We start from the raw sequence: 118,090 nt of genomic DNA, 5'->3' as shown, positions 1-118,090 counted from the left end.
GTGCCACGGGACACCCCACCACACACCAAGGCGGAAAGGGTTAACCCTGCCTCGCCCGGGCGGTGACAGCCGCCTCCCTCCCTTTCCGGGCGCTGCAGCTGCGCCCCGTAACTCACCTCGACCCCACCCGCCTCTTCATTGCGCCGCCACCAGGCCCCACCCCTCACCGGCCGGGCGGGGCCGGGGCCGGGGCTCGCGCGCGGGCAGCCCCGGTGCGTTCTGGGATCGCCTCTGCGCCTCCTCCCTCCCCTCCCCTCCCCGTTCGGCGGGAGCGGCCGGCGGAGGCAGCTGGAACTACGCTTCCCGGCGTGCCCCGCGCAGCGCGGGAACCCGGAAGTGAGCGGCGGAGGCGGGGAGCGCGGGGCCCCGCGGTGGAACTTGCCCGGGTGTTTCCTGGCGACGGGGGAAGTGAGGAGCCGCCGCGGAGAGTGGGAGCCGCGTTTCTCCCCCTCCCGGGCGCCCGATCTACCATGAGACCCGCCATCTTCCCGCTCCTGCCTGACCCTGGCTGCCTCCTCCTCCTCCTCCTGGTGAGCGACCGGCTCCCCACAGCCCTTCCCTTCCCCGCCGCTCCCCCGCCCGGCCCGCCGCGGTCCCGCCGGGGGGAGCATCGGCCTGGGCTGGGCGGCGTGGGGTGGCCGGCGGGCCTCGGGGCTCTTCCCTCCGGACGCCAGCGTCCTCCCGCTCGCCCCGCTTGTGCGCGCCGGGAACGCGCCTCGGGCCGAGTGGCCGCCCCCGGCCCCGCCGCGGTGCCGCCCCTCGCCTCGCCGGGGACCGGGGCCGCTCCGCCGGCACCTGCTCGGCGGGGGAGGGGAGGGAGGCGAGCGGCGGCTGCGGGAGCGGCCCCGGTTGGCGGAGCCCGGTGTTGTGGCTGAGGCTGATAGGCTGCGGACCCGGAACGGGCCGGCGGCGGGGCGGGGCCGGGCCCTCCGGGCCGAGGCTCGGGAGCCGCCGCGGGCCCGGGGCATTGGCCTGGCGGGCGGTGGGGCCTCGGCTCGGCTCGGCTCCTCCGCGGAGAAGGCCGGCGTCGCGCCTCCCCTCTTCAGGAACCAAAGAGGGAAAGCGGGGGGAAGGAGCGGGCCCGGGGGGGGCGCGGAGCCCCTCGGGCGGTAGCGGGAGCCGTGGCTGCCGGGCGGGAACTGCCTTAACGGTGCCTCTCCGGAGTCCGCTTGTCGCCCGTCTTTCAGTGCTGCCGCTCTTAAGCCGAGGGGAGCGGGTTCCCCGTGCCCGAGCGAGGACGGGGCTGCTTGTGCGCCCTTTCCGTCAGCACGCCTGCAGCGAAGTAACCCCGTCCGAGCTCAGTGGCCGAAGCTGGGAAAAGTTCCCGAGCTGTCTTGCTCTGTTGTCACGTTTATCTTTAGTTGTCAGGCTACAGCATCATTTTTTTAGGCTGGCATTACATGCATGACTTAAGCCAGCTTGTGGCTTTGCACACACAGAAATGCAATCACTGATGCGTGTGTTTTGTGGAGATAAGTTGTCTGTGTTATATTTTATCTGTTTTTTTTAAACAGGCTGATGTAGTGATTCTTTTGCAGAATTATATTGGGCCACGTTCTGGGCCTTTCATAGCTTAAAGTGACTTGCAGAGCTAAAGGGGACTTGTGTGAATAAGTTTAATAGGATTTGGTCTTAAGATACTAATGTGTTTAATCAATCTATTTTAAACATTTGGGAGAGTAAAATTGGCCAGAAAATGAATGAATAATTGGAGGTAAAGGTAGACAGAGCTTGGAGGATCCAAAGGGAAGTATGTAGTAATGTAGCTACTAATGAATGAATTAGTTAATAGAACTGTGAGGACAAATACTTATTGAACAGAAAAAGCACTTGTTATCCCTTTGCAATGTGCACTTCTACCAGGATAAGCTCTGGTTAAATTATTATAAACTTGCTGTAGTTTCGTGGTTAGTAAATATACCTGATTGGTAGGGTTTGAAAAAACACATTTGCAATGTTTATATATAGATGACTATTTATAGTGTGTTAGCTCATTATGTGAGAGACTAAATTGAAGAACCTAGTATTTTCCAGTCACATATGTGCGTTAAAACAACAAGAATGTTGCTTATGCGCTAGGTTGGTTTTTACCATTGTTTTAAGTACAGACTCCAAGGAGCAAAAACAAGGAGTGTGTACTGTTTTAAAATGTTGTTTAAATGAGCAAGTACAAGTTTGAAAAAGCAGACATGAGTTAATGAAAGCATTTTTCTTTCTTCATGGTACAGTTGATCAATGCAAATTTAATATGCATCAGTTAGATCTATGTGTGCCAACTACAAAATAGGAAATGGCTAAGATCTGAAATTTCCCCATGTTTTAGTTGCTGTTTTGTTGTGTATGGGTCACTTAAACCGATTTCTAATGTGATTAAAAAGAACTGTATACATAAAACCTCAAAAAAAAAAAACAGGTCAGAGTTGTTTTAAAAATGTATATAATTATGTATAATGTTATCTGTGTAATTCTTCAGCATCATATCAGACATTGTCCTGTGTTGTAAGGTGCCTAGTTACATACTTGGATCAAGCCAATGAATCATTCCTTTTAGTAGATTTGTTTAGAGTTCTGGAAGAGTTGTCCTGAGCAGACTGGGAGTGGATCCTTTTTCTTTAAAGTAGCTGAAAAACTCTTTTACAAAGTATGGTGTTTGTTTTCTTGTGGCATTCAGAGAATCTAGTAAGGTGTACCAGATCAGCTTTAAAGTTCTGGTAACTTTGTTTTTCTGTTACCAACAGCCATGAATACTTAAGACCAGCAACGTAACCGTGATCTTGGTTGGTAAGGTTTGGGAGAGCCTTCTGCTCTGCATCCAAAGGATGTGCCATCTAGCAGAGCCTCTTTGAGCACAGCAGTTGGCATATTTTGTGGATAAGTGAGCTTATTAGTGTTACATCAGTGGTTCCTAGAACAGAATACAATTATATGTAGCTGTGAAAACAGCTTACTAAGCTAGTCTTGCTTAGTAATAGCAATGAAGTTAAATGAAATTATTTCTATTTCCAGACTTTTGGATAAGGATATTTCTTTTCTAGATGGGGAATTAAAATGCTGCAAAAGGAAGAAAAGCTACAATGTCAATATCAAAAGAAGTTCTTTTGTCTAACAAAGTTTGACAGTCAGAGATCACTAAAATTTTTGAGGGCTTTGGGTCTCACTCTAATATTCTTCTCCCTGGTCTCACTGAAGGTTGGGTTGCTAGGATGGAGACTGCAGCACAACATGTTACAGGGATACCTACCAGTCCCAGCACAACCCTTTTCCCTTCCAGCTTTTCAGCCTCATGTGCTAGCATTGTACTGGGCTGCTGGGAGACGAAACGGGGCAGGAGAGAGGATGGGGGAAGTATAGGCTGGCATGACCTCTGCCTCTGCGACACTGGAGCTGAGTGGAGAGGTGAGCAGCGCACAGCACAGGCTGTAGAGGATCGTGTACAGCTGATTGCAAGACTGGAATAAGAGATGCATAGTAATGTCATGTGGCCCCTCGTACTTGTAAATTAACATGTTTCTGCCATGTTGGTATATTGCTTAATGCTGGGTAGGACAGATCTTTAAGATGAATCCAAGACAGCAGAATAAATGCTGACAGGTCAGTGGCTCATCACATTCTCCTCTAAGGCAAGGTGTGGTTCTTTGGCTTTGCTCTAACCAATCGTTCTGTGTTTTTGCCTCTACTTGCAGATGTGTATACTTTGATTATCAAGAGAATTCTAGAACAAGACACTCTGTTGCACATACTTCTGCATATGTTTGAAAGACATTTGTCATGTTGTTCAGTACTTCACTGGGAGGCTCATGCGCAGTGTCCCTGAGCAGTAGATGTGACTAGAGGAAACCACCAACTGATAGTGAGGGAAATGAAAGGGGAAGTTCTTTGTGGTTTTTTTGTTCTTTCTCCCCCCCCCCCCTCTTCCCTCAAACAACTAAAAAGATTTCCCAATTCTTGCACTTCGATCTGCGGCAGTTTATTAGGTTTCAAAACACCGCTACTATACCTTTTCTTTGTAGCTTGTTTGGAAAGGTGTCGTAGACAAACTGGGAACACCTACATCTTAATATATTTGACAACATCTTTGGAAGAGCATATTTGTCCTCTCATATTCTGAGAATGTGAAATGTTGGAGTGTTTTCTGAGTCTTACCTAGTTTTCTAATAAGTAGTAGCTTCTCTTCACTTGGGGTTATTATGGAAGCCTGCTGTATGTTCCATTTATGATTCAGCAGCCCCACTGTATATGTATGCTCTTCCCTATAAGTTGATGAGTTTATCATTGCCAGATAATATTTAGTGTTACAGTTGGTCTTACATAATAATGTTTTATATTTTTAGTGAAGCTTTCAAAATACTACTTATATAGCAATGCAATTGCAGCTGTTAGGAGCAGTAACTTAGAAGAGGCACTAGTCAATGAACTTTTGAATTTCCTATTAAACTTTTAATTGGGAAAAAAAGCTATAGGGTAATATTTCTGTTTCTTGTTTTATTGCCACTGCCTTTCATGTCTCGTTAATATGACACCAAGTACCCAAACAGTGAAAGTAAAATGAAATAAAATTATGTCTTTTAACTTAATATTAAATGCTGTAGTAAGTTGCCCAAAGAGAAGTTGAACTCTCTGTACGTTTTATGTATAGAGCATATTTCTGTGCATTTGCCTCTCTCTGCATATGTATTAACAAACAAATTTTATAGTCGGGAATCCTGCTCAAAATGTGATATTCTGAATTTGAGCATTAGTCAAAGGTTGTAGTTACAGGCAAATTTTAGGCCGCGGGCCTTATACAATGAAAGGGGTTCCCTCCAAGAGTAGCATGGGAGTTCCGAATTGTCCATTATCTGTCATGACCTCTAAAGAGTGAAATAGTAGTTAACTGAGGACCTTTCCCTAGGTTGCGGGATGGAGGAGTAGGGGAAGCTTAGACTCTTGCTATGAAGAATTGCATTCTTTTTGCTATGCCATGTGATGGCCAAGTTTCCTGTTTGGAGTGCTCAGGAGGGAAGAGAGGAGAAACTGAACTGATTCTTCAAACAGAAGACTCAGACGATGCTGGAAAATGTATACATGAATTATTGACAGTAAGATGTCAGAGATCCTGTTGCTGGCAGCTGAAGAACTCTGTGGTGACACACTCCTTGATTTTCTTTTGATATCCTTACTGTTCTACTCCATAATCTGCTTTGGGTTTTTTTGGTAGGACAGCTTTCTTACGCAAGAGACTGGTCCTCATACTGCTTTCTTGGGAAAGCAGAATTACCACTGGTTGTTCTTATACATGCTCAGCAGTTATCCTCTGTGTTTTAATCAAACCTATTTCTTTTGAAAGATTTGAGGATTATATGCTGCTATTCAGGAGGACCAATTGTTCACCATGCAGGCTTTTTTGTAAGCCTCACTTGTATAGTTTCCAGATATTTTTTTTGCTTGAAGGGAGAGAGTTGTCTCGCGTGAAAAGCAAATACACAAATACACTGTAAATTTTATACCAGAGCTTCTTCAAAAGCTCTTCAAGAGAGTCTAGAGATATATTCAAGTAATAGGTGCTTCAATAATGGAGTGGTTTTGGATGCATTAGTAATATATCTTTTTTTTTTTCTTTTCTCTCTCCTCCCCCCCCCCCCCCCCCCCCCTTCCCCCCCTTGTTTGAGAGTGAGTTCTCTAGTGATTTAGAGGAGGAACATAGGAACATTTGGGAATGTAAGCAAAAGCAATATAGGGTGTAGATGTCAGAGCCTAAGGAATGTTTTCTTCCAAAACTCTAAACTGGAGAGAGCTCCCCTGAGAAGTAGAGGAGGGCAGGTGCATTGTAGAGAATTGGGAAAGGAAGTGAGATCAAATTTCCATCTGAGAGTTCTGCTTTTGCACTTCTTTCCTCCCCGATATGTCGTCGTTCATCAGAAGCATGCTAACCATTGGTAGAAACAGACGTAATTTTCTTTTTCAAAACTGTTAGTAATGTCAACTGCTCATATAATCTGATTTTAAAAAATGTTCATAACTGAGATTTTAGAAGTTTGATTTTTTTTTTTTTTTTTAATTTACTGGCTCCCAGTTATTTCATTTTACATTGTTAAGGGTTATTCTGTAAAGCTATTGCTATACTCAACACTAACTCAATATTTTTTTCACTGCTGGTTGAGGATGCTGTATTTCTCCAAACCAGCTGTAGGACCCTGTCCATATTAAGTTATGTTCAGGTGATTACAAAAAGTGCCTTACAAAAAGTGACAAGATATATTGCAAGAGAGTTCCATAATCTTTCCTTTCTTCATGTATGCTGCTACTGAGAAACTGACTACCCTGATAATACACCCTTTAAAGCTAAGAGTCATTCATGCCATTAAAACATGTGCAAAGTTCCAGTACTGTGCCCTCTAGATAAGCGCCTGTTACTTGCAGCCTCTTCTAGGAATGAACCAAACCTGGAAGCTCCTTCACATGCATGCCCGATATACCTTTAATCTGGTAGTGATCCACCAGATCGGCTCTTTGTGCAGCTGATAGAACATAAATGTTATCTTGTTGGCTGCAGTGGCACTAAGCAAAATGCAAAGTGCAGTGGTCTGTATCTTAAACCATATACCGACTGAAATAGTGAAAGCAGTGAGGACAGAACATCATATATGGTTATCTAAATGCAGGTGCTCTGTGCATACCTTCAGCAAATAACTGGTTCCCAAGTAATTATATATGCAGCACGATATTTCTGGTAAACATGGTATATCTCCTGTTCATCTGGTTTTATTGTAGTAAATGTTTGGGGTTTCTTCCCTCCCCTTGTTTCTTGATCTACGTTAGTTTGGCTTAGCAAGAAAGCTTTGATGAAGAAGAGTATTGAGAGTCTCACTGTATTTACAGTAGTTAGAGTTTTGGTTTTCGATTGCCACTGGAAGTTTGATCATTTAAATTGAAAGGGACCTCTGAAGGTCATCTGGTCTTACTCCTTGCTTAATGCGAGACTAACTTAGATGGGGTTGCTCAGGGTTTTTCCCAGTTGAGATTTGAATATCTCCAAGGATGGAGGTTCTAAAGCTTCTCTGGGCACCTGTTTTAGTGTTTGATCAAAACGTTGTTGAAAGCGTTATCTGAAAAATCTATTTGGAACTGCAGCTTGTGTCCATTGCCTCTTGTCCTATCACAGGGCATCTTTGAGAAGAGTCTGGTTCTGCCTTCTCTATAACCTACAACTAGGTCGATGGTAACAGCAGTAATAGCTTCCTCTTCTTAAGGCTGAATAAATGCAATTGTCTCAGCCTCTCCTTGTTTACCCCGTTGTCCAGCCACTATTCATCTTGGTAGCCATCTGCTGGACTTCACTCCCATATGTTAATGTCTGTCTTGTACAGGCAATCCCAAAGCTGGACAGAACCCTTCAGATGTGGTCCCACAAGTGTCAAATGAAAGGGAAGAATCATGTCCCTTGGTCTGCAAGCAGACCAGTATGCAGTTGTCTTTGCTGCAAGGGGTATGCTGCTGAGACCTGTTCAACTTGTCCCCCAAATCCTTTTCTGCAAAGCTGTTTTCTATCTGGTTGGCTCCCAGCCTGTACAGGGTTATTCCACCCTTAGATGCAGGACTTTGCCTTTGTTGAACTTCATGAGGTTTCTGTCAGGCCATTTCTCCAGCCACTTGAGGTCTCTCGGAATAGCAGCTCTCCCCTCTAGCATAGAAGCCACTTCCCCCAGTTCAGTATCCTCAGGAAGTTTGCTGCGGGGGCACTCTGTTCCATCGTTCTGGTCATTAGTAAAGACAAACCTTCTTACACCCAATACTGATCTGGAGAAACTCCATTAGAGACTGGTTGGACATGGTATCTTTGGTTATAGCCCTTTGAGCCCAGCAGTCCAGCCGCTCTGTCACTCACTTCATAGTTCACTTATTCAGTTCATATATCACCAACTTAGGTCTAAGGATACTTTGAGACACTGTCTCAGAAGCTTGCTTAAGTCAAGGCAAACAATGTCCAGTATTCTTCCCTCATTTACAGAGCTAATCATCTCACTACAGAAAACAGTCAGATTGATTTACTCTTTCTAAATCCATGCTGGATGGATGTGGCTTCTGGAAAGAAAATTTGCCTCCATAGTCCTCCTGGGGACCCAGGAAAATGCATTTGTTCTGGTTCTGTGGCTCTGTTTATGTCCAACTTGCTTAAGAGCTTTCTAACTTGGTGTTCCACTCGTGGTTAATGCTTCTCTTCCCTGGTACTCTACTGCTGGGCTCAGACCTCATCAGCACAAAATGAGACAAAGACGACATTGGGTATCTAAGCCTTTTTCCATGTCCTTTGTCACTACATCCCCTGCTAGTTGGGGCCTACAATAGCAGGCCTACAATTTCCTTAGTCTTTCTTTTGTTGTCAGCATACCTGTAGAAACTCTCCCTGTTACCCTTAACATCCCTCTCTAGTTTCAACTCCAGCTGAGCTTGGGCTTTTCTAATTTCATTCTGCCTGCTCAAGCAATGTTTCTATACTCCTACCAACTATTTATTGTCTTACCTCTACCTTCTGTGTACTCTTTTTTCTTTTTTCTTTTTTTTTTTGTTAAAAACTCATCCAGAAATTCTGTGTTAACCCATGTAGGTCTTCTGCCATACCTACTTTCTGTACAGTGGAGTAGATTGTTTTTGTGCTTTGAAGAGGTTGTCCTTGAAGATCAACAGGCTTTCATGGGCCCTTTTGGCTTTCAGAGCCATGTTCTATGAGTGGACTGAATTGTTATTAAGACCTGAGGGTCTTCAGGTTTTGTCACTTTTTTTTAGGGTTCTGCAAGGTATGTTTTTCTATTAAAAAATAAGTATTGTAGTAGATTATAGATGGGAATTATTGTGAGACCCAGTCATTGGTGAGCTATATATGGAAGTTTCATCAGCAGTGGCAATGAAATGAAACACTGGAGATCCCAATGGCTTGTTTCCTGGAAGAAGTAGGTTACCACATGTGCTGGAGTCTCCCAGCTGCTTCACTTTGGGACCAAAAATAAGGATATGCTAACCCACAGGGAGATTTCAGGTATATGGTTTGCTGCATTCAGTTTCGAAGGAAGGTACTTCTCTATGGCATCGATTTTGTTAATCACTGAAACTTTGTATCCTAAATGATGTTCATGAAACAGGAACCTGTGCAGAAGGTAGAGCCCTAGAAATAGAGTATAGTAAATGACCTGGTTCCTTGGCATACTTTTTGCAGCTAGCATGTCTTCTGTCTTGCCTGGCATCAGTGATTCTTGCCTGGTTTCCATGTGTGTTTCATTGAGGTGCATCCAAAAAAAAAAAAAGTCTGTAAGGATGTCAGGTTTTTGTTTTTATTTTTATAGATTTGTGAAGAGAAGTGGGGAGAAGAAGCGCAATCTAATCTCTGTTGTAAGATAACTGGCAGTAAAGCTTACATTTCGTCTCCAAGTGGATTCGTGTGGCAATTGGGCATAAACACAGAGAGAACTTGTTCATTAGGAACTCTGCAAGGAAGTATTTTGAAAGGCAAGGAATAGGTGCCTGTTCCAATGGTCTCGAAAAAGAAAACAACAGCTGTGATAGTGTTTTGCTGTTTCCCATAGCTGTCGTGATTATGAAGTGATGATATAGTTAACTTTCTCAAAAGCTTCACAAAGGGAAAGCTTTTCAATGATGTATCTACATTTGTAATCCCAAGAAGAGCTTTTTGTTCCTTCAGTCACTGTCTATCACTTCTGTCTCTATAGTATATTGAAATCCCCTTTCTCAAATCTTGCTGGAAACACTTAGCCCCTAAATTCTTTGCCAGTCCTAAAAATTATGGATTTTCATAAATGTGTGTATGAAAAACCTTCCTCCCCCCCCTCCCCCCCTTTCCTTCTTCTCCCTGTTGAGTCAATTCACTTGGGATTTTGGACAGAATGACTGAAAGACAAATTGGTTGCTTCACAAAGGTAATTAAGACAGTATGTGATGCAGGGGGTGAACAGTTAGGGGTTCTTTCCTACTAATGATCCGTTAATTAGTGAAGGGAGCTCAGTGAGTGTATGGGCCTCTCAGGAATTACCTTTGAATGACATTTAAAACTGCTTTGGTTAAGAAGGTATCATTGCAGGGGGGAGAAGCCTTTTTCTTTTTTTTTTAAATATATTTTCTGTCAACACAGGCCAGCAGAATTTGCTAAACCAGTGCAAATATGTACGTATAATTAGTGTTGCATAGCTATTAAACGTTATTTTAAAATAAGCCAATACACAGCTGTGATACCTTGCTGAGGATTTTGGTAACAATTTTGGTTGCAGCAGTCCTCTATGTTGAGAACAGTAAGCTTGCTACATGGAGCTGGTTAACTGCAGAGCCAGCATGTCTGATACTTGCTACCAGTTCAAGCACTGCACCATGTGAATCTGTTAATATTATTTTTAGGACCAGTCTGGAGTACTTGCTTGAATATTTTTGTGGGAGTCAGCCTGAAGCTGGCAGGGTTAATATTCCTTGGGGGAGGTAAACCAGCAGTGGGGTATCTCTGTATCATGTTCTTTTGTGCGTTTCAAAATATCTCTGGCATGTGCCCTGTCCTCTGCATTGTTTACTCTTCTGCTGTCCAGAGTTATCCAGGATAAATTGACTGCATATGTGCAGGCCCTTAGCAGCTGTTTAGTGTAGAAAGAAGATAGCTGTTATGCAGTCTGAAATTAGCCACTCATTCTTCAGGCTACATGCAGCTGTGGTCCCAAAGGTGAATTTTTCCTCTTCAGATTCAGGCAGCGTTGCTTTAATCAATGTTCTTCTGTAGAGGATAGCCAATGGATTAATTGTAAAATGTATCTTTCTTCCCCCCCCCCCCTCATTTAAGTTGGGAGATTTTTCCAATGCCAACGTGTCAATTAGAATGCAGCTGTGGAGTAGTATTTCTGTTACTGCTTATTTGGAAAGATCTTGTCCCTTACCCTCTCATATGTCATTTTAAGGCAGCAAATAATAAATACTAACCTAAAAATTGAGGCAAAGCAGTTGTTAGAGACAAGCTAATGGATTGCCAGTGGGTTTTAATATACTTTGATTGGTAGTTTGCATGTGTAGAATGGAAGTTTGTGGAATGTGCATCACAAATTTGCCTGGAATGAAGAGAAGAAAATAATCAAAGTAACATAAATTTAGATGATGTTTTAAATGGATGTATTCTAAAGTTCAGAGTTCTGAATTTAAGAGAATGGGAAGCTGAGGCAACAAAACTCCGTTGTATTTTAGAAAGTTTATAACTTCAAAATTCTAAGATGTTCTTCCTCATTTTGATTCTTCAGAAAAAGAGGGAGGAGCAGCAGCAACACAGGACTGAATCTCAAATGGTTTTAATGTGTGGACAAATGCTTCGTATGCTATGGACGGCTGTGTGACAAAGTACTGTAGTTATCTTTTGAGAGTTGCACAAAACTTTAACCTCCTGCTGAAATATTAGGTAATCTGAGGAAAAGCGGCATCTCAGTCATGCTGAAGGAAGAAAAACTGTAGCACAAGGAGGATCTTAGTGATATTGGAAGTATTATTGCTAAAAGCTCTAGATCTGACGTTAATAAATGGGGGTGGTTGCATGCGTTTTCATGTGTGGGTTAGTTCTGGCTGAGATTGCAGGGCGTAGCATGACCGTGTAATGCTAAAACTGGAAGAGGGTAAGAATTTAACTTGAACTGCTGGTTGTCATCTGTACATTTGCTGCTCTATGTTGGGAGCGTTGCTCCGTTGTTTAGTTCTAATCGTCATTGCCTTCAGCATCAAATAAGGATGAGCTAAATCAAGTTGGCTGTGCTTCTGTGCTTTCAAACCAGTTTTGTTATTTGGAAGTACAAATAGGCAGCAGCACTAATATGAATGGTACAGTTGAAACAGTGTTATTGGAGACTGGTTTGTCTGCTTGTCTTCCCTTATGTTGTCTTTAGAGTGGCAGTTAAACCAGTATGTTTAGCTTCCCTTTGGGTGGACCGGGTGAGGAGAATGACCCTAGCTTTATTTTTGACTTAAGTATTTTGTTTGTCTAATTGTTGCTTTTACTGCCTTTTTTTTTTTTTTTTTTAATCCAATGCCTCAGCTGCATAGTTTAAAGCAGTATGGATCTTGCACCTGTGGAGTTGCAGGATTGTGATATTTCATCTATAAATGCTGGTAAGAATATGTGAAATGCAGATTTCTCCAACGCTGCACTTTTGTTATGCTACCTGACTGCCATTTTAGCTAAATTGATTCTTAGGTATTTCTATCATGGAGGGCTAGTTTATATGTGTTTATGATAGCCCTTATATTTGCATTTGAGCAGATGGTTTTGGTAATTCACACCTACTTTTAAAACAGTTCCAGCCTGAAAGGTAAAACTGAACAGGCTTGTCTTTGCTTAAAGTTCACGCCTTTCTTGATACCACGGATAGAGAGATAACTTGATATTTTGGAGCAGAAGAGCAAAAATGTATTCAGTATTGCAAACAGATTATATGGTTAATATAAAGATAAACAGCTAAAAGTCAGTAGGTGTTGAAGCTGAGCATTTCACTTGAAATGAGTTGATTTTTGTGTTGAACAATAATCTCAATATGTATTAAAATCTACCAAAATAGAAATTGTGTGTTATTTTTAAAGCAGTAGAATGTGTGTGGAAAATTCAGTTATACACTCATACATTCAATCCTTCAGATTATTCCAAGGTAGCAAACGTTCTCGTGACGTAGGAAATACTGTTTCTCGTGAAAACGCTGCATCTGCTTTCGATTTCTTCCTCTAAGATTATGCTTTAAAGGAGAGATTCTGAATTCTGTGGCCACTCCTTCCACAGAATACCATAAAAGTTTTGGTTTCATTTTAATATTCATTTTCATCGCTAGTCCAAGAATGGACAAAATGTACATATATATATATCTCTCTATGTTATTAAAAAAAAAAAATCTCATTTCTTGTTCTGCAGTGGCCCTGTGTGTAAAGACTAGAATAAAGGGCACAGGAAAGACTGTGGGAGATCATAATGAGTAACAGGATAGTATGTTGCTTTCTGTAATGTTCCATGTGGCTCTCAAAACACGATTCCTAATAAGCCTTCTGTTTAGACTTGACTATTTATATGAAATTGCTCACAATTTCTTCACTATTGCTATGCATCAAAATAATTTCCAAAATATTTTAAGTGCAAAAATGGCTTTGATTTATCTTAAAACGCAGAGAGGAAAGTGTTGAGAAGTAATTTGCATTTCAAGGTTACATATGTGATCTGTGACATGAGGAATGGAGTTACAAGTACACAATCTCCAAGGTTTAAACTCTCTACAATGAACATTTTTGGTAGTGGGTTTTATGTGTAGTAGCAATGGCCAAAATAGAGAACGGGCCTTTTTCCTTGACTTTAGTGAAAAGGGCCAGCAAACTATTCTGCTCTGCTAGCCTTATCAAAGTCTTGACAAGACAAGACCAAGCTACCCTTTATTTTGTATTGCTGGATCACAGCTTTAACAAGTTCAGAAACTTCAGGGTGCTGGCTTTCATATACAGCAACAGCAGCTTAACCTGCGCTAATCATTTTGGAGATTGCATTTGTATTTTACATGCTTTATTTCTTCTTGAAAGTGAATCCTTGTGTTGTTGCCAGATAATCAGAGCAGTTGGTAGACATGTGAAAGAAAGAGTTATTGGAACATGAGGTTGTGGTTTTTTCCTAAAAAGGTGCACAAATTATACCTTTTTTTCAGGGGAATTCTAGCTGCTTGTCTAAGAGAAGCTGCTTGGTAAATAAAATACCTAAAGATTCAGAGTTTTCAGTAGTTTCCTGGGGAGCTGAATTCATGGCTTTAAAGCTGTGAAACAGGCTTTAAGGTTGGTTCATATTTCTGAGGATGTGGAGCACTCTAAACATTATTCATGAAGTAATACAGTTGTTCGGACACCTGTTTACATCTTTTGTAGGTATATGGACTGTATTACCTCTAAGTGGATATTTAAGACAAGGAAACCAATGCGTTTTGGCCCTGATTGGAGATTGCCCTTTTCCTTCCAGGCCAAGAGAAATAACTGAAAATTAGAAATAGTTCAACTGGAAATAAATTACAGGTCTTATCTCTGACTTTTTTTTTTAGACACACCTCATGTCAATTTTGAGCCCTGGCTTAAACATTTCTGTAAAAGACAATGATCCATAGGTTTGTGCCCAGAGACTTAAGCTTTAAAATTGTGTTTGGGTGGATGATTCTGCTACTAATAGCTTTTTGGAAAAAATGCAATGCATTGAACTGCACGTTGTGATAATGAGGTTTAATGTTCATCTCTGCAATGGACTTTTTGAATGAACATCTTGTGTCTTCTAATAATAGTTCACACGCTGTTGAGAGGTTAACTTACCCATTTTTTTGGGAACCTTCAGTGCTGTGGTAACAGACCATTGAGATATTTCTGCGACTATGAATCATTCCCAGTCATACATGACAATCCTACAACTCCTTTGCTTGTGTCTTAAGTTCAGTTGTAGTAACCGTTAGCTGTGAGGTTTTTTCCTGATTTGGCATGTCAAATCAATATAATTTGGAATTTCAAAGGTACCGTTATAAATTGTGAGTGGGTTTTTTTGTTTCCAACATTTTCATTGGGAAAATTTCTTCAGTATTAATAATACATGTACTTACACCACATATTCCTGTCAGACACTTAAAAGGGGAGTAGATGACAAGATATGTGGGGGGAAAAAAACCCCATGCTACCTCTTTTTAATATGGTGGTCTCTCTGCCTAGCTCTGTGCAGTTATAGCACTGTTTGGCTAAATCATAAAATTGAACTGTCTATCAAGGCTAAAGAAATAAGTTTACTTTTTTGATATATATATTATCCGTATTTCAGTTTAGTTAGATTTTATCTCTGTTCTCATGGAAGTTAGTAACTGCAATGCTTAAATCTATTTTCAGTAGCTTCCTTTGAGTGTTTTAAATTTCCCTCATATTTCAGGTATGGCTCTTGAGAGAAAAGTAATAGGAAAAGGTTTTTTTGGTACCAATTTAAAAATTGCTCTGAAAACTTAAATATAGCTCAGAAGTGATCATTTATTAGTTCAAAACACTAACTTAGTTTTGTTTCATAGTCTTATAATGAAAGTAGCTTATATTACTAATAAAAACCCTGCTTAATCAACAGGGATGGCAGCAGTTAGTCTAAATTATGAAAATGTTCAGGCACAGTCTAGAATCAAGCGTGACAATTAGGAGTTGAACTGCTCTCACTGAGAGGGTGAATACTGTCCTTTTTTTTATTTTTCCCCACCATTCTCTATTTACTGTTATCTCTCTCTGCTCTGAACTTTGTGGTTCATTATAGGACTTCTGGGAATGCCGCCAGCAAGATGCTCCTGATTGATGGTTCTGAAGCCAAACTTCAGGGGCTCTTACAATGTCTGTCAGCTTTGGCGTTGCTGTCTCCTGGGATTGCTTTCAATTTGTATCATCCTACAGCAGGCTGTAAACCTGTCTGCTTCCTGTTGTCCAGGAGTTTAATGCAGACCTCAGAGCAGCAGCAGATTAGCGGCATGCATAAAGAAAAAGGTACTCGGGGACTGAAAGTCAGCCGCAGAGTCCTGTGGGGCTAAGACTTCAGGTAGTAACTTCGACATGTCAGTCTGGATTAGATGTGGGCTAGAGCTGGTTGCCAAACATAAAATGATTTTGTGGTAGAGGAGAAAGATGGTTTAGTCATGTGCCTTTAGGATTTCCCAGCAGAAGGAAAAGGTAAATGGAAAGTTTAGCAAGTGAAAATGAAGGCTGTTCTTGTTGACTGGCTTGCAGGTGTAGTACTAATTAGAAATCATAATGCTCCAAGAATAGATTTTCTGTACTCTTCAGATAGTTAGCTCTGGAAATGAGGACCTCTATTTCATTATGCGAATTAAAAAATAAAGATGTGAAGAACTAAAATGCAACAGACCTGTGTTTTTTTTCCTTTTCTTGTAGTTTTAAGATTGTGCACGGTTAAACTGTTAAACTCCTCTGCAAGAAAGTGGTGTGTAAAGTATGATAAACTTAGAAAAGAAATACCACTAAACCTATAGGCCTGTCTCTTCTGTCCAGTTAGCAATTAAAGAACCAACAGCACTAACTGGTAAGAGTAAAATGTTGATAAAAGGTTGACATAAATCTCCTGAATAACCAGTGGGCTTCATTAATTGGGTGTGTGGAGTGGCAGTTGAACAGCAACACTGTCAGCAGGAGATGAGTTGAAACTGGGTGCGCTTTTATTTCCTCTTTGGAAAAGGGATATGAAGCCTGGCAGAGGTCTGCCGTTGGGGGTGAATGGAACGGGTTTTGTCCAGGCATTTTGTTTTGTGTAAGGCTGCTTGTATAGCCTTGCGCCGTGTGTCAGAGGAGGATAATGTTGTCTTTCGGGCAGTGCTTTGAGGTCTTTCATTAGAAAAAAATCAGAATAAATGTCAGCTAATTTGTAGTTACTCCTCAGAAGCGACTAGTACTGGCTCCTGGCAGAGGTGGCCAAGTCATTTGCTAACTTCAAGTGAGGACCAAAACTGGATCAGAAATACTAGGATTTCTGTACTAATTAAACTTTCCAGTAAAAACATGAACAGTCTTATCTTCAGAAACTTCCGGGAACCTGAGCTGATATATTCCTGCTTTATTTGACTGTTTCTGAGGACCAGAAGTGTAAAAATAGATGTGCCGTCTCCTCCTCTTCCCTCTCCCTATATGAACTAACTGTAACTTTGTGAATGCGTTGTTCAATTCCTGACTTTTTCCCCTCAGCCATGCATTCTGTAAGTGTATAAAGCTTTCTGCATTCATTTTAGTCTATAGTTTGTTTTGTCATTTTTCTATAGTGTTAAGCAATTGTGAGTAGATTAGAAACACGCTTATCTAACCTGTGCAGTTTCACACTCAAGTATTTATTATTTTAATATTCTGCTAATTTTTATTTTTTGAAGTCTTTCTTTCATAACTACTTAGTTTTACCTTCAGATTTTAGTAGTTTAAACATTTAAAAAATACAAATATAAAAATATAGCTAATTTTATCCAATATAAAGGCAGTGACGAGTTGTTTTCAGGTGTACTTACATATCCAATTTTCGTTTTGAATTACTTTTGCAAGATGCTTTCTTCAGTGAGTTTGTAGCTATCTTGTGAGGTCAGTTGGAAATTTACACGCACACACCACCCCCCCACCCCCTCCTGTTTACAAATATGAACAGTCATCCACACGTCCTTCTGATGTAGACCAGTGGAATGCAAAGTTTGCATCTAAAAGTAAAAAATTCTGAAGACTTTTTATTTTAGCCAGTATGTTTTTCAGAACATATGTTCAATACCTGTTTTATAAAATGTGTAGCTGACATTCAGAAATGATTTCCTCAAAAATGTCTTGTTTTCTGCCTGTGGGTATCAAGCACAGGCCTCATCAAAGGTCAGAAAATATTCTCAAAACAGTGTAGCTTCTTAGTAATTTAAATAAGAATTTGTATTCCTTCATGTTAAATATTAATACTAGTAATATCATAAACCCTCTTGCATCTCATGGGACAGCAAGATTACTGGGTCAAAAGGATGTGTCTTCTTCCTTACAGGCATTATGCCTTTATGAAAGCTTCAGCTGAAGTGAGTCTTGCATATTTATTAACATTTCTTCAAGGAATGCTTTTTTCCCCTGCGTCTATCTACTTATTATGAAGGTTTTGGCACCCACAATTATTTAGTCAGTATAAAATGTTTAAGAACGTGATTATGAATATATTTTGACAAAATAGAAATTTTCATATTTCTAGTGGGAAAAGTATTTCAGTTATCTCAGGTTTTGTGCAACTTTTGGGGAAAGATGTTCTTAGTCTCAGGATTCTTCCATTAGTCTTTAATATAAAGGGGCAGTAGGATATACAGCTTAACTTCATTTTCACCTTCAATATATGAAGACGTTTGGGGTCTTTGTTTCAGTACATGCAGCTTGCACCACATTTTTCCACAATAAGAGTTAAGAAGGCAGTCAAAAATTTTATTCATACTATAAAGAAATATTAGTTTTAGTTTGCTTTTTCTGCACATAGCACAGTCTAGGAGAGGATTTTATTGGTTAGTACGCCCTGTGCTTTGATTTTGCAGTTAAATATTTGCATTGTACGTTAAGGTGTATTGTGGCAATCTGCAAATGCAACTACAGTTCCTGAGCTATTTAAGTGTATCTGCTGAATAACATAGCCTATTTCCCGATTGCAAATAATATGCTTATCTATGTTATGTTTAATTTATGTGTAATTTATCCTATTAGATAAGATTTGTATTGCTGCTGTAAAATTGTATTAGAAAAAGCCATGTGGGTTTAAGAAATTGTTATCTTACCCGTTTGGTATGTTTAGACAATACAAACTGCTGAGCTCCTGTGCAAATAGTTTCACCAAGACCTACTGCGGAAATTCCTTCTGAGTATGAATGCTGATGCAGAGCTGTGTGCAGCAGCTAAAAAGTTCCTGCTTTCTAGAGGCTTGTGTGGATTTTCTGTGTAAACAAATGTTGTCCAAGATTATAAGCAGGATAAGTAACTCTGTGGTCTTCAAGGGTATGATCAGAGGTTCTTGATACTTTGCAGGGCAGCTGAAGCCTTGGAACTTAGGTGAGTTTGCAAATTCACCTGTGGTAGGACTGGATGATGGCCAATGAAATTAATGTTGAGTTGTACTGTCCTTTATTGCCTAGAGCAATATTCCAACTGTTATTGTTAACCATAGCTACCACTTCAATTGTGCACAAGTTACGTCTAACCTAACACCTGCAACAAAACAGCATGTGTGTACAAACAAAAACTATGCCAGCTCATTCACATGCTTTACTGACCCATTACTACAAATATAACTACTACTACCAGCACCTCCCCATAGCAACACCATAGAAGTTGTCATCCCATGCACCACCCAAGGGGTGATGGGGAGGTATCTGCACTGATGGTTGCCATCAGCTGTCACTCATGTGGGGGTAATCTGACTGATGTGGACCAGGGTCCATATATGTAGCTTCTCTCTGCAAAGACTGAAGGCAGGGTCCTCTGTTCTTGCTGCTCAGCAGTCAGCAACACCAGCATCTTCAAAGGAACTTCCCCAATACTGGCCTGTCACAACTAGTGCATTGCATAGCTTGCTTAATCAGATGCTTTTTGGCAGACCATGTTATTATGCTGTTAGTGTCGACTATGGACCTTACAGCTCAACTGTTAGTTTTGTTTCTCTACAGTCATCTTAAAGCCACAGTTCAGACATTTGTGTCAGGCAGTTTAAGTGCCACAGGAAGGCTGTGCAAACTCCGCCACAGATCTTAGACTTGTATGTAAGATTAGTATCTTATCCAATTGCCGAGTGAGAAGCACTGGTACATATTTTGTTTTACAACAGCTGGTGTGTTTTCAGCCTGTAGTGTAAGATGGAGTGTATATGCTACCCAGCAACCTCTATATGGGAAATATGAAAGGATCAGTATCTTCACTGAGAAGTGTTTAGTGATCCATAAATCAGAAGGAATTGAAAATGATTGCTGCAAATCTCACCTGCTTGCCATTCACAGTGATAGTTTGAGAGCTATTGACAATGTCTCACTGCAGAAGTCTCCCACAATTTTTGAAGCTGATCTTAATGAAAGCAGGCATCCAGTTTGGCTATTTTTTTTTTTTTGAGGCCAGTATTTGATATACACTTACAACAATGTTAGAAAACTTGATGTTTGACATTGAATTAGTCTTTTGATAAATTGTAAACAGTGTCAAAGGCAGGTGTGTGCTGGAGGCTTGCTGCTTGTAGTCATGGTTCTAATACAGGTCCAGGATAAGTCTCAGGCTCTTCCATAAATACAGAGATCCTTGTATCACTGGATCCTTGTATCCAGCTGCTCTACGTGGCGTTATCTGGATGCTCTTTATGCTTCCAGCTAAGTTTTTACTTGATGTCTTTTGTCAGCTCTGCCTCTCTAGCCATAAGCAGATTTTCTTTGCAGCTACAAGGAGTAAACTAAGTCTCCAGGAACATCGATAGTGTGTATGTTGTATGCCACCGCATCTCAGTGCGAGGACTAATTCTTCGGGTATCATTGTGAATCTCGGGTCTCTGCCTGGCTCCTTGACCTGTGTGTTCCTGTCAGTTCTCTACGGAAAATGTTCCTTTTCCTTTCCTGCCATCTCTGTCAGCTGAGGAACCATAGATTCATTGAAAAGATGAGGCTGGAAGGCATCTCAGTAGAGCATCTGGTCCAAGCCCTGGCCCTGCTTAGAGGAGTGCTGACTTTCTGACCAGGTTGCTCAGGATGGAAACATTGATGTTCCAGACCAGAATCTGTATTGTCCCACTCAAAAACTTGCACGCTTATCTCTCTCAGAGCAGTGAGTTACAACTTATTTTTGCTTTCTCTCACCTGGGACAGAGTAGCAACTCTACCCACTTTTTTCCCCACCACATTTTGAGATAAAAGAACTGGGCCTGTTGCAATGAGTATGAGAGTGTTCTTCCATAAAACTGCGTATTGCTGTGATAGTTGCATTAAGAGTAATACATGTGTTGCTTTGTAATTGAATCATCTGGCTGACGTGGTGTCTCAGTGTTTATAGTTTGATATGCTGAATGCATGCTGGGACTGAAGCAGTGTCAAGAAAAAAAAATACAGAGGGAGATAAAAAACTGTAACTAGTTGACTTAGATATACTGAAACTGTTTTCTAAAACAGCAATAAAAATGGAGGCAATTGCAAGCTTTACCTAATGAGAAACTTTTTAGCCAGACAAGCCCAGTAAGTGACAGAAGGAATTACTTGTCTCTGGGTGAAACCTCCATGCCTACGCGCTTCTGGGCTGTGTGAGATTGTTAGGTGGCTAAAATGGGGTTTAATTTCTTTCTTCAGAGTGAATTTATGAATATAAGTTATTCTTAAAGGTACAACATTTACCTGTAACATTTCTGCCAACATAATAGAGAATCATATGAAGAGATAGCCAATTTTGCTTTAAATGTGAAAGTATGTTATATATCTGTAAATAGTGTTTATTTGTATATTTGTAGTACTGCTGTCATCCGAAATGCATTGACTCAATTACAATTCTCTTACTGTTCTTCTCCAGCTTTTGAACTGCAACATTTAAAATCACAGATATGTTACTACTTTATTCATAGAATTATAGAATGGTTTGGGTTGGAAGGGACCTTAAAGACCATCTAGTCCAACCCCCCTGCCATGGGCAGGGACACCTTCCACTAGACCAGGTTGCTCAAAGCCCCATCCAACCTGGCCTTGAACACTTCCAGGGAGGGGGCATCCACAGCTTCTCTGCGCAACCTGTTCCAGTGTCTCACCAGCCTCACAGTAAAGAATTTCTTCCTTACATCTGATCTAAATCTACCCTCTTTCAGTTTAAAGCCATTACCCCTTGTCCTATCACTACATGTCCTTGTAAAAAGTCCCCCTCCACCTTTCTTGTAGGCCCCCTTTAGGTACTGGAAGGCTGCTATAAGGTCTCCCTGGAGCCTTCTCTTCTCCAGGCTGAACAACCCCAACTCTCTCAGCCTGTATTCGTAGGAGAGGTGCTCCAGCCCTCTGATCATCTTCGTGGCCCTCCTCTGGACTTGCTCCAACAGGTCCATGTCTTCCTTATGTTGAGGGCCCCAGAGTTGAACGCAGTACTCCAGGTGGGGTCTCACGAGAGCAGAGTAGAGGGGGAGAATCACCTCCCTCAACCTGCTAGCCACACTTCTTTTGATGCAGCCCAGGATATGGTTGGCTTTCTGGGCTGCGAGCGCACATTGCTGGCTCACACTCAGTTTTTTATCGACCAACGCCCCCAAGTCCTTCTCCGCAGGGCTGCTCTCAATCCACTCATTGCCCAGCCTGTATTTGTGCTTGGGATTGCCCTGACCCATGTGCAGGACCTTGCACTTGGCCTTGTTGAACTTCATGAGGTTTGCATGGGCCTGTCAAGGTCCCTCTGGATGGCATCCCTTCCCTCCAGCGTGTCCACACAGCTTGGTGGTGTTGGCAAGCTTGCTGAGGGTGCACTCAATCCCACTGTCCATGTTGCTGACAAAGATGTTAAACAGTGCCAGTCCCAATACTGACTTTACATACCTTACTGGTTTGCTTTCTCTTTTTAGGTGTCTTGGCTTTTTAATCCAACAAGAAGTGAAATAACAAGTCTAGATAGTGGAAATATAGATGACATTTTAAGTGAGTACTTTGAATATTATTTTTTCTTTGTATGTCTACAGTCACTTATCTGTGTGAATCTTGCAATGCTATTAAATGAATATGCATACCCTAGCTTTGAATATAGGAATTGCAATCAGCATAGAAGTATTAAATGCCTATGATCAAAATTAGCTGTCCGAACTAATGTATCGCCTAACAAATTACTTCATTGTAATCTCAATGAGGATTTGAAGTGTCTAAGAAAAATACCTGGTATCTTGTTTGCAGATGAGAATGCTTGATTACATAACCAAAACCTGTCAAGAGAGCATTTTAAAAGTTCCCCAAAAAATAGCAGCAACTGAAACCCATGGTAATGGGCCTTAAGTATCTTGCTTGTTCAGCTGTGCTTTTCCTCAGGTTAAGCATTGTCCTGATTCTGGTGGCTCACAGAAAGGAGACCCATTAATTAAACAGATATGTATTCCTTGTCTGAAACCTTTTCAACTGAAAAGTATGCAATTTGTCTGTATCTGGTGGTCTTCACAGGAAAAAAGTTACTACATTGTTTCAAATATATTGAGAAAAAAAATCTTTATACTCTTCAAGTCTGTACTAGAATCTGCCTACTATTGCAGGATTGCTTTGTGTAGTAAACGTCTGATTAGGTGATGTGAGATCTGTTTGTAAATACCTTTTACACAGTGGAAAATATAAAATCCTTTTGTAAAATGTTATTCATAAAAGGGAATATATGCCAAGTGTAAGTACTTTTAAAATTTATCCAATTACTTTCAATAAATACTTTATGCCTTAGAGGTAACCCTAAATTTCTCTGTGCTTGTTAATTTCCTGCTCACCACTTGCATTCCTTGCTGTAGTGTTTTCCAGCCTTCTCAAGAGTCGTCTCTTCCAGCATGTTGTCTTTCCCAGGCTTCCAACTTCTTAATCTTTGCTTGTAACTGCTTTGTAACTTTGTCAATAGTGCAAATTTGTCTAGCAACATTTCTGCTTTATAAAGCTGTTGCTGATACTCTATAGTTCCAGTATTTATTTCAAGTTTTTTTTCAATGGCTAGGCCACTACTACTGTTAAAAATCAATTTACAGCATGGTTGTTATATTGTGTAAAGATCACAATTTATTTTTGGGCAGGAGATTTATCCTTCTAGTTTTGATATATTTTCTTTTTTTTTGGCATGTGAAAAATAATGTATAGGAGCATGATTTCACTATCTCATCATATATATCCCTGTAGTATTGCATTTTTTTCGAGTGTCCCTTAGCATTTTTCTTTTTTGGGGACTGAAGATTTCTCTGCTACCTTTTGCCTTAGTATCCAGCTTCTTAGCAAATAAGGCAGGTAAGGACTGACCAGAGCAAGTTGCACAGGCAGGCTGCATGTTGGTCATTCTTCTAATCCAAATAGTTGACATTTTGGCTTTTAACTGTTTTTTAACACTTATGAATAATCTAGATAATGCTTAAAAGATATACTAGAGTACAACTTCTGGCTTTGAGTGCCTTAATTTTAAATCCAGAATTACTTTTTGTCTCGTGTCACTTAATTACTACTTTTGTGTCTTAATACCTTAAGTATTGACATTTTTAATGTCTAATATATCAATAAAGTCAATAAAATACTTGACTAGAGGCCTTTTTCATCACTTTCCCATTTGATATAGATTATATTTCAGATAAGATTTATCCTAGCAGTTTTCTAGCAATCAGACTAAGCTGTATGCTGAATAATCTAGAAATACTTGCTTTTATAGTTTTTGTGCGTATTTTTATAATCTCAGATAAAAGCACTAAGAAGTTTGCCTCACAATGTGACATTGGGTTTTTTCTTTTTCCTTCCTCTTAGACAATGCAGATGTTGCTTTAGTTAATTTTTATGCTGATTGGTAAGTTATACAAGTTTTTTTTCTATGTTTAAACTTCTGTCTTTTGAAAACTGTCATGTTTGGCTATAGTTTTCTGATTGAATATACAGTGGTATGTTGTTTTCAAACTAGTTCTTTCCTTTTTTTTTCATGTCTTGATTACTTCCCCTTCTGCTGTTCTGCCATCTTTTGTTTCATTCAGGGCTCCTATCAGAGGAAAAAGGCTTCTATAGTAGTATGGAATAACATGCTATGTAATTGATTCCCCCCCCCGCCCTCTTAACAAGGCAGATTTCATTAGCTTTTTGCTCCTTTACGTAGGATAGTCCAAAGTACTCCATTTTTCCATTTTCTTCTGTGTTGGTCCCGTGTGTGTGCTAGAAAGAAAAAGGCTTGAAATTATACTAAAAATCAATTTCTTCTCTAATCTGGAAGACCTTCCAAGTGGAGAACTAGAAAAATTATAATTGAGGGATGAAATGTGAGCAACTGGAAACGGAAAGAATTTGAAGCCAGATTGGTTAGACATTGTGAAAGACATACTTAGAGGGAACTGTTTACTTGATATTATAATTAAAAAAAAAAAAACCCAACTTGCATACAAAATCATCATTAGAATTAATTTAAGCACCATACCCCCCTTTTTTTTATTGTGTAAGAAGTAATTGTAAATGTTCTGTTCTGCTCCACCATTAATATTTTTAAAAGAATCTTTAGTGAGGAAGAAACCAGAAAAGTATTCAGAGAAAATAAAATTTAACATGCAAATTAATATAGAAAATGAGGTTAGAAAAATAAATCATTTTCTGTCTTCCTTGATTAAAGTAATCTTGGATGTAAATAGCTTTATAATGTAAAGCAATATATAAACTGAAGTACTACACTTGAAATATTCCTCTCCCTGCTGTTTTGCTTTGTAAGCATAAAACATTGGCCTTCAGAATCAAAAGTCATGTAGCTGATCAGACTTCTGATTCCTTCCACCTCTTTCACATCCCACTGTATGTGTAAGTCTGTAGGTTTGTGTGGCCTAGAAACAGCAAGCGCACAGAGCTTTACATGAAAAATCTATACTTTGCCTTTACTGATAATTCATTCAACTAGTGGCAGGCTAATTTTAATTGTTTTTTAAAAGTTATTTTGAAAAATTTATACCCAGTCTTTTCATATAGAATGAAGTTCTCGATAAAGATGTTTTTAGTGCCTTCATTTAAACTTTGCATAGACATTATACCAATCTAGATCAGTTTAATAACCTTTGTATATACCTCAGTCATTTTATAGACAGTTTTTATGTTCAATTAGTTTGCATCTGTTCATTTGCTACCACAGACTAAATTGATACTAGGCACATTTAAACCACTAGAATTTTTCTTTAGAGAGATTGCATTTGTTTACCAAGTAAGCTATTTGTTTGAAATGTCTTTCTTTATAATGATAGTACAACTAAGTAACTAGTTAAGTAAGAAACTAGGTCTAATCTCTTACCTGTTCTGTGTAGAATTATGCTATAAAGGCTGTCTTCTAAAATAAGTAAATAAATGAAACTTTTAAGATGGTTATTTTCAGTTTGTGATCTGCAGATACCTGGTGGATCATGGACTACTGCAAAAGGTTTTACTAAAGATAACCAAGGAAAGCAAACGTATGGAGAGTAAATTTAATACACTGAAATTTGGGGTCTCTGTTGCCATTGAAAAATCACTTTTGGATTTTGCAGAAGACAAACTGCAGGAGGCTAAAAATTCATGTTCTGATACTGTGATAAAGGGAACATACCAATATTTTAAAACTTGTTATAGCAAGGTAACAAGCGTCCTGTTTTAGGACCTTATTAGCACAGCTCTTTCTGCAAATCCCCACTGCTTTCAAATCCTTTGTAGAATAGATTTGCTTTGAATTTAAAAACTTGCGTATGCTTGCAAGTTGATTTGTGTTATAGTAGGTCATAATTTTAAAACATTACAGCCTTAATTATGATCATTACATGTAGGCATTTGGTAATAACTCCTCAACATAGCATACTGCCAGCCTATGATGTAACGTGACCTTTGAATAAGAACAGATCAGTTTCGCTGATGTAGATACTCTGCTGTAAGGGTGGAGAAGAATGAGGGACAAGGAAGCCATATGTAAGGCATACATGCTACATAAATGTGTAGCATCCAGTTGTGCTGCCCAGCATCAGGTTTCTTTCAGAAAATGGCCTTAAGCCCTGTTTGTATTTTGAGAGCAAAACCTGCCTCTTGACTTGAATGTTTGCTGTTGTAGACATAACAGCATCCCCAGGCTATCACTGTTAAGTTTAAGCAGGGCTTCAGTGCAGGCTGTTTTGTTGCAAGTCTGCTCTGTGAGGTCTTGTTCTGACAACTTCTACAGTGTCATTATACGTCTTCAATTTAAAATTCTGCCATGTGTTTAGAAGAACAGAATATAAAATAATTTTATTGACGTATTAATCATGGGCTTGTGCACTAGTGTTACTCTAAACTCCCAAAGCATCTTTACAATCCTGCAGCCTTTTCCATGGGCAGAAAGAGAGGATTTGCTTCCAAATCTGACATGACTGGAAGAAGGGACACATGGGATTATCTTTGTTCATAGTGCTGTAATAGCAATCTGTTCAAATTCTACCAAACTTGAGCAACAATATAATAAGCAATACTTATAACTTCTATTGTTGACCCTTATAAAGTTATCTCTGTGATGTTTCTTGAAGGTGATCGTGAATATTTGAATCTCAACAATCCAAGTAACTTCTTTTACTATATTTTTAAAATTACTTCCCCAGGGATAATTCAGGTAGAAAAAATGAAGAACAGACTTTCTGAATAGAATATATTTCCTAAAGGCTTATAATTGATTAATGGTGTTTCTTAAGCAGATAAAGCAGGGGGGCACATCTTGAACTATATATTCTTTTAGAATGATGTTATTTTTTTCCACCTGAATTATTCAGGTTACTTTTGAACCTGTTTTTATCCAGTCAGTTACTGGGATGATTACAGGTAGATGTGCTTTTCCAATAGCTTTTCTTTCTTTTTTTTCTCTTCCCTTCAAAGATTGAAATATTCCCTGAGTCATCAATTAAAACATTTCAAATTAATATTTTGAAGTTATGATTTTGTGTTCTATCCACAGGTGCCGCTTCAGCCAAATGCTGCATCCTATTTTTGAGGAAGCTTCTAATGTAATTAAGGAAGAATATCCGGATAAGAATCAAGTGGTGTTTGCTAGAGTAGACTGTGATCAGCATTGTAAGTAAATCCTGATTTAGGTTTTTCTGTGCTATCCTGCCAGTAAGTTACTTGTTGTATTGAAGAATACACTAGACAGCAATCTAAAGTGTAGCTGTACCTGCCCCATCATTTAGCCCAGAGTTGCTTGTATACATCAGTGAACCTCTTATTCCAAATTTGTCAGGGTAATCCCCAGCATTGCTTTCTCATTGCATCCATAATATTGCATGCATTTTTATATCAGTTCAGCCTATCTCATTTAATGGGGAAAAAAGGGCTGGGATTATGAATTGAATTGGCTTGTTGAGGTGTCAGAGAAGCACTAGTGCAACAAATGGTGGAGGTCTTCACAAACAAGAAGAGGAGGGGGTAACCTTCCATTGTCAGCATCAAGAATATGTTCTGCTCAGGTCTTCCTTCCAACTAGGAGTCATGGTGGACTGTAAGTTGCCTTTCGCACAGCCAGGAGGTAATCAGAGCTTTTCTGCTTTGCTGTTTATATGCATGCCAACAAATGGTTGCCTATTTGGGTTTTCCCTGCGCCCAGAAATACATGAAAATGATATGCCAAAAGTTACTCATTTTATGGTGGTATTAATTCCTAAAGTTGCTTTTTAATCCCATAATAAATAAAATATAAGGAACATCTGCTGCACATTGAAAGACAAATGGATAGCACTGAGATTTTTATTATGGTGCTTTTTACAGTATGGGATCAGCGGTATTGTTTTATGCTTCTGGAAGAACAGCATTTGCAGGCATAATTTCTTTACAGTGGTTTGTGATTCCCAAAGAGTATTAACAGCAGAAATTCAGTTCTAATCAATACTGATTATAGTATTTGGGCTTTACAAAACTGTTAATTTGTAAGAAGAATCACAGTTGGAAATGTGAGGAATCACTGTACAGACTTACTAGTTTGTATCTGCCGCGTATCCCTGAGACTTACCGTTGACCTAATAGTTGTGTTTTAGTGCTCTGTTACAAAAAAATCTGAAGAGAGAACCTTATAGGACAGCGAAAAAAGTCAATTGCGTATCTATGAAAAGTAACTGATTTCATTTACATTTTTCTTTCCCATTTTGACAATCTTAACTTTTTTGATGTTAGAGAGGGTTTTTCCCTGTAATGAGAATTCTTGGCTTGAAGTGTCTTGGTTCTTACTTGTAGATTTAAAAGTCAGTAAGTCCACTTGAGCATCTTCCACTGGCACCATTTTGTGCTCTATTTTGTATGCATGCATGTAGTTGCCCAACAATAAGAGCACCTGTCTTGCAATCTTGAAAGAGACCTCAAGCATAAAAAAAAAAACCTTTAAGGGAGCAAACAGTATCAACTCAGTATCTGAAATGTAAAATAAGCTGATTCTTTAAACTGTCAGGAGTGGCCAAGGAGATTGTTTTGTCCCTTTCTAAAGATCAGTAAGACCAATTCATGACCACAGGAAACTTAAATGCCTCTGGGATTAAATCTTTGAATTACTGGGATATAGGATGCCCTTTATAGCCTCAGCTGGAAGAGAGGTACGACAGTATTCACCTAGGGTATGTGAGCAGCTTTGAAGCATTCAGCTGCCTTCCTATGTTGGAGTGGTACGGATGTGTTGGGGAACTGATACAAAAGTTTGAACATAGGTGTTCTTGAAGAGCATTTACATTAGACACATGGGTATAGAATCTCCTCTGAGCTGATCTAGTGCCTTGAACACAGTGTAGAACAGTGCACTTCTGTAACTGCCTGGAGCATTTCCAGAGCAGCAGCAGAATGGAGAGGCGTGGCTGTACTTAATGTGCTTCACAAGATATGCTTTAGTCTCCTTGACTTATAAGTCCAATAGTATTTTTTCTTTCTCATTATAATGTTGCTCTGTTAAGTGAATGTTTTCCTACCTCCTTCCTGAACAGCCTTTTATAGAATCACATTTTTGGGGGTTGGTGGGTTTTTTTTCGTTTTGTGGTTTTGGTTTTTTTTTTTTGGTTGGTTGGTTTTCGTAGGTTTGGGTTTTGTTTGGGGTTTTTTGGTTTTTGGGGTGGGGTTTTTTTTGTGGGTTTGTTTTTTTTTTTTGGACCTGGAATACCTTCCCAGATCTCAAATACTGAACTACATTTTCAGCTTCTTTCGTTTTCACACTTGGTGTTCTCTTCTGCTTCCAATCATCTGCCTATATGGTGTGTCCTTGGGAGATCTTAACAAAAAGCATAGCATTAAGTATTCAAATTTGCCATCCCTAAAAGTCAATTTTCAAGTAAGGCAATGAAACCATTTGGAGGAATATATTGAAGGCAAAACCTGATATGTAGTCTTTGCTGAAGTTTTCTTATTGATTTTTTTGTATTTCTTTGTTCTGAGATCTACTGCAGGATCTACACAAATAAACTGCCTCTGATCTTTGTAATTGTAGAAAATAAATACAGTTGTAGCAAGCATTCTGATTGTTTTTGTATCAGCTTATTAGGCCAGTCACTCTACATACTTGAAATTACTTTTGCATATACTTTTGTATATATTCTGTCACTTTCATCACAGAGAGTTTCTCAAATTAACTTGAATCAATTGGGGGTGGGGGGGAATTAAGGACATTCATACTATCAGTTCACTTGATTTTTATGGTTGTCCTTAATTAATAAGTCTTATCTCAGTGTTTAACAGTCTGTTGGCTCATCTTTTCATTGATTCAAGATACTGACAATGAAACTTTATAGAAAGTTCTCACAAAAGACTGTAGTAAAATCAGCCTGTGTTGTTGAGTTTTATTGTTAAGGTTTACATTAACAACTGAAGTCCTTATTTTGTTTGCTGCAGCTTTAGTTGCTTGCATAACTCTCAGAGTCTTTGGGCTGCTGGATGCCCAGTGTTTAGCCATGAGATGTTCTTGTCTTAGCAGTTATGTGCCTAAGAAAACTTCCCTGCTGTGTGTGGGCCCCCCCCTCCCCCCCCCCAAGTATTTTAAATACTTCAGAAGCTTGTTGCTTAATCTTCTCCTCATGTGCTCATTGAATTGAGCTCATCAGAGCATGTTATGGAGAGCTATGGCCTGGATGGAGGAGGAGATGCTACAGCAGAGATTGTCTTCCTTCCCCTGGGAGTAGGTGTAGTGGGCTAAATAGTATGAGGCAGCCAAGAGTTTTGGTCTTTCTTTTTATTACTGAATACCATGAGTTCTCTGCATTTACTCTGTGTCCTTAATTTAAGAAGTAGATGAGCATGACTTCTGCTGCAGAAGCTGTAAAATGTGAGAATTAAAAATAAAATCCTGTAATGACAGACCAAGTCTTTTTCCCCAATTTGTATTGCCTTTTTGAATTAAAATAGCAAAGCTGTATATGTCATTCTTGGTTTCTAGTGTTTATTTGCTGGGTTGTAAGCAATGGTACATTTCATGGCACACAGTTATTGGGTATGTCCTAAAGTTTTAAGTATTTTAACTTTGATTTTAATGTATGTAATAGCAGCTTTTTAGTAAGAGGGTGAATGTTAATATGTTATCCAGCTTGGGCCTGCTGTAGTAGTTTATTAAATGTTGGAGTCAAGATTGTTATTGTCTATTTTTCCCCTGTTTTACCTTTATATTTTTGTATGTGTTTACATATTTTTGCAACAGTAGAAGGTTTATGCCAATATTTTGGGGTTTGTTATGCCTGCAAATTTCATACCACTAGTAGTTCACTATTAGGATGATGTTCTAGAGATGGTGAATTATTTGCATTACAAATGATCTGTTTCTTTTTGAAGCCAAGACTCTGTAGGGAATCCAAATAGCTGATTTCAGGCCACTCAAAAACAGCTTTCAGAATGGTCAGCCAGGCATAGATACTTTCCATTTAATGCACTATTATTGAAGCACACTGCAGGGCCCAACAGCTCACACCAGCTTCTGAGGGTAAAGCAAATTAAAGAGAATTATTGATGCACTGCCAAATGTTTGATGCTTAATGACAAAACCATCATTCTGTCTGCTCTTATAGCCAATATAAAGATGTTTTTCTGGAAAGTGATAGGCCCCAATGTGATTAAATACAAAATCTAAATATTAACACTATATTAAGCTTCTGTATGTGTTATATTTTACACCAGTTTATAATATTGTGGAAAATAATTATAACTAAAATAATAATTGCCTGCATGGAGCCAGCAAGACAAGGTTTGATTTAAAAAAAAAAAAATTGGTTGGGTTTTTTTTTTTGGTAAAAATTTGTGTAAGTTAAGTCATCAGGCTGTTTTTAAGCTGGTGTGGAACATACACTAAAGGTAAATCTGATGAAGCTGGTACTCTTTCAATTTGCAAGACCTCATCCTGTTATAACTTAGAAATATCTAAGTTCCACTTCATTGTTTGCTGTTAAAATCTTTGGTGGTTTTGGTGTGTTCGATGTAGTAATTCACTTATCTTAAAAATTATGCTCCTCTATTCTAAGTGTAATACCTAGTAGAAGTGACCTTCCATATAAAATTATAGAAGATGTTTCTGCCTACACATTATTAGGAAGGTTTTGTTTTGGTGGTGGTGGTTTTTTTTTTTTTTTTGCTTGCTTGTGGATTGTTTTGTGTGTTTTTATCCTTTGCGTTAAGCAGCAATGTTGGAAACTCACTTGGTACCATGGATTTCCTATGTTTCTGTTTTCTGTGAGTGAATATTGCAATACAGAAGGACTCATGTTTCTGGAGGAGAGGTTGTATTTTGAACAGTTTCTATGAATTCAGTATTAGGAGTTGTGGTACAGAATTCTTATAAATTAAAGTATATATTGGAGTTTTAATTCTACTGCACCATTATTGCCTTTGGTTTCTGAGTTAAAAAATAAAAAATAATAGCTGGTTTGAATAAATCTTTCTGCTTCCAAACAGAAAACAACTTCTCACTGGTGGGGCGTTGAGAGGTGCTTTGCTGGACAGACTGTATAAGGAACTATTGTTCTTTCTTTCAAAACATCCATGAGTGGCACTCTCATTCCCTACTGTGAGTTGCTGATCTCTCTGGGTCTGGCCATTGCCGTAATGTGTGCTAATGTTAGTCTTCAGAGAGTTACTTAGATTGTATTGCTACTGTGCCTTTGGTAAGCAAAATAACTCAGTCTGATAACAAATTTGGAGGTTCATAAATGAACTATAAATGAAACTGTAAACAAGCATGAGGATTTCATTGCATTCCTGCCACTTTGCCTGAAAAAAGTATCGGTCTGAAAGAGTTATCCTTGGATAAAATAAAAAGTGGAAGTGATTCGGAGGGGTTGTTGATGGCTCTCCTCAGGAGAGCCATATTGTTAGCCTGTCAGAAAAGGTTATGGGATACCTACTGATGAGGCCCCGCTAAGAGCAGGCATGGCTGTTGTGAATGCTCCTTTGCAGCAGAAGGTGGTCTGGATTTGCTGCTACCCAGCTTCTTAGTAGCAGAGTTTGATGTAAACATTGATTGCTTTTCTTGTACCTGTTTTGGTCTATCATACAAGTCACCAGTATCACAATCATCGGGGTAGGATGCCTAGTTTAGATGGTCTCCCAAGTTCCTTTCTAGTTCTGCTTCCTATGAATATTCCCAGGTCTTATGATTGTGTGCAAGCATCATGAGAGGAGTAATTTAACTGGGGAGAATTAATGCTGTATTATGAAATACATAACAATAAGTTGAATGTAGTGCTGTGTGTAGGAAAGTAGGAGGCAAAAAGGCCTTTTTAAGTGAACTTGAGAGAAAAAAGCTTGCAGAATAATAAGTAAAAAGGTACCTATCAAAGACAGATTTCATTTCTCATCTGTAGTGTGCCCTGGCAGGTAGCCTGAGGGACTTCAAAAGATGTGATTGATCTCAAGTGAGCAAGCAGAATACTCATTTGGTAGTCCCAGCTTCAAATTTACAGCTGAAGGAATTTGTTACCTTTGAGATGGAAGGTATTGCACAAGGGTGAGGGAGAGTTAAGACGATTTGACACAAAAAAAGATTAGTGTTAGATCCAGTAAATTCAAGCTATATATATATGTATGTAGCTATGCAACTCCTATAACCATGATGTAAATACAAAATTAGGAAATGCAGTAGCTTGGGTTTGTGCTAGCTCTTCCTCAGACAACATGAAGACTCTTCTTGGAAAAAGGGACACTACGAGTATTTTCAGAAACTATTTTTATGGGGTTTGACTTTTGGAAATTTGATTTTTCTTCCAGATAATTTTTCAGGCTGTTGTAGTCCTCTGTTCAGCATGTGAATTGCTTCAGGTGGTGCCTTATGAGGTGGGCATTTAGGATAATTATCAGTATTGTTCAAATCCTAGTGGACACGTTTTTTGAGAGCCAGTCCTGTAGACTTAAAATCTAAATATTAGTTTGGTGGTGGTATGAATTATGATCCTGGAAGACTAAGACAGTGGACTGAGTTAATGGTGGGGTGATACACTGACCCTTGTAAATATTGCTGGTCCTTCAGTGGGAAGGACCTTCTTAACTACATTGTGGGTGGGAGCCTACCAATGTAGTGTGTCCTGGTGCAGTTTTTCAACATATTCTTCATTGTACATTTAATTTTAATTTAGTGACAATGGACTTGAGATTCTCGGTGACGTGATCTGATATACTAGCTGAACTCTTTGGACAGTGTGTTGTGGTGCTGGTGACATGATCTGATACACTAGCTGAACTCTTTGGACAGTGTGTTGTGGTGTTAACCTAGAACAATGGAGTCTGAAGCATTCTGGGAATCAAGTCACAGGCTGCGTGTTTGCTTGAAGCTGTAGCTTGGGTAATGTGTGTACACACCATGTGAAAAGCCTGACACACCCGCAAAAAATGGGTTTTGGCATTCCTTTGAGTAGAGGAACACACGATGCTCAGACAACAGAGAAATGGTTGACAGTGCAAGAGATGTGATAAAGATATGGATCACAAATGGTGGCTCATAAAGCATGTTTTCTTGGAGGATCTTGCTCAGAAGACGATGTGGGAGACTGTCTGAGAAAACATGGGTGTAAATGTCAGGCTTCATGTAAAAGTTTCTTTCAAAACAATAAAAGCTGCTGTCTCATCCCTATTGTAAGAAGCAGCTTTGCTTTCTCTTCAGTAGTTCAGGAGAAGTACCAATACAGTGCATCTGTGAAGAGAACTGAGTGACTGTGAAGACATTCCTGTTTGTAGTAGCCTAGACACTAGGCTTGTGATTTAATGATTAATTGGGCAAAATACAAACTCAAGGTTTGTTCCTTTGAGGTACCTTAGTACCTGAAGAAAATGTGAAGTTGTAGCTGGGAGACTTTTTTTTTTTTTTTTTTTCCTTTAGGTAGGTTACCCTTATCTGCTTCAAATACCTCTCTTCATCAGAAAATGAGCAGTGAGACTGTCTGGAAATATTTTTAAATTTAATTTAGGATTTACTATAACTAATGCGATCTATGAATGAGTTCAAACAATATTCCATGTATTTGCATTGTGTATTTCCAATTTTAAAAGGAATATAATTTTGTAGTTGCTCTGCTTATGCTAACTCTACCTGTATCAAATGCCAGGACTTAATGAAGCACTTAAGGTTTACTCTATTTGACTTTTGAATGAATTCAAACAATTTTTCATGTACTTGCATTTTATATTTTGCAAAAAGATGGTTTTCAAATACTTACTTGTGTAGGACTGTCATCTCTCTGTGTTAGTTCAAATACCAGTATTCATGGAATCTCAATGTAATTTGTAAAGAGCATGCAAGTTCTGACTTATGAAATAATGTTTGAATTCACTTTTGACAGTGGGCATTTTATTACCATTAATTTTTTTTACACAACTTCAGCACTTGATGAAGATCCACATCCCTAGGGACTGCAATCTCCATCTCGGAAAACCTTCAAGACCGCCTGAATGCCCATTCTGCAACCCGTGCATCCTCCTATAACTGTGGAAATAACCTGAAGGAAAAGTCCATGTTGCGAGACAAAAAAGTGTAGTTTTGGTGTTCTCTTGCTGTGGAGTTCTGTAACAGTAACAGTCTTTAATCTCAACGTGTTTCTGCGAAACCTTGATATGTAGTGATGCTTGTCTATTATCAGACCCTGGTCAAGTTTTGATAGACTGACGTACCGTCAGGCCAAAGGTCCTTCTATCAACAGGAGAGAAGGGGAGCAAATGCCTGGTTTGCTGACATTGTTTGTCTTCTGCCAAGCAAACGTAAAGTGAGTCCTTCCCTGCTATACTTGCCACCTTCTTGCAGGCAGCTCTTAGGTACTTTAGCTACAAAGTGATGGAATTTAAAGGAAGAAAACCGTATTGATCTAATACTTGTTAATGTTGAATATATTGGCATCTTCCCTTGAGAAATTTGTATTAATTTGAAATAAAAGTACTCTAAATTGAGGACATAAAATGTCTTACCCTTAATTTTAACTGTAATTAGTGCATTAAGAAACTCCTCTGGGATATTTAGGAAACAGGTCAAGTCCTTTCTTAGTCAAAATTGATAGGCTGAATTCTGTGATATTTCATAGTGATGCAAAGCTTGTTAGGAACTGGCTTAGCTGGTGAAGGTTTTAAGCTTACTGGTTTGAGGGATGTTAAAGAACATTTTTGTGGAGTAGACCTGGTTCTTATTCCTTTGCTGTGCACGTTTTGTTTTTGGTTCTCAGACTCGTTTAAGTTGTGCAGCTGGTACAAAGATTGTTTTCAGTAACTAAAGCTGCAAGAGATTAGTAGTGTTTTAGCAGCAATTAAAACTACTGATCGTTTCACTGAGAGTTCTCCAGGCAGCAGGGAATTCAGGTTTTTTGTTATCTCTTAGAAGTCCGAAAGAGGTGGAGAACTTTGTGCTAGAGGACAGTTATGGGCGCAGTTCCATAGGGGAATGACTTATTTCCAGTTGCACAGGGTTTTAATTTTGGTTTGCAACTGAGAGGTGCATGTTAGCTGCCCAGTATCAGCAGTTTGCTCATGACAACTGCCTCTAAATAATAGTTTTCCCAGGACTTCAGTCTCCATTCTCTTTAAAAAAAGAGTAAGTGTGAGATAGAAAGCAAATCTGCTTTGTGGTAAATATGTAATTGAGAAGAAAGGACGTTCTTGTTAGAAAGGATTAGTTTTCACGTCGTTCAGTACTGTCCCACATATGCTGATGGACCTTGATTTGATTGCCCCCCTGCTGTGGGCCAGTCCAGGTCACCTGAAGTGTACCCTTTGACTTCTAAGGAGTCAGTGAAAAGTAACAGGACACGCATTCAGCCCACACTTTCAATGCCTTCCTCTGTCTGTTGACTGGATGAAACCTCTCTGTCTCCAAAGGATAAATCGGTCTGTCAAAGTTCACCGTCTCTCTCTTTCCTTGAGAGGGAAAGGGAGAAGGGGAAGCGGGGTGGGTGTGGTTGACTGGAATGAGTCACCTCAAAGGACTGAGCAGCTCTGGAAAGTGGGCAGACTGCTCATATTTTGGGATTTAGTTGGATTTAGGTACAAACATGATTGAGCTTTAGGTAAACTGCATCCCACCCTGTAATAGAGGACACCCAGTTTTCACAGGGGCTGTGAGATTTGTTTCTAGATCTGTTTCCAGGGGAGGAGTGAGCAGGAAGGCATAATTAAACAAAGCAAAAGGAAAGTGCTTGTGGAAGTCTACTTGGCATTATGTGCTTTGTCTCTATTGTTTGTTTTTAGTCTCATTTTCCTAAGAATCCAAAGTGTGTCTAGTTACCTTGTTTTTCCAGTCCTTCCTCATAAAAACTCCTTGAAGCTTTTTGCTGAACTTCAACCACATCTGAAAGAGGGAAGAGCATGCAAAGCTATTAAGTACTTACAAACTTTGATTAAAGCAGTTGCTGGATATTGGAGATGCACAAAACCATTTTCTGCACTGTAGCAAAGGTTGCTGTAAAAACTCAAGGCTGATGGATCCTGCTCAGTGTGCCGTGAAGCACTTGCTGGTTATGTGTATGTTTCCCTGTCGATGCGTCGCTGGGAACTAGCTGCAACACCTATTGCAACTTGCTGTGTCCCAGTGATTAAGCAAAGTGGAAGAGGGACAAAGGGACGCTTGAAGTACTCTGGTGGGGCATAGTGAAGAACTGGTTTATTGCCTTAGTAGTGGTTCAAGATAAAGGGCATAGGACACACATTCATGGGAAACTGGGCTTTATTGCTTCTGCTCGGCTTTCTTCTTTGCTGCTCTTCTAACTTTACTGTAAAATCTCTTTTGATTTTTTTATTCTTCTTTTACATTTGTAAGTTTCGTGAGTAAATAACTTAGAGTTAAATAACTGACCTGTTATATAAAGGTGAAAATAGCTAGTGCTCTTATGCTAGATGAACGCAAATACGTGTTATTTTGTTGTATGAAGCTCTGTGCGGTCCACATCTAGAAGAAAGCTGGGCTGCAGGTATAGATATGAATGAAGAACTGCCTTGAAGGGAATGCTGACACTGGTTGACCAGAGAGGTATTTGCCTTAATTTAGAAACCTGAAATTTTGTGTTTGTTCAAAACCTGAACAGCTCAGAACTGTAACAGCAGTGTTCTGCCTTCATGGGCTTCAAGAAATATTTTGCACAGGGTTCACATTCTCTAAAATTTAAGACATGACAATTATATTTCCAGCACTGTAATTGAGATAAAAATCATAGTGAGTTTAAAGAAAGAGAGGATAATTTATTTTATTAAAATTTTCTCGTGTGGATTAATTAACTGAGATTTGGCAAGTTTTTAAGATTCTCATGTTCTTGTTATGCTTTTAAATTGACTTTCGTAGTTGTTCGTAGAAAGTGTACTAAACGAGTATAGCTGACAAAGTTGAGTCTTTACCACCGGTTTTGGTCATGATTTTTTAATGAAGATCAATCAGTACATGTGAGAAATACTGTAGCTGCTATCCGTTCTCTCCCCTATGGCGGTGTTTGGAGTTTTTTAGTTTGTTCTTGTTTAGAGATGTGGAACTACTGGTTCAGAGATTCCACTTACGTGCGCACATATACATGTATAAGATACCATGTTCAGCGTATTTCTGTATTTGTAGGGTTTTGGGTTTATCTTCTTAATTTCTTTTTAGCGGATATAGCTCAGAGATACAGGATAAGCAAATATCCAACTCTGAAACTCTTCCGGAATGGAATGATGATGAAGAGAGAATACAGGGGCCAGAGATCTGTGACAGCAATAGCAGATTATATCAGGCAGCAGAAGAGTAACCCTGTTCGGGAGGTCCAGGATTTGGAAGAAATTAGTTCTCTTGATGTAAGTCTTTCAATTTTATTCCTTCTAAATATATTCTTCTTTTTTTTTTTTTTTTTAAACATTAAACTGGTGAAACATAATGTATTTGAAGTACATATTTACTTCTTTTTCTCCCTTTCAGAAATGTTGTGCTTTTTTTAAACTGAGTGGAAAACTGGATCATTTCCAGTATTACAAATTATTCCAGTATAATCACTTTCAACCACATTCATTTTGCTACTATAACTCCACTACCAAATTACTTATTTTCCTTTTAATCATTTGAAAAGAATCATATGTTGTATTTGACAAGATATTTCTAATATTCCTCACTGGAAAAATATTCACAAGGATGCTTCTGAATATTGAAAAAGTAGAAAAGAAATAACTTCTGCACAGTTATTGACTGTTGAATGAATGGCACCTCTGTATTTAATATCCTTAGGGAGTAATGGTAGTTTTTGATAATTTGAGGTAAGTTATAATTTAAACTTTTTTTTTTTTTTTTTTTTTTTTTTTTTTTTTTTACAGCGCAGCAGAAGAAATATTGTTGGATACTTTGAGGCAAAGGACTCTGACAATTACAGAACCTTTGAAAGAGTAGCGAATATTTTGCATGATGATTGTGTATTCCTGTCTGCCTTTGGGTAAGTTTTAAAATTTGTTGATTGCATGACTTCATTATTGAAATTACATTAATGAGTTGTATATAATTTAATTGAATGGACTTCTGTAATACTTTCAGTGTGGCATAACTGAAGAGACTAGACCCTAACAGATAAATACACTGAGAGAAGGCTAGGAGGAGAAAACTTCTTCTAGCCTTAATGTTTGCTGTGAAATCCAACTTTCATTTTTTGCCTCCTTTTTCTTTTTTTCACTCTTTGTCAGTATAGTTTAAATGTAATTGGAGGGGATGCTAGACAGTTGTGTCCCAAAAACCTGCTGCTTTGGAGGGAGAGGGGAACAAGTAGGGAAGAGTCTGAAAAACTTTTTGGCAAAAATTTTATCAGCTTTGCAGACTGAGTAACTCCTTTTTCTGCAACCTCTTAAATTTTTTTCTTTAAAATACGACCATTTTTTGTAGGGGTGTTTTTCCTTCTTTTTGGAGGGTATTTTCCCCCTTCCTTTTTTCCTGTAAAGAATAATTCAGTAGTTGCTTGCTCATTTCCTCTTGATATTGGGGGAGAGGACCTTGTTCAAAAATGCCTGATTTCTGTGCCTGTGTCTGTTCCATGCGAGTTCTATGTCACTGCACACGGTAACAGTTTCAAAAGGCAATTGCATTGATGAGCTACATAGTGTAAGTCTAGAAGAACAACCTACAGAAATTCAAATTTCTCCTTGTTAAACATATTTACAGCAATATGTTAAAATATTAAAAGATCTTCACTGGAAGAAGAAATATAAATTGGGAGTGATTCCCTTTTTAAGTAGCATAATAAAATGCAATTATAGATTCTTTCTGCAGTGTTTAATGTGCCAGCACCCACCCAATTTAAAGTGATTGGGCATTAATGTGAATGCAGTGGTTTGCAGTCTGCCCACAGTTGCAAGCTCAGGAATTTGCATGGGTTATACTAGCTTTTATACCACATAGAGTTGCCTTAAGAGTGTTTTGAATTGAATGTAGTGAAGAATAGCGGAGAAACTGAGAGGATGTATCGAGGTAGAAGATGTTTCATATGGTTGAACAAACTTTGTTGTCAGTCACTGATGCCTCTTCCAATATGTTTCCAAAAAAAAAAAAAAAGTTTTGGAGTGGGGGAGAGTATTTGTAATGTGCAGGAGTACACGTGGCTCTCCTTTCCTTCAGTTCCCAATTAGGTATCCTATGACTGTGTAAGCAGCCTTGGCCGTGAGAGAATAATCAATCTTGTAAATCTGTGGTCTGTACGTCTGTCAGTCTTATCCCCAAAGAGTGGCCACTATCTCAAACATTTTCTGATGAGTGCATCCATGCTTGTTCTCAGGGCAGCCAGTCTGAGTTATTTTTAGAATTTTAAATTATTTTTTGCCCCCTCATATGACTTTTCATTCTTTTCAGGAATGCCTTTTAAAAAATCATTAGTAAGATAACAATACTTTTAAGATTCTCTCTCCTGTTGTTTGAGTCTGTTCATTTTTGGTTTGCTATTTGTCAACTTTGTATAATGAGAAATAGTCTCCCAACACACAGTGTTAGCATTTGGTTGTTGGATGCTGTTCTTGAAGTAGTTACTATGGGGTTTTTTCTTTTTTTTTTTTTTTTCTTTAGATATAAGCAATAAGCAAACATAATGGAACAGATCAGAGTTTGATTATTTGTAACCTGCCCATGTAACTACAGATTGCACAGCAGGCTTGTCGTTATTCTCTTCTCCAAACTCCCGTTCCCTTTCTACCCTGGAGCTGTTAGTGTTTTAAAGTGCAGCATTCCAGACAGCAACCTTGGAAACTAAACGTTTTCATCTCCAAGTGGCTGTGGCTCTCAAGCTTCCTAAAAAATTATATGTGAAGAGACTTCCAAGGGAGATACTGGCTATGTAACAGTGTTTTCTATTCATATTATATATATCAAAATGTGTCATGGGGAGCTGGCACCAGTCGAACTCTTCTGACTGAGCATCCTAACAGCCCCTGGGAGGGATTTTTGGTTTTGCTATGGACAGAGTTCAACAGGTATATGGTTTGGGAGGTACATGGTAACATGAGCTGTCATGTTCAAACTTCTAGTAAGCTAAAATAAACTTAAAACAATCAATCTGACAGGGAAAAATTAATTACTAACTTCTGTCAAGGCAGAACTGTTCCCTGCTATGCCAAAATTATTCTGGCTTTAGATAGTTGTAGTAGCTTATTTTTAAATTGTATTAACGGCACTTTGTTGCAGATCATCTTGATGGTTAAAACTATTCTTAAATCCACTGATCCTTACAGTTCCATTAAGATCTGAGGTGACTGCAGAGCAAGATTAATGAGAGAAGACTTGTAAGCAGAAGGAGATAGGAGGGATACTGATGAAGAGATATGAGAGGTAGATTTTAGAAGTAGAACTAGAGAGGGATAAATCTGAAATATTTGTAGACATGGAAGAGAATGGCCTTGTGCCATTGAGCCATAGCATAGGAAGCCAAATGCAGAAAACCAAAACAAACAGCCAAAAAATACTTTTATCTTAAAAGGCTATGATGAACTGTAACTAACTCATGGAAGAGAGTGACTAATCTAGGAACTGTTTTAATTTTATGTTAGCAAGCAAATCTGGGGGTGGTTGTGTGGTTCTAAGAGGTTCACCTTGTACATTACTGCTTCAAGAGACAAAATGCAAACTGAAGTGTTTCCATTTTGGTAGTTGTTTTAAAAAGGTGTATCTTCAGGCATTTGGGATTTTCACATCATGTCCCCACTTTGAGTTGTCTGAAACAAATCAGTCACAACTGCAGCTACTGAAGTGGAAGAACACAGAAGAGGACCTTTTGGGTTCCGCCGCAGGCTTACCCTAGAGCATATATTGCATTATAGATTATTATCAGCCTACCAAGCAGTGATTGGACAGGTGGCTTGTATGTCTTCACTTTCTTCTTATTCAGTGAAGGATTGTTTGGGATGTGAGTGGTTTACCTTAGTGATGATGGTAACAAAGAAACCTAGTTTCACATTATGGGAGCAGTCGTCATGTCTGGAATACAAAAATGCATTTTAAAATACACATCTCTAAACTGGTGCAAATACTGATACGTGTAACATACTATGCAAGACATCTTTTGTATGTGATAAGAAAAAGATAATTGGATCAAATGAAATAAATAAAACGTAGGTACTTTGAGTTAAGCCTTATGATGTCTCCCCCCCCCCCCCCCCCCCCCCCCGCCTTGGCCCTCTAAGTTGTTTAGACCCCTGCAAGATTTACCTCATCTTGCAGTGAGAAAAATTGAGATATTTTTACTTCTCTTTTTTTTCCTCCCCCTTACATCTCTTAGTCAGTCTTCACCAATGCTTATATTGAGTCCACAGAAGAGATACTATAATTGGAGAAGCTGGAACACTTAGCTAATATTGCCCGGAGGCTGACATGCTTTCTTTTTAGCCTATACTAAAAGGAAAAGAAATAGGTAGTTCATTTTACTCTTTTGTGGCATATGCAGCCAGTCAGTTCTGTCTTGCCAGCGTGAGTTACGTTGGAACAGCAAGGCATGGGAGAGAAGGAGAGGAGGCATCTCCTGTGTTGGACGCATAGCTGTCCCCATTTGTTTGAGTAAGAGATGATAATTTGGGGGGTACAAGCTAGCAGCTTTCAGGGCGCTCTGTTGTGACTGGGATTAAGGAACCACAAAATATTCCAGAGGCAGGGGAGGAGCTTACTAAGGTGACATAGTAAGCTGAATACCAAGGAGGAACTGCATGTGTTCTCCAGGTACGCAGATGCCATATCATCAGTAGTCAGAAACTGCATGCTATGTCTTGTGCGCTCTAGATCTGTTTTGCGGGTAAAGTGGACGTGTGGGCTTATTTGCTATGCCTTTTCTCATTGCCTGTGCTGGCAGAGCACCTCAAAGCCCTTCTTTATCAGGGTAGATAAGATGTAAATTTCTAGTGTAAACAATGGAACAGGAAGAGTAAATGCAAACAAGAATCCACCTTTCTCTCCTTTCCTTCCTTAAGAATAGGTATTTATATTTTTTTTTATTTACATGATTATATTAATTCATTTTTCTCTGATGGTCTCTTATCCAAAATTGTACCAGCATTCATCACTGGCACTTTGATACCGTTAGTCCACACTTCTAATCTTAGGGATACATCTTGCTGACTCCCTTAACGCCCTCTCATCTAGCCAGGCCAAGTTTCTGTGGAGTCACTTTACAGTTTACTTTAAAGATCAAGGATTTTAATTCTCAAATTTTGAAGGAAAAAGAGAAGTAAAGAAAGGATAGCAAATTAAAATATGATTTTTGGTATCTCAGTTATTTTATTTGTCTGTACCAAGACATGCTTACTGGTTGGTTTGTTGTAGGGCTATTTCAAAAGCAGAGAGATTTAGCGGAGACAATGTAATCTACAAGCCACCAGGGGTAAGTGTAACTATGTATTTTATTCTGCTTATTGTCATATGTGAATATGAACTAATGGAGACTATATTCAGATCATTCAGTATATTACTGCATCTCAAATCTTAATTTTATTTCATCACTAAATAGTGTGAGAAATAGGGTCGTAGGAACTAGTATTTCTGAGTCAGTGAAAAAGATCTTGGTCTCATTTGTTGCCAATTAAATGCACAAAACCTAAATCTGTCATTTTAAATGTCAATGTCCAGAAACGTGTGGGGTTTTTTTTCTTAGGAACACAGTTGACTTGTGTATAGATACTTTGTGTTCTGTAGAAGTCTTAAAAATCTGTGAAGTTCAACAGCTGGTGCACTTCATATTTTTCAAAGCAAGTGACAATACTAAGTATTTTTCAGACTGCCACTTGCCTGTCTTGTGTGTCTTAGCCCACAACGGCTAAGAGCTGTTCTCTTCATTTAAAAAAAAAAAAAAGGGATTAGTAAAATTAACTGTATGTTAACAAACTCTCATAAGCATAGTTTTACTTGAGGAAAAATTCAGTACAGAAGAAAATCTGCAAGAATTACTTTTTAGAAACATAATTAATATCTGAAAATCTGCTCTTTTCTCAAATTTAATGTATGAAAAAAGTTGCTTACAAAAGAGAAATAAATAAAAAAAGACCTAAGGGGGGAGGGAGTTTCAAACCTTTTTCTGCAAAAACAGAATTTATTAGGTTACCTACTTTATGTGGCATTTCTGAATTAAGGTGTGCTTAATCATGGCCACAGCTTGTGAAGTCATGGTTCGCTTCATGTTAACCACAATTGTAATTACATTAAAAGATGGCAGCACTGAATTCTGAGTTAAAACTACTAGCAAATAAAGGAAGACTGTTATTTATTCATATCTCTTTGGCAAAGCAAATGTGAAATACCAGTTTCGAGTCCTGTAGGACATTGGGAGGGATTTTTGGTGAGTCTTTGTAACTATCAGCATGAAGAAGCTTAATATCTGCATTTAGTTTATATCTAAATGGTTTTTTTAGGTATGGAGATACTATTTCTCAACCTGACAGAAGTCTAAATAGCCTTTATTTGAAGCATCCCTAATTTGGAAACAAAGTATCTCTTCAATTCTTCTTAAGTTGTCTTAAAAAGTGGAGTTGACTGCATAAATGATCATACATAATATTTCTTTTCCTGTTGTACTTTTGTAACATAGTAAATAGAAACGTTGCATGCACGAGGGTTGAATATTGGTATATGATTGGCTTTCAATATTTATACGGATATTGTTACTTTTATGTCGGGTGGGTAATCTTCTTTGTAGGTAGCAGTGTCACTTACTGTTTCTCAACTACTATGTTTTTCCTTTCAACAGGAAAATGCTCCAGATATGGTGTATTTAGGCTCGCTAACCAATTTTGATTTGATTTATGCATGGACACAAGATAAATGTGTACCACTAGTTCGAGAAATTACGTTTGAAAATGGGGAGGTAAGAATTTTCTCTAACGTTCTACTTTTGGGGTTTCTTTCTCAAAACCAAAATGTCTCTTTCAAGGTCTTTAATCCATACCAAAGAACTTCGTGCATGCTTTGCTTTTGACAGAAAATGTCTGTCAGGTAATGTCTCTTCATTCTTTTGGAGCTTTTTGGTTAGACTTGAAGTTCACTGGAGGCAGATTTGTAGTAGTTTTGTACACTACCAAAGTAAGAGTTATAATCGTACATATAGATCTCATAAGAAGTGTCTGGTGATTTGTGGACTGTGGACACTCGGACGCTAAGAATGTGCATGTGTAAGAATATGTGTGTCTGTAAGTATGTATGGTGTGTAACACCTTGGGTAGGTTGTATTATTCATCTAAAGTAAGTACATACTATTTATACAGACGTTATAACTGAATGTTGATTTAGGATCCAGACATAAATGTTATTTAAGTGCTTTTTGCATCTGTTATGACCTTGAAAGAATGTTTCTAGTCAGGGTAGAAAATATCCATGTCAGCATGTCTGTGACAGTTCGAAAGAGTAAAATAGTTGTGAACTATCCTTTAGTTATAATCAGCTTTTAAAATTTAATGTTAAAGTTAGTAGTAGAAAAATGCTACTTCCAAAGCATTATCTAATAAATGCCACCATTAAATGGTGGCTGATCATCTACGGAACTGGCAATCTTCTGGGAATTGTAATAAAAACGATGTGATATTTTTTTTGTCAATCTGTGTTTAAGCACTGGTACCTTCTTAATCTGTTTAGCTTCACATGCTCTTTCCCTTGAGTTTCTTCTTTTAGCTGTAATTCGTAAGATGGAATTTGGGGGTTTGCTTTTAAACATCTCTCTTCTTCTCATTATCCTGATTTTTCTTTCAATGCTTCTCTGTTTTCTTTTATAATTTACTCTTCTTTCATCTATTTCCAACTCCATATTATAAATTTTTTTTGTAAAATAACCAACAGGAAAAAAAAACTTTAGAAAATTAGCAAGTTTGTAGTATCTCAGAAGGAGTATTTGTACACAGCCACAGCATCTGCTAGAAACGCTGGTGAGATTTGTAACAAATTGCAGTATGTTGTCCTCACTGGATTAGAAACCAAAAAATCAATCATATGATTCGTTCTCAGTTTGCACACTTAATTTTTTAATACTGAATCTGCAGTAACACTGCTGTTCTGGGCATGCACAACATGTCAGGTTACATGACAGAGGGAGGGATAGGGTGGGATCGACAAAATGGTTCAAGTACAACCTTCTAGTCAACCCCGCCAACTTTTATTGGAAAGTTCTGTTAGTTAAACAAATTTTAATTCTTCATTTGCAACTCAGTATGTAAAAGAGGCCACATGTTAGCATGTTTTAGAAGTGTGTGGTAGATTTTCAGTGTACTTTTCCCATGGTGAAATTGGATTCTGAGCCTTAGAAGCCAAGGTTCATCACTGTCAGCTTGTACCACATTGTGTCATGGTTTTGCTGGCTGTTCTCTCAACCCTCGATTCCTGTTTACTTAGGCAGATATTTACAATTCCAATGTGACATTTTGCCTAGCAACATTTGTTTAAAAATTTCAGTGCTGTCAGTACCCAAACAAATTTAAACATGCCAAAATTGAGATGCTTTTGCCTGCTGAAATTGTATAGTATTTAAATGGACTCTTAATGCATACTGCACAATATTACAGGGTAAAAATATGAAGTGCTGTGACTGTTAAGCTGTGTTTATGGTACTAGAATACCATGTAAATAAGATAAAGACAAATTTCTACCACAGACTTTAAAGTCAATTTTAAAAATGAAAATTTGCCTTTGTAAACTGCTGGTAGGTTTTCCCCTCATTTTCTTTCTTAATGTTTTCATTATCTGCTAAGTGTCATGGGCAGGCTGGCCAGGAAGATGCCCGATCTGAACAGAGTTCATCATTGTGACCTTAGACAACACGTAGTAATTGAACTCTGAAGCAAGGTCTTCTGCTTGAGAAGACTGTGCATTTGAGAGACAGTCCCTGTACTTGACAAGAAAAGGCTGTTGGGATCAGTCAAATCACTCAGAAGAAATCACCGTTTAACCTGTAATCAGTCTGTTTAGTTTTAAGTTGTATGAATACAATGAACCATGTGGTCTAACGATGGTGCTGAACTGTAAGTTTTTGAAAGGGTAAAAAGTTTCTCAAAGGCATACAGAAGTAATGTGGGAAGCTCAGATGTAATGAAAATCTTTTGATATTCTCAGTGCCAAACGAGACAGTAGCTTTTGAGGGAGCAGTCCAAAGCAAATGAAATAACGGTTCCACTTGCCGCATCCTGATCAGTAAGACATACTATGAAAGCTGGAATAGAAAAGCAAACAAAGGAAGGTACTTTATAGAAACCAGTTAGGGCCAAAATTAGCAAGACTTTCAAGCCAGCTGTTCTAACAACCTGTTTGGAGATGAATTGATCTTGTGAATACCACTTGCCACATGTAAGTGTTTTAACTATGCGGATATCGAAACAGAGGTTGTCCTTTTCACTGCTTGCAAGCAAGAGGAGAGCTTAGAGCTGGAATACCAAGCTCTGTTTGGGAGTTCTCCCTCTGGAAATGTACCTGCTGAAACAAGTGAGGAAATGGAGCCATAATCATAGTGGTACGAAACAGACTTTTTCCCATCCTCTAATAGGAGAGGAGACTGAGACCCAGCCGAATTCATGTGCATAAAAATGAGAATGAGCAAATGTGATTAGTGGTTGGTTTAGGGATGGATTGGGAAGCTTGGATTTTGTCAAGAGCACTGACGTTATGAGGATCTTTGCAATCTGCTGTTAAAGGACCAAGCTTCAGCTTAGCTGACAGATCTGGTTTAAGGGAGAATGACAGCCATTTCATGTACACTATGTAACTGGCGGTCTACTGATATGGAAAGGATTTCTTCCAACTTACTGCAAATTGAAAATATCTGAAGAAACTATTCTGTTTGGTGGCAGAATGAACAGGTGCTATCTTTCTCAAAGCACAGATTTTATTCTGATACAGGCTAGAATCGAAGAAATAGCAGCATTTGCTTGTACACCAGTTGTGCAAATGAAAGATAAGCAAGACTGTAGGCATTTGTTAGATGATAATTGATTATTTCTTCAATTGGGCTCTAGCGAGGTGAGCTGATGTTCAAAGGTGCCTAAAAATCACTTTTGAAACAAGCAAATGCAAGTTGTTTCTGGTTTGTTTGGGTTTGGAGTAAAAGAAAAAATCCTGAATAAATTATTCAAGGAGTTCCTACGTTTATCTGTCCCTGGACAGAGATCTTTAAAGGCATTCAGGCTGCAAGAACACATTCCTATGAGGAACTAAAGCTTCCCTGTCCAACAAAGGTTTTCATTTCTTCATCAATTTTAGTAATATACTAGCCTGTGAATTTCATAATGGTGTTATACAGATGACCAGTCAGGACACAGTTACTGGCAAAAGAGCAGAACTTGATCATAACTGATGTAGCTATGTCATTAGCTTCTGCTTGTTTCTTTTTTTCTTTGGTTTTTTTTTTTTAGGATGGAGTTATTTACAGATACTCATTCATTGCGTTATGCTAAGAAAACACCAACTTATTACATGAACCAAGCTAGGACTGGGTCCAGAATACACACTCGGCTTTTCATAGTATTTAATACCATGCTGTTCAGGCCTTTTTGCTGTTTCTATGAAGATATGTTTTCTCAGACTTGGGCTATTTCTTTTGAGCAAGTATTCCAGTGCAAGTATATCCCTTCCCGAAATGTTGATAATGAAATACCTTCATCCTTTATCTACTGTATATGATAGAGGAAGGAAACATGGTTAACTGTATCACTCAGGTATCTTAGATGAAAGGTCAGGAGTTAACATCTTTAGTCCTGTTCTTTCAGCTGTTTTTAAAGTAGAGATCTCACTGAATTTGAAAATTGCTGGAATCGCTTACTTAAGTGCCCTTAAGAAATTATATTTGTCATTCGTTTTCTGTGCAGGAGCTAACAGAAGAAGGCCTTCCTTTTCTCATACTTTTCCACATGAAAGATGACTTGGAGAGTTTAGAGAAATTCCAACAGGAGGTTGCACGACAATTAATAAGTGAAAAAGGTTTGTAGTAACTCCTCCTACTTCTTGTTTTTACTGGTATAATTTTTTTCAGGCAAACTCAGTAAAGTGGAAGCAAAGGCCAAACAGAATCCTAGCTTTAAAGCTCTTGAGAACGAAGGGCCTTATGTACTTTTGACAGTGAGGACCGACTCAAATGATTAATAGATACACAATTTATTAGTAAGTAACTATTTCGGAAATCCTTCTTGTCTAAATGACTTAATGCAGTTTCAGAGGGCATTAAACAAACCTTCAGTTTGTATTATGGCCAAAAACACTTTAAGAAAATCCGTTATTTTGGCAGTGTTAGTTATTTAAATCTATTTTCAAGTTTTGCAAGTTGTAGCTATCTAATATCTCCACCTTTGTAATAGTTATGGTTAGGGTTTCAAGATAATAATAAAAAAATCTTAACGTGAATTTTTGTCTGCTCACAATTTTAAGGTACAATAAACTTCCTCCATGCTGACTGTGATAAATTCAGGCACCCACTCCTCCACATTCAGAAGACTCCAGCAGACTGCCCTGTTATTGCCATTGATAGCTTTAGGCACATGTATGTCTTTCCAGACTTCAGTGACTTGTCGTAAGTATTTTTCTTTGTGCATTTTAATTTGAGAAGAACAAAGGAAAAGATGTGCTCATATTTTAATCAGTACTATGATAGGAAGAATAATAAATCTGGGATAGGTAAGGCTGCCTATGTGCGATTCAGTGTCAGAGCCTTAAAGCGATACGAATTGGTGCAAAGTCATTGTTAAATGAAGTTGCATTGCTTTATGCAAGAAGAGAATCTCACATTAAGTTTTTAGATGCTGCTCTTTTATTTCAAAGTTTTGCTATTTTCCATAGTAGTTAGACATTTGGAGCCTGGCATGGTATTTTTAGTGGTGATCTAGGTATATCAATTAACTTTAAAAGGTTTAAAATCCTACATGGAATGTTTTAAGTGCTGCGTTATGCAATAATTACTGTAAAATGCACCATGTAAGAATTCCCAGCCTGCTGGTTTGGTTTTTCCTGCTGTGCAATTCCAGCCTTCCTGCATTAGTCTAAACCTGGAAAGCTGGCAGAGAAGTCCTTGTTGCATGGGTTTCCAAAATTTTCCACGTGCAGCTTGGAAAATGGCTGATTATTGGCGTGTTATCTGGATAAAATATGTAAGAGAGAAGTATCAGGGTGCTTAGGCGAAATACGACTTTGATAATCCTCTTGACATCAGCCTTATCTCTTTATGTTGTACTGCCTTGGAAGCAGATGTTCTGTCTGCTGCGGTTCAGTTGAGGAGTGAAGATGTGTAAACGTTATCTTCAGGGACTTTCAGCATGAGACAAGTGTTCTGTCTTTGTCTTCAGGTTATATGTTAAACTCCAGTTTCTGTCTCAAAGGAGGTACCTACATATACGCTGATTGTTAAGTCCTGGTTAGATGCCTAGGCTTTGAGACTTGATTTTTTGCCCATTCATACTTTTTGCCCGTTCATACTTTTAAAAACTCAGGGTATTTCATTTTTGTCAAAGCCAAGGATTCAAAGCTCAGACTTAGCATGCAATGTGAACGTAACCCCATGTCTAATTCTGCCATTCCAGCAGGCGTTTTTCTACCTGAAATGTTGACTTTTGGAAGGAGGGTTCAAACCTAGCTTCTCCCTATAATTCTCCACAGGCTTATTCTTAAAATGTAGTCTCTGTTTGATGTATCTCAAATAGTGCTTTTCAAATATCTAAAGCTATGTATGTGGAAACTCCTGATAGTCACTGTTTTTCTCCCTGTGTTCCTGTTTCTTTGGAAGATCATGTTCACCGCACATGCCAGCACTTTAAAAAAAGTAGTGGGATATTTGCATTTTGAAAGCACTCTCTTTATTGTCACTTCTGAAACAGCCCTAAAATAAATTAATATTTCTTATAGGGGACTAGAGATGTTTAGTTTAGACATTCATGTTATGTTTCTTACACGTTCTGTTTCTGTGAAACGCTATCAGAATAATAAAAGCTACTTGCTTGTTTGTATACCAATTGTTACATGCAAATGAAGATGAGAGAGAGAGAGAGAGAGATGTCAGGACTGTAGACAGTTGCTTAATGATAAATAATTATTCAACCTTACTCTAGGAGATTGAGCTGATACCTAACAGTTTGGAAACAAGGAGAGCTTGAAGCTCCTGGGGTGATATTCTTTTGCATGTGTGCGTGGTTTGGATTTTTGTTTTGGTTTTGGTTGTTGGGGTTTTTTTTAATAATAGGTAAAATCTTAATTCTGAGACTTTCATCTACCTGCAAGGATTTCTGCCACGTTAGTACATTTTCTGGACTCTTCTACAAACTGGCCCCAGACTGTCTCTTGTAATCTCAGTGCTGACGCCAACCAATATGGTTTGGAGATGGTACTTTCAGAACTGGCCCAGTAAAAGATTTCCTCTCTTTAGGGAGTTGTCTTTTCGGGGAGTAGCCACTTCATAGGCAAATGAGACCACCACCCAATATTTTGTCCTCACACTTTGGCCACCTGGCCCTATTCATCCTGCTGTTCCAGGTTGGAAATGATAGCAGGGGAGTGTTCAACAGATCAGTTGTAACTTCTCAGCAAGAACTGGCTGAGCTGCAAGAGGCTGTAGGCACCAAATGCCCTTGCTGCTTTAGGAGAGGAGAAGAGGTTGGAGGGGAATGTCTCTAGCAGTGTGCTTGACCTAGAACAGGGCAGGAGCCCAAGGTAAAGCAGGGAGCTGTGATTCTGCTGGCCCCCCAACCAGGCTGGAATGAACCCCCTTCTCTGCATCAGTACTAATTCCTGATCTTATCTGGGAAGGGAAGAGACCCCTCAAAGTACCACTGTAATACTGATTAGTTACAGACGTTGCTGTAGTCGTACCTTCTGACTCTGTATTATACTACGTTTTATCCACAGAGTTTTCTGATGACCTGAAATACTGCTGATAGCCCGTCTGACCACATTTTGTCCCCCTTTCCTAAATGAAATAATTGGTCTGATGAAAGACTCCCTACAAAACCTGTCTCCATTCATACGTTATCTTTTGATTGCATGCATAGGGCTCACGCCATAGTTTTTTATCTCATCTTTAATACTTATTAGATCAATTCTTCATTTTAAGCTTTTTAGTCTATTTGATGTTTCACAAATAAAACTGGATGCTGTAGTTTAGCACGTTTGCTGTGGGTGACAGTAGATGATCTCAGATTAGATTTACATTGATATCCTCTTAGTGCTTATCTCTAGTGTATATGCAGTTGCTCAGGCACTAGAGAGCCTTTCAAAGATGTTTTGTCAATACTGCTACCCAACTGTCATTTGTATCTGTAAACTGTGCATTTGGAACCTGCTGTTCCCTCTTACATTATGGTTAGTGGGGAGCTGAAGTGAGTATACAATGAAGTTAGCGGCTAGTACAACTCTGTGGGAGTTATTGAAAAGATGAAATACTTGCTGTGTTCTCAAGAGACAGTGGAAAGAAAAAGAAGCTGGTAGGATACCTTAACAAACCATTTGGCTTCCTGTCCTCCATTAATCACCTAAAAGTGGACATAGTGTGCTAGATAAACAGAAGTTGGCTACTCTAAACAGTGCACTTTAAATCTTCTATGTTTGGACTTAACTTGTAATAAACATGTGGGTGTTTCTGTTGGATTTGTTCCAGAGTTCCAGGTAAACTGAAGCAATTTGTACTAGACTTGCATTCTGGAAAATTGCATAGAGAGTTTCATCATGGCCCTGATCCAACTGATGTAGCACCTGGTCAGGTAAGGTTACAACAAATACATTTAATGTGATGATTTAATAAAGACCTTTTTTTACTCCTTGTCAGAGCTGTACTTTCTAATATGTGTATACTTTTAACTTCCGTTTCCTGAAAGAGAAATCTGTTTATAGAAGCATAACGTTGCCGCTTCTGCTTGGCTCTTCCTTTAACTGCTTTTGGGTAAAGGCAGGGAGAGCATTAGGGGCAAGTATGGTACCTGTTTGCCTTGAATAAGGGAAGAGTATAAGAATATGTATTTTTCTCCACTGAAACAGATGAACTCGGGCTAGATGACTGTTCTGAGCTCACAGAGCTGCTCTTACGTTCTCATGTGATTTCAGTGCAAAAACTGATGATACATCATAGAAGCATTATTTCCCACACGACACACTATGAGAGGGTACTTCTAAGGGCAAACATCAATTGATTGAATGTTTTATATATTTACTCGTAGTCACCAATCCAAGCAGGAGGCAGATTATTAGAGCATCCATAGAAGATTGATAAGCAGTAATAGGGCTTATTACTTTTATTAATGCAGTTAAAAAGCAGCATTAATAGTAGTCACAGGCTGCATTTGTCAGTTCGGATTCCTCATTGTTCTGCTCAGAGGTTGTCATGCTGTATAACTACATGCCTGGAAGTCACTCCTGGGATCTCTTCAGGAACACAACTACTAGATCCTTCTCCAGACAAAACTCAGGAGCACCTCAGTGTTTAGTTTAATCCAAGAGGCAGAAAAGAAAGGACATTACCAGCCCTGATTCCTTCTGCTCAGCCCAGTCTTCTAACTGTGTCTTGATCAGCCTTGTATCTTGATAACACCACTCAGCTCATATGCTTGGTGTCATGCTGAAAAGTGCAAATCTAACAGCCTGTCAGGCAACCTTCTCATTACCTCAGGCACTCTCTAAAGAAATAACTGTTTTTAAACACTTCTTTTAAGTTATATGTTGCATTGTCTAGGGCTCAAAATGCCATGTTGGTCCCAGAGGAGACCTGGTGCCCTTGTGTTGGGGTGCCTTGGGCTATCCCAGAACCCATGGGTGAGGGACAGAAGCGATTTATGGCTACAGACTCCTTTTCCTGCTAATCTGTGGGATGTGGTAAGGGTGGCACTGCGCTAAGCTGTGTGAGTGCAGCCTCCTGTTGCCCTGCTCAAAGTTAAAAGATTTAAAAGCCTGAAGGCCCTGGAGGGCTTACCTTGGGCCAGGACAATGACTGCTTTTGACTGTTGTAATGACTGGCCATGAAGACACACAGGCTGAATTGTCTCAGCAGTAATTCATTTAACTGGTAACTCCCTGTGTTTCTCAGGAATTCATTGAGCAACCAGAATTCAGGTGAACAGGAGGAGATGCAGCAAATAGGGCTGGAGACTGAGGCGTAGGCCAGGCAGTCAGTCAGCTCGGAGCAAGACAGGCGTGTGTGAGGAAGAGACACACTGAGGCAATTGTGATGTGGAGGAGGCTTGGCCAGGGAGGGAGGAAGCCTGCCGAGTCCCTGGATCCGATCCTGCTGCCTGTCTGGGCACAACCTTGTTGCCTAGAGCTTCAGGCTTGCTCTTGTCTCCATTCTGCCTTGAAAAATGCACACCAAACCTGGGATGTTCACTTTCCTGTCTCCGTATGGCATCCTGCCATCTTGTGGAAGATGTGTATGCATGTGCGATGGAAATACTGGCCTTAACTAAACTGGAGGCTTCTGTCTTAGGTCATGTATGTCCCTTGAATTGCATGTTTGTTTGGTGGTTGTGGGTTTTTTGGTTTTTTTTTTTAGTTTCCATAGAAAACGAATTCTAAAATATTTTTGCAGTGATGTCACTTTTGCCCTGGTCTATCTCAAAACCACACAAACTAGAATACCTTCAAAGCAAGTGGTAGACAGACTCAAACAAATATACAGTGGGGTGCATTTGAAATACTTTTAAGTCACTTGTACAGAAACTCATGTGATGGCCGTTACCTTTGAGATGTGCCAACAAAAGCGATATCCTTAACTGATGGTGCTTAATGAATGTATGTGTGCGTGTGTATTCCACCTACTTGGGACTTATAATGTGCAAACCTCAATTTGTTGAGAATGCTGGACATTCATGCACTCCTATAATTAATGTTAGAAGTTCATTTAATGGAGGTGATTGATTATTAAAATGAGTCTCACAAGCAATTTTACTGTTTGTTCTGTTTTTCAGCCAATTCAGGATTTAGCAAGCAGCCCACCAGAGAGCTCATTCCAGAAACTGGCACCCAGTGAACATAGGTACACCTTATTGAGGGAAAAAGATGAACTTTAAAAACTTGAAATAATCTTGCAAGCCTTTCAGACAGCAGCATTGACTTCTGTGTGGTGGAAATAGTAAACCTATATTTTCATAATTCTATGTGTATTTTTATTTTGAATAAACTGAAAAATAATTTTTTTTTTCTCCCCAGGCTTGTAAATACATTTGTTTGGTGGGTCATTCTGTACAGCATCTTTCAAACAGTACGTTCCTAATGCTATAGTAAAATATCAGAGACCCATCCAGACTCTTGATCTAACTCTGTTCTGTAAAACTTTTATAATCCAAATGAAGGTATCCTTGCCAGAGACATGCTGTTAACTTGCACTATCCCATTAAATAGGACTTTTGGGTTGTTTTCTGTGTAACCTTGGTAGTATGTGCTTTTTCTTCTTCTTCTTCATGTGAACAGCTATCCTGGTAATCTATTTCTTTTGTCACATTTTTCTCCAACTTAAGAGGGTCTTCTATTCTGGATACTTGGGAGGGGAATAAATTAAAGTTTTACAGAATCTCGTGTGGTGCTTTACTGGGTGTAAATGTCTAAGTGATTAAACAATTCTGACTTAAAATACCAAGCAAGGAAAGGAAAAGTTTTAATGATAATGGCTGTACTTTGAATGGAAGGGCTGTATTGACCTGCTCTGATTTCCTGGAATTATTGTTATATTATCCACACGGTTGCGTTAAAAGAACATGAATGTTGGAGACCCTTCAAAATAGGAGAGGACTAGGGGTGGACTGCCATCTTAGTTTTGTCAGTCTTAAATTAATCACTGTATCTATGTGTTACGATTAGTCTTTTTTTTTTTTTTTTTTTTCTTCTTTGGGTCCTCCCTGCCTTCCTGGCAGACATTTACTTTCTGAACAGCCATTGCAAATTTTCTGTTGCTCTTTTTGTCTGGCTAGTGCCTTGTTTATTGCATATTCTTTGAATTCTGCTCTGAAGAAGGACTTACTACTTTCCTTGTGGGCTTTTCTGTTGTGCATAATACCAGAATATGGGCTTCTCTCAGTGAATCTTAAAGCTGCTTGATGAGATGAACATATAGAAACTGTAAGATGGAAAAATATGTTAATTTGGGGTGCATTGCTGGAGACGAATGAGTATTGTATTTGTACAGTACACTTACCTTGGGGGCCCAAGTCACGTAGTTTAGTGTCCTTAGAAGCAAGCTGCTTCTTTGGATGGGTGGACTACTGGGTTCATGTTTACTTCAGCAAGAGCCCCCAACTCCTGCACTTCACAGCTCAGGATTCCTTTTGCCTCTCAGCTAGATGCCACCTACTCAGTTATTGACAGAAGACTGACATGGTCCTGTGCAGCTGTGGCAACAGCTGATCCCAAGAGAGCCTGCTGAATCAAGCCCCTGCAGCAACAGGCACATGAGCTTTCTAGGGGGTGATTCTGAGGAGAGAGTTGCTAGTACGAACCAACATGTAAGCTACAGGTAACTGAGCAGATGCAGAATTGGTAGCGAAGAGAATATAGCAAATTTTGTTTACAGGTATACTCTTCTGAAATTTTGTGAATTGGCATTTTGGAGTGCGCATTAAGTGCTTGAAAGCCAGGTCTTCTCCTGTCCTGTTCTCCATCTCATGCCAAATCAAGCATTTTTGGCAGCTGAGTCATACTGCCTTCCAGTTGGAAGCTAAAGATGTGGGCAGGGTATGGTTTTAAGGCTGCCACTTGCTACCTGCAGGTGGTGCTACAGAACTTCTGGAGTGGTTCAGGCACCTGAAATTTTAGTCAATTCCTGCATGGTGCCTACAAGTAGGCACTCCTCTGAGGTTCCTATTTTTCCTCGGGATTCTTATTTATAAATGCTGTTTGGTGGAAGATATCTAAACTTCTCTTTCTGGAGAGAGATGCTACCTCATCATACACCCAACAGTCCAGTGGCTGGTGCTTTCAGCTAGAAAGTGAAAGAGATGAACCCCCTCTGCCTTTTGTGAGTAAGGACTTGTTCCCAGAGCTTTGGCATCCTAGCACTAGGTAGACAAGTAGATGTAACACTGTTATGACAGTTACGCACTCAAGTCATTTCATTGTGTGTTCACCGGAGTTGGACCTGATTCTCCTGGGTTCCTGATGACCATTGACCTGGCTGTACCCACTTTCAAGTGATTTTTCTGCTTGCAGGCAGAAGGTTGAACAGCTTAAAGTCTAGGTATGCTTGCCTAACATGATGTTGAGTATCACTTGAGCTTTTAAGTATCTGATGATACAGAGAATTTGCCTAGAGAGAGCAAGGGCTGGACAAAATGCAAGATGCATTTCCAATTGAGCCCTTCAACTCTGATCATCTACATCAATGGTTTTAACCATTCAACCTTCAACACTTCTCGAGACTTTCATGGGAAGTTGTCAAACAATATTAGTGTTATCCCCATATGGAACAAAACCATTCCAAACTCTTTTTAATTGAACTTAAGGAGTCCATTTCTGAGCTAGCGTATGCGTACAAGTTACTAGATGCATGGAACATTTTAGGAACTTGTGTTAATTTCAGTCAATGTAAATATTTCAATAGCTGAAGCATGTGAATCCTCACCACAGGATTCTTAAATCTTGGTAATGCAATTATTTTAATAATATAAAATTTTTGAGGGATTAGTCCTTTAGATGCTGAAAGAAAATAAACCCAAACATTCTCAATAAATGCTGCAACCAGTCTCATAGGCAAAAAATTTTATTTGGTCTGAACGAATTATTTGTATCTTACAGTTCTTCTGACTAATATGACTAGCACTTTAAATGCTAGTTTGGTTACTCAGATGCCCATGTTTCTTCACATATGTAAATAACCCACCTATTTTAAAAAATCATGGCTTAAATAATAGTCTCCCAAGTCGAGTGTATACACCATGTTTTGAAATTGCTTCCTTAAAGATGCAAGGAGGAAGAATAGTTTTTGTGCTAGACACTTCATAAAGTGAGTGCACACAAAGCTGAATTTGTATAAGCTGTGGCAGGAATTCAGTTTTATGAATTTAGATTGTCTTGGCATTAATCCAGCTTGGGGGGGAGAGGGTGGAGTCTGCAGTGTCTCTGATGTGGCTGCTGTCATTTAAATGCACAAGGTTTCAAAGCATACAGTAGGAAAGCAGACATAGCTTTTTAAAATCATACAAAGAATCAACCACAGTTTCTGATTAAGAACACTTTTCTTAGTTTCTTCCTTTGAATGTAGAAATTACATATCAAAGGAATGAACAGCCTTAGTATGAAGTTGTTACAAGCTCATTAAATGTGTTACATCCAAAGTTGATGCATTTAAAGGAAAGTGCTTTTTGCCTGACAGGAGCAAATGAGCTGAATTAGTTGGGTCATGTTTTCCACTCCAGCTGATTTTACAGATGTAGGCACTGTGGCTTTAACACATGCGGTTTTGACAATGTTTGCAATTACTTGTGAAAACTATTCTTGCACACGTTGCTTCCCTGAGCCTCAGACCTGCTTAAAATAGACACAATGCTCTGACTGATAGGAATTTCAATCATATTTTAAAAGTAATAAGGAAGAACTGTTCAGAAAAAGATATTTGTGCTGTAACTAACAGTTGCTTACAGTGTCTCTAGGTACAAAAACCTATCATCTGTCATTAGCAGACAGTTATTTCCAATGATGATATCAAAGTACTGGTTATGAAAAAGGAGCTCTTTCTATAGTATGTTTCCTTATACAGTGTTCCCTGCTAGGGAGCCTTATCACTAAACACTGACTTCAGTGTTCACCTAATAAAACAACTGGACTCAAGCAGAGCTCAGGATGAATTGAACAATCTAAAAACTTTAAAAAGCAGCTTCCCAGCCTCAATTTCTGTTCCCCCAAACAGTAGCAGCAATAGCGTGGGAACTGTCCTGGAAAGATGGAGGTAGGACCATGTGCTGAACAGTAGATTATGTGACAACAGTATGATTATGTGACAATAAAAACACGTTAACACTTCTGTATTTAACAAGGGAAGTTTCAGAAGCAAAAGGCTTCTTAAGCAGCAAGATAAGGATGGTAAGAATAACAGGCATCTGCTATAAAAAGCTAGCAAAAGCACTAACAGCATCTCACTCCATACAGGCTCCACAGCATGTCCCAAAATCTTGAAAAGGCCGAGAAGCTACTCTACAGCATGGGTCGAAGCAGAAGTTTCGGAACTGAACAGCACGCAGGAGGTGTGCAGCTGACCCAGACAAGCATGGTTTACTTATTGTAAACAGTATCTGGTTGACGTTTTCAAAATAGTCCCATCATCTGGGGATGTCAGCTGACACTGGCACCATTTAAGGGGCCTCACTGCTTCACCATCCTTTGACCCGGTGCCTAATGCCACCTTTGAGGGATAATAAAGACTACTGAGGGAGTGGGCCTGGCTGCGGCAGCGCCTTCGAGAGAAGCTATTTAGCTCTCCCACCAGAGTGCTGTTGGTGACAGGAGATGAGAAACAAGGGCAACATCTAGCAGTAAGCACTGCTTAAGTAAGCTGAGGCTTCAGGCTCAGAATGCCAGAGCTTGGCACTTCATCATGTACAGTGTTCTGAGGACAAGCCAAGGAGCTGAACAGCCATGGAAAATTATTATTCTCCAGTAGCAGTCCTGCAGGGTTGCTGCTTAGACTGTTTAACTCTTAACTACACTTTGAACAAGATGAGGAGTTTACAAATTTACAAAAAAAAGAAGTACCAGAAAAAGGGGAAAAGCTGCTTATGATGCTGATCTGATTTGGCTGATGGAGGCAGATGTGGGATGTACATAAGGTTTCCTTCCACATTGCTCACCCAACATTTTCACCTTTTCTCGTGGCAGCTAATGCTTCCCTGTGCGTTATTGAACAGGCATACTTAGTCATATCCTGGGGGTATACACAGGAGTAGTTTGGGAATCCAGATAAATGAAAGTAAATTTAAAGTAAAGTACTATGACCATGAAAGATAGATGGAGCTTATTTCCTTTTCTTTGGAGCTCTATAATAAAAGCTCCAGCTTCTGGGTGGCATTCATGGGAAAGCACTAGGGTTTTCCAAATATCCCTCTTTGTATTGTCTGCAAGACACTTTGTGCAAATTTGGCATGAAGCACCTGTCACCCATTATTACAGCTGTGCATATAGCTCACCTAAGAATTCTGTAATTAAAAGTTATCCATATAATTTTCAAAGGACTGATGTGACCGTCAAAGAGAAATTCTGACATTACTGTTCCACCCCTCCTAAGAAACAGTACTGCTGTCAAAATTCACACAACTCAGCCTTGTATTTAAAGCGTAAGGCTGCAAGTCTGTCATTAGCGCGGCTACTACACTTTTGTTCCTAGTCAAAATGAATCTATACTTCAGCTGGATTTTTTGGCACTTTGGCAAGAAAGCTCTGGACAGCTGGAAGAGACCTGCTCAATCAGTTTTTGTTTTCTTCTTTGTATCAATTTTCCACCTGTGAAACCCAAAATCCCACCACCAAGTGCAGCTGCAATTCCTGCCACTTTGAAGCCTGCAAGGAGACCAATAGGACCCCCCACCACTCCACCAATGACTGCACCTGCCACAGGCAGAGCTGCCAGCTTGTATTTTGCAGCCTGTAAAGGGGGAAAAAAAAAAAAAAAAAAAGAAAGAGTTAGAATACTTGCCTGTGGTGATGTGCATTTTCCCCTCATTGCTCTTGGCAATGACTTGAATGCTCAGTGATAAATAAACTTTACAAATTAGTATTTAAAAAAAGATGATCTACTATCCCACATGTATGACACAACGTACTAAAAACAATTCAAAACTGAGCTATCCTGTATGCAGTTGTGAACCAGGTCCTTTTACATGGTTCTGGCTGATTACGTATGCTATTTATTACCTGGTCTCTATCATTAAATCAAACAAGAAACTGAGAAAATGCTCAGACTTTTCAGTAACATGCCTGAATCTAGGTTTGTGGCTTATTAGCAACTATCACTGACATCTACATAGAATGGGACTGAAATTGCATGTTATCATCAACCTGTTGTTTTACGCTTGTTTGATTCTTGTAAGCCAATCGTTGAATGCGCGTGTCTTTGCAGGTAAACCAAAGTAGGATCAGAATAGCATTAAAAAAAGCAAAAAAAAAAAAAAATTGTATTTCCTACTAGCCTGGATGTGATAGAAAATTACAAGAGAGATTGATTTTTTTTTTTCCCCTGCTACCTGTGGGTCATTTCTTCCTTATTTCCTTAATTGCTGGCTCCCTCAGCATTAAAGACGGCAGATCAATTGGGTTAATACAGAGGATTGCTGGGAGGCAGAGTACCATTGATTCACCAGCAGGAGCAGATCCCTACCTTCCTCAAGTTTTTGGTTCCCTCTTCAACATTCACAGCAGCACTGTTGACGTGGTCTTCAATCCTGTCAATCTTCTCCTGCTGAGACTAGATGCAAAGGAATTATGAGTGAGGTAACCTGCTGGGAAGCAGCAGTGAGCCAATACACACCATTTTAATGCCTGTAATCAGGGCCCCACAGCCGCTTTCATCCGCTACACACTGCAGCCGTGCAGCCTTAATGGTGGTTCATTAATAGCATCTGATAAACTGTGCTGAAACTACAAACTTACTTTAAAAAAATCTTAACTATTAAGTAATAATATGGTGTGGGTATTATACAGTGTGTTGCTGCAGTTAGAGAAAACAACCCAAAACATATGATTTCTAAATCTTTTCTGTGAATAGATGAACTCACATTCCAAAGGGAAAAATAATCCAAACTAGCCTTTTTGTTTCCCGCTGAGTTTCACGTTCAAAAAAAATTCTATAAAGAGCATTTATAAGATCAGTACCAGCTCCAATATACAAAGCTGCACCAAGAAATCTAAACAGAAGTGTTTAATTATGACACTATAAAACACTGACTTAACTTTACAAATAGAGTAGTGACAGTACTGAAAATATACTTGATGTTGCTCCGTATTGTACTGTTTGATTTTACAAAAACGTTCCATCCTTTCTCCAAACGCAGTCAGGTTCCCCTGCAGTCTCTCTGAGAGAACACTGCAGCAGAAGATAAAGGGGTCTGTGGGTTGGTTTGTTCTTATTTTAATCTCAGCAGTACCCAGGCTGTTTTATGTCACAAAATAATGAGATGGCTAATGTTCAGCTTAAAATAAAAGGCATTCTGAACTTTCCTCCTCTTTCTAATTCAGAAACTGCTGAATCCACCAGCTCTGGTATCTTCATCTACTATCCAATCCACACGCTTTAGATGCTTGCTATTATATCTAATGATGGTTATGTGTAAAATCCAGAAAGTCCTGGGAACAGGAACTCCTCCTTTTTAGCTAAAGCTGCTAACATTTAGGCTACTGAATAAAAATTTTTGCAGTCACTCTCCAGCCTAATGAATCTTAGTCTTTTTTCTTTTTTGTATATGTGAAGCAGCACATATTCAGCTGAAAGGATAAAAGCTAGCTTATCTATCCCAACTAACCCAACAGCAAGGAGATTAAAGAACTCTCCTAGGAGATGAGAATTGTGGATTTAAACTCCCTGTGACACAGGAAGAACTAAACATTGGGAACTGAGTGTGGATGATGAAGACCTTTTGGCAGCTTTGTGAGAGCAGAGAAAGGGTGTGATAAAGGTGAGGGAAACTTCAGGGTTTTTTAGTACTCCCGATTACGCAGGAAAAAGTACCTGAGAAACGCCCACCCTGTGCAGTGAAGGCTATCGTCACCATTATGATTAGAAATTGTAAAAATGAATGGGACCTGGATAGAAGTCTGCGGTCAACACTGTAGGGCTTCTACTAAGGTTCAGCTTGTGGCCAAGGGCACTGGCGACATCAGTAGTTGCTCTAGTGCCAAGAACTCAGGCGCAATTACCAGCACTAGTGCTGAAACAGAAGACTATTGCCTCCTTAAAAAATTTCCTGCTGATTCAGGCTCTGTCAAGGTGAGCCACAAAGATACTTGTAGCAATGAGTCACTGATGTAGGGAAGGAAGAGTTGTTAAGTTTTCTAACCAGACGGGGCAGCTGAGTAGTTAAAACTAATGCTTTTGAACATTCCTTTTCTGTTGGCACTTGAAAATCAAAAGAAAACCTTTCACCTTACTGCTAGACAATTTGATGTAAACATTATATGCATCACCTATGACTTTGGAAAGTATCTAATGTACCGGCTTTGAAACTACAGGTTTATTTACCATAGGTTCCAAGTAGCAAAGACAGCACCTTCGTGCAGGCATCTCAGCTCACTGTGGGGAAACTGCTCTGCCTCTACTGGCATTTTCCTGAAGTTCCTAACAGTGACTAGGATTTTCTAGTCTTGAATACTGGACTGAATAAATTCAGTTAATGTTATTCTGCTATTCTGTCACTTTGATCAAGTGATACTAGCTCAGCCTCAGTTTCAGACTACGGGCAGAAGTATTGCTCATCTTTTTTCCCCCAACTAGGAGTTACCCATTCGCCCTCTTTTTGTACAAGACTCTATCTAGGACAGAATGCAGAATTAATACTTACGCTGACTAAGAGAGAAAAATGAGTCACCAACTGGCTAAGCTGAATCAAGTCCTACAAATAAAAAACAAATGTTATTTTGTAATAGTTGCTAAAAACGAGAGCACCGACGCAGCAGTAAGGGAGTTCCAACATACCTGTTCTAAAGTTTCCCAGGACTCAGCTGCATTTTCTTCCTGAGGTATTTCAGGAAGGTGGGAGTAGATCTGGATTAAACTTTGGGAGCCATCCTTCACTTCCGTGTTATATAAAGTTTCTGAATGAGAAACATGATGTTTATAAATAAATGCACTGGACCAGAATGCAGGTGACGTGCAAGGTTTCTTGCTCTTAATGCTTCTCAAGAATAAATTGATATTTAACCTAATTCAAGCCAAGCAACAGCTCTGAAAATGATCATATAGGGAAAAGTCCTACTCACGGCACTAGACAGTTTCTTAGAAGGAAGGTATTGCCAAAGAAATGGATTCATTTCTATCAGCACACTTTCACAATCAGTTCTGAGAATGATATTAAATTATAGTCCTGAATTCAAGCTCAGTTAATTAATTTTGTATCAACTGAGCTAAGAAAACTGAGCTTGGGACAAAAACTTTTCATTTACATACAACACATAAAAACACTGCGCTTCCAAAACTGAACAGACAGTTACTCATTTTATGATTGATTATTATGCTACCGGTTTGATTTTCAGCCATTTGGGACTAAAAGAAGCTGGAGGAAAAAGCTTTCAAAGTAGAAGCAGTGAAAACCAAGTAACATGCTGCCCAGCACTCAGTGCTGGATCCAGCTGGGTAACGGTACTGTGAGGATGACAAACATTTGCAGCTCAGTGGTGTAAAGGAGACATTCTCAAGTTATCTTCCTTTCTAAATCACCTGGACTGAATGCAGAAGACATCAGGACAAAGTACGGTGGAAAAAATGGGGAATGAGAGACAGCTAGGTGGCATGGGGGAGAGCAGATAGAATGAACAGACACACACATACCTCCTCCAGTCAAAGAGCCCAGTCTTGAGCCACTGCGGATGTAATGGACAGGTAATTAAGTGGTAATAAAGAAAAATAACAAGTTTGGCTTGTCATAGCAAGGATTAAGGAATAGCTTGAGAGTATGAAAGGCAGACTGGAGAACGTATGTATGTAAACACAGTGCAAAGATCATGTTAATTTAGACAACTTCAATTTCTGAAGGAAGATGGCTACTTTAGTAGGACACTGATGTTTCCTTCCTTGGGAGAGTAGTATCAAGAGAAAGCTTAATATGGGGAAGACTGGTTAGATATGTCTAACAATACTAAAGTGTAAATATTGCGTTAAAATCTTCTTTAGAAACAATGAATGTGCCAAGGTACTATAATAGTATTATACAACTGTTATTACAACAGATATGAACAATGGAAAACAAATAATCATATTCATAAAAAATCAGTAATAGTGCATGCTTATTCATGGAATTAATTTAAGATAAAATAAAAATTATACATTTTCATAACATTTGTCCATTTCTCAACATTTTTATCCCAGTATCTCAAAATACATTAAGGACCTAATCTTTGTACTCTCAGATCAAGAGAAGTCTAGCATCAATGAAGCTGATATTCAGCCATAATTACTAAGTAAGCAGAGTAACAACGATGGAGTAAGCGATTTGGGATTTTATTTTGGGCTTGTTTTTCTTTCTAATTATCACTACCCCTTTAAGAATCCAGACATGGAAGGCACTTCACCTTCTACAATCATCACCTGTTCTTCCAGAACATATTTTTGATTTATAAGATCAGATTAATTACTGTTACATACTCAGTTCTAGAATATTGCTTTTCCCTTTTCAACATAATTAATCATATATCCAAATGTGTGCATTTTTGGAGAAACCAATTCTGCTACATATTCTGACATTTAACATCGGTTTTGAGTATTTTATTCCATTTCAATCCTTCACAATCCTTTTTCAAAATCAAGTTTCTTCTGCCAAGAAAAGCATACTCTTCCCTAATCAGCCACATGCATGCTAAGTTGGTTGAAATTAAAATATTCATAATTCAAAAGCAACAAAACAGCTCACTAAGCAAAACTGCCTCCTCACAAATTACGTTCCCTACTCTGGTTTGCCCTTAACAATCTATGCTGACCTATTGTAGAAAATCACATCCTTCAAAGTACATAAATGATACCGAAGTTTTGCATGACACACATTTGAGAGAACTTAAAATTGTAAGTAGGTTTACACTGTTACCATTTTCTAATAACTAAAAGCTGGTGGGGAAAAAATTGCTCAAGCAAAATTCTTTACTCACTTCAAAAAACTAAGGTAAAGAACAAGAAGGGTAAGAGAAGGTGAAGTCACATTTGGGCTGAAAGTATGAGTAAGAAATTTATATTCACTAGTTCATGTTTTATCAAGTCTAACCAATTTTAATAGAACTGAGAATGGAAGTGGCTCCACCAGTTCGCTTACAGCATCTCCACAGAAATGCAATAATACAAAACACCTCTGCAGATTTCATAGAGCAGGTTCGCACCTCATTACACTCAAGATAAAAATCTAACGCTCTGGAAGATTCAATATGTTGCTTAAAAGATTTTAGTAATTTTAAGAGCGGAGTCTCACCTTTTGTTAATATTTGTTTAAAATGCAATTAAATTCCATTTCTATTGGACCTTAGCTGAGGATAGTGAAGGGGGGAAGGGACTACATCATATCACTGACATGCCTTCTAAATGGGCGATTTGAATTTGTAAACTCCTTCCTTCTCTACCAGATGGGAAGCAACATGCTACAAAGAATGGGCATACTGAAGCTCCTTTGATTAAGATCAGCAGCCAAGATTTGCTTTCAGGACTGCAGCCTCTACGCACAAAAGAAGAGGCAATATATTGCATCTGTGTTAGCAATTCAACAGAACTGCTTTCACAGGCAGGCAAACTCGAAAAAAATATCTGTTTAATTGTATTTAGTTGTCTGCCTGTCTGTATGTTTCACTTTAAATGGGGTGAATTACTTCCATATTCTTGAGCGGACTTACAGGAGCGTGTCATTTAGTAATATTTTTCTGTTCTTCTCATCCCAATCTTTCTGATCAATTTCTTGTCTTTCTGAAGTGCTGTTATGCTCAATGTCCTCCATACTTTAAAGGTATTTCAGATTAAAAAAGCAGTCCTGTTCTTTGAAATAAAACTCTAGTTCCCATTTACCACCTATGTAACTGTTAGAAAAGCAATAAGCCAGGACAAGGCCTTTCCAATGAAATACCAGAATGTATTGAGGACAACTGCAGAAAGTTACCAAAAGAAGAGATATTTTAAATTTAACTCTGATCATAAGAGAGAAGAGCTCACACTGAGCCTGAAAGTAATGGCTAATATGGATGAAGGGGATCACTGAATACCAGAGTTCACTATTCTAAAACTCAGAGTAAAAGACTGAAGACAACGAGCAACCCCCAAAAAAGATATCAACAAATTCGGCAAACTGATTTATAGAAACTATGGGGAAGAAGTTCCTAAGGATAAAGAACTGCAGAAGAGCTGGCAGACACCAATAAAATAGGCTGTACTGAAGATAGCAGCAAATTGTCCTGATGCAGAGGAAAATGTTTATGGCTTCAGCAAGAGCTCTTCAATGCCCTGGATATCAAGAATTTGACACACAATTAAGATGAGTACAAGCCATAACCTAAGCATGGAAAGTTAATATCAGAAAGACTAGGACACAAATAAATTGCAGCTACCAAGGGGCATAAATGGTAGCAAGAAAGTTTCTATGAATGCTTTTGAAGCTAGAGGAAGACAAAGGAAGTGTAAGTGCATTGCCAGGTAGAGAAAGATAATAACACAGACGACCCAAAGAAAGATTAAGTCAGTCTTCATACAAACAGGTAGCTGTAATCAGGTATTTGATACAATTAATTTAAACAAGAAAGAAAAAAAAGGATAGGCTGAAACATAAAGAGAACATCTTTCTCATGGAAGGCCACAGCTATTTAATTTCTTCAGATACTTAATTAGAGCATTCTCCACTTATCAAAACTCAGTCACAGGTCACGAGAAAAGCGTGGTGTAGGGAAAGAAATCCACTTCTTGATTAACAATTACTATTCAACTGAAATCTCATTTGTTTACTTCATTTATATCTGGTCAAAGAAATTGCAGACTGGATACAATGATATAGATAGACACAGAAATGAAATTCTACTACCTCCTCCTACAGTTGCAGATCTGATTAAAGAGGCATCCTCCTGTCCTTCAAGTTGCCTTTTAAGTTCTTCTGCAGATTCAGAATGGAGCTGCAGGAAGTCTTTTATGGCAAATGAAGCTTCCTCTTTAACGGGATTTATCATTCTCTGCAGAACTGGGATGTCTTCCTGTCGGACTCGCAAACAGAGTTTCTCCATCTCTCTCATATTGGCACGGAGTTGCTGTAACAGTTTTAAGAGTTATTTTGTAGCTTACTACGTAAGAGCACCAGACACCTTCAGTAGTTGGGAAGCAACTATCATCTTGATTATCTTTAAATAATCATAAAAAGTGCCATTTCTAAGTTTTAATAAACTAAGACCAAAAAAACCCTCAAAAGTCCCAGGTTTCAAGCAATCCCTATGTTCCAGGTCACCTCTCCTCTACATCCATTTTCTTTTTCAGACTGCATTGTTTGACTGCAGCTGGTTTGCCTGTCAAAGATGCCCCCAATTGCTGTAAAAGCCTGTGCCTCCGATAACACAGTCAATCCCCCCCTTGAACCCATCCTGGGTCTCCCAGACTCTGTTATTTTGTGACCCAGTGCTATTCCCTGGTCTTTTTATAATGCTCTTGAAGAAGAGTCACCCCATAAAAAAATACAGCGCTCTGCCGAGAATAGGCTTGTCCTCACTTAAGGTAGCTCAACCTGAAGATGATCCATTCTGAGTAAATGACCCACCTCCTACTCTTCCTAAGGCGGATGACAGTCCTGTAGCCAACACTGATACTGAGCAAGACAGCGATTTAGTCATCTCAACCAGAGCTCAACACTATCCATAGAGGATGGCATCTGTACTTCCAAGTGCTTCTTACTCGGAGGTGCCACTACATCATAACAGGCTCGCTAAGTCTGCTGTATTTTTAATATTTGCTTGTGAGTTCACTCAGTTCTCTATCTATAAAAAAAAATAAATGGGGGTGGCAGCTCCCAACACAGCAGTCCCTGAACAGTGCAGTGAGGTGTCACTGGGACATATTGCTGAGTCTTTTTGGACGTGGTGTACTTTCCATAAGGGAAACTAAGCTATCTGCTCCAGGAGAGTAAGAACCAAAGATCAAGGAAGAGATGGTACCTATTATCTTCTCTGGCAAACTAATTTATCCATAGTATCAGCCAATCTCAAAGCAAGGGCGAAAAATTTTTGAAGCCATCCCCATCAATATTTTGATTTTCTTGCTGTCAGTTTTATACTTTATCCACTTCTCCAAGTAAAGAAGTCAGTTTGTTTTATTTTGGGTTTCAATTAAAGTATTTAACTAATTAATTCACTACGTAATTACTGAAGTTATTTCAGTGTCTGTGATCAATTTAGGCCTTTGCCAAAATATTTACATAAGTTGCAACAAGTTAAAATAATATCCAAATAAAGTAAGTGATTGCTTCTCAAAATTTGCTTTTTCTTATAATAAGCGACTGTGGTGATTATAGCACTTCAGGATACAACCATTCGCAACCCCCAACTACCCCAAAACTATCATTTTCATTTTGTAAAGCCAACTTCAGGGACAAAGGAGAAGGATTACTTTTTTTGCAATATCTATATTCTTTTTTCAGAAGAAGAATGAATATATTAGTTTGATTGGAATATCAAATATAATAAAACACAGAAATATTTCTTTAGTTACAAGAGTTTTGAGAAGATATAAACTATTCACAACTAGCAAGAAGAGTCTGTGTGCAGGCATCTTCTGAGAGATAAATTTCTGTCTACAGCAAAAATAGAGCCGTTTTTTATTGCCTAGGCTTTTAAAATCTAAAAATGCACACGACTTTTCTTTTTCTACAAATGAAAAGAAGACATTTATAGTTTAAATTATATCACTTACTGTTTTAGGACAGAGTTTTTATCTAATTATAAAAAAAATAAGACTGTAATAAAAATAATATTCATTGCATTACATTATAAGGTGATATAATAAATTATATTATTTATTGCACTATTTACCAATTGTTTTGAATATTCTTCTCACAGCAGAACAAGAGAATGGATTAACACCAGTGAGTTGTTAGAAAAAGAAAGGTTTTCTTCAGTAATACAAACCAGATACAGGTAATGCCTTAGAAAGGCACTATTGCTTACCTGGAAGAGCAGGAACTAGATGGAACTTATTCTATTTATATACACTAGTAGAATTAATTTTTTTTAACATGTATGAAAAATATAGTAGAAATATAATTAAAGAAGAAGGAAATTAATTCAACAACAAATTGCAGTAACACTGCACAAGCCATATTAGGCAACCAAAGAAAGAACTATTGATTCGTAAAAATCATTTGTCAAATTACTAAGAGCATATTCTATTGTATGCTTAAATTAAGAGTACTACTAGCCAATTTAGGCTGCATCATTTAAGGCTAACCCCAGGTAAAAACACTGATTAACAATAAAAAAAAGGGAAATACAAAAAATAACGTTGTAAGATATTGAGTTGAATTAGAAACATGGTACCCAATAATTTTCCTCATACATTTCTCATCTTAATCTACCTTGCTCTTCCTGTTATCCTCCTCCCATGGTCTCTCTGTAAGTACTGAAAAAGGGAGAATGTCATCACTGTCGTAGTCCACCATGTGCCAAAATTCTCGATTTATAAAATCTTGGAATTTAACTTAAAAGACAAAACAGGACTATCTAGACACAACATTTAATTATCTATTTTGTGAGAATTACATGCAGGCAACCCAGTGAAGCTGATCCTGCTGCTTTGTTTCAGGAAACAAAATTAGTATTATCCTGTCTTTGGCCATAACGGAGGCAAAAAAAACGACACGCCAAACAAAAACATGTTGTGAAACAGTGACAATAGTGAGTTTGGGATGAGCTAATAATGCTTCCAAAGCAGTTTCTTTAAAAACAAAATGAAAATTTCCCAGTTGAAATTGAGTTAAAACGTAGCTCTGCCAGGGATTTGTACCACTGCAGCTGCAGCTGGGGCAAATTACCAGTATAGCCAATGCATGAATATAATGAAGACAGTTACTGTGCAGTGACCAACACAACCACCAACTTGCAGCTGGAGTTTTCAAAAATCCTGAACAGCAGCTTCAAGAGATACGAACTACCCACCCTAAGGAATGGCTAAATCAGATCTTCACTTTCACTGTTCATTATTACCTTGCTGATCAAAGAGAAATACTTGTGAGAAAGAAGATGAAGGAATCAGATGATGATATTTGCCCATTTGGTGAAATTTAATTCTAGTACCTCTTCCTTTGTGGTTTTGGAGAGAGGACTTTTGTTCCATTTACTGTCAATTAAACAGAAGCTAAACAGATTCAGCCTAGCAAGAAAGCTAAGCCCTGCTGCGAGGAGACATGTCTTAGGAGCTCACCAGGGAGTAACATGATAAATGTTATAGATATGCAAATGACTGTGACTTCTTTTCATAATCATTTTATTGGGACAGAGTTTAATTTCTGGGTAGAGCATAAAGGTATATCACCCTCTTCCCAACTGTTTCCACTTTTAAAACCAAGCTTACTTAGCGAGGAAGGTAATACAAAATTCTGTTTTCATTTCTGGGAACTCCTGAGTTTTGAACTCACCAAATTCAGCCCAAAAGACACAGAATTTTTCTTTATAATATTTGCAATTTTTGTCTGTTAACTTCCAAACCCAAATAACAGTCTCTGTTTCAAATGGCTTTCTCACAAAAACTGTAGGAAAATAAAGCTGGCAAAACCCTTGGGAAGTCATCCCTTCAAAGCATGATCTGCTGTTCCTATTTTATTTCTGACAGTTGTTTATCTAATCTGGTCTTAAAAGGACTTCTTTATGAAGAGCTACAACCTCCTTGATATTACACTGCAAGAATTCATTATCCTAATTGCTACAGCATTTTCCTCATGTCTAACAGAAATCTCTCTTGCCTCAGTTTAAACCAGGTATTTCCAATCCTCTCTGTTCAAAACAGAGAAAGACAAGCCCTGTGCCCTTTGCAACCATCTTTTCCATCTTTGCAAACAGACAGCACACCACTGTCAGGTGTTCTTTGGGCAAAACAAATAATTTGTCAATCTTTCCAAATAAGTCTTGTTTTCTCAATTTCTGACCATTTTCATTGCTCTCCCTGATTACTGCCTAATCAGTCCATAGCTTCCGTAAAGGTGTGGTGCCCAAACTGGACTAACTATTCTACCTGGGATCCTACTACTGCTGCCCAAAGAGACTGTATGGGAGATCGCACTGACTGCTCTCCCATTTATACATCCCACTACGTTATTTGGCTTTTTTGTATCACTACCACACAATTGGTTCACTTTTACTCTGTGTCCCTCAAGTCCTCTTCTGCAGAAGTGCTGCCTTAACAGCTTCCCATGCTGGATCTATACAGCCAACGATTGTCCTTGTCCTCATCCAAAAATGTACTGGTTTTTCAGGTCTTTTCTCAACATCGTTATGAATTCTAATTGTGTTCTCTCCACCAGAATCCCTTAGTCTCTCCCAGCTTTACGCTGTTTGCATATTTTTGCTATATAATGAAACTAATGTTACATAGCTATTATATAGTGCTTTCATCCCTAGGTCTCAAAGGACTTTATTGGAGTTAGGTTCACTGTTGTTCTTGAACAGATGCAGAACTGAGGTAGGGACACAAAGTCTGAGCCCAATTTTTCTAAAGCGTCCACAAATTTGGAGGTAAGTCTGAGAGATCCACCAGGATGGTGGATTCACTATATTACGTGAATAAATATAATGGATTTTTTTCAGAAAAGTAAATTAGAAGAGGCATGGTTTTCACAAGTACTATGAAAAATCTGTCGACTCTACCAACACATCCAAAATGGAAAGAAACAGAGAAGTCATACATAATTAAGCTGCACTGTTTTTCCATTCTTTTCAAAATCTTTACAAACACATTCAATAAAAAAAATGAAGAATAAATTATAAATTTCTATCAGAAAGTAAAATACAAAGGGAGACAAATGAACCAAAGGAGGGCTTCATTTAAACTTCTTTTTTTAAATCACTGTTGCTGAAAATGACTGTACACATCTGTCCATTAAGCTTACTTTATTACTCAGCACACAGTTTTAAATAAGAGAAGGAATTATTATAAGTATTCAGTTTTTTGAATTATCTTTAAAATCACAAAGTATCTTCCCATATTCTGCTCCTTGTAAGTGGTTTATGAATGCGACTTCCTCTACAGATGTCTTGGACATACAAGAAAAATGACAGACTTCCTAAGGAATTCAGAAGTCTTAACAGCAATTTTCAGCAAACCAATAAAACTTATTCATACAAAAGAGTAAAAATTCCTCATTTTTTTCAGTATTTGTTTTTCAGAGCAGTAATTTTGCTTCACTAATAGTGACAGCTGAATTTTCAAAGTAATGTAAATTGATGAAAAATAGATGCTGTGTTTCCATAGGCTTACTGTAGGCGGCCTTAAAATACCATCACTTCACACTCAAATACGTAACACTCGTGAACATCACCACCAATGTTATACCCGCCACACCTGTCTCTTGTGTGCAACTATTCCATTACAATTGAGAAAAAGTAACGGATGACAACAAAGAAGGAAATAATGGAATTCCTATTCAACTGCAGGCAAATGCACACAGCAACCTTCAGTACCGTACCATGGCAGAGAGCTTGGGCTGCGCTGCCACAGCATGCTGTTAAGGACACATAACACCACAAGGAAAAGAGGTAGTAACAAAGAGCATAAGGGCACCTCAGTGCTTCAGTACTGACCCAACGTGAGGCCCCCGGGCACCAGGATAAACACCAGGTCTGCATGGCTCCACCTTGTACAAATGTCAAAGGGCTGAGATGGGACCAAAACCCTTGAAAAGGCAGCAGGGACTTGAGCTGTAGGGTTATTTCCATGTAACATCTGATATCTCTACCAGTTATGGAAACATCTAAAGTTCTATCTGGGCCCGCAGCAACAGCTACCTGAAAATCACAGTGTAAGTATCTGCTTCATCCACGCGTCCCTGGCAAAACTGATGTTCCCAGAGTGCTCAGAAACTCCAGCACTTCACTTACTCTGCCCCCATCAGCCTATACTGCTCCTAACACTACCAGCTAACTGAATCATGGTGGTCATGCCATTATCACACTCAATCTCTGCCACCATCATTCTCTTTTTCTTCTTCCTGGTTGTATTATCATCAAATGTAATGTCATATACATTTTCCAATAGTTTAAACTTTTTATGCTGAAATAGTACATGGATGACACAGGATCTGTCATGTCCAACAAATCAGTCCCATTTTTTCTTCATCTCCTGTCTTCTGTGCGTTAATCACTGTCAACTCTCCCTCCATTCTGCATGTTGTTGTTTTAAATTGAGAAGTAAATAGCACCTCCAAACAAACCCACCACCTTAAACCCTCTCAAACATAAATATGATTTTTAAGAAAGTATTGCAGTAGCTTAGCTGTGCAAATGTAATATTATCTTCGCTTATCTTCTCTGGATTTTGTTCAAAGCAATGTAATAAAGGATATATGTTACAAATTTCTTGGCATATGTCAAAGAAACTCTGAGTTTAAGGATATATTTACCCTATAGATGGCCACAGGCTGCAATAGTGAGCTGATTTTAAATGACCCTTCATTGATACCGTAAACAATCTCCTGCAGCAATAAACTCATCTACCCTGCTTCTCATGCTCTCCCAGTAAATTTGTGTAGTATTCCAGAAAGATACTTAATTTCAACCCTGCATATTTTTAAAGATGGTACAGATGACATGAGCCATACAACTAAGCTTTGAAGATTTATGCAAAAGAGCACTGCCTAAAAACCATCTTTTACTTGTAAACCATTTTCAGTTGAAATGGAAATCATAAAAGTAAAAAAAAAAAAAAAAAAAAAAAAAAAAGATCAGCATTTTTCAAGTAGCTTTCCAGGTTAGAGCAACAGAGTGGAAAGACTACGTCTGCCTAGGTATGCTTTGCAGAACAGAGTCTCCTTTTGTGGGCTGAATAAAGACTAAAGCCAGATCATTCACCCACAGTATTTTTCCTTTTTTTGTTCAATGTCTTATATCCTCTCTAGTAACTGCAGCATTTTTCTTCCTCGCACTATGAATATGATCAAGGCAGTCCTTAGGTGTTACAACAACATACTGCCATTTCATTGAAATTAGTTTAAATCTTGCAATAATTAACTAATTGTATGGTGCAGTCAGCATATATGTGGGCAACACCTAGCAAAACTGTATATTTATTCAGGCCCTAACATTTTAAAGTCCAGGGACCATCCCTAAAAATAAAAATCTACAAGAGCACATTTGTGAAAACTAATACATGGCATACAAGAGCTATTTTCTCAGTATTTTTGAAAGGGTGTCATCATGCCTTATACAAAGATTTCCCCAGTTTCTTCACTTCCCTTTTTAAGTTTAAGTTTTCAATGTTGCACCCAGTCACCAGAAATAAGGGGTATACATTTATGCTCATCTATACTTCTATTATAATTTTGACCATTAGCAAAAGTACAACAGAAGTAATTATTCTGGGTAAACTGAAAATTCAGAAAAATGGCTAATTATGTGCACATGGATTAGATGTAGAGTGGCTGTGCATATATTTGTCTAAAACCTGTGGCGGATGCCTTGGGTCAATATTGACTTAGGGATTCCTAATGTATTTTTACAACATCTAATTCTGAGAGCAAAGTGTGTGCTGCAGAGAACATTTGGTATCACAATAATTAATCTGATTTCTTCGCAAACAAACAGATCACAAGTCCATTGGTAAACATTTAAACAGCTTACAGCAAACACATTCTACATGTCATATAATTTATTATCAAGTACTCCAGACTCCTAACTATTTAATTAAAACAAAGAGCTAGTCTACTCTTCTTGCATGGACCCAGATACTTATTCTGCTCTCTGGGTATCAGAATGTGAACCACTTTAATGCACAACTTGTATGCAGATCTAAAAGCAATGAGCATTAAATAAAACATAAGAAAACTTATTTTGGCTGAAAGTGAAAATGGCAGGCTTTAGGTTCAAGACAAATATAAATGTTTCTAGAGACAAATATGAGATTTTATTACTAAAGCACTTAATGTATTTAAAAACATCATCTTCAACATGATTACTTTTTCTCTAATTATTGATAGATTTTGTCTTGCTAAACAAATGATACTGACAATAAAGAGTTCCAAAGAGAAGCCTTTCCTACCCCTCAGATGTGAAAATAGATTAGAGCATGGACATAAGCAAACATGTGCTTACTACACCACACCTGTTAGAATGCCATTGTTTTAATAGGACTTCCACCTTTGGAAGACTCTTTCGATATTAAGAATAAACTTATATTCACATTTCAAAAATACTTGGTGAAAAATCAAAATAAACATTCAAACCTCCAAATAACAGAAAAATCAAGTGGATTTCATATATAACTTATCATCTACACTAAAAAAGCTCATTACACCTTCCATTCCTCAAAAAAGAAACATAACTCCAGCTCTGCCTACTGTCTAATACTGCTGTTCAATCAGGTTTAAGTTCTTCTGAGCTTGGGTTTGGTTTTTTTTTTTCCATTTTTAGTCTGGTCTAATTTCCCACAGGAGTCAGTAAGGCATTGCAACAAACACGGGAATTTACAGTATTTGAATGATGAAATACAGTGGTTTAGGACTGTGCTACCCCTGATGGCAAAGCCTGCTTGTCTAGATGCAGCATAGGTCACAAAAGGTTTGTTCCAGTAAAAAAGTCATGTCCCTCCCTCTGAACATCATCTATGAAGCCAACACAAGATGCCTCTCCTGCTGTCAAAGATACATCTGTACCCCGAATTTTGCCAGTACAGCATGTTATAACCACTAGCTGCTATATCTGTGTCAGCAAACTTTGCAGTGCAGATCTGGTCTTTGTGTTTTTCTGCATTGATAATCATCTTTGGCTGTGTGCTATTTAGCAGTGTGAAGGCTGATGTTTGGCATTAGCTTTTGCATCATTTTCATCAAGACATGCATTTTTTTAGAAACAGATGTGAGATTCCCTGTGTGCTGAGTTATGGGTGACTATGCATGAAGTCACTGAGATGATGCCATGCTGACAAATGTGTCTGGTATTTCCTCCTTGGATGGTATTATGCATCTAACAAGAGATGTGCACACTAAACTAGTAGTCCAGATGTTCTGTGTTTGGTCTGAAACCATGCTTTAAAATTAATGGTATCTCTTATTGCAATTCCTGTCTTCTAATTTAGTAATGCAAGAGGATAGTTTGCAAAAGACCAGAGAGTCTCCAAACTTTTGTTTGTTCAACAATCCTGAAACACTTCTGACTGTATTTTCCTCATAGGACACAATTAGGAAATCCCTACCTTTTAAATGAAGTAAAGCAATACCATGTACTTGTCAAATCCACCTGTCAAATATACGTCTCTGAAGATCCATCCCTGAGGTAACCAGTGCTATGTATGTAATTTAATTCCATTAATATCACAGTCATTTTAATATCCTTACCTGAACTGTTCGTCCTGCGTTAATGTGCTCTTCGTGCAATCTGTCCCAGAGCCTGCATCTCTGATACTAAAATAAAGGAAACATACTCCATATAATTGCTATTTTTACCAACTGGTTATGCAGAAAAAAGGAACCTTCAGTAAATAATCACTTTAATTTTCCAAAATTGACAGTAAAGAAGCTGAGTCATAGGCATTTCCACTGCAAAATTAGAGAGGTAAATGGCAATGTATTTTGTGATTAATTTGTATAATGTATTTTACTGAATTGCAGATAACCAGGGTTTCAGCATCAGTTTTTAACAACAAAGAGATATGGCAGCATCCTGATACTGCTGTGGCATAAATCACTTGGTGGTCAGTAAAACGAAGGGCAGAAGAAGGAAAAACAAACAGAATAGGGAATAATCAGTACTGGTCATATAGGACAACAAGGTATCTGGTATTATTTACAATGAAAATTGCATTCATTACACAACACTACTGTCTACATTTACATTTACCATTTCTATATAGTTACAAACACAGTTAGGAGAACCACCAGGGCAGATTTGGCACCTGCATGAGGCTTCACTAACTTCAGTGGAAAACTATCCATACAGCACTTTCCACGGGACAGAGACCAGAGTAATTATTCCATTAGCAGAGAGCAAGTTTTGCAAAGGAACTGCATATCATCACATATAAACCTTTTCATCATTAAAATAAATCAATCCCTGCTATTGGCAGTTGACATAAATAATACAGAGATATTATCATGAAAGAGAGTAGTAAAATAATAGAAGTAGCAGCTGTGATTCCTGGAATAAGTGCTGAAACCATCAAAGAATGCATTTACAATACTAGACAACATTAGAACATTCTTTGTAATTGTTTAAATAACAAGACAAAATATTTACCATGATTTGTGAGGTATTTTTATGTTAAGTTTAATTCCTCAATTTCTTAATATGCTTTGTTACCAATAAAAAACTTTATCTACAGCCTACATCTTTCCTTAATTCGTTTCATAATTTTAGAGGCAACAGCAATAAGGATTACAAGTTACTCAGCTTCCTAAAATACAACGAGAAATCTGAAGTTACTTCTTATCTTCAGAGAAAAAAGTTCTTTCATGTTAGGATTTTGTAGTGCTATGGAAAAGAAAAGCCTTAGTGTTCAATTAAGTCAGATTAAAGTGATTTTTCTAGGAAACTAGCAACTTCTGCATAAATTATTATGCCATTAAAATAACTACCATTGTTCTTTAAAATAAAATGGACAAAAAAAATCTGTGTCAACAGTAGATCTTCCAATTCAGTAATCCCTGAAAGAGTACTGAAACAGGAATTTCTGAGGGTGGAACAGAAGGGGTTTGAGGAAAAATTACAGTCAGTTGAAATTGAAAGGTAATATATTGTCCACATACCGAATAATAAAAAATTCTGTTTTCCAGTTAAGAACAACAGGAAGAATTCCTCAGGAAACTTTTATTGCTCTTTATAATTTCCACTAGAAATGCTCAGCATATTTATCTGCTTTATATATTTAGAAGTTTTATTACTTTGCTTAAAAATTCCTAGTATGCTAGTGATGACCTCAAAGAATCCAATGACTTAATACACCCAGAGCAATGACATTCATGTGGTCAGAGAATTCCTCCTTGTTGACTTCTCTTTGTCATCTAACACAAAGTAGGCCATACTCCTGGGCAATGTTCACTCTGGGGTACTCAAGGACAGCAAACCTTGAGAAGAGATGGTATTGACATTATTTATCATTAACAAATACATGTAAAACTAAGAGAGGTCCATGAAGTAAAAGCACCTATGGAATCCTAACCTGTTAGAGCAGGTCCAGAGGAGGGCCACAAAAATGGTCAGAGGGCTGGAACACCTCTCCTGTGAAGAAAGGCTGAGAGAGTTGGGATTTTTCAGCCTGGAGAAGAGAAGGCTCCAGGGAGACCTGATTGCACCCTTACAATATATAAAGAGGGCTTAGAAGAAAGAGACTTTTTACTAAGGCCTGCAGTGACAGGACAAGGGGCAACAGTTTTCAACTGAAAGAGGGTAAGTTTAGACTGGATGTAAAGAAATTTTTTACAATGAGAGTGGTGAGACACTGGAACAGGTTGCCCAGAGAAGTTGTGGATGCCCCATCCCTGGAAGTGTTCAAGGTCAGGTTGGAGGGAGCTTTGAGCAATCTGATCTAGTGGAAGATACCCCTGCCCAGTGCAGGGGGGTTGGACTAGACGGTCTTTAAAGGTCCCTTCCAATCCAAACCACTCTGTGGTTCCATGATTCTGTGATATTTAATCCTAATTGTGCTATAGCCAAATAGTTTGTATTCCACATCAGAAATACAAAACATAAGGTTACTCTTAGACACTCAATCTCTTTTCCTCTTTGTCCTATTCTCTTTTGAGAGCTCTCTTTAGAAAGAAACCTTCATGCTTATGCTTTGGATCCCTTCCATTTCTCCTTGAAAGTATCCAGTGGACATGGAGAGAACTCAAAGCTTTTCATAATATCCTCTGCATTCATTTTTGTAGCGCATAGTGCTCACCAACATTTCTAAAAGCTCTACAATAAATGTCTTATACAAATGTATACACTCTGATGAAGACTGCAGTAAGACTCAGATATCTCAATTTCTCATTTTGTGTCACCTTTATGTATCTTCCCACCACAACAATGGTCCCCAGCCAAAGGTAAAAAGTGTTTCGCACACATCTTTTAACTTTGGCACAGTCACAGGAAATGAAATAAAAACTGACAGCAACAGAGAAAAGGATGCCATGTTTTACAGCACTTTTTTTTTAAGGATTGTTGCATATCACTAACAAAGTTTAGGGCAGCATGCCAAAGTCTCCACCGTCCTGTAGTACCATGACAATTGCTTTCATCTAACAGAGGCTAACAGAAAGTTGTAACTCTTTTGGATTATCATGCATTTTATTCCCTCTTTTGGGGTGAAGGCCATCCAATCCATGGAATGTGCTTTAGAAAACAAGAACTCTTTGCGGAAAACATGGAAAGAAAAAAAGAAAAAAAAAAAACAAGTACAGAGAACTGATTTCTTAAGGATGTAATTTTCAAGTCTTTAGAAACTGTCATATGGAAAGTTGGACTCTCAAATAGTTGAGAAGCAATGACAATGGATTTATGGTAGCCACTTCCTCTGAAAAGGTGTACTCAAGGTCAAATTTCATTATATATTGATTTTATAGTTTCTTCAAACAGTGATTTAGTAGATTAATTGTTTGGACTATCTCTGGAACCTAAGGTTTAAATCAATATTCATGAAATGAGGTTAGAGATATTGGCTTCATCATAAGTAAATAATGTTGCTGCTCTAAGCAATTTGACATAATTAGTGATTTTTGCTTAAAAGTAGCCTGTAAAATAAACAGGATCAGATTTTACAAAATTATCCTTGTACCTCTAGGGATGTTTGGTTCACATGGCTGAAAGTTAATTTTACAAAAGTATTTTAGAGAAAACCATTTAAGCTGCTGATGCTGACAGCTCATAAAAGTACTGTAACACATTCATTATGGCTAAAATGCATATAAAAGATATAAAATGCAAATTATCATGGAAGTACTTCAACCAAACTATCGCTAGTGTTCTGATAATCTAAAACTATCTAGTGAGGATTTCAAATTCTGATTTGCCATATTTTTATTCTCACCTTTCATAAATCTATCAATAGAGTAAACTTTGGGATATTTATAGTTCTTACAGCCAGAAAAGGTTTGGGTTTGTTTTTTTTTTTTTTAAAAGAGAGAAAGTTTCAAATTTTAGGAACATTACACTGAACATGGACTTTTTAAACAATCTGGCATTTAGGGACTATCTTTATACTCAGATGTATTACTTCTCATAAATGTTTGTGTCATATTTTTTGTCAATACACAGAAGTTCTGAAGTCTTCAGTACTGCTGAATACCTTCTGATATTGTTTTACCCAGCGCACACACCACCGCCGCTCACTCCCCACCCTGATAGAAAAAAAAAAAAAAAAAAAAAAAAAAAAAAAAAAAAAAAAAAAAAAAAAAAAAAAAAAAAAAAAAAAAAAAAAAAAAAAAAAGAAAAAAAAAAAAAAAAAAAATATAAAAGCTTTGCATTTTATTTGTTTTCAGCTCTGCTCACCTTGCTGAAAAAAAAAAAAAAAAAAAAAAAAAAAAAAAAAAAAAAAAAAAAAAAAAAAAAAAAAAAAAAAAAAAAAAAAAAATAGTTACAATTGTTTATTTAAAGGTTTTATCCATAGTTACTTGTTTCTAATAATTCTATTAATTACTAATTCAAATATCAAATCTGCCAGGATTTATACTGTCTAGGGATGCAGAAATTTTTAATAGTATTCTGAAATCAGAAAGAGAAATCTATACTAAACGTTGCTACTACTTTTTGCTTTCATAAAAGTGTTGTTCTAGAGGAAGTGCAGTTAACACTTTAATTTTAAGAACTATGTTTACAATTATTTAAGGATTTTTCTGATATGCAAATTTTATTATGTTGACTGAACAGATCATTCACACTGATACCATCAACAATCTGAAAATCTCAAGAAATGTCCAAACCAGATACTTTTAGATTGCATCAGATTTTTACATTCAAAATATAAAATTCAACTGCTCAATAAAGCATCCTCGTATTTCAATGTGGTCACTGAATGCCATCACAGAAACACTGCAGTCAGTAATTGCCTATAATTAAAACTCTGGCTAAGCATGAGTTTCTCTGACAATGCTTTGAACGAAGTGTTAGATCAGAACTAACCTAAAGACTCATTTTATCCTGAGTGCTAATATTTTCTGCATCTTCTTCTAGACACAGAAAACTATTCTTGCAACGATCCCCCCTTCTGTCTGCAAAACAGGAATGCTTGACACAAATGAGTTGCTGGGCCAATAAAAACTTCAGTTGACCAACACATGGCTGAATTAAATGGAACGTATTTCACCCCTTCCCTAACACCATGGTAACACTATCTGGCTAGATACAGCGTAATTATTCTTTGTCTAACTACACAAAAGATTTTCAGCAGGATCAACCAGTAACTGGCTACCCCTCCTCACTGACCAGGTTCTGCAAAACACAGTAATTCCCAAGATCGTCTCTCACACTGGTAAGTACTACACAGGGTAATAACTGATCATGTCTCTGTTTCTCATTGCAGCACCCAATGCCTTTTGAAGCTTCTTGATAGGGTGTTTATATATTCTAAATGAGGGAGGTTTTACATACATGGACAATACTTAGCGAAGAATCTATTTAGCTGTACAAAGTAATACTCTTCCAAAAAAAAAAAAATCAAGCAGCGTAACAGTTATGCCCATCCCCTCCATCGTCTCTCCCTAATTACTACCTTACACACATCAAAAGCTTATCTTTACCTTCAAAGTGCAACAAAACCATTTCTGTACCACTAATGTGCCCTGCTAATCACTTCCCATTCTGTACTGGCAGGTCAGCTCTCCCCTCCCATCAACAGACTACCTTTTTCCAGTGACCACCCGTTTGTTCCTCTCAGGTAAGGCTGTAGCTTTTATGCCACTCTTTTGCGGGTATTTATTAATGGCATCCCTTCATTTCTGGATGCCTTCCTCAAGACTCTGAAGAATGGTATGCCTCACTGCTCTACAATCATTGATGCTGTTGGTGTTAACTGGAGTGCTGCCCTGAAGATATAATTTTTAATGTAATTTTAACATAAGCCAACTATGGACCAAAAACTCTACCTCTCTGCAACCAAGAAATACCTCTTGGTGGATTATGGCAAATGCATGTTGCTTCCATGAGCAGTTGTGCAACTTCTGGTTAGAGAAAGAAGGGAACAACCTAGCTACCAAGATCGTCTCTATTTGAATGAAACAGCTTGCATGGAAAAGCTATTATTATGATGCTCTCCTCCTGCCACCTCTGAATCCTGTCCTATTCCGCATTATTCTTCACTAGTTGCCCTTAGCTAGCTCTGTGGCCACTGCCAGGTACAGGCCATGCACACTAAGCCGTATGCACTGATCCCTGGAGGCTGTACACCTCCCCAGGGCAATTTAACAGTCAAGGCTCCTTGCTCCCCGTCATTTCACCCAAGAGCAAGCTAATACTGACTCCTCTGTACTCTGGCTACAATGCAAAGTAACTCAATTAACTGTTCTTTGTGGGAGAAGCTGGAGAACAGAAAGCTGCTCCTGGCCACTAGAGAATGGGGCTGCTGCAAACTGGCCAATTCCAAGGCAAGAAAATGCTCAATCAGCTGGTATCTAGGAAATGTAATGAATTATACAAATATGGAATAACAAAGAGTAAACAACATGCTGTGACTGAAAAAATAGGTCATCTCATTCAGAAGTTATTGCTTCAGGCAAATATTATACTAATACACTTCTCAGTTTGTGAATATTGCAGTTCATATCCTTATTGTATCCTTATTACACCCCTACCAGGAAAGAGTTAAATGATTATCTCCCATCATTATTCCCAGCAGCCCCAGGTCTTCCTCTATCCCAGTTTTAATCTCGTCCCATGATCAGCCACCATTTCTGCACTTTCACCTCCCATCTGAGGTACTTCTTCACAAGCTCCTTCCACCCAATTCTTTATCCCTTATTTACGTGAGCCAGGAAGAGCTTCCTCTTGCACACAAGTAAGGGAAAGTAAGAGGATGAGACAGTGGGAACACAGCAAAATCATCTCCCTGTTTTCATTCTCAGATTCAGGATCAATCAAATTAGCAACTCCAGGAATGAGTTCTGCTAATTTCTAAGCACAGAAGCATGCCTTAGTGTTGGGTAAATCTTTAGCAATCTTCAGCTGGTGAAGTTCAACCAGTATCTACTGAGTAACTGCAAACAACTTTTTTTTCAGAATCGTACCTGTTGGCCAAAAAACGGTAGATTTTGAGAGGCACAGGAAAATATACAGTCCAGACAAAGACCACCCCACAAAAATATCTCAAGTGTTCCAACACGTCACTGCTTTGAAAAGGAATTATCACTAAGCTATCACTTACTATCACTTAAGCTAAGCATTTCTTATTAAAAGAAATTACTATCACTTGAACAACACGTTATTTCCTGACTATGTTCTCAGAAACAAACACATGGATTTATTTTCCCCCTCCCCCATCCCCAAACTACTCGAGGCAGAAACCTGGCATGGAAAAGTTAATCCAAAAGGTTACCCACTTGGTAAAGTGTGCTGGTTTGGCTGGGATAGAGTTAATTTTCTTTGTAGTAGCTAGTATGGGCTACGTTTTGGATTTGTACTGAAAACAGCGTTGATAATACAGGGATGTTTTCGTTACTGCTGAGCAGTGCTTACACAGAGTCAAGGCCTTTTCTGCTTCTCACACCACCCCACCAGCGAGGAGGCTGGGGGGGCACAAGAAGTTGGGAAGGGACACAGCCGGACAGCTGACCCCAACTGACCAAAGGGATATTCCATACCATATGGAGTCAGGCTCAGCATATGAAGCTGGGGGAAGGAGAAGGAAGGAGGGGACATTCGGAATGATGGCGTTTGTCTTCCCAAGTAACCATTACGCGTGATGGAGCCCTGCTTTCCTGCGTGACACTTAGTTACTGGCGGCGGTTAAACCACAACATAAAGTTACAGTAAAGTTATGGTAAAAGTTGTGAACAAGTGACAGCAGCAAAATGCAAAACAGTTTCAACAATACATTATATGCACTCCTCAGACCACACCTTTCAGGAAATCAAAATCATGTTCACTTATTTTCTTCCAATTTCTTCATTCCTTCCCAAGGTGTTAAAAAATGTAAATGGTTTTCCTACACCATCCAGATTTACATACGCATTTGATTTTATACATTGTGAATAAGCCTAGTCAAATTAATATAATGTATGATTTTTCAGAAACGTGCAGAACTGCAGACACTCACTGTCACTGATTTTTCTGTGGTGGTAAGTATAATCTTTTCTAAACAAATATGTCTTGTATGGTCATTTCAAAACTTCCATCGCAATGTTGATATTATGACTGTGTGTTTCTGAGTCACTCTCTCCCTTTTTTTTTTTGGTGTCACCTGTTTTAGTAAATCTCTTACCACCTTCCTCAACAAATCAATTTCTCTGTTTCCACAGGCTATATCTATACTAATAAACAGAGACTGAGAACGTTTCAAGTCTGAAATCTGGTCATCTGTGCTGTTAAATTGTTAGAACTGTCCCTGGCCATGCCAAACAGCTCTCTCACATAAAGAGTTCCTGAGAATGGCTTATAAACATGGAACAGAGGCTATTCTCCATTAGCAATGTGGATGCAGCCACCCTGTTCTGCAGAATATGAGGATTTAATAATATGGACATAGGCTATTTCACGCCAGACAACTGTCCTGGGCATGTTTATTTTACCAGTACAGGCACTGCCACAGCGTATGCAAGAATTTAACTTCCTGGAAGCATATTCAGTTTCACTGTCAAGTGTGAGCTAATGTCAACAAGAAGCATATAAACATGCTACAATTTTGATACAATTCTTTTTCTATTTACTTAAATAATTCAATCTCTCTATTTCTCTCAACTCAGTTTAAAAAATATGTAGAGAAAAAGATGGATATAAACAGTAAGTTACTCAGAATAGCTGGCAGCAAACCACTGTGACTTAAAAATAAAGTAAGAACATTAGGCTGCTTTCCTTACAATAACTTTTTAACACAGAACAGTAATGTTTCTCATGCTGTAGATTAACTAGTTACTACAAATGTAAAGGCCTTTTACACACTGAACTACGAGACAATATAGAAGTTTCATTTTTAGCCAAATTTGAATTAAAGCATTTCATAATCAACTTTTCATCGAAATACCTATATAATCTTCCAGCATGACTGCTTCTATACTGTAAAAGAACTACATTAGTAAAAAGTGAACACTAACCTTCTCAATATTTATTTGGTGTTTTCTTAACCTTTCCAAATCTGTTGGAATTGCCACTTTAATGAATTTCTGAATGGCAGGTTCAATTCGACGGAGTCTAACTTTTTCATCATCTTCAGACATCCTAAAAGCAGCTTTCAGGTCAACACTTGTCCAGTATACCTTCACCACGGTAGAAACCCCTAAAAACCAAAGAATTACAGGCTTACAAAAATGTAGTAATTTAGAATCACTTTTTAAAAGAAAGCAAAATAAGGTAAACCAGTCTTTCCAATAATCACATCTATTTCAAAACCACATTTGAGCAGTATTAACTACTTAAAATCTGGATACTGTATTTCCATTTAAATTTATTGTTTCCATTGATTTGCATGCTTTGGGGATCATTTTTCATAGATAAAACTTAACACTAACCAAAAAAATAGCTAAATAATTAAGGCATATGCAAACATGCTTTGTAGCACACAACGATAGATGGAAGCCTTTGAGAAAATCTTCCAATCAGATGCTTTGCTTGATCAGAGTTCAAGTTTTGCCAATTTACATTCTGAATCATCTTAAAAATTGTAAAACGTACTGAAAAGACACCAGAATAAAATTAATTTTGGAAGTCCATTTCCTAGACAGATTAAGAGCTCCTGAATGAAAATTTGCACTCCAAATTGTATTTGTCCCCTACTGAAAATGACTAAGGCATCACCTAACAAGGGGTTTAAACAGGTTGCTGAAATATTTGCAGGACCGGTAGGTACATAAGCAGCCTGAATTCTGTTCCCTGCATATGCATAAAACATAACTTTGGAGTTTCACTTCTCTAGAAGAAAGATATGTAGAACTGTGTATGATACCATTTATCTACAGAGCATATGAGTAATATAAAGGAATTCCATTATGTTGAATGCACACAAGGGGAAAGAAAAAATTATTGTGAGATAATTTTGTAGTTTTAATACTGTATAAACAGAGGTTATTTAAATGATATTTTCTTTCTGTATACTCCTTTTTAACAAAAACAAGAAGTTGAATTGCAGACACATATAAGAAAGTTCTGTCACAAGTGTCAGTAAAAAGACACGTGCTAACTTGGTTATATGAAAGTACCTGTCCTATGACAGCAACTGCATCAGAAGGCTTTCCTTGATTTTCCTCTTCCAGTAACCAAACTAATTTAAAATAATTAAACTAGCATAATGCTCCTGGTACAAAGGAGGCACAGCAGAATGTAATAGGTTAAAAAATTTTCCTATTTTTCACCCAGCCAAACATATGATTAGCAGTGAAATTAGAGATCATTTTTCTCACACCTAACTATGGTGTGAAAGTGCGGAGGGAGAGTGTTGAGGTTTTCCTGAGACCTGTGATTCCTGCAGGCAGAGAGAACCTGAAGGCAGACACCAGTTGATGGCACGGGGTCTTCGACTGAACTGCTCAAAGTTCAGTCACAGCCCTCACTTGTAGGCTTCAGGGAGCATATGTACAAAGCTCCCTCATCTTCAAAGGAGCCAAGTGGTAAGCATCTTCCATCATGCCAGTGAGAAAGCTGAAAGCACTTCTGGCAAAGGGAAGCTGAGTTTCTACAGGAAGAGAGTCCCAGATTACTGACCTTTTCCAACACAGCTGCAAATAAAACAATGTTGTGTTTTTCTGAAGAACAAAATGCTTACAGAAGACTCTCCTCCTTTATCTATCCCACCCAACAAAGAAACTGAAAACTGTAGAAAACTGAGTATTTACCGAGAGTAGACCAAATTAGGGGAAGTTAATCTTTAAGGTTGCATTGATACACCTTTTCCTTTTTCAGAGCCTCAGAAGGAAATTATTTCATCAACTGACTTTGCAGTCATTGCTAAATCATCCCCCCTTCAAATTATAGAGACATACTATCAAGCAGTCTTACAAATCCCCTTCTAACCCAAGACATTTAATATTAATAGTTCTTCGTCCAAATCTTCAAATAAACATGCAGTGGGTGGCCTCGCATTTTTCGGGATGTAAAAAGAACTTTAATCCTTTTGTGTTTATTTACTCTTTCTACCATTCTAAAAACAGCAGCTTAAATGCAAGATGATAAAAAATACATTGGTTCTTCTATTTTACCTTGGTCACTACAGTCCCTGACACTTTTGAAAGAGCCACTCATATCTCACAATTGAACTCCATTTTAAGCCTAGAACAGATTTTTTTTGCAGTGAGCAAAAGACAAAAAGCATCATACTCCAAATTGCAGTACCTCCTCTTCGAACACACATTTAATTTCCTGACAGCTTATACACTAATCCACGAGTTTATGAGCCAGAATTAATTAAAAATTGGTTCCTTAAAGATATTTAGTAGCCATGTCATGCTTTTCTTTAATACTGAATCATCTTGAAGAAGCGATGACACAAATTCTTCAAACTTACCACACAATGTGAACTCACAGAAACCCACAGCCCATTCTGTCTTGGAAGAAATACAGCAGATACTAAGCTAGATCCATCATAATTTTGTCCTTAAACTTTAATGACATCTAGATATTGGTAAAAGTCAAAATTGACAGTTTAGATGACTTATAAACTGGACCACTGTGAAAGCAGAGTTAATGTAACCAACAACCATGTGTCTTGAGTAGGTGATCTGAACAAGCAACAATTTTACATTCAAAGATCTGGCTGCATGCAGGGCTCTGGACAGTAATTTTCTTCTCCTTAAAAATTCCCAGACAGTAAACTAGCTTTCATGGCAGTGTCTACGAATCTCTTAAAGGCACTGCTGCCTAAAATTCACTGCACAGTAAGTGTGAGAAACTAAGAAATAAATATTAAAACTCCTTACATTCTCATCATGTCTCCTGCTTAATGTTCTCTCAAACAGTATAGTAGCTTTTGTAACAAAAAATTCTAAGCCATAGATTACCAGTAAGAAAATACGCAAGGTCTTACTTCTTTTTAAGTTCATATAATATGGTAAATAAAATTAACATTACAACTTTTTGTGATGACCATATGTTCGTTCCAGATACAACTTCAAGGAAATCTAAGGTTTCTTGCATACTTTATCGGGTTTGTGTTTTCCTAAGCATAACTTTAACAATTACTTTCTAAAGCTATAATGCCTGGTTTTTGAGTAATCACAGAATAACAGGACAGTTTAGGTTGGGAGGGATTTTCATACGCCATCCAGTACAAGCTGAATTAGATGTGGTTGCACAGGCCCTTGTCCAGTCAAGTTCTAACACCTCCACGGATGGACGCTCCACACGCTCACTAGGCCCCTCCTTCAGTGTTTGACCATTCTCCAGGTTAAAAACAAACAAACAAAACAGAAAGACCTTCCTTGTAGCTAAACCAGCTTGTGTCCATTGCCTGTCATCCCATTGTCATGCACCCCCCAAGGGGAGCCTGGCTCTGTAGCTTCCCACGCACAGCAGTAAGATCTCCCCTTCCTTCACCTTCTCTTAAGGCTGAACAAATCCACTCTCTGTTTCTCCTTGAATATCACGTGCTCCAGCCCCCTAACCACCTTGCTAGTCTCACAGGTACCAAATAGAGGGGAAGAGTCACTCCCTCGACCTGCTGTCCCTCAGCTGCATTTACTTATGCAGCCCACAATGCGGTTGTCCTGTGGTTGTGTGCAACAGCACACGCAGACTCGTATCCAGCATGTGGTCCACCACAACGTACAGGTCCTTTTCTGCAAGGCTGCTCTCCATCAAGTCTTCCCACATCCTGTTCTAGTCATCAGGCTATTCGATCCCAGATGCAGGGCTTTCTTCTTGCCTTTGCTGGAATTTATGAGGTTCCTGTCAGCCCATTTCTCCACCCTGTCAAGATCCCTCTGAGTAGCAGCCCTGTGCAGCCTATCAACCACTCTCCTCAGGCAAGTAAAAAACACTGCTCTCAACTTCAGCTTTTTGAGAGGATAATTTTGTCTCTGTCCTTGGATCTGAACTGCGGTCAGCATGTACACGAACCTCCAGAAGTTCTGAGCCCTCTCTCAGAAAGTGCCATTCAGACACCACACGGCTGTGTGACAGATCACCTTCCCTTTCTGACCGCTTCTGTTCAGGACTGTCACTGGAACAGGAGCTTGGACAGTCCTTCCTACACGCATTTACCAAGTCCCAAGCACAAAATCTCGAGTTCTCTGAGACTGGAATACATGACTGATTCTCTAAAATAAATTCAAGTTTGAGCAAAAAAGCCCAAGAGAATACCGTATTATTAAATCAGTGATTAAAAAAGTTTGATAAAACCATTTGTAATTAACTGTCCTTTATTATATTCACTGCGCAAGATATTTTGATAAACAAAGAAATTACAGAATCTTGCCTTTTCAAATGCTGATGCTACAGATCTGTTAGAGGCTATCTTCTAAGTAAAGTACTTTCAATTTAACATTTAAGATTCATGCACCAAAATTCAATTATATTTCAGTGACAGAAATAACACTTATCCAGAAGTGATCCAAGACCCAGATGCAGAATAATTTTCAGTCAACTGTGTTAATAAAAAAGAAGACATATCCAAAGCATACTGTAGCAGCATTATCAAAGTATTAGGTGGTGACAAAATTTACATATATCTCCCTTCTTAATATTTATGTTTTATGGAGACTGGCCCCAAACTGAAACTGTAATTGTGAAGTAAAATTAGCATAGAAGAATACCATTAACTTGATTTCTGCACGTAATATGAAAACCATCTAAGATTCTTACTACCCAAGACAGGGGAAGATTGCTTATCCAGTTTGTTCACCCCGTCCTTGAAATTATTTAAGTGTACCTTCCATAAAGGATTAGTCCACGTGCTCTTGTTTGTAAGCAACAGAGCAAAAGAACCTGAGGAGTTCCACTGGTTTGACCTTTGCTTTACCAAATAAATGGGTATGTAAAGCAAACAAAATTTTTCAAAAACAGATCACTTCCTCCTTCAGCTTTTGAAGGTCCAACCAGCATATGCTATCTTATTTCACTGCTTAAATCAAATAATTCTAAGGGGTAAAAGAATCTTAAGGCATCCAATTCCAAACAATGAAAGTGTGAATTTAATTCTGACACTAACACAAAATCTCCACTTACTATGTGGTGGTGCATAGAAAGCACATAGTCACATAGTTGCAGTCAATCAGAAGTAGAATTCTTCCTATGTATGGTAACATACTTGTAACTTGCTGTTATAAATTTCAGTAAATCCTGTTAATACACATCTAATGTAATGCTCATGAACTTCTGTTAAACTGCCTAGTGTTCTCCATTCAAATACGGTAGGAAAAATGCAGAATAAAGCTGAAGAGTTCTGCTTGCCCAGGGAAATGCAATGTAACAGGTGTATTTGATTTTAATTCACTTACGACACTTTAGACAACCACTGCCACTAGAAAAAGTACTTCCAGCATAGATGCCTTGTTTTTAAGGGTTGTAAGGCCAAAGAGCTTTTTCCTTTTTTCATTGTAAATAAAATAAATTAGAATACAGATGCTAGAATACAGAGACTTACAACAGCTTTCTCACTAACATGACCTGAAACACTTCTTCTTAGAGTAGTACTGGCCCCAAATTACAGTGACAGAGTATTCACTATTGCTCACTTGACTGAGGTCTGTAGTTAGTGAGGAACACGCTCCTGTGGCGGGCTACAGCCAAATTGCACTTTGGGTCTGAATTACATCTTTCTCCTTTGGCTGTAAAAGGAACCAAAGGAAAATAGCTTTGTTAGGCTGAAATAAGGCATTGTCACCAGCCCCAGCGTGTTCGCAAAGTGACATGAGACTACTCAGTGGGATACAGAGCCGCACATGTGGGATCTCCCACAGAACAACCAGAATTAGCAGCTGTACGTAACAGGCTGTGGTTCCTAGCAGATCTGTGCGCTTGTGGATCACCCAGCAAGACAAACTTGATCCAGACAAGGCAAGGGTGCATGACTGCATTTTGAAAAATCAGAGCAGATGACAGGCGTTTTGTATTGGTTTTACATGTTTAAGCCAGCTGCAGAAGGGCAGAAAATACCTAATAACTAACACATCAACATTTTTTGAACAAAACTGAATGGGTGGAGTGAGTCTGTAGTGGACCGACACCTGCAATAGGAGGCCACAACACAGTTCAACCTGTGATCAGAGCCCTAATACTGATTTTTCTGTATTACTGAACTATGCCTCTGGTCTCACCCCAGCAACCAACAGGTTACGGAGGCCTACCCTTCCTGTATCTCGCCCCTGAAAAGCACGGGGTGCATGCAGAGAGTAGAAGCATAAGAATAAAGAAAGAGTTTAAGTCTTATATCAAGGCTTCAAGTGGACTATACTAGTTTCTTTTTCCATACGCTTTTAAAAGCTTGGGGAATGCCAGGCTAAACAATTCACCACACTGTGCTTTTACTCTTTAAAAAAAAAAAAAAAAAAAAAATCCAAGCTGGCATGACAAGTTCTGGTTCGGTTCAGCTCTCCACCAGCACGTCAGCCTGTACCTCCCCACGACCTGGCCTATGCCGCCCGCGAAGGACCTCCGGGCCTAGCCGCTCCCGGGGGCACCCACACGGCTGGGACACCCCCACCCACTCCGCCGCGCTGACCGGCCCTGGGCTACCCGGCCGCTGGTGGGAAGGGAAACCGCCCTCACCCGAGCAGGGGCGGGGGAGCGGGACGAGCCCCCTCCCCGCCGTGCCAGCCAGCCCCCGGGCACCGGGAGAAAGACGGCCGAGGGGCGCAGGCCTGCCAGCGGCAGCAGGGCCCGGCCTAGGGCCGCGGCTCGCAAAGCCGAGGTGAGCGGGCGGCGGCCCCACTGCTCGCCGCGCCGGCTGGCTGCCCGCCGCGGCACTCGCTGAGGGGCAGGAACCGGTGGGGTGGAAGGCGGGGAACCCGGTGCTCCGCTCCCCGCCACGGGCCGCGCTGCAGGCTCCTACCGGCCGGCCACGTCCGCAGGAACCGAGCCCAGGGCACGCCGGGGACCCGCCAGGCCCCGGCCCGGCCTTCCTCTCGCCTCCCCGGCGCGGGAAGCGAAAGCGAAAGCAGCGGGGCCGCCGTCGGTGGCGGCCCGGCAGCCGCCCCAGCCCCGGCTGCCCGCCCTGCTAGCGCGGCGCCGGGGCAAGCCGTTGCCCCCTCCCTCCGCGCCCCGCTGCTCCCGCCGCCCCCGGCCGCAGGCAGCCCCCCCGCCCGCGGCCCCTCACCATGTGGCGGCTGTGGCCGAGAGGAGGACCGCGGCCAGCGGCGGCCCCGGGACGCTGGGCGGGAGCCGGCGCGCAGGGCTTCCCCTCGGCGGGAAGCGGCCCAGCCCCCGCCCGCCAGACACACCCCCCCTTCGCCGCCCTCGGGGCGATTTTCCTCATGCTTGTGTCCCGCCGTAACGCTCGGTGCGGGGCGGCAGGTCGGGGGGCGGGAAGGGGCCGGGGCGGAGGAGGAGGAGGAGGAGGAAGAGGAAAAGGAGAAGCTGCTCCGGCCAGGGAGGGAGTACTGGGCGTCAGGGATAAGGGCTCGCCGGGAGAGAAAAGTTAAATTTCTTCTTCTAAAAGAGAGCCAAAGGTTCCCGCCATCATTTTAAGAGCTTCTCTTAAATTCCCCACTACCAATATTTTTGCTTGCCTTGACACGTAATTTAGGTAATACCAAATTGCCAGGTGGGACCCTGGGGATACAGAGCATCGATTTCTAGGGGACAAATGCCGATCAGGCCGTGCCAGTGAGGCTCCTTTCTCCCCTCGCTGACTTCCACTGTTTCTAACAGCATTCAGAAAATAAGTATCTGGGAAATATTTCTGACCTGTATTTTGACAATAAGCGTAACCTGTTTGTGCCTGACGCTGATCATCGGATCCTACCCCAACACCGCAACCTCTGGCTGGCACAGCACCGGCTCCGGGCAGGCATGCCGGCAGCTGTAGGACAGGTGGAGCAAAACCTCCAAGGGCATCCTGGTATCACTTCTGATCATTTTCTCACCTCTGAATAGAAGTGAAAAACTATCTGGCTACCTGGCAATATCTGTAGAGCAATTATGTTATGCCACTATTAAAATCTAACATTTTTAAACTGAACTCAACAGCATTAATAGAACAGACTTAAGATCTCCAAAGTATCAAAGACAAATTTAAGTTGATTTTGATGTTCTGAACAAGATTCATGTTATCTGTTCATCTGTCTGTCATTCCATGCCTTTTTGGCCAGTTCAAATCTAATTTGGAGAAAGTCATTACAGTCCTATAAGTTTTGTGGAAATTGATATGTCAGTGAGGAAATAAACCTAAATTTGTTTCCTCAGCAAAGGAACAGCAAGCAAAAAACTCAGCTCTTACACAATGTTGTTAGCAGCAATCAGCCAGACAATCAGTGTGTATAAATTAGCCATCCACTTTGTGTATACATAGTCCCAGACTGCTAGATGGGATTTTCATAGGGCAAATGGAGAATAAATTGTAGTTATTGTAATTAAGGTTATTTAGGGGCTAAAGGATCGAAATGCACAGGATCCAGTGTCTTCGTTAGTTCTGTTGCTCACAATACAGCTGCCGGAATGGCAATGGAGTACTGAGGAATGCCAGAGTGCTAAAAAAAAGCTTACACTGAATATATATTTTAAAAAGGGTAAAGAAGATGACACAGGCTAGCCTAGCATAGCCAGTTTGACATGGATATGGGGCAGAATCGTGGAAGTGCTGATCTGGGATACAGTCATTAAATGCCAGTCAACACACTTTTATGAAAAAGATTTGATTAAATGCATTTGAACTTAAGTTTGGTTGATAAAGGTAATAATGTTGATATAAGAGCTTCCATCTGAGGTAGAACGGTATGCTATTCTCATAAATACAATGTGGAATACGAATTCTGCATAGTTCATAATAAGTGATTCAGCTGACAGTTCTCAAGAGAAGTAATTGTAAGTGAAGATCCGTCATAAGTGTGTCTTTTTCGGTGGTGTTATTCTTGGCCTGGTACTATTAGAAATGACTTAGGCAAAAATACCAAATCACTACTTTGCTGTTGTAAATGAAGACAAGGGCAGGTCACTTAGATAAACTCCTTTGAATTGCTTTGTAAGATCTTCTCACTTGTAAAAATACTCCTCTGAAGACAGTCAAATTGGAGGTTGTACATTTGAATGTACAACAATAAAGCCTCAAAGCGACACCTGAAATCTGAGGGAGAATGACTGGCATGAGAGAATGCTAAAGAGGACCTGGACATTATGGTACATAAGCGGCTGAACATGAGCTCCCAGAACAAAGCTTTTGCTAACTAATACTCTGAAGCAAGACCAGAGGAACATCAAATACAACTGGAATGGATATTACCCCTGTTTATTGAACTGATGAAACCGTCATCAAAATAATGCATTCAGTTTGGGCATTTACACTTCAAAGGGATGTTAAATATTGGAAAGAGTCCAGAAGAAAGTTATGAAAGGTGTGGAAAATGTGCGTTAATATGTGAGGTATTTTTAAAGCACCGTCCAATGCAGGTGAAGAGGTACCTTTGTCATAAGTGTACTAGTACTTGTCTGGGTTAGAGATGTTGGAGGAGTAGAAGCAGTGCTGGCTTTCAGAAAATGACAAAATTCTGAAAGCAAAACTAAAAAAAATGAGACTAAAAATATAGCATATCTTAATTGGCTATGGGATTAAATTGTCTGTGAATCTGTTTTGAAAGAATACAAAATTGTCAGTAAAAAAATAGAGATTTTTTCAAAGATGTACTGTAGCCCAAGCACACACAGCTGCAATTTTGATGCGGAATACGTTGGCAGAGGTTCTGTGCAGTCTGATATGGAGGTGGTACGACCACAAGATTATACTCGGTCTTTCCTTTCCTTAAACTTGATGACTCCAGAAGACGACCAAGAAGTCTACTTATGTAGCAGCAGCAGAAGGAATAGGATCCCAAGGATATTCCCAAAAAGAAAGGGGGTTTTTTTTGGTGAGTTCTAACAGGCAACATCTGAAAAGCTCCTGGCACATTTCATTGTGAACACATTCATGCCTGACTGTCCAGTTCTGCTACCATGGCTAATGTGATCTCCCAGACAACCCAGCAGTGACTTCAGAGAAGTCCAAATTTCCTCAAGGGAAAAATGACAATGCAAAATGCTATGTCACTTATGTAAAGATCATCAAAGGAACAAGAGTTCCACCTTCAGGTCTGGGAAAATACTACCTCTGATGGCAAAATATATCTCAGAAAAAAATTTAATGTGTAGATGGAGTTGGACTTTCTGAATTACAGACAGACTTAGATGTGTATTGCATGTCTGTGATCAGTTTTGGGTGGTCTCTTATAGATCTGACGACTGTATGTATTCCTATACAGTTACCAGAGAAACTGTTCTGTATCACCAATAAATAATGTAGAAGAAAATCATGAAGAGTCCTAGAAAGGCAGAGAACTGTTGTACATCTGACTAAGGAAGAGCTTGCAGCAGTTTCTTTTTCCACACGAGATCATTCATAGTTTTCAGATGCATGGATTCAGGACCAGGATCCAGATGTGCAATTCATTGAACATGCTCAGCTCTACCTTCGGCAATCTTTCCTTATACACAGACTCTCAGATAACTCATGCTGGGGATGGTATTTCAGTGAGTGTTGCTCAATAAACACAGAACTTCCCCGATACTTACATTATGTTCCCAAAGATATGTCTTTTTCCAGTAGAGCATTTCAAAATTCTGTTGCCTTTTTCAATGCATTATTTTTACAGATACACTGATTTCACTGTCAAAAGGCTTGTGCTGGCAAGAACCAATAATAAAGTTTCCATTGTGTCATGGAAAACAGCCGTTACTGTGTTACAGTGAACATTGCTCTCTCTCACAGTCTTTCAGGAGCACAAGGTTGTTTCAAGTGAGATCCCCTTCTAACATACATGCCTGAAAAAAATCGAAGTCTTTCAGTAATTCTTGACTGAGGGGTGTTTTGTGGAATATGTGGGAGCGTTTTCTGAAACTGTCTTCCTGATGTGAGCAAAATACTGCGGATTTGTTTGGGAGGAAACTGTTTACTACTGTTGACAAAAATTGTGCTGTAGTTTTTTATGGTTGGTGGAATTCTGATCCAATGCCCTTTTAGCGTAATTTGCTGCAAAACCAGCTCAGATTTGGTTGAGGACCATTTGTGTAGTATTGCAGAAAGTAGGTCTCCCAAGTGGTAACAAAACAGAAGAGTTTTATTATATATTAACATATTCACAGTAGCAGTAACACTGAATAGGGTGCAAAAGTAGGAGAGAAAGCAATTAGGGCAAAGCAGATTTTGTTTTGAGAGAAACACTTCTTCACTGGTTGCACTGGTTATTTGGGTCTTTTCCAGCATATTGGCAAGTCTCACACTGTGACCTTGATGCAGGAATGGTTTACAGTAGCTGCCGTTGATCTACCCCTGCAACAGTGGCGCAGGAAAGCCTATACAGAGAGGATGGTAGGTACAGAAGCTATATCTACAACACCTGGTCCGCAGTAGGATTTCCCTACTGACAAGAGCAGGGTGAAACAAGCATCGCTTGTTGGTGGGAGCTCGTGTTGCCGGCACTCGAGGAACGTGCACCTGCAGCAGTTTGCCTGGGGAGCCTTAGCTGTCCACTGCTGGCATAACCAAAGGAGATATAGATAGGTAAAACGTTAAAACAAGTGTTGCTGGGCTTGTGGCCCTACCTGGGAACTTCCTCATGACTGGAATTTCGTCAAGATCCATGGGGTGTTTTCCCAACATCTTTTTGTTCCCACTGGAGCTGAAGAGGATTTCTCCCACTCAGAACTAGTGGTCAGCTTTCAGTATGTGCTGTAGCAACGGTGTATCAGATATTCTCAGTTTCATTTGTAAGGTCACCTAAGCAGTTTTACTTTACTTCAGAAGAAGGTTGAGCTAACTCAGTTAAAAAGCTTTTAGTGAGACTGTCTTTTGTGCACATTCGTCTCTTGTTATAGGACTGAATTACATTGGCATCACCTTAAGCTAAATCCCTACAAGTTACTCTAACTAAAAAAAAAGAATTTCCATACAAGGCAGTTTTACCAACTGAAGGAAGCTGGTCCATTTTTTTGTTTTTATACAAGGCCTTAGAAATTCTGTATTAAATCTTAGTGCCATTCAAGTCAATGGTAAAATTTCCATTAAATTTAGCAGGATGAGGATTTCGTTCTTTGTCCAGGTTCCAACGCTTCCTGACACAAGAAAATACAAACTATTCAGGGGAAAAAAACTAGAAGGTGGCAAATCAGCTGAACAAACATTCACTTACCCAGTTCATCCACCATACTTACCAGTAAACATTCCTTTTGTAAAACTGTTCAGCCTTGAAAGAGGGATTCAGAATGTCTTTTAATTGCAGACCACAGGTGTAATATTGTCAGCTTGCATTCATAATCAGTTTATATTTGTATTGGGTTTGCGTGGCAAGGTTTTGGTAGCGGGGGGGCTACAGGGGTGGCTTCTGTGAGAAGCTGCTAGAAGCTTCCCCTATGTCCGATAAAGTTAATGCCAGCGGGTTCCAAGACGGACCCGCCGCTGGCCAAGGCCGAGCCCATCAGCGACGGTGGTAGCGCCTCTGTGATAGCATATTTAAGAAAGGGAAAAGAAGTTTCAGGGGAGTAGCAGTTGCAGCCAGAGAGAGGAGTGAGAAGATGTGAGAGGAACAACTCTGCAGACACCAAGGTCAGTGAAGAAGGAGGGGGAGGAGGGGCTCCAGGCGCCGGAGCAGAGATTCCCCTGCAGCCCGTGGTGAAGACCATGGTGAGGCAGGCTGTCCCCCTGCAGCCCATGGAGGTCCACAGTGGAGCAGAGATCCACCTGCAGCCCGTGGAGGACCCCACGCCACAGCAGGTGGATGCCCGAAGGAGGCTGTGACCCCATGGGAAGCCCGCGCTGGAGCAGGGTCCTGGCAGGACCTGCGGACCCGTGGCCCCATGGAGAGAGGAGCCCATGCTGGAGCAGGTTTGCTGGCAGGACTTGTGACCCCGCAGGGGACCCACATTGGAGCAGTCTGTTCCTGAAGGACTGCACCCTGCAGAAAGGACCCATGCTGGAGCAGTTCGTGAAGAACTGTAGCCCGTGGGAAGGACTCACGTTGGAGAAGTTTGTGGAGGACTGTCTCCCGTGGGAGGGACCCCACGCTGGAGCAGGGGAAGAGTGTGAGTCCTCCTCCCCCTGAGGAGGAAGGAGCGGCAGAGACAACATGTGATGAACTGACCCAAACCCCCATTCCCCGTCCCCCTGCGCCGCTCGGGGAGGGAGGAGGTAGAGAAAATCAGGAGTAAAGTTAAGCCCAGGAAGAAGGGAGGGGTGGGGGGAAGGTGTTTTAAGATTTGGGTTTATTTCTCATTATCCTGCTCTGATTTGACTAGTAATAAATTAAACTAATTTTTCCCCAAGTCGAGTCTGTTTTGCCTGTGACGGTAATTGGTGAGTGATCTCCCTGTCCTTATCTCGACCCACAAGCCTTTCATTTTATTTTCTCTCCCCTGTCCAGTTGAGGAGGGGGAGTGATAGAGCAGTTTTGGTGGGCACCTGGCATCTAGCCAGGGTCAACCCACCACAATATTAAAATGTTTTTAAACCCATTTTTAATTTTTCTTGCTTAATTAGGAAGGTGATTCTGATTCTGCTGCTTCTCTAACACGTGCAGATCATGAGCAACTGCCTGTTCAATTTCAGACATTGTTCAGCTCTGCCAAAAAAGTTCCTTGTGCTGAGAGGTGGGGTGAATAGACATGAAGATCTGTAACCTGGCTAGTGTGGGTTATGGAATATATCTTGGATATTGTTTTTCTGGAGATAAAAAGTTGATCAGACTGTTTCTGATTTAAAATCCACGTCAGGCTCCAAGGCGTACATCGAGTTAATAAGGAGTTTACCTATCTGTATAATGACCTATTAATCACACTGCTGATTCAAAGGCCTCGTATGCCGTCTAGCTTTGGATTGTCTCCAACAGTGGCCACAAGTGCATGGTGAGGTTCGAGTGAGAATCAGGCAAGCACACGTGCTAGTTCCTCCTTAATATTCTCCCAGCCTTCAACTTTTTTTACACTGCGGGTTTCCTGAACCAGACGTGGTTTGTTTCCTCAGTAACCCCAGTGGATCTCTCTTTCAAATGCTCACCCAGTCTCCCCTAGAAAGTAAGTACAGCTCTTTCAGGCACAAAGTCCTTTGGCAAGGATTGTCACAGGTCTGCTGCTGTCTGCGTAAAGAGGCTGGCTTTTCTGACAGTTGATGGCCGTCCAACCTCCCCATGCTACTCGTTACTCTGTAGACCTCATTTCTGCTCTGCTTTGTCTTTTTTTTCAGGTTCAACCACTCCTTGTGGACAACTTACTCCATAACTTTGATCATCCTTGTTGTTTTTCTCTGGGCCTTTTCCATTGCAGATATAACCTTTTTTTTTTTTTTTTTTTTTTTTTGAGATGAGGGGACCAGAGCTGCACACAGTATTAATTTTGTGGGCAAAATACAGATTTATACAATGTTATAATTGTATTTTCTGTTTTGTTGTCTGTTACTTTGCTAGCAATTCCTAGCATTTGATATGTGTCCCCCCCCCCCTTTTTTTTTTTAACCGTGTCTGAGACGTTTTCCTGCAAGTCTCCATTATAACCCCAAAGTCTTGCTTTGAGTGGTAATGGCCAATATAATGGTTGGCTACTTAGCTTAGGAACTGACCGTACAGTTGCACTGAAAATGATTGAAGGCAACATAATAAATAAGGCAATTGTACAAAGGAATACTTTCACTCACAAGAAAGTGGTTCTTGCTAGGAGAAGTCAGGGTGAGTCAGAACTGAAGAGGAGGAATGGCTGAGGTATAATTCAACATCTATTGCTAGAAAGCATCTGTCATTTCTAACATGTGGCAAGCTGTATACAATTTTAAATGTAACTGAAACATTATCTTAGTAAGTCATAAAATATACTTTCTCAAATCAGAACCTTCTTTGGTCCTGTGCTGCTTTGTTTCTTTCTGTCTTACACATTTTCCAGTATCCGTCAAATTCTTTGTATCTAGGGAACCCTTCATGACCTGGATCTTCACAGTAATGCTTGCTGGTATTATCTTGAAAAGTTTAAGTTGCTTCTGGCAGAAGTCACACCCTTTTCTCTGAAAGATGCAAAATGAGAAGGTAGTCATTTAGAATTAACTCCTTCACTGTGTCTTGCTTCCTGCTAGGTCATAGATATATCTAAGCCATGAGGGGGAATGCTGGCATAAGACAAATGGCTTAGGTTCACATTTCAAACTTGTTTCTTTCTTCCCTGCTAGACGGTTTTACTGCAGGCGTGCTCATCAGCACTTCTTGAAAAAGAAAATTGATGGTCTAGTGTCAAAGATGCAAAGCTGAAGGGCATCAGCTCTGTTGTCAAGTTGGGTAGACCTTTTCACTACCTCACAGGCAGTGTCATGTATACTCTAAAACTGTGAAGTGCTCAAGTTCTGTAACAGTAGAGTGGAGATGCTGCATAAACAAATATGTATGATCCACAGACACTTAATTCCACAGTAAGGATTGTTTTTATAAATAATGTTTGAATCTTGTTCTATTTACTTTTAGTATGGCAGTAACACTGTGAAGCCCTGAAATTCAGTCTTGTAGAGATAAACCTACTTTAAAGTTTTGTCTCAGAGAAAGAAAGCCTCTAAAGCCTATTTTAGTTTAAAATGTAATTGAAAGTTTGATTTTCTTGATGAGTACTTTGGGATACATGTTCAGCTAGCTATGTGGAGAATTAGCTGTGCAAGTCCCATTACTGCTAATGCTACTACTAATTCCCTGCACATCATACTGAATATTTACATCTTTGTTTAGTATTTAGATGAGCCATTAAAATATTGGTTTCTCACTGTTACAGTCATCTGTAATACAAAAAAACCCCATAAACATGGAAAAGAATTTTTAAAGATATTTAATGCTATTTAACAGATAGCATTATTACAATTTGAATTAAACCCTAAATTGTGACTAAAATGGCTTCATTTCTTACCTCAGAAATAGTAGTTTGGATTAATGTTCTGTGGGCACTGTGAATGTAGATTATTTTCTTTGTGTGCAAAAGCTCCGGGTGTCAGAGAAGCTTAAGAGGGGCATTAGCTTAATGCTTGGGTGGTACAGAGAGTGAGTTATTTTAGCAGTTTTAAACCTGGTGGCAAATACTGTCCACAGGATGGATTTCGATCATCTATGAATGATTCTCTTCTATGTCAGCTGCAGACAGGTAAAACACTGGGCAAAAAAATCTTTAATTGGTGTGTGACTGTGTTTGGCAACCTTGCACATTGATGGCATCATTTGACTAACATGACTGGATCTCATTTTCAGTCTGACTGCTTCATGCTGAGGGTCATCTCTGAGCTGGACAGCAGTCCCAAAGTGAATAGGACAGAGGCGATGAATACAAAATAGCTCTCATGAGCCTCAGGCCTCAAAAGAAACCAAGATAACATTTCTATGGATCTAAGCGCAAAGTCTACTATTTAGCTTTCTTTTGCAAGTAGTTACTTAGGTCACTTAGTTGTTCCTCTAAATTGTAATTTTTAATGTAGCTGTGATTATCTTAGGGTTTTATTACGAGTTTTACTGCTCCACTGCTATACTTATTACTGACTTTTCCAGTCTCTTGCTATGTCTGGAACAGAGCTATGGCTCAATAGGAATAGTTGTCATCAGTTTCCCAAGCGATACACCAAAATTTTGGAGGGAGAGGGGATCCAACATCTCAGGAGATCACCACTGTTATTCTCCTTCTTGATTTCTCTTATGAAAAATGATCAGCTTCCCTTCACTACTCCCCTTCACTCCTCAACATCAGGCCTGGGGAGCAAATGGGGAATCTGCCAGTACTTTCGCTTCTAGTATCGGAAAATTTAGAGGTAAGGCCAGGACAAAATTGATGTGGAGGGTGGCTAGATGTGGGAGCTGACAAGAAGCAGGGCAGAAGTGATGCAGTGCCTGGATGAGAGCAGAAAACACCCGAACAGTGGGGAGAAAGGACTACGGTGAAGGTAGGAGTGAGTCCACATTCAATTTGTTTGTCTGGAAAGTCTAGGAGACATGTGGGAGGAAAATAGTTCAAAAACCAAGACAGAGTGAACACTAAAATTTTACACTGGTGTGTTTTTAATCTAATGCTGTGTGGGTTAAACTTCCGGTTTGGGGGATGTGACTCAGGGATTTGTGAAATTAGAGTTTGGCCCTCCTGAACATGACTCTCAGCACCTGAGTGAATCAGATGAAAGTTTGCCTGGAATTTAAGAGTGCCATGTGTTTCTCAGGACTGTTTCAGAGCTGATAACTAAAGAAATTTCCTGGGACCAGTTGAACCTCAGTCTTACTGCTCAGGTTAATGGACTCACAGCAGAGCATGATGTTCAAATGTTATAAACAAGATTCCTCTAGACTACTTTAGGCTCCAGTTACTCTGGAAGACTTATGCTACACATACATCTGCCACTTCAGGAGCGCCTTCAAAATATATTTCAGGAGAACTAGTCCTTCCTGAACTCCCTCACTGGGGCCCTCTGCCCTCTATGACTTCCCTTCCAGGTGACAGAAATGCAAGTACTGAGCACAAAGAAAGAGCTGTCCCACCAATTGACGGTGTTCATGCAACACCTATTTCGAGCAGCAGAAGCTCTCTACTGATGGTGAGTCCTAGGAAAAAGGCTGCATGCAGATGCAAGTGGAGGAGCAATAAAGTGACTTGTGCTTCCTGTGGAAGTCCGTTGTGTTTACAGGTAGTTCCACGAAGAAGGAGCATAAGTGGGATCATAGTTTGGCTCTGCATCCTTTGGATAAGGAAGGAGGCTTTCAGGGAGCGGTAGGATGAGCTTGCTGATGAGGACGCTGGGATCTGCCATCTTCCAGCCCACACCCTACATGTGTTTCTTGTTATTAATAGCCTTGTTCTTTGCATTGCCACCTTCAGAGTACTCTGCCACTATTCTCTTCTCTCTGTCCTTCTTGTTACTTCCCCAACTCTGTTCCCCTATGTATGACTCACCCCAAAAGCTCTTCATCTTTTCCACTGTCCAAATGCCCTGGGTCTATACTGCACTCCAGCAGACCTAGAAGCCCTGCAGCGGGGCTAAAAGCAATCATAATAATACGTAGCAATGGTATCAGTACTGTAAGGAGAGGAAGAGATGTCAAAGACACACTTTCACTGTCACCCTTAGCTGAAGCAAAGGACCGTCAGACAACATTGGTGATCACCATACCAGTGTAACATCTAAGTCATCAAAGCTCTTCACTCTAACAAAAATATTGACATGTTTTGCATGAAATGCGGAAATGTATTGCACATCTGAGGCTATCATTCCTTTTTTTTTTCCAGTCAATACCCTGCATCTGTCCATGAATTGCAAGGCAATGGCGCTTTTCGCTCCCTCTGTATGATCAGTTCCAGGTGGGAGGTATGTTCTTTCCCTCTCTTCCACAAGGCTGCCGTAGACCTTCTGGTCCCATTCAAAAAACAGGTCTATCCGGGACACCTTAGGTTCTCAGCATCATGCCTGTTACCTCATCAGACTCTTTTTAGAAGATAAGACTGGCTGCAGGTTTTGAGACTCGCTGTTTGATATTTTTTGCTTCACAGGGTGCAGTCTTCAGCAGTTTTATTGTATCTACCCAGTTGCTGTTGGTGCAACTTCCAAAGGCTGAGTAATAGACTCTGTGCTACAGCAAATATAGTAACATTTCAGAATAAAGTTGTATGAAAAGTTAAAATTTTATTGTCAAATGTTAGATTTCCCTTAGATTTACATAATTATAGAAAAGTATATTTTAATTCTTTTATGGTTTTGGATGTTATGAAAAGAAGTTGGAGGGAATAGAATGTCAAGCTATATAAAGTTGTTCATATTTTTACCAATTTATTGTATCATTTCATTAGCAAAAGGCACGAAGAATACAGATGTTATGGTTTAAAACTCATACTTTATTAATGTAAATTTCTCAGATAATGTTCACATTTTATCAAAGTAAGTGGGAATTTTGCCATTGATTTCAGTGTCACCAGTATTTGACTCATTTAAGATTAAAAAAAGTCCTATTTCAATGTTGATGTACTGGAAGTCAAGCAAAATACCTGAGCATAGTTACAAGGCATAGAGTTGTACTTCAGAGTTTAAGTTCCTTTTTTTGCTCTACACTGCAGGTTGGTACTGTAGTTTTTGTAGTGTTTCTTCCCTAGATTGATGTCCAGTCTCGCTGCAGCCCTTCAATAAACATTTTCTGCTAAGGTAGAGTGTTATTTGTCACTATGTGCATGTGGATACAAACTGAATCATCAAATCAGGACTCTAAAAAGCAGGAGAGAGAGAGAAAAAAGATGATCACTCTGTACAAGACAATTAACACTGGGACCTTTACAAAATGGGGAAATGGTAATTCTTGGGAGGTGGATTGGATATTCATGGACACAAGCAGATTTGCTGCGATGTATTACAGGTAGTGCCAAACTGAAAGGTTTCGTGGTTTTTCACTGCCTGCTACTTCATTTAATCATTTACAGTGATGGGGAGTGACAGTAAAGACACATACAGCAAAACTGACGTGAAATGTGCATATATGTCTTGCACAGCAATTATGAATACACCAGAGGTTATCCACCATCTACTGTTACACCTCTGTCTTATGAGAGAAAATGGAAGCAGAGTTTGAATAAAAAGAACAGTGGGATTTAATCAACTTCCTGCCAATGTGCAAACATCTGTATTGACAGTATTTAGCAAAGTTACAATATGTTGTCCAAGATCCATGTTTGGCAGATAGCTGATGAACCCTCAGGTAGTGTGCTGATTTTTTTTTATCTAATTTTTTTTTCTGACATAGACATTATTGCTGTGATCTTGTTTTTGAATGGGACCAGAAGGTCTAGGGCACCCTCTGAAGGGTGACTTGTGTGCATAGAAAGAAGGGGAATTTTATCACCTAATACTGAAATTGCCCTGACATGCCTTGTGTGTAGAATTTTTACCACAAACTTCCGGGCTGCAAGTCTAAATAGCACAGCCCAAACGTTCAGCTTAGAGGGGGAGTTTTAATGGCAAACTGAGTGTGCAAAGTGAGGGAGAACTATAGAGCCAAAACAACGATCAGCCAGACAAAAGCAAAAGGCTGAAGGCAATGGGAGTACCAAGGAAAAGAAGAAAAGGACAAAACCAGATTTCACCTATGTAAAAATGGATGCAGGCATTAGAGTGTAATCCCCATCATCCCAAGCTATAAGGTACCACACCCAGAACATTTTTGGGGTCGAAACAATTTTCAAAAAAACCAAATGCTCAGAAAAGAGAAGCCAGGTGAGGGCTGCGGCAGGGATGCGGGTGGCCCTGGTGCAGCAGGACGGGTGAAGGCAGGTTTCCTGAGGAGCAGGGTCTCTGGGCCGAGCCGCCCGAATGCTGGCGGCAGAGCAGGGTTCACCTTCAGCCTTTACTTTGGTGGAGGCATTGATAGGGCTTTCACCTTTCCCCAGTTGTCCTGAAACTTGGATAAGATTTTCCTCTTTAAAACCTCTACTTTTCCATTGTATTTGGTTGAAACCACGCAGTGGGTTCAAAAGCTCTCAGTGGGGTCTGAGGGACAGAATCATAGCATAACGTAAGCTTTGTTTGCCTAGAAAACTAGGCCAGAGGGGATATTAAATAATGTTATAAGTGTTCACGGCACAGGTGGCTCAGGTAGAAAAATTTGAAGAGAAAAAGGTATTCTTTGGATTAAATAAGATGGATTCCTGAGGTAAAAAAGCACATTTTCATGTAATTAAGGACTATATCATAATAGTTACACAGGAAGGGGGGGGAAGTTTCTTCAGCCACAGAAGATTCTTCTTCGCTCTTTTATTTCCTAACTTCTGAATGCTTGGCTAGAGCTACATAACTTTTTAAACAATTTTTTGTGTGTGTGTGAAATACATGTATTGAGTACAGCAACTGTTCAAGTGCAAATTTTTTTTTAAATAGAATTGACTCCTTGTATTAGTATAGGTGCTTCGGAAGTAGAAACATTTCTGTATTATCACCATCTATCTTTTGAGAAAGAGACGAATATTTTTACCTTGGCAATTCTGGTAGCAAGGTGGAGGCAGTTTTACAATAATCTGAATATATTTAAGGTGTGCAGTTCATTTTTGTACCTAATGAATAACTGTGTGCCTGAGTGGGTGGATGGAAAATAAGAAGCTCTCGGATTAGATAGAGAAGATGATACATGTTACATTTATGCATGTAACGTATCTGCTAATATTCCAGTACATTTGATAAAGTCACTGTTAAATGCCGGTTTTAATGCATGTGATGGCAATCAGATTTCTTTGAAAATTGTGACTCCAGGAGGGAAGAAACATGTCCATACGTTTTAGAAACCAATACAAGTGTTTCATCGAATTAAACCAGAAATCACATTATTTTCCAGTCACATTTCTCCTATGGTCCCTGTGGTGCTGTAGGCAGAGGTGAAACAGAAACTGGCACAGGCTGAAAGGACTACAAGCAGAGCGGGCGCTTACTAACAGGGCGACACACGATTTCTTCTGCACCGGTTGGAGTCCGACACCTTTGGTCTGCAGCTGCCCCATGTTGCTACGAAAGACAAGCTACCAAATGCTTTGCTCGCACACATTTGGTAATTAATAGTAAAACGATGACTAGGAACACTGAGGCAAATTAAGAAGCACGTTATCAAGAGAGTACTGCGGAAATGGTTCAACAGCCTCCGTCAGAGAGTCTGAGGCACAAAACGTAAGGAGACCTGCAGAGACGTCTGAACTTACAGAGAAGTGGGTGAAGTGAGAGTCTTCTGCCCCACTTCCGTGCAAAAGGATGGCCGGTCCGAGAGTGTCCGGCAGTCCTGCTGGCCAGCGTGCCTGGGAGGTCTCAGCTGGAGGCAGGCAGCTCCATCAGGACCGTCACTGTCACCACAGGCGGCTGCTGCCCATGTTGCACAGCTAACCAGCAACTATAACTAAGCGGCAGCTAACCAGCTGGAGTTTGGGGAAGAAGATGCTCCATATATGCTAAAAAGTAATCTTTTGGGAGGACTGCAGAGCTTTGCTTCTTTCCAGCAGTCACATTTGTGACCTGGTGCAATGAAATTTTCTGTATTCTTTAGCCCTTTCTTGGTAAAGACAGCAAGAAGGGCTCCTTTATCTGTAAGGAACATTATGTGTTGATACGTATGGGGAAGAAAAACTAAGTATCCTTTGGGAATTACCTATGATGGCTAGTGTGTCATTATTTTCTTTAGCCCTTCCTCCCTACGGACAACAAAAAGGGATCCTTCATTTGTAAGGAACATTTCATGTTGATACAAGTTATCTGGGAGAAAAAGAAACATCCCTTGGAAATCAGATACAACAATCAGTTTGGCATTGATTTTTTTGCCAGATAATTTTGATATAAAATATGGAACAAGGTACCTGTAAATCACTTCTGAAGGAGCCCTGTGGCCTCAGAGCTGATAGTCTTTCCTGACCATGTGCTATGCCTTTCAGAGCAATTTCATTCAGCCTGTGTATCAGCTTCCACTGCATGTCTTATGAATGGTAAAATCATCTAATTCAGCATTAATTGTTTGCTGCATATCGATACAGAAAACGGTGCATTGCAGCATTCTCATCCTTTGTGCAATTTTAACGAGAAACGAAAAAGAAAGTATGACAATAAATTCAAGAGGCTGTTCATTTAAATAGCTTCTAAATGAAACATTTGCATTTTGTGAATAAGTCTACATCCTGATGTCTGATATCTGGAGCAAATCTTGACACACCGTGGGTATCTTCATGCTTGGGAGACAGATCCAGTTATAAGGGTAAATCTACCACCTTGCATACGTTTGGCTCTCAGTACTATCTTCTCAACACGTGATTGCATCTTAAATTCTGTGCTCAATATTTCATGTTTCTGGAATGTGTGAATCCTGGGAAGGGGACAGAGTAGAGAGAAAACAGATATGCTATTTCTTGGCTTTCAGGTCCCATGTGAGCAATTAATTACAAAGGAGCCTTAATAAAGAATGACGATATCCACATATAGTCCCACTTACCAAAATAAACTTTCTCCAGAATATACATACACTTTTAAAATTCAGTAATCATTTCAACATATTGAAATATTAATTTTAAATGCATTGCCCTAGGATAGTACAACAAAGAGTGAGGAATGGGAAAGGGGAGAGAAGAATTATGGTATAAAACAAGGCTAGTACCTGAGAAAAAGGTGTATGACAGAGACCAACAGCTCTACTGAAGACTTTCCCATTTTCCTGTTGGTTTGGAAGATGCTCTCTCCCATGGAATAGTTGCCTTGGCCACAGCAAGTGGGGGGCTGCTGCCCAAGCTCTGCACTCTCATAATCTATGCAAAATAGCTAAATCCTGGTCTCAGAGGGGACTAGCAATTTTTAAGCAGAGCTAGATTTAGCATTTTCAAGTCTTCAGATCACTTCCCTTTTATCTCAGACAGAGAGGTGGTCATGCCATTGTGTGGAAAGCACTACTTAAGGTTTAGGGAGGAACTGGTAAACTGATGTTTGTAGATGAATCTCAACTGATTTATTTTAAATTTTGAGAGGCGCATGTGAGAAGAATAAAGATCTTTAGATCATACTTGCTTCCTCTGATACCCAGCTGCTACCATTTTTGAAACCTGGTGGTTAGTTTATTTATGTTTTCAAGGTTGCCTATGAACAAAAAAACAAAAATAGAGACAGAAACTTGATTTTAAAATGACACACCTCCAAAATTGATGGTGTTTAGGATGCCTGTCACTGAAAAGGTAGCACCTGAAATAAATTGCAAGTGTGACGCATATCAGGATAAACTTGAGAATTTTCCCAGATATCCTGAAAAGTCTGGAAAAAGAAATGGGTGCTTGGGGCCCTGCTTAGGCATCTGTTTGCCGTATGCTTTCACTAAGGAAATGAAATAAAATGTCAGAAAATCTACAAGAGGTAAAATGTAGGAGGCACCAAAATAAAAATAGCAAGGCTTACATGGAGACTGGACAGCTGGGTCTTCATGGGCTCAAAGTGGAGTATAGTTAATGCAATTTTTACCAAGTGCTTCTGAAGCACAGCGGCACTGGTCGTCACAGAAGCCGTATCTGATCCCTGGATCTCCACCAGTCCCAGAATACGGAGGAAGACTAGATTGATCGCCCACAGGCAGATACAGGATAGACTAGAAACATCAACAAGTTAAAAGTTACACGTGTATGAGGTGCAGGTGTCAGACGTGAAGGGAAACATATCATGACACTGGGCGCAGACTATTGTGAGATAACCCTAGAAAACAAAAATGTCAATGTGTACTAACTGATACAGACCACTGGCAGTGAAATAAAGAGAAAAGCTGCGTGCTCAGCTAGATGGGGAACCGCTGGAAAGACAAAGTAGCACAAGGGAAAAGTTGCTGAAAAGAGGTTTGCCTGGAAATTATGGGAACAATAGAAAAGAAAACTTGGAGCAACAAGTGGGAAACATTGCAGAAATCAGAATGTAAATATGTACAATAAGCTGCATAACTCTATATAAAAGCTGTACACAAAGCCTATTAAACCTATTAAAAGCTAATGTACATATGTCCTTCAGAAAATGAATAATCCATAATATTTTATTATTACTGTGGCTATTGACGTTATTGCTCAGCTCTAGAGCTGGTGAAACTGGAATAGCTCCGTCAAAACTAATGGAGACAGCAGTTTGCACCAGAAGGAGAATCGGGTCTTGCCTGTTTGCATGGAACCTTTATCAAGATGGTGTGTGAAGAGATACCTCTGCTGGTGCCTGAAAATAGAGTAACTGGTTAGGTCAATGAAGCAGTATTAGCATGGATGTTACTAGGACTGGATAAATGATTCATTGTAAATGGATTATAGGATAATTTTAGCTTTTTTGTTGTTGTTCACAACTAATTCATGAACTGATCTTGATTCCTCATGATAGACTGATTTTCAAAAAGTCCTCACCTGAAGATTTAGAAGGAAAATACTGTCTATGCCTGAGTTGTTAACTTTTGCTGCTTGTGACGTATAATTGGTCACTTCAATTGCATTGCGGTTTTTCTGCTCCATGATTAATTATTGGAGTTTGGATACTGAATTAGAGCATGATTACTAATGATTAGTGAACAGAACATACTCCTAATTATGCACGAATAGTCGTGTTTGTATCTGAGAATTCAGCTGAAAACAGACATTCCCAACACGTTTATGCCAATAAAAATCAGAGATCTGGAATAAAAAGGAGCATGAAGTTGGCAAGGTGTTGTGGTTTAACCCCAGCCAGCAACTCAGCACCATGCAGCCGCTTCCCGCTCCCCCCTCCCAGTGGGGTGGGGAGGACGAAAGGGAAAAAAAAAAAACCTCGTGGGTTGAGATAAGAACAGTTTAATAACTAAAGTAAAAATAAAAATACACTACTAACTAAGAACAATAATAATTGTAATGAAAAAGAATACAACAAAAAAAAAGAAATAAGACAAGTGACGCACAATGCAATTACTCACCACCCGCTGACCAATGCCAGAGCCGCGATCCACGCCCCCTAGCCAACTCCCCCCTGTTTATATACTGGGCATGACGTTCCATGGTATGGAATATCCCTTTGGCTAGTTCAGGCCAGCTGCCCCAGCTGTGCTCCCTCCCAGCTTCTTGCACACCTGCTTGCTGGCAGAAACTGAAACTGAAAAATCCTTAACTTAGGATAAGCACTACTTAGCAACAACTAAAACATCAGCGTGTTATCAACAGTATTTTCACCCTAAATCCAAAACACAGCACTGTACCAGCTACTAAGAAGAGAGTTAACTCTGTCCCAGCCAAAACCAGGACACAAGGAAAGATACATTCAGAATTTGAATACAATTTCATAAACTTTATTTTGGTACCATTTACCATGTTCGCATTTAGGAGCTCAGGAGTGCCCTGCCTAGGTTGGACTTATATTTGCAAGTTGATCTACAAAGTTGTCAGGAAAATATAGCTCCCTCTCATTCAGAGCCAGAAAAAAACCTGTCAGGCAACTCAGGCTGACCTTGTGCATAAAGATCATGAAAGCTCATCCCTAAACTGAGCCCTACAACTTCAGATGCACTGGAGCATTCAGACTGCCAGGACGAAGTCGTTAGGTTCCACCAAGGCTTGTATCCCCTGCAGTCGTTGGGAAGTAATTAGCTACACTAGTTTCAGCTTAATTTATGATGATACATATGTGCTTCTTTGAGTCCCTGCTCTGAAGTGAGTTTTCAGTATCGTGATATTGTATTTCTTACTCCTCAATACATGTCCTCACATCTCTGTATAATTTTTTTAATATGCTCTTTTAATCAGGCAATTCAGATCACTCTCTACAAATTGCCTGTTCTCCTTGCTTACTATCCCACTTGTTTTTGTATCCTGTGCAAATTTAATCAGTGAACACTGTAGCAATGACAAAATCATTCACTAATAGACTGATAGGAACCAATTCCCAAGTTATATCCTTCTAGTTCCATATAATGTGATGTTCAAAATCCATGGTCAAATGATTTGAAGACATGGGCCTATGAACTGTATGAACACAGTTATCTTTGTGAACCAGAGCAATAGCTGTGAACAAAAAGAAAACTGAAAAAGATAAAATAAAGAAGGTTTGTTTTACAAGACTTGCATTCCATGAAATTGTATTGATTATTATTAATTGCACCCTAAGTGTTCAATTCTGTGTTGGTGAGCTTCTAAATGAAACGTCTCATTATGTGTCCAGGTTCAGCATCTGACTAACAGATCTATATTTTCCTGGATCATCTCTCTGCTCTTTTTTAATAGTTGGAATATGTTGGCAATTCAAAGATCTTTGAGATTTTTCGTGTTTTCCATGCTGCTTGTTTCCCTCTAGGTTTCTTGATTTGTACATGTGTAATTGCAGCTGACTCTGCATCATATTTTTCTTCATTCTGGATGCCAGGTTTTCTCTTCCATCTACAACATTTTATTGGGTAGATTTATCCTCCTGCTTCCTTCTGAAACCAGAAGAGAAATAGTGATGAACACATCTGTCTTTTCTGAGCCTTTGTTCAAAATTATAATACCTGTTTCTAGAAATGGACCAATATTTGGTGCAGAAATTTTTTACTCTAATGTGTTTCTGGTATGTCCCTTCTAACTATGTTGCTCATTGATCTTTTCTTAAATAACTGTTTTCAGCAGAGTACATTTTTTTAAATTTGCAGTTTACTGCTATTATCCTTTTTGCATTCTTTATATTTTGATTGCTAATGTTTGACTAGCATTTCTGCATCTTCTGTATTTCACAAATTCTTTCTTCCCCAGCATGAATTCTTTTCTACTTGCAAATTTGTGGCACTTTTTTTTTTTTTTTATACCCAGTAGAATGTTCTTGAACAATTTCCAGTTCCTATTAATATTTCCCACATTAAATTGATGTTCCCAGCTTGTTAAAGGAACAGGTTTTTTTAAGCTTGGACAAATTGTCCCTTTCTGTTTCTAACTGGTATCGCATTCAATGCACATGAAGTAAATGCGAGAGGGTCGTGATTAGTGGTAGCCAAATATGGCAGCAGCCCTTTACCATCTGAATGAGGTCCAGTAACTAATGTGTCTGCATTGGCTGCAAGATACCCTGTGTTTAAAAAATATTATTTATTGTTTCTAGAAATGCTACTAAAGTGATGGTACAGCCTCTATAATCGTGATCTCCAAAGTGGGGTGCGTGCACCCCAGGGACTCTGCAAGACAATCCATGGGGGCACAGGAAAAAAATACAGAACTTCATTAGTACAGGTATATAGTTTATAAATAAATAAATATACATATATTGGGGGTGCATGCTAAAAATTTTTTTACTGGTAGGGGTGCACGATCAAAAAGGTTTGGAGATCACTGCTCGATGAGATGCCTGGTAAGTACACTCTTAAGCTCCAGTGATCCTAAAGGCAAGATCAGCCTGCATAGCCTGTTTCTAGTTTGTCCTGGCCACTGTCAGGATGCTGGGCTAGATGAGCCCTCATTTGGAACTAGCACATAAGTCCTTATGTAGTCTTAACCCATAAAATTAAAACCTTCTGTGACTGCGAACTGTCTGCAGCTTTCTAACAATGTATCGGTTTTGATTTAATTTTTTTTTTCTCCCTCTTCTATCCTTACTGAATTATGGTCTTTTGAATGGTCCAGTCATATGAATCGCTCTTCTAATAGAGAGTATTGAAAACAAAATCTCTTGTATGATGTTTTCTTTTTTTTACCACCTACTCTGGTCATAATCGCTATACAGACAGTTACAGTAACATCCTTTGCTTTATATGTTATGCCATGCAGGTTTCAGAGACTGGTTTGGACTCCACTGACTGGATGGTGACAGCTCGTCACAGCAGGGAGGGGCTGCAATCTGAGATTCAAAGCAGTAGTCCGCTTCCAAAAGAGTTCCTATGGTCTAGAAATTTCTAGGTTTAAAAACAATATTGGACTAATAACTAGGCTGTTGTTTTAGGGCAGCCTGTTAGAAATGCTGCCTTTTGCAGCCTCATGTGTCTCTCTAAGTGCAGAACACACAGTAATTTTTGGAGGATTTACTTTTTAGACCATCTTAACATGCATCCTAGCCCTATGAACCTGATGAGTTTTGCATTCCTGGCTGAGTCTGATCAAAGCTGACATCTGTGGGCTTCTGTGAGGGCTGTGGGAAGAACGTACTAAATATGTCAGGTTAGAGTCTCCCCGAGCAATTCGACAATTGTTAGTCTGAAAGGACCGTTTTGGAAAAGCGTGCTGACTCATGGTATAAGAGAGGAAGGATTTATTTTTTAAAGCAAAAGGCTAATATGGTAGGATCTGGATTAACTTCTTGACTTTGCCGAAGTTCCCATGTGACAGAGCAAATCTCTAAATGCGTCTGTCCATAAAAGTTCTATCCATACAGCAACTATAACACTTTTTTCCTTTGTCTTGCTTCATTAAGTGTAAATGTCTTTGGTGCAGGAGGTGTCAGAGGGTATCTCCAATTATGTATGTGAAGAGGACTTGGCACAGTAGGCCCCTTATTTCAACTGGGAGTTCTGCAGACTACTCCCATCCACATAGTGTACGGCAGTAAGATTCAAAAGAGTACCCATGGCTCTTCTTGCTTCTATTTGTCATTATGGGTATGCGGCAGGTCTAAAAATTAGGCCAAAGTATCCTGACAGCAAATGGGAAAATAAGTGCATATTAATAGCATCACAGACCAGTAAGGAAAGGGCAGGAATCACAGAACCAATGGAATGGTTTTGATTCAAAAGGACCTTTAAAGATCATCTAGTCCACCCTCCCTGCTGTGGATAGGGACATCTTTCACTAGATCAGGTTGCTCAAAGCCCCGTCCAATGTGACCTTGAACACTTCTGATGATGAGGCATCCACAATTCTCTGGGCAACCTGTTCCAGTGTCTCACTGCCCTCATCATCAAGAGTTTCTTATGTCCAATCTAAACTTACCCTCTTTCAGTTGAAAACCATTGCCCCTTGTCCTGTCACTACAGGCCTTAGTAAAAAGTCTGTCTTTCTTCTAAGCCCCCTTTATATACTGAAAGGCCACAATAAGGTGTCCCAGGAGCCTTCTCTTCTCCAGGCTGAACAACCCCAACTCTCTCAGCCTTTCTTCACAGGAGAGGTGTTCCATCTCTCTGATCCTTTTTGTGGCCCTTCTCTGGACTCGCTCCAACAGGTCCATGTCTTTCTTATACCAGGGACCCCAGACCTGGATGCAGTACTCCAGGTGGGGTCTCACAGGAGCAGAGACAAGACCCCACCTGGGAAAACCAGGTTAGTTTTAACTCCGATGAGTTTCTTGCTCTGATTCTCCTCCCATCCACACGATCCCTGCCACTGGCCCAAGGAAGGGAAGGCACCGCAGAGGGAAGAAGCAGGCAGGCATGGCGTGACTGCTGCTGACAGAAGTCCTGCCTTATGCCAGCTAGTCATGTCTGCAAAGCTGCAGCCTAAACAACGTGGCAGCCCAGACCGAACCAGGCCTCATGTTTTACTGGAGCTGTAAGAATAACGCGCTATGGAAAAGTGGAAAATGCTAACACCAAACAGCATTTCTCACCATATTTATTAGATTTCCATGATTGTTTCTGCCCCTGAGAGGTCAGCAGCATGATTCTGCAGCCTTTTCATGTTGCATTAACAACTCCATCTCATGGGAAGAGAGGCTGCTTTGGAGGCATGGAGTAAAACAAGCTTTTTTACAAAAATCTCATGTTTTGTAAGAGAATTTGAAGATTTCACTTAAGTTCATGAAGTCTGTTTTTTTTAGTTTCTCAGGTTCAGCCATCCTTGATAACTTACCTTAAAAGTCTTTCACTGAAAGCTGTCACTTAGGTCTAAAGCGGATGTAATTCTGTGTCTGAACATGCAATGGATCCTGATTCTTTTTCCAAAAGACTAAGCTGTGTCAGCTTGCCCAGTCAATGGAAATACTTTCCATTGCACTTCCCTCAAGAGATTCGTTTAAAACAGAGCATCGGTACTTCTGTAAAATTTAAACCCAGAGCCCTCTAGCTTCAGCATTTTATTTCATGACTTAAATTTGTTCCCTGACTCCTTAATTTCAAAGGGGCAGCAATCCACTAGGCGTTCCTTTAGAAATCAGATGAAAAGCAGATGTCTGTGCTGAATATTGCACAGCTCTGTACAGCAGGCGGGAAACTTCATGTAATAAAATTACTCAGTGTGGAAATTCCTGACTGTGGCCCAGTTCACAAAGCTTACGAAGAGCCCTGCCATGAGTTTGATTATGCTTTTTGAAATTAAGGGTAGGGGGAACAAAGTTAAAAGTCATGACAATAAAGTCCCAAAGGCTGGAGGTCTCTGGGTTCAAATTTCTCAAAAGCATTAGGACTAGGTTTTAAAACTGATCCTTGCACTGAACAGCAGCAGGAAGTGTCGTCAAAAACTGGGCAAGCTGGCACAGTTCAGTCTTTCCTCAAAAAAAGGGAGGCAAAATGTACACTTCTGAGGCAACAGTTTTTTTCAGTAAAAGCTTTCTTTAGATGTTTATGTTAGCTTGTCTCAGCGTCTGTTGGAATACAGGGCTTCTTCCAATGGTTCACTTTTGCCTTGAATGTCTAATCTAAATCCTTTGTTTGCTTTTTAACACATTATACTGTTTATTTCAATAAGCTCTCCTTATCAAGTATATTAATTCTGCCCTGGTTTCAATTATAATCTCCTAAAAAGATTCAGTAATTTACTGTCAAGATGAACTCTCAATTCCTTCATACCTTAGGAGACATTTTTCCATCATTTAAGAGGCTTTTTACCTCCCCATTGTGTAGGGAAAGAAGATGGTGATCAGACTCAGAATTTATTTTTCAAATACTAGTTTTCTGTTAATAATGTACAAAATCCTTTCTAAATTAGAAACAAATTATATGATTTCACCTGTAACCTAACGAAGGTGCTCCAGGTGGTTCCATTATTTTTCTCTTCTTTTCTAGTCATTTACAGTGGCTTAGAGTATAAGTATACTCTAACCAGTCTGATTTATTGTCTTCCTTTCCAAATTAGGGCAATACTGGCATATTTTCTCTGCTTGGTTTTATTTGGATATCTTTGTTATTGGGAGGGCAGTTTAACAACCAGCTGGGACTTCTTCTCAAGTGAGTCGCAGAATGGTCATCTTTTACTGTGCTCAGTAGACACATCTCTTTCTTACCCTGAGCATGCCTGATGAAGTAAAACCTTCCCTCTTGCTGGTGATGCCATCATAAATTTGCCTTCTTTCTTTGTTAACAAATTAATACATTTCACTTTGAGAGAGGCTCAAAAGTGCACTACCAACACAGGGTTTGATAAGGCTTCTGAGTAAATTAAGGCCCTAACTCAACTGGATAACAATAGTACATGATTAGTATAGAATCATAGAATCATAGAATGGTTTCGGTTGGAAGGGACTTTTGAAGATCCTCTCATCCAACCCCCCTGCCATGGACAGGGACACCTTCCACTAGATCAGGTTGCTCAAAGCCCCATCCAACCTGGCCTTGAACGCTTC

General features: G+C 39.3%; 2 protein-coding genes across 3 annotated transcripts; one reads left to right on the top strand and one right to left on the bottom strand.

Annotated features, from left to right (window-relative positions):
• The first annotated feature begins 381 nt into the window (after positions 1-381).
• On the top strand, positions 382-55,570 carry ERP44 (endoplasmic reticulum protein 44). The gene is made up of 12 exons (XM_050892575.1): positions 382-530; positions 22,085-22,157; positions 23,985-24,024; positions 27,145-27,260; positions 38,236-38,420; positions 38,931-39,046; positions 43,396-43,453; positions 44,813-44,929; positions 48,906-49,017; positions 49,462-49,603; positions 52,673-52,775; positions 54,969-55,570. The coding sequence occupies exons 1-12, from the start codon at positions 471-473 to the stop codon at positions 55,068-55,070; spliced, it is 1,224 nt and encodes a 407-aa protein (XP_050748532.1). The 5' UTR covers positions 382-470; the 3' UTR covers positions 55,071-55,570.
• A 2,165-nt stretch (positions 55,571-57,735) lies between these two features.
• On the bottom strand, positions 57,736-93,294 carry STX17 (syntaxin 17). 2 transcript variants are annotated; one of them, XM_050891875.1, is made up of 8 exons: positions 93,254-93,294; positions 86,106-86,287; positions 77,223-77,288; positions 67,731-67,950; positions 63,668-63,786; positions 63,534-63,584; positions 61,358-61,444; positions 57,736-60,625 (listed from the first exon to the last, which is right to left on the bottom strand). In XM_050891875.1, the coding sequence occupies exons 2-8, from the start codon at positions 86,226-86,228 to the stop codon at positions 60,386-60,388; spliced, it is 906 nt and encodes a 301-aa protein (XP_050747832.1). In that variant the 5' UTR covers positions 86,229-86,287; positions 93,254-93,294; the 3' UTR covers positions 57,736-60,385. The 2 variants fall into 2 exon arrangements, with proteins under 2 accessions (XP_050747832.1, XP_050747831.1); XM_050891874.1 differs by lacking the exon at positions 93,254-93,294 and adding an exon at positions 87,461-87,670.
• Positions 93,295-118,090: the final 24,796 nt, after the last annotated feature.

Source organism: Gymnogyps californianus, chromosome 2 (genome assembly GCF_018139145.2).
Source record: "Gymnogyps californianus isolate 813 chromosome 2, ASM1813914v2, whole genome shotgun sequence".
Classification (NCBI taxonomy): Eukaryota; Metazoa; Chordata; class Aves; order Accipitriformes; family Cathartidae; genus Gymnogyps; species Gymnogyps californianus.
Note: the sequence above shows the minus strand (reverse complement) of the source record. Positions and strands in the feature narration are given on the sequence as shown.

Bases quoted from the DNA above. Each gene is read 5' to 3' on its own strand.
- ERP44 (XM_050892575.1), top strand. From the start codon at position 471: ATGAGACCCGCCATCTTCCCGCTCCTGCCTGACCCTGGCTGCCTCCTC. The intron at 531-22,084 runs GTGAGCGACCGG...TTCTCTTTTTAG, and splicing joins GCCTCCTCCTCCTCCTCCTG to GTGTCTTGGCTTTTTAATCC. The intron at 43,454-44,812 runs GTAAGTGTAACT...TCCTTTCAACAG, and splicing joins TAATCTACAAGCCACCAGGG to GAAAATGCTCCAGATATGGT.
- STX17 (XM_050891875.1), bottom strand. From the start codon at position 86,228: ATGTCTGAAGATGATGAAAAAGTTAGACTCCGTCGAATTGAACCTGCC. The intron at 63,585-63,667 runs GTATGTTGGAAC...TTTTATTTGTAG, and splicing joins CCTGGGAAACTTTAGAACAG to GACTTGATTCAGCTTAGCCA. The intron at 61,445-63,533 runs GTAAGTATTAAT...CTTTGCATCTAG, and splicing joins ATTTTTCTCTCTTAGTCAGC to TCTCAGCAGGAGAAGATTGA.